This window comes from Pistacia vera, unplaced genomic scaffold (genome assembly GCF_008641045.1).
Source record: "Pistacia vera cultivar Batoury unplaced genomic scaffold, PisVer_v2 Contig51, whole genome shotgun sequence".
NCBI lineage: Eukaryota > Viridiplantae > Streptophyta > Magnoliopsida > Sapindales > Anacardiaceae > Pistacia > Pistacia vera.
Window position 1 is genome coordinate 1,550,528 of NW_022196346.1, and position 124,569 is coordinate 1,675,096.

The 124,569-nt window shown below is 32.4% G+C and overlaps 9 protein-coding genes, 3 long non-coding RNA genes and 1 pseudogene across 31 annotated transcripts; 12 read left to right on the forward strand and 1 right to left on the reverse strand.

The window, feature by feature from the left end:
* The first annotated feature begins 6,659 nt into the window (after positions 1-6,659).
* Positions 6,660-8,739, forward strand: LOC116106154 (mini-ribonuclease 3-like). The gene is made up of 5 exons (XM_031392499.1): positions 6,660-6,674; positions 7,136-7,225; positions 7,564-7,616; positions 8,336-8,438; positions 8,556-8,739. Exons 1-5 carry the CDS (start codon positions 6,660-6,662, stop codon positions 8,667-8,669), a joined length of 375 nt encoding a protein of 124 aa, XP_031248359.1. The 3' UTR covers positions 8,670-8,739.
* A 1,013-nt stretch (positions 8,740-9,752) lies between these two features.
* LOC116106155 (putative disease resistance protein RGA3) lies at positions 9,753-17,625 on the forward strand. Its single transcript, XM_031392500.1, has 7 exons — positions 9,753-12,587; positions 12,697-12,773; positions 13,807-13,910; positions 14,181-15,412; positions 16,399-16,616; positions 16,716-17,027; positions 17,274-17,625. The coding sequence occupies exon 1, from the start codon at positions 9,758-9,760 to the stop codon at positions 12,512-12,514; it is 2,757 nt and encodes a 918-aa protein (XP_031248360.1). The 5' UTR covers positions 9,753-9,757; the 3' UTR covers positions 12,515-12,587; positions 12,697-12,773; positions 13,807-13,910; positions 14,181-15,412; positions 16,399-16,616; positions 16,716-17,027; positions 17,274-17,625.
* A 2,619-nt stretch (positions 17,626-20,244) lies between these two features.
* LOC116106088 lies at positions 20,245-22,977 on the forward strand. Of its 5 annotated transcripts, none has more exons than XR_004124260.1 (5): positions 20,245-20,459; positions 20,603-20,726; positions 21,258-21,606; positions 21,685-22,003; positions 22,661-22,977. It is a non-coding gene; the product is annotated as an uncharacterized LOC116106088 (long non-coding RNA). The 5 variants fall into 5 exon arrangements; XR_004124262.1 differs by having other exon boundaries at positions 21,498-21,606; XR_004124263.1 differs by having other exon boundaries at positions 21,501-21,606.
* An 8,846-nt stretch (positions 22,978-31,823) lies between these two features.
* Positions 31,824-33,220, forward strand: LOC116106157 (annotated as a pseudogene).
* Positions 33,221-34,792: 1,572 nt separating this feature from the next.
* On the forward strand, positions 34,793-36,298 carry LOC116106158 (putative disease resistance protein RGA3). The gene has a single exon (XM_031392501.1). It carries the CDS (start codon positions 34,793-34,795, stop codon positions 36,296-36,298), a length of 1,506 nt encoding a protein of 501 aa, XP_031248361.1.
* Positions 36,299-46,094: 9,796 nt separating this feature from the next.
* Positions 46,095-47,237, reverse strand: LOC116106159. Its single transcript, XM_031392502.1, has 4 exons — positions 47,088-47,237; positions 46,688-46,864; positions 46,423-46,608; positions 46,095-46,331 (listed from the first exon to the last, which is right to left on the reverse strand). The coding sequence occupies exons 1-4, from the start codon at positions 47,235-47,237 to the stop codon at positions 46,095-46,097; spliced, it is 750 nt and encodes a 249-aa protein (XP_031248362.1).
* A 2,142-nt stretch (positions 47,238-49,379) lies between these two features.
* LOC116106160 (putative disease resistance protein RGA3) lies at positions 49,380-63,853 on the forward strand. Its single transcript, XM_031392503.1, has 5 exons — positions 49,380-50,952; positions 57,028-57,158; positions 57,899-57,979; positions 58,126-58,267; positions 63,396-63,853. The coding sequence occupies exons 1-5, from the start codon at positions 49,380-49,382 to the stop codon at positions 63,851-63,853; spliced, it is 2,385 nt and encodes a 794-aa protein (XP_031248363.1).
* A 7,572-nt stretch (positions 63,854-71,425) lies between these two features.
* On the forward strand, positions 71,426-72,129 carry LOC116106162 (putative disease resistance protein RGA4). The gene is made up of 3 exons (XM_031392504.1): positions 71,426-71,447; positions 71,546-71,874; positions 71,986-72,129. Exons 1-3 carry the CDS (start codon positions 71,426-71,428, stop codon positions 72,127-72,129), a joined length of 495 nt encoding a protein of 164 aa, XP_031248364.1.
* A 5,697-nt stretch (positions 72,130-77,826) lies between these two features.
* Positions 77,827-80,574, forward strand: LOC116106163 (putative disease resistance protein RGA3). Its single transcript, XM_031392505.1, has one exon. It carries the CDS (start codon positions 77,827-77,829, stop codon positions 80,572-80,574), a length of 2,748 nt encoding a protein of 915 aa, XP_031248365.1.
* A 2,454-nt stretch (positions 80,575-83,028) lies between these two features.
* LOC116106091 lies at positions 83,029-87,699 on the forward strand. 2 transcript variants are annotated; one of them, XR_004124270.1, is made up of 10 exons: positions 83,029-83,774; positions 84,043-84,098; positions 84,187-84,309; positions 85,353-85,543; positions 85,641-85,773; positions 85,881-85,934; positions 86,096-86,228; positions 86,552-86,689; positions 86,782-87,138; positions 87,326-87,699. It is a non-coding gene; the product is annotated as an uncharacterized LOC116106091 (long non-coding RNA). The 2 variants fall into 2 exon arrangements; XR_004124271.1 differs by having other exon boundaries at positions 86,786-87,138.
* A 6,695-nt stretch (positions 87,700-94,394) lies between these two features.
* LOC116106164 (putative disease resistance protein RGA3) lies at positions 94,395-96,776 on the forward strand. Its single transcript, XM_031392506.1, has one exon. It carries the CDS (start codon positions 94,635-94,637, stop codon positions 96,774-96,776), a length of 2,142 nt encoding a protein of 713 aa, XP_031248366.1. The 5' UTR covers positions 94,395-94,634.
* Positions 96,777-109,875: 13,099 nt separating this feature from the next.
* Positions 109,876-111,292, forward strand: LOC116106100. The gene is made up of 3 exons (XR_004124282.1): positions 109,876-109,989; positions 110,161-110,247; positions 111,029-111,292. It is a non-coding gene; the product is annotated as an uncharacterized LOC116106100 (long non-coding RNA).
* A 1,405-nt stretch (positions 111,293-112,697) lies between these two features.
* Positions 112,698-120,283, forward strand: LOC116106082 (putative disease resistance protein RGA3). 15 transcript variants are annotated; one of them, XM_031392446.1, is made up of 8 exons: positions 112,698-115,620; positions 115,849-115,977; positions 116,165-116,342; positions 117,361-118,178; positions 119,035-119,088; positions 119,248-119,380; positions 119,682-119,752; positions 119,845-120,283. In XM_031392446.1, the coding sequence occupies exon 1, from the start codon at positions 112,786-112,788 to the stop codon at positions 115,543-115,545; it is 2,760 nt and encodes a 919-aa protein (XP_031248306.1). In that variant the 5' UTR covers positions 112,698-112,785; the 3' UTR covers positions 115,546-115,620; positions 115,849-115,977; positions 116,165-116,342; positions 117,361-118,178; positions 119,035-119,088; positions 119,248-119,380; positions 119,682-119,752; positions 119,845-120,283. The 15 variants fall into 15 exon arrangements, 14 of the variants coding, with proteins under 14 accessions (XP_031248306.1, XP_031248304.1, XP_031248305.1 ...); XM_031392444.1 differs by having other exon boundaries at positions 117,361-119,088; XM_031392445.1 differs by having other exon boundaries at positions 119,035-119,380.
* Positions 120,284-124,569: the final 4,286 nt, after the last annotated feature.

Sequence of the window (124,569 nt, forward strand, 5' to 3'; positions counted from 1 at the left end):
TAAACAGCGTCTACTGCATAGACAGGAACATGGTCTTGCAAGATATAAATCCAGAGAGAGGTGGTAAAGCATGCAGATGGAGAGTCAAATGGGATGAAAGTTATGATTTATAGCAGCAGCGGTTCGAATGGGCAGAGTGTATCCTATCTCAAACTCAGCTAGCTGCTTGACATTGAGCTTTCCGTATCTCTCTCCTTTCTATCATCGATCATTGTCCTCATCTCAATCTGCTTCTGGGACCGCATATCCTGAATGCAAACGAACAATAGTTGAGCATATAAGATGGAGAATCCAATCAAAGGAAAGTGGGCACTCGTAGCAAGAGTAAGTGCAATTATCGGCCTCAAAGAAAAAAGACACCTCCTTGTCATTTCTTTCGGCATTCAGTGATTGAATGGTGCGTATATATTTATATCCTCAAAGCTGTTTAAAGCAATTAATCCCTAATTTACATGAATTGAAAACTGTACAACATGTGGGTTGGGCTTTACTTCGTTTTCCCATATGAAGGTGTGATATAAGGCCTGCAAACATCATGTAGTAGCAAAAAAGGAGAGTGTGTTCTACCCGGCTGCTGTCCCTTCTACGCCAGCCACCATCCAGTTTTTTCACACCATATACGTTTGAGAGAGAGGGAAAAACAAGAGAAACGGAGAGGAAATAGAGTTTTTGAGTCTGTGAACAGTGCATCATCAAGCCGTGATCTGGAGCTTGTTGCGTCCGATTGTTCTGATTTTTGGATATGTTGTTCATGAGACTCAATTCTACTTTCTGAGTGGTGGGGATTGAAATCCAAGCACTGTAAGGCAATTAATTGTGGGTAAACCCGAAACTGCAGTTTTTGTGTCTTTTGGGATAGTTCTCTCCATAAATTGTGGTATTTTAAACCCCTTTTTGCTGAATGTTTGTGATGGATTTGTGAATTTATGACGTTGTATGGCTTAGTTTGCACTAGAGAAGACTTTGTATTCCCATTTTTGATGATAGTGAAAGACTTTAATCGGACTACGGTCCCGTGGTTTTTACTCCCACATGAGGAGGTTTTCCACGTAAAAATTGGGTGTCATTGATCTTAATTTTCTGCAAATATTTGTAGCTTTTGATATATTCACTCGAGAAAGAAAAGGAATTGTTGGAAGCAGGCCTTTTTAGTCATGCAACGGTGAACCGGATGTTGAATTGAAATTTCTTTTCCTTTGGGTTGATTAACACATTGGTAAAAGAAAGATTGAGAGACACCAATGAATTAATTCATTTGAATTGACATTGAAACTTTATGTGTTTTGATACTAGCTAACGTTTTACAAAATGGGTTTTTTCATGGATTTTTCTCCTCAATTTTGAGGAATTCCTTCATTCATATCATTCCACTTAGTCCTCATGAAACGAGAAGAAAAAAGGGGAGTTAATAAACAAAAAAATTAGTAGCTCTTTAGAAATATCAAATATGATTAACAGGTTACAATAACCGTGGATGTATTAAAGAAAATGAATGCTCTCATCTTAGCCAAATTATTAATGCCATATTGAATGATGACTATTGATCTATATTTAATTTGATTGAATAACAATTCCGCAACCATCTTCAGAACATTCTCCCAGCAAGAGCATTTTCATAACATTCTCACTCTGTTTTTTACTTCAGCAAGAGCATTTTTATAGCATTATCACTCTGTTTTTGACTCTCCCGGAAAATGCAATTATTTTGTCAGTGAGTAGAGATTTCTGATTTCTGATATCGATTTTGGCGGCTGCTTGGCATGGTCATAAGATTCATTTTTATATGGCATTTATGTTAGGAGCACACCACGCATCTTAATTTCTCAATCTTTGTTTGATCAATAGTCATTATTCAAATATGCGTAAAGCGAAAAGTGTAAAAGAAAGAAAGAAATAAAAACTTATTCTTTGAGTAAAGATCTTCTCCCAACATAAATCACTCAAAGTATTGCCTTTTATTGGCCTTCTATACTCACAAACTCAAGACAAAATGTTGCTTAATCTTTTTAACTGTTTTACTTCATATAGATAATGTTTTAACTATTCCTACGTGAGTTATATAATTTGCAAACCTTAGATATCTCGTCATGAAGATATCAGAAAACTAGAATTTAGGATACGAAACTTAATCAACTTGAGACATTTGTTATTACATACCACAAAGTTTTGAGCGATTAACTAAAGAACGTTATACCAATTCGTTAACTTGTTAATTAGGCGTCAGATTCACCCATATAAGAGAAGTAAAATCAATTGCATGTCACATCTATCTTTTTTTTTTTGTCTGTTTGTATGACTTAGTTGTATGACTCATTTATAAGCATAGCATTGCTCAAAGCAAAAATCGATTGCAAATGCAACTCGGTCTCAATCAACATGATCTTCATCTGTTGATGCTTTTTTCACTTCATTCTCAAGTTTAAAGTATTCTCAGTCAGCAAATGTAAATGCTTTTTTTCATTGAAATAATATTGTATTTTGCAATTTAAAACTACAGTTTTGTTTTTCAATAGTCATTTGCTTCAACACGTAACTATGCATTTTGGTCAAAAGAAGAAACTACAGTTTTATCTATTGATGGCTCTCGGTCAGGTGATGGAAGAACATACCAGGAATCTAGTGTCACTTTAATTAATCATCTCTAGTGGATATTGCTGAAAATGGAATGAGGTATATGTGACCATCACTTTCTTTGTTTCATTTCATCTCTCAATAGAAGCAATAATCTCTCCAACTTCTGCTACTTATCTCAGTCAACAGCTTTTTCACATTATTATATGTCTAACTTTGTTAGAGATTGTATCATTCTATTCTTTTGATTTATAGTGAAAAATCTCTGTCATACTGTTACCATGGACATAGCCCAAATGGATGAACTACATAAATCGTTGTGCCTCATTTACTTTTATCTGTTTTATTTATTTTCTTTGCGTATATATATTGTTGATTGTTTATCATGCCACTTGATCTAGGGGTTGATTATGTCATTTCGTTTTAGACCTTAAGTTAATGATTATAATAACTAATTGGTTTCTTTCATGGTTGATATGAAAGAGATTCAATAAATCAGAACATATTTTTGGCTAAAAGGGGAAAATTATATCCTAGAACACCCTGGGCTTATTTACTATTGTTGAAACTTAAAGGGTCTAAGAACCGTAAAATTATGATAAAAAGATATAAACTTAAAGGGTCTAAGAACCGTAAGTGCTGTTCGCTCAAACTTCGTGCCCTGTAATTTTGGCATTGTATGATTTTGGATATCATCAAAATAGTACCATTTGATTGTTATTCAAAGAAATTCTACCCAAAAGCAAATTCATCTTGAAATTCAACCATAACCTTTTAATACCTCTAGCATATCCTATATCGTAATCATTCAATTTAATAAAATAAGCACGAGTTGATGTGATCTCCCATGAACGGTCACCACCACCACCACCACCACTACCATTGTCATTGTTGTCAGGATCATCATCGACAGCAGCTTTGATAAAAGAATTATCACCATTAAGGGAGCTTGCACAGCCATCGACAATTACAATATCATCGAATAGTTTACCATCAACCTAAATTAATCAAAAAAGTTTAAAAGATTAAGAAACAAACTGTTATCATAATATTGACGTGATAAAGTATTTGGATTAAAGAACTTCTTACCGTCCTCTCAACTTTCCATTGCGATATCTTAGACAAGTCGTAATCATCTTCACATGGTTCCACACCATGCATATATAACATTATCAGTTGACCGTCACTAGTCGACTCTCCATCTCCGCCTTGTGTCGCAAGCGGCGGACCCTTCGCATTCCACACAATCAACATCACACGATAGCAGACTATATACATTTACGTATAAGGTTTACATGACAAGAACTCATATTGTTTTATGATATTTTTAAGATAATTAATTTCACTTTAACTTTAGGATCTTTTAATATTTTCACAAAACAAAATTAAAAACTACATCTTCAACTTTATCTATATCTATCAAAACAATTGAAAAAAAAAATTCCCTTCTTCATGGATTAATACAATTAATCAAAGAATTCCAACATATGAAAATTACCTTTAAGGACATAATCTTTTGCACCATATTTAAGGTCTTTATTTCGAAATTCAAGCAATATTTGGTTATTTAAAACATTATAGTTTATATTTATTCAAAAAATAAAAATAAAAAAGAAAAAGAAAAGATGATGGGCCTGGCACTTTAACTACTTAGAAGATGAAGGCCCATTTTGCTCCAAATAATGCTTGTTTTCTTCCAAACAATATCAATGGGCCCTTCAGAGTTCAAACCTTTCGAATTCTCAAACGTCAAACATTGGAGAAGAGAACTAGAGGATGTCCTCCATCTCCACGAGATTTTAACTAAGAATCTCTCACGCTTTCCTCAACATTGATTCCGCATATGTGCAAAGAGATGACCTTCGAATTGTCAAGCAGCTACAATCGCCATCAATTCCTAGTGATTTTCTCTCTTCTCCTTTTCAGACATTTTCTTTTCGTAGCTTAAGCAGATAAAATTTGAATTAGATTCTGTGTTTAATTTTATAACAAGCTGAATAAAAAATAAAAGTACTAAGTGTCTGTTAAGGATTAAGATATCTCCGTGCTTTTTCCGAGCAATTTGTCTTCTGTTGATGTATGTGAGGTCGACTTGGTGTGTGGCTTATATCTTAACTTTGTGAGTTTCAATCTTTGTCGCTAATTATCAGTATCAATGTTTGATGTTACAGGGATTATATGATTTCTCAGTGAATTAGTATTCTCTGGCATACAAAAGAGAATATCAAGATGTGACCAATCTGGTGAAACTTTAAGAAATATATGCTCTATAGTTCTCTCTTTGGAGAATTGATACAGTAGGTCCTTTTGAATTACTAAGTTACTGGATGATGCTGAGACAAAACCATTGAAAGATCAATTTTGTTAGAGTTATGTCATTCTGCTGGTTACACCTTATAAATCACAGGATTTAGCAATACAATGCATCGACCAGCACTATAATATGAGAAAATAGAATCAGAAATTGTTGTTTCATGGTAACATCACTAACTGGCTGCTGTAGCTTATTTGTCTTCCGAGGATAACATACTTAACAGTTAACATTGCAAGATTGTCTCATATTTCGATCTTAAAATTGTATGCTGACTTGATAACTTTGTGAATATGTATAACAGTCTATGTATCCCATCTCACAAAAATAATAATGTATTGCAGTTTAAGGCCACAGAGTTCTGTTTTTCAATAGTTGTTTGCTTCAACAAGTGAAATATGCTTTTTGGTCATAAGAAAAAAATGTGCAGATATCTCTAGGCATGAACAAACTGCTCTGTTTCAATCAATGTTTCTCAGGTTAGAAGTTTCAAAACATATATTTATTAATAAAGAAGTGAAGTTTATGTACATTATCTAATAGCATTTTGTACTCAACCAGTAAAATAATGCCTTTTGGTCATTAGAAGAAAGTTTCAGAAACATCTTGCATGTAACACTAGCCAGCCACATGGTACGCTAGAGCTCATTGGCATGAACAAACTGTTCTGTTTCAGTAAATTTTGTCTTTCTCAGGTCAAAACATATATTTATTAATTAAGGACCAAAGTTCATGCATATAATCTACTAACATTTTCCTATTCAGGTGATGTGAAACATGTTTCCGTGGACTTGAACTGTGAACTGCCTCTTTCATTTTCAATGCTCATCCAACTCTGTCTCTTTAAACAACTAGCTGCCTTTAAGTGAACAGTCCAGGAATTTTGAGTCACTAAACTTATGTATAAATTGAAAGTAAATTTATTATCAGGTAGTTTCTTGGTTTCATTCATCTAACACTTGAGAAATTTTTCTCTTCAATTTCTAGTATTCGTCGCTATGCTAGTTCATAAATGCAAACTCAACAGTATCTTTAAGCAATTCTCATTAACCTTCGTAAATCTCATTAATTTATATAATTTTGTTTATGGATAAAGTGGGGAAGTGAGACCACTTTGCTCATATATAATATGTAGATGATGATATTATTGACTTATTTTAATCATAAAATTGAATAATCTAAAGCCTTATAATGGCCCAATACCTTGTTACATGAAAGAGAAATTACTAATTCATTAAGCATTTTATATTGATTCCAAGAATTTACTTGTGGGAATTTTGTTGAATTTAAACTGATAAGATTTTTTCTGTGATTATTTTGTATTACTGTTCTGAATTTGATAAAAAAATTTTGTATAAGTCCTTCTACTTCATGAAAATAAAACTTAAATCCTTAGAGACTATATTTGTATTTAAAAAATAATATTGCACCTTTCAAATATATCCACATATTCTCATCTCGTATGATGTGTTTTCATATGTAGTTTGGCGGTGACACAGAGCTCAGACGTTGAAGAGAATCCCGTCCATCAAGTTCCCTCAATGACACCCAAAACCCTCTAGTCTGTTTCTCTATTCTTGTTTCGCTTCAACTTGATTTTTTTTTTAATAAAATTGTGTGTCGGTGTATGTTTACAGTTCTCCAAATCCTAGAAATAAATTCAGTACTTGATTCGAAATATATAATTATAGATCTCGCTTACTAGCATAAGAGGATGTATTTACTTGTAAATTCATGAAATCAAATTTTGTAGTATAACGGATTATTCAGCTACATCATGATTCTGGTACTGGTAAATTATATTGTTTATGGTTCCTTGTGGAAATGTTGTAATGTTTTTCAGCACAATTTATTAATTACATTCCAGATTTTGCAAATGCAACTCAGTCTCAATCAGCATCTTCATCAGTGCCATATTAGGGATCAAGAGATCTCATTTGTGCCCCTTTGAAAGGGTTGCATTCTACTGGTTAGTCGTTGGTAAATTTGGATATAATACATAATTATGGATAAAATTTAAGGATGTTAAGAACCTATATTGAATCCATCAATGTTGGTCTTATAGATGCGTGGATTTATGCCTTCTTTCAAAAGCAAATCTGTCTTTTCATTGTTTTGGAGAGCATTTGTATTTAAACTGAAACCTACGAGGGAGATAGCCTGTTTTATGTTACTTGCTACTAACATAGTTCCCTTTTTTTGGGTAAATTTTGACCTTTGCTCATAACTTCAAGTCTTCCTCAAACTCTGCAGCTATATGCTCGCAGGCACTTTTTGTTTCCTCCCATGAGTATTGAAGAATATAATGATCGTGTAATGGCAGTAGGACGCTGTGAAGCACAAGCATGATTTTAATTTTATGTTTTATCTTTGAGTTGCATGAGTGATGTTGTGGCTTTATAAGTTATGCTTCCAATAGTTATATTTTTGTAATTCTGCTTTTCATTGGTCTAGTTGTATATTCTTCTGAACCGATCTTTCCGTCCCTAGAGTTACAATGTTTATTATCAAATTGAGTTAGTATGTAGCTTCATAGCAATTCTTATAATAGTTTCTGCACTATTATTTGTTGTCTGGATTGCACAAAATTGTGAAAAGAAAACATGACTAAAGAAAGTTTGATTAGATTTTTGTTTACTTGTGCATGGTGAAAATTGTAACATTTGTATCTGCACATTCAGGATGCTTTGCTCCAGAAACTTCTTGATGATAGGTACTTATCAGCAGAAGAAAGGTTAGCAGAAAGATTTGATGCTCTTCATAGGCTTTTTTTCTCCTAATTTTGTATAGTTGGACTTTCATCTTTTGAGAAGTAAGATATTTACAAATTGACAGAATCTTTGATGCCTTCCTCCTCAATCTGGAGGTTATAAAAAGCACTCTTACATAGATTTTTCATATACAATATGATGTTCCAATTCTAGATTTTTAAGAGCAAACATCCAGAGGATCTTTAACATTTATTCATCTTGCAGGGCCATCTTGAAGAAAATTTTCTGTGCACGTTTTATTTCTTGTGATCCAGAAGCTTTGTGCTCATGATGATGCCAATACTTAACATTCCACTTTCAATCCTTCTATTCTGAGTGCTTGAAATGATTTTAATTATAAGTAACTCTTTTTTGTTATGGTCGTTACTGACACAAATTTCATTTTAATGATGGAACTACCAGTCCATTTCAGCATAAAAAGTAGAGTGACATTCAGGAAAAAGAGGATCTTATCATTGGTGTCAACTTTGTCAAATGAGAGAAATCTGCTAAAACTCTCAATTTGAGTCCACTTTTCTTTTTTTACCCAAAATGTTTCCTTACTTTCTGCTGCTATTGCATCTCTTTTAATGCGAGAAAATTATCTTTTGGAACTCTGATTAAACTGTTGCTGAAATTACACTGATATTCATTTACTCAGAGTTGGCATTTGACTCATGGTAGTTGATATTATTTACCGTAGGGATGTTCTTCGCCGGGGAAAGAATATCATCTCTGGTAAAACACGGACAAAAAAACGAGCTGGTACAGCAGTTTACAATAGAGCATCTTCGCTAGAAACACTAGTCAGTACCCTCGTACCTTGTTTTTTTCTTGCAATACTATTTGTTACATTTAAGAATACATTAGATTTCACTCTGGGTTCCCGTTAATTGTATGCCTTAACTGGTTCTCGTACACAGGTTGGTTATCTGTGCTTGACAAATGCAAATCGATTGGAAGAAGTCATGGGAAAGCTGGGATTCTCAACTGGTTCTTCTACACAGCCGATTTTAGAGGAACAAGTAGCAAGTTAATTGCTGAGTCATGCTTTTTGTGGCATCTAAGTCGAATATGCAACAGTCAAGAGGATTTGCATGATTGCGACAAAGTAAATAGATAGGCAGCGAGTAAGATGCCATAGTTAAGTCATGCATGAAAATTTTCTGAGAAGTTGTGGTGATATTGTGCACCAGAGATGAAAGGGAAGCTGGGATTTTAAGTGATGTTCACTCGAACTTCATGTATGTTTAGTTTTAGGGCATTGGATGCCCTTGTAATTTTGGCATTGTATGATTTTGGATATCAACAAAATAATACCATTTGATTGTTATTCAGAGAAGTTCTACAAAAGCAAATTCATGTTTGCCAGTGCTTCAAGACTTAATTTAATATTTAACTAGTTTGCAAATTTAATAATGCAATATTCTGTTTGAAACAACCTTGTTTTCATACGGCTGTACATTTTCTATCTCAGAATTGCAGAGCTTTTGCTTTTCAAGATTCACATATTCTAAACATGAGTTTGTTTTTCAAGATTGACATAATCTACCATACTCAAGAAAAAGTTACTTCCATCTCAAGTTATAGTAAAGTTTTTACATAATTATTCTTTGAGTAAACATCTTCTCCCAACAATAATCTGTCAAATTCTTTCTTTGATACGGCCTTCTACACTTTGCATCACATTCTTTCTTTCTTCAAAGAGTAGCTTGTTGAAAGTTTAATCCTTAAAGTCCATGGATTATTTGAACTATTCTTTTGTCATTATGATAGCTTGTAGATTGAAGAGACTTCCTATCATCAACCCTCTTAATCAGACTCTTAATTTTATAATGTCTGATGCTATTTTATAGTAATATATACCAGCTTCAACAAAAACAAACTGTACAGTTTGAGGAATAAAGTAAATAAAATATGCTCAAAGAAAAGAATGAAGGAATTGCTTGATCAACAGTTATACCTTAACTAGTATCAAAGCAATACTTTGGTTAATTTGGATTTATTCCTTGGTCTTTTCCATGAACTATAAATGTTGAATGGAAGTTGCAGCATTATCACAACATAAGCAAACCAAATATTTCGATTTCGATCAATCTTTGTTTAACCACTTACATCATTCAATATGGCTGAAGCTCTTGTTTCCATAGCCTTGGAACAGCTGGCTCCATTCATTCTTCAACAGGCGAGAGGAGGGATAAGCTTGATTGTGGGTTCCAAGCAAGAAGTTGAGAAGCTTCAAAGCAATTTCCGGGCAATTCAAGCTGTGTTGGCTGATGCTGAGAACCGCCAAGTGAAGGAGAACACCGTGAGAGATTGGTTAGACAAGCTCAAAGATGTGTCCTATGACATAGATGATGTCTTGGACGAGTGGAACACGAAGTTTCTGAAATTACAAATTAAAAGAGCTAAACATGCTTCTAAGCCTCTGAAAAAGGTATGTTCCCTTGTTCTCCGTTATCTCAGTTGTAAGCCACTCGTTATGCGTTATGAAATTGCTGTCAATATAAAAGATCTTCGTAGAAAACTAGATATTATTGTTATGGAGAGAGAGAGGTTTCAGTTTAGAACAATCGTCGAGGGTAGCAAAGAAGTAGAACGACCAATGACAACCTCTTTTATTGATTTGAAAGAGGTTCGTGGAAGAGATAATGATAGGAATTCACTAGTCGATTTGCTCTTGAGTCAAAGTAGTCACCAACCAGCCCTCCCCATAATCTCTATAGTAGGGATGGGAGGAATCGGCAAGACAACTCTTGCTCGACTAGTTTTTAATGACAATAAGGTGAACACCCATTTTGATAAAAAAATATGGGTGTGTGTTTCTGAGCCTTTCGATGAACTTAGGATTGCAAAAGCAATTCTTGAATCTCTCACAAGTAGTCCATCACAATTAGTTGAATTAGAAACTGTAATGCAAAGCATACGTAGAAAAATTGAAGGAAAAAAGTTTCTTCTTGTCTTAGATGATGTATGGACTGAAAATTCTGAAAATTGGGAAAATTTAAAACATACTCTGAACTGTGGTTCTCTAGAAAGTAGAATTTTAGTGACCACACGTAAGGAGAATGTTGCAAATGCTGTTGGAACCACCAACATAATCTCACTAGGGATACTTCCTGAGAAGGAATGTTGGTCTTTGTTTTGTCAACTTGCATTTTCTGGAAAAACCTATAGAGAGTTTGAAGAAATCGGTAAAAAAATTGTTAAAAAGTGTAAAGGTTTGCCTCTTGCTGTAAAGACTTTAGGTAGTCTTTTGCGCTTTAAAAGAAAATTTGAAGAGTGGGAAAGTATCTTAAATAGTGAAATATGGGAATTAAAAGAGGTAGAACAGAAGATTTTTCCACCTCTGTTATTTAGCTACTATGACTTGTCCTCTATATTGAAAAAATGTTTCTCATATTGTGCTATTTTCCCAAAGGATTATGAGATACAGAAAGATGTATTGATCAAGTTATGGATGGCACAAGGTTATTTAAGGTCAGAGGCAAATAAGGATATGGAGTTAGTTGGTGAGGAGTATTTTGAAACGTTAGCAATGCGTTCTTTCTTCCAAGATTTTCAAAAAGAGGAATATGATATTGATATACATTCTTGTAAGATGCATGATATAGTACATGATTTTGCTCAATTTCTTACCCAAAATGAATGTTATACAATAGAGGTTGATGGTAGAGGAGAAATTGAATTAGAATCTTCTTATGTTAAAGTTAGACATTCAATGATAAAGATTCAAGGAGGAGCCTCATTTCCTAGCTCTATTTATACTAGAAATACTTTTCTACGTAGTCTTGTGGTTGATTGTAATTACGATCCTGACCTTAAGATAGTTTTGTCCAAATTAATTGATCAATTTACATGTCTAAGGTCATTATCTTTGTGTATGTGCTCAATTGAAGAAATTCCTGTAGAAATAAAAAAATTAATACACTTGAGGTACCTTGATTTGTCTTGGAATGAAAACATAAAAGAATTGCCTGAGACATTGTGTGGGTTATATAATCTACAAACCTTAGAGATAAGTGGATGTGAAAATATCAAAAAACTACCTCAAGGGATTGGAAACTTAATCAACTTGAGACATTTGTTAAAATCGGGGATTGATAGTATAAGTTACATGCCAAAAAGTTTGGAGAGATTAACTGGTCTTCGAACATTAGAAAGATTTGTTATAAGTGAGGGCAATTATGGTAGTGAAGAATGTTGTGTTGAATGTCTAAAAAACTTCAAACACCTTCGAGTATTTGGAATAAAAGCGTTGGGAAATTTGAGAGATGTGGATGAGGTTAAAGGAATAGAATTAAACAATAAGAAGAACTTGCGTGCGTTGCATGCAGACTTTGAGGGGAGGATGAATGAGGAGCAAAATCAACAACTTCTTGAGGAGTTGCAACCACATCCAAATTTAGAGATATTAGGGCTACAAAATTACAGTGGCAATACTATTTCTCCTAATTGGATGATGTCATTGACCAAATTGAGAAGCTTATTTATTTGGGATTGTGTAAATTGTGAGCATCTGCCTCGTTTGGGTAAGTTATCAGCTCTTGAAATTCTTTGGATGGAGGGAATGAAGAGTGTGAAAAGAGTGGGTAATGAGTTTTTGGGAATAGAGAGTGATGCCACGCCGTCATCTTCATCAATTATTGCGTTCCCCAAACTAAAATTTCTATGCTTCTGGGACATGAAAGAATGGGAAGAGTGGAATTACGGGAGTCCAAAGAGAGGAGACGAAGATATTCCAGTCATGCCATCTCTTCAGACCTTGAAACTAGTATCCTGCCCCAAATTGAAGTCTCTACCAGACCACCTTCATCAGATGACAGCGTTGAAGAAGGAAATATATGATTGTCCTCTTCTTCAAAGAACAGAGAACCCATAGCTGATCGTCATCTTCCTCTGATTAAGTTCTCTAAAATTGTCAACTTCAACACTGTTTTTTCTTCAAAACACAGGTAATTTCCTCTCTTTTCCCTTTTAATTTATTTGTTTTGAATCAGAAATTATTTGTTATGTTCCCGAAAGAACTTGAGTGAATCGATAACTCATCATCATCTCCTCCAGTTTTGACCAACGTCTCTCAAGTCTTAACTTCAACTTTGATTCTGCAAAGGGACATCCTTTGAATTCTCAATCCACAGGTCATTTCTCTCCTTACAGGCAAAACCTCTGGTTTTGACCAACATCTCTCAACTCCTAGATTCAATTTTTCTTGTGAAAGAGGTGCTGAATATCCTGCACCATTGCAGTTTTAAGCAATTCTTATGATTTGTTGTTGGATCTGAATTGGACTAGGTAATCTGGCCATAGGAATTCTTATATAATCTTGAATCTGGACCATTTTATCATCTCTTTTTTGTCTATATTAGCATCACTTTCTATCGGAAAACTAAACCATTTCTCCATAGCACATCCTAGTTTCTTTTCATTTTATTTTATTTTTTAAAATTTATTCGAAATTAATCCTCCTATGACTTGTACTGTAATCTTGAAATGTATAGTTAGTTTGTCATTCAACATGTTCTGTTTCTTTCTCTGGGTTTTGCTTGGTATGTAAATGTAGTTGTGCTCTTTTTTTTTCTAATTGTTATTTTTTAAAATAATCTGGAAAATGAAATATTGTTTAGAAAAAATCAATTGGAAGTCTATAGTTTGCATATGGTGATCAAAGCATGAGTAAACTGAGTGAACTGGATTACTCAAATCATGATGCAAATAAAGAAATAAGACATTGAGCATACTATGTTACTGGGATGGCAGTAACAATGCTGAAACATGTTTTTTATATTATTAAATCTCAATTCATTAGATATATTTTGTTAGAAGTTGATATTCAATGTTACAAGTGTCGGAGTTCTCTTTAAATTGTGGCTTAGTAGGCCGTAAAAGATGGCAACACAGCTGTTCTCTTAGTGAATGGTCCTCGGTATGAATACTTTACTTCATAGCTTATATACTCCTTCTTCATGATTATTAAATTAAGCCGGTCTTTTGAATGTTTTCATTTTATGTTAATGTAGTCATTTTGTGCTAGTTGCGTTCATGTTGTACAAGTGGTAATGCATTCACAACATATTGACCTATATTATGTATCTATAGTTTCAGTGTTAACATTTATAATTATATGTGCATTCCTTGAAAGTTTTTCCTTTGTGATGTTCTTTGCCATAACAGATAAGAACAGTGAAAGTGAGCAATGCTTCATTAGGTGCATCTGAGCAAGATATAAAGGAGTTCTTTTCATTTTCTGGGGAAATTGAACATGTTGAGATGCACAGGTTTGTTATATATGAAATCTATGTTTTATTGCTGTCCTTTATCTTTTATTATTTTCTGTGGTTGTTTGGAAATAGAGAAAATGTGAAATTTGAAATGATTAACTTTTTTTGAGAATATTTTGGATATAATTATATGGAAGAAAGAATACTATATAATCTTATATTATTTTGATTATTATTTTTTCTTTCAGTGGAAATGAGTGGTCTCAAATTGCATATGTGACTTTGTGTTGTTCTTTGAAGCTAATTTTTTTTTTTTTAAAGCTGCAGCAACCAGGAAATCCTGCACTGGAGACGTCTTTTGAAGGAAGTGCTGAATATCCGGCACTACTGTAGTTTGAAGCAATTGTTATGTTTTGTTGTTGGATCTGAATTGGATTAGGTAATCTAACCATAGCAATTCTCATACAATCTTGAATCTGGGCCATTTTATCAACTCTTTTTTGTCCATATTAGCATCACTTTCTACCAGAAAACCAAACCATTTCTCCATAGCACAGCCTAGTTTCTTTTCATCTATCAGTGCAGCGATTTTCTCTTTAGCTTCTTGTTGTGGAATGCAAACTCAACAGTTTTCGTATTTTTTATAACATTCTGACTAGCATCATTAAATGGGCTTTTTTAGCTTGATTTTGGATGTCAGCTCATGGTTTTTGATGCTGGAACCTTAGCTACAGCAGGAATGGTGCCATTCATGATTAAACCAAAAATAGTTTTTCTCCAAGCAATTTGGAATAATTTAAAAATATGCTATGAACTAGCAGCACTACATTGAAATTTAATTCCAAGTAGCATTCTTCTTTCATTAAATAACTCTTCGTTTGCACAAAAAGTTTTCCAAATCTTTGTCCATACAACTACCTTGAAACAAAAGCTGAGTTCCATTAACAGCATATTACGTTTCTTTGATCGTGGTGTCATCATTCCTTTCATTATTATCCTTTGGAAATTATCTCATGCTATGTTCTATTTTCGGGTCTCATGCAAGATCTTTAGCTTCTTTTCTTCAATTAATTTACTTGATAAGCATGTTTTACATCACTAACTTGTTAGTTTCATGAATTATTAAATTTAGTCATAAACAACTCCTAAATCACAGTAGTGGACCAACCTAAAAAGAGAATTTAATTTTTTTTTGGAAAAGCAATTAGAACAGAGCATTTCCGCAGATCAACTTTGAGATGATAAACATTTTATAATTAGACTTAAATTTATTGCTGACATTTCAGCAGATTATGATAGCTATAGCTTCTCCTTTCCCAGTAAGCAGAATTCATTTATGTTGATGATGGTTTGTTCCAGATATCTTATGGTTATTAAGTAACTGGAAGACATTTTTCCTATCATTGAAACTTTTTTGATATCTCACACTTGATGCAGTAAAGCAAGTTTAACATGTAATGATTTTCTTCAAGAATCAATGTCAAGCAATAGTGTACCACACAAGCTTGGTAGAATTAGCTCCTTTTCCTTTTATCTACACAATGACATCTGTCCAAAAGGTACTTTCTTCCCCATTTGTTTCTGGTTTTGCTGTCCTTTGTAATCTAAGCAACAATCTTTAATCTGGAAAACAAAAAGTGTTTGTTCTGAAGACTTATCCAGTCACTTTTTGGTTGTCATTTATGGACTTATTTAGTTTGACTACATTGATGTTGTATGTATGTCATCAAGAAGTTTGATGTATATTGAAGATAAGATAACAATCACATTTTAAAGAGAAAACAAGGCATCTCAGTATTAATGTGTGGTGATTAATATTTGCTGAAGAGGGATCATTAACTTACATATATTGCTTAAATTGTGTCATGAAACCAAGAGGTGGTTGAATATTGGCTCAAATTTGGCAAATTCTTCACTAAAGACATGTTTGTTTTTCCTCTTTATAAGCTTATGCAACTGCTGGCTTATTTTATGTGGAGAAATGCATAGTCTCTACAGGATTGATTGTGGCTCGAGAGTGGAGAAATACATAGTCTCTATAGGATTGATTGTCGCTCGAGAGTGGATTTATTTGGGACTCTAATCTATTGCAAGGGGTGTGCCTTGTAAATATGTTTTACTTGGTATAGTGAAACCAGCATCCTTAGATATATTGACCGAACCACATAAAACATTCTCTCTTGTCTTTCTTTTATGTTTGATTATTTTGTTTATATTGTTGTTTGATTTTTATCTTTTAATATCAACCTGTTTCTTAGTAACACTTCTAAACTAGTTTCCCCAAGGCAACTATTCATGAATTGTCACACTTGAGTTCTTTTGCAACAGAAGTTGTCATTGATTAAGAAAATGTCAAGGTTGGAGTACAATGAATCTCCTTTGCCGTCATTAAAAATATGTACTATGGAATTAGGGAGATATATGGTAATAATACTTACTAATAATTGATTTAAACATTATCAAGCAATATGTAACACTTTGAAAATTCACCCTTCATTTTAGGGAATTTCTTTCTAATCCAGTTGAATATAACATTTATTTGTAGAGTCTGCATGCTGCTGAGAATGGCCTTTGAACATGATGAGTAGAGTGATGACCAGAATCAGGGGAAATAGTTGCTTATTCTTATGTGACAGAGAGGGTTTTGGTAGAATTGCTGATGTCTTGTGTGGGAAGTTTCCCAGAATCACAATCATTGTTCCTGTGGAGTGTCAAAATTGGCTTAAAGGTTTCACTGCTGTTGCCATTACATAGCAACTGAAGGTATTAATCTTCACAGGTTATTGCTTTATCATATATTTAGGTGTTGGTTCCGTAAGTGTGGCTAAGCCGTTCTCTTTCTCTGATTGTTGCAACTTGCAGGCTATAGATTAAATTAGGACAGCGCAAACGGGCATGCAATCAACAAGTTATCAATGCATCTTGATCCTGAATTTCACATCTTGAGTTATAGCTAGAGCTGTCTTGAATGGGCATAATGTATCCCGTCTCAAAACTCAGCTAGCTGCTTGACATTGAGCTTTTTGTATCTCTGTTTCTGAATCTTCTTCTCGGGCAGCATATCCCAAATGCAAACAGACAACAGTTGAGCATATAAGATGGAGAATCCAATATCGAAGGAAAACGGTTACTCGTGGCAAGAATAAGTGCAATTAATGTCCTCGATGAAAAAAGGTACCTCCTTGTCATCTCTATCGCATTCATTGATTGAATGGTGCGTTTATATATTTATATATCCTCAAAGCTGTTTAAAGCAATTAGTTTTCCCTAATTTACATGAATTGAAAACTTTACAACATGGTGGGTTGGGCTTTACTTTGTTCCCTCCCTTATGGAGGTGTGAAGCCCAATATATCAAGCTCAAAATGTGTTTGCAAATTGAAACCCAAACTTAACTTCATCTTCTTCTTCTTCACGTAGCAGCCAAAAACGAGAGAGAGGGAGAGTGTGTTCTGCTCCAACTGCTGTCCCTTCTATGCCAGCCACCATCTAGATTCTTTCCATCACTGTATATGTTTGTGAGAGAGGCAAAAACAAAGAGAAACGGAGAGGAAGTATGATTGTACTCTAGTTTGCACTAGAGAAGACTTTGTATTCCCATTTTTGATAATAGTGAAAGACTTTAATGGACTACGGTCCCGTGGTTTTTACTCCTCACATTGGGGAGGTTTTCCACGTAAAAATTTGGGTGCCATTGATCTTTAATTTTCTGCATATATTTGTAGCTTTTGATTATATTTACTCAAGAAAGAAAAGGAATTGTTGGAAGATAGATTCCTCTTTAGTTACGCAACAGTGAACTGGACATTAAATTGAAATTTCTTGCTTCTTTTGGGTTGATAAACACATTCGATAAAGAAAGATTGATAGACACCAATGAATTAATCTCATTGGAATTTTAAGTTGAATTGAAGTTGAAACTTTCCGTTGTTTGGATACCAGCTCTAAAGCTCTTACAAATGGGATTTTCATTGATTTTTCTTCTCAATTTTTAGAAATTCCTTCGTTCATTCTGATCCCACTTACTCCTTATTAAACAGAGAAGAAACAGGGGATCTAAAAAAAAATCATTAGATCGTCTAGAAGATATCAAAGAAAATGAATGCTCTCATCCCAGCCAAATATTAATAATGCCATATTTAAATGATGAGTATTGATCAAATATATAAATTTGATTGAATGAACAATTCCACAACCATCTTGGTAACATTCTGTTTGAAACAAGCTATTCTTGCAGAGAACATATATATATATAAAATATTGCTTAAAATTATTTTAAGTTAAAAAAAAATTATTATTATTATTCAACTAATTTTCAAGCTTTATAGATTGTAATGCAATATTTTAAGTCCAAATGTTATTACTAAACTAATTTGCAAGCTTTATAGATTGTAGTGCAATATTCTGTTTGAAACAACCTTATTTTCATACAGTAGTTCTTCAAAGCCATGTTTTTTCAATCTCAGGATAGAAAAAGAAATGAGATTTTGCTTTTTAATATTCATATAATTTGCCATTCTCAAAATTTTTCTTAAAAGTTACTTCCATGTCTAAGTCATTGTAAAGCTAAAGGCGTAAAGGAAACCAGCCGTGTATTTGTTTTATAATTTTGAGTAGTATTTTTGAAAAAATTGAGTTGAGTTATTATTACAGGTGTTTGGTAAGATTATTTTTTAATTCCTTATATTTGTTAATTTAGTTAAACACCTTTTACAATAAATTTTTTTAAAATTAACAAAAACACCTTCATCCATCCATTAAATGTTGGTAGCCGGCCATTACCGTCGAAAGGTAGTCGGAAGTCGTAAGAATGGTACACGACCGGCTGGTTGGGGGTGTTTAGTTAAATTAACAAACTTAGTAGTTTAACAAAATATAAATATTTTGATTGAATTTTAAAAATAGTAAAACAAACATGTATATTGAATATGATATGATAGGAATAAGGAAACAAACACAGCAATTTCTTTGAGTAAAGATCATCTTCTCCCAACAAAAATCATTCAAATTCTTTCCTTTAAATGACCTTCTACAATTTCCATCACATTCCTTCATTCTTCAAGAGTAGCTTGTTGAAAGTTTAATTCATAAAATGAATTGGAGTATTTTAACTATTCTTGTATCATTACAAATAGCTTATAGATTGAAGAGACTTCCTATTTTACAATAAAAATATGCTCTTACTTGGACAACACTTAATACTTTAACTAGTATCAAAGCAAAAGTTTTGGTTGGATTTATTCCTTGGTCTTTTCTATTTGGGCAATCAAATCTTAATTGGTTTAAAAATAAAAAGAAAGTTTAAGAAGGAAATACCTGAAGTCAACCAACTCTTAGGTATGTTTCTTTTGTTTTGTTTTGTTTTGTTTTGTTTTTTTTCTGATGAAAGTTTAATGTATCTTTTAGTTGAATATGTTTAAATATATAAGTCTAATTGATATGTTTGTTTTTTATTTTTTAATATTTGATTATAAGTATTGAGTTGTTTGGCTTTATATACGTAAACATCTTAAATATGATGTTTTGACACATTTGTCTTTATTAAATATAATGTAATTTTATATTTTACATGTTTTTTTTTTAAATTATCAAATTTATGAAAATAAAAGAAACAAATGTATATAAATTATAAATAACTAATTGTTTAATGCAGTATATAAAAATAAATAAAAGAAGACCAAAAATACAAAATTTATAAGGGTATTGTTAAAATTGGAATTATATAAGTTTAATAGGGATATTGTTGACAAACAAAATAATATTATCGATTAAGATGTTTTTTTATTTAGATAAATGCCAAATATTTTAGTTTTTTACTTATATCTGGTAAACAGACATAAGTTAAAAAACAAATTGAAAATCTATGATTGTCAAAGAACTAAAAATTATATATCTTTTAAGACCTTGTCATTCAAAATCCCGGTAACACATATATACATTTACATACAAGGTTTACATGACAAGAACTCATACTATTTTATGACATTCTTAAGATAACTAATTTCACCCTAATTTTAGAATCTTTTAATACTTTCACAAAACAAAATTAAAAACTACATCTTCAACTTTATCTATATCTATCAAAACAATTAAAAAAAATTAAAAAAAAAAAAATTCCCTTCTTCATGAATTAATACAAATTAATCAAAGAATTCCAACCTATGAAAATGACCTTTAAGGACATAATCGTTTGCATATATTTGCGGTCTTTATTTCGAAATTCAAGTAATATTTGGTTATTTAAAACATTAAAGTCTAGGATTTTTTTTCCCGAGAAAATTGCAAAAAAAAAAAAAAAAAAAAAAAAAAAGAAAAGAAAAGAAAAAAAGATAATGGGCCGGGGCACTTTAAATACTTAGAATCAAACTTTCACAAGTGGAGGGCCCTTCGGAGTTCAAACCTTTCGAATTCTCAAACATCAAACACTGGAGAAGAGAATTAGGGGATGTCCTCTTCTTCAACAACTTTCGAGATCCCATACCATCATCATCATCTCCACGAGATTCTAACCAAGAATCTCATACTCTCTTCATCAACATTGATTCCGCATATATGCAAAGAGATGACCTTCGAATTGTCAAGCAGCTACAATCGCCGTCAACTCCAGTGATTTTCTCTCTTATCCTTTTCAGACATTTTCTTTTCATAGCTTAAGCAGATAAAATTTTGAATTAGATCCTATCTTGTGTTAATTTTATAACAAGCTGTTTTTTTTTTTTTTTTTTTTTTATTTTCTTTTCAAACTGCAGCAAATAGTCATGCTCAACTGCATTGGGAAAAAGTTCTATCAACTCTCCATGCTTTTTTCCAGCAATTTGTCTTCTGTTGATGTAAGTGAGGTCGACTCGGTGATGTGGCTTATATCTTAACTTTGTAAGTTTCAATCTTTGTCGCTAATTATCAGTATCAATGTTTTGATGTTACTGGGGATGATATTTGATTTCTCAGCTGAATTAGTGTACTCAGGCATACAAAAGAGAATTTCAAGATGTGGCCAATCTGGTGAAACTTTAAGAAATGTCTGCTCTCTAGCTTCTCTCTTTCGGAGAATTGATACACTAGAGAGTGCTTGTTGTTGTTCCTGTGAATTACTAAGTTACTGGATGATGCTGAGACAAAACCATTGAAAGATCAATTTTGTTAGAGTTATGTCATTCTGCTGGTTACACCTTATTAATCACAGGATTTAGTAATATAATATGAGAAAATGGAATCAGAAATTGTTGTTTCATGGTAACATCCCTAGCTGGCTGCTTTAGCTTATTTGTCTTCCTAGGATAACATACTTGACATTGCAAGATTGTCTCATATTTTGATCTTAAAATTGTATGCTGACTTGATAACTTTGTGAATATGTATCGTAGTCTATGTATCCCATCTCACAAAAATAATAATGTTTTGCAGTTTAAGGCCACAGAGTTTTGTTTTACAATAGTTGTGTGCTTCAACAAGTAAAATATGCCTTTGGTCATAAGAAAAAATTTGCAGGTATCTTTAGGCGTGAAGAAACTCCTCTGTTTCAATCAATGTTTTTCAAGTTAGAAGTTTCAAAACATATAATTATTAATAAAGAAGTGAAGTTTATGTACATTATCTACTAGCATTTTCTACTCAATCAATAAAATAATGCCTTTTGGTCATCAGAAGAAAGTTGCAGATACTTCTTGCATGTAACGCTAGCCAGCCAGATGGTAAGCTAGACCTCATTTTCATGAAGGAACTGTTCTGTTTCAGTAACTTTCGTCTTTCTCAGGTTCGAAGTTTCAAAACATATATTTATTAATAAAGGACCAGAGTATATGCATATAATCTACTAACATTTTCTATTCAGGTGATGTGAAACATGGTTCTGTGGACTTGAACTATCAACTGCCTCTTTCATTTTCTATTCTCTTAAAACGACTGGCTTCAATCACTCGTCAACAGGCGGAAGAAGGGATCAGGCTGATTTCAGGAGCTGGACCTGAAGTTGAGAAGCTTCAGAGCAATTTCCTGGCCAATCAAGTTGTGCTTGCTGATGCTGAGGACCGCCAAGTGAAGGAAAACTTTGGTTAGACAAGCTCATAGACGATGTGTTGGATGTGTGGAACTCAAAGCTTCAGAAATTACAAATTAAGAAAGCTCGAAATGCTTGTAAGCCTCTGAAAAAGGTAAGATCTCTCATTCTTTACCATCTCAGTTGTAGACCATTGGTTTTTGGATTATGACATTGCTGTCAAGATAAATGATCTAGATGTAAGAACCAGACATTTATTGCTGTAGAGAGAGAGGTTCAACATTAAATCAATTACTAAGGGTAGCAAAGAAGTAGCATGGAAAATGACCACCTTTGTCATTGATGTAACAGAGTTTTATGGAAGGGATGAAGAGAAGAATCGAATAGTAGAAGTTTTATTCAGTCCTAGTCGTCAACAAGTCCTCCCAACAATCTCTATAGTAGGGATGGGAGAAACCGGCAAGACAACTCTTTCTAGATTAGCTTTTAACAATGATGTGAAAAGAGTAGGTTATGAGTTTTTGGGAATAGAGAGTGATGCTATGTCGTCATCTACAGAAATTATTGCGTTTCCCAAACTGTGGAACTATTGCAATTGGGTTCTAATGCTGTTGAATGAGAAATAGACTAGGTAAAGTGGCCACGGCAAATCTTATACAATATTATTAAGTGAGTATGATACACATATTACTCAAAAATCAGTTTTAACATCCTCTGCACTTACTGTGGAATTTATAACTTCATAATGTGTGACTGTGTATTTATTTTGAAGTTATTCCATGGTAAAGTTTTGTATTGTTTTGTTTTCAAGCTGCAGCAACCAGGAAATCCTGCACTGGAGACTTCTTGTGAAAGAAATGTTGAATATCAGGCACCACTTGAATTTTAAAACTGATAAGGTTCCATCAGCTTGCCATGTTATGTTGTTGGATGTGAATTGGACCAGGTAACCTGGCCATAGGGACTCTTACATGTTCTTGTATCTATAATTTTGTAACAAATTATTACTCAAAGGTCAGCTTTTGTTTCTTTTCTTTTCAAGCTGCAACAAACAGTTATGACTCAATACATATCTTGTGAAGAAATGTTTAATATCAAGCCCCATTGCGATGTCAAAAGGTTCCATCAGTTCACCATATTGGTTTCTGCAAACAATTGTTACTGATGCATACGAAACAAATGGACAAGGTAATTTGCCGCAGGACATCCTATATGAATTTATTTCCTGACTTTTGAGAGAACAGTCTTGAATTTTCGAATTGCTTTTGTATAAATTGAAAGCAAAATGATCATCTTCCGATAATGTAGGTATTGAGTGTTCTCTATAATAGCATTGTTCTTGGTTTCATATCATCTCTCGATATTCTAATTTAGTATCAGTATATGGATAGTTTTAGCTTAATTAAAATGGTAGCTGGCTCCTGGATTTTTTACCCAAGCCGTAAAATTCCAGAGTGGGAGTCACTCCCATAGTTGCAGCTACAGCTGAAACAAATCAGATTATCCAAAAGTTGTTAATTGTTTGATGGCTTTGAAGTTTCTTTTTTGATGGGAATCAGTTAAAAAACATGTTTAGGATTCAAGTTCATCAGGTTTACAGACTTTACAACCCCATGAATACCTATTTTCTAATACCTTTGTGAGAGAAAATCTTCAAAAAGGTATCCTATTGTTTTTCAAACTGTAAAAATCGGTTCTGAATAACTAGCCAGCCAGATTGTATTGTAGGTATTGATTGGCATGAAGGAAGTGCTCTGTTTCAAGAATTTCATTCTTTGTCAAGTTCAAAGTTTAAGAAGCTAATAGCTACCAACGGTTCTGGCTCAAGTGATTTGAGCTGTGAAGTTTGACATTCATTTTCAAAGTTCATCCAACTTCAGATGAACGTAGTTCAATGTTTTTCCATCGTCAAGTTCAAAGTTTAACGAACATCTCTTATGATTTAACTTTATCTATTACCTTTACACATCTAACTTCAAAACCTCATAAATATTGATTTTCTAATAACTTTGTAAGAAAGATTGGATCATTCTACCCTTTCATTTTCGTTGTTTATATAATAGTTTGATTGTTTATGAAGCCGTTTGATCTAGGGACTGATTAAATAAATTCTTTTTTCTTTTTTAGACCATAGGTTAGTGATTATAATAACTAAATTTCAAACCAGTATCATACATTTGGGTGAGCAATTAAAAAAGAAAGTTTAAAAAATAAGTACTTTGGAATCAACAAATTTGTAGTCATTCGATTAGAAATCTTGGAAACCCGCAAGCACAGCTTTTAAATCTTGGGTTGCTATAAAGTTTAAGATGTATATAATCTCAAGTGGAGGGTCCATTATGCTCCTCCACATGTTTGATTATTATCAAACCAAATTATTGCTCTCACCAAAAAATTGTTAGAGGGATTGACTCATTCTACTCTTTTAATTTATAATGAAAACTCTCTTATCATATTATTAACATGGACGTAGCCGAAACGGGTGAACCATGTAAACGGTTGTCTCTTTTACTTTTATCCATTTTCTTTATTTTCTTTGCTTGTATTTGACTTGAAATTCCAAACCAGAATTTCTTGCAATTTGCAAAGCTTACATCAACACGGATTCACGCGATGATTTCACCCCACTTAATTGCAAAATTGTAAAGAACAAACGGCTGTGATCTCAGCCATTAACATGAACGTAGCCCAAATTAAAAGAAGATTAAATTTGATCCAAACTCCCAGAAAAAAAATAACAGCACTGTTTAATAAAGTTCTGGCATTATGTGACTCAAGATTCCTTTGGTCTTTCTCTGACTATAAAAACTGATCAAAGCACACTAACCGTCCGTTGAAATATATCCGCTTATGAAACTTTAATTTATCATAACCGTCCGTTGAAATATATCAGCTTATGAATGTTACTATGTACAAGTAAAAATACAGGAGAAAAGTCCTCGGAACATGAATTTTGGAAATTTATAATAACTCTTTGATAAACGGCCATATGTTGTCCCAACTCCCAATACTATTGAAAAGCCCAAACATTCAGCAATATCGAGACCTGTTTGAGAGTAATTTTTCTTTAAAGGTGGCCGACAGTGGCTCTCCATAGTTTTTCTTTAAAGGTAGCCGACAGTGGGGACTAGGGAACCACAGTTCCCGAAAATTATCTCAAAAGTTGAAGCGAAATAATGGAAGACGGGGCCACAGACACCGTTGAGCCTGCCTTTGTTGACTAGTTTTGCTTTGATATTATAAAAAGTTTTGGTCCTTTTTAACTATAATAATTCTCTTTGGTTCCCTTGAGGCTTGAGCCCTGCCACTCTGAAGTAGTATCACGTGAAAGATTCCTTTCGTCTTCCTCTGACTGTAAAGTTTAAGATGTATATAACATAATGGAAATAATTTTGTAGACAATGCAGACGACGTGGCACCATGCGATCATTTCTCACATTTCAATCAACTTACGTAAACGCGGATTCAGCCCGTGATATCACAGCCACTTGAATTTCAAAATTGTAAAGAACAAATGGCTGTGATCTCACCACCGTTAATGCATCATTACCGTTCAATTATTTTGGAAAACGCCATCACTTTAAGATATTTTCTACTCAAGGGTCCCCACTACGTATATAATATTTCATCACTCAGAAATGCATGAGTTAATAATATGACATGCTAATCAAAAGTCACAGGGCTGAGCCAAAACTCGTATAAATTTTTCTGAAGTGGGGGGTCCTCTCTTCGTTGATTATTATCAAACCCAATTATTGCTCTCACCGAAAGTTTGTTGAAGTGAAAGATTCCTTTGGTCTTTCTCTAACTATAAACATTGATAATTACCACAAAATAAACACACCAACCATTTCAATTTCGCAATCTTTGTTTTCATCAATTACATATCACCATTCAATATGGCTGAAGCGCTTGTGGAGATAGTGTTGGAACAATTTGTTTCAATCATTCGTCAACAGGCGGAAGAAGGGATAAGTCTTATTGCAGGTGCTGAGCATGAAGTTGAGAAGCTTCAAAGCAACTTCCTGTCCATTCAAGCTCTGCTTGCTGATGCTGAGAACCGACAANATTGAGTGAACAGTCCAGGAATTTTCAGTCACAGAGCTTATGCATAAATTGAATAATCTAAAGCCTTATGATGGCCCAATAGTTTGTATTTGGGCCTAATCCATAACTCTAAAGCCCATCTGAACATACTAAGGTCCTCTAATATGAAATTATGTTAATGTATATGATAGATTTCTTGATTATTTCTCTATTACAAGAATAAATTATTCATCATCTAGCAATGGTGAAACTTGATAGAGACCGTGTTAATGCTTATATAATTATAATATAATCACTAAATTTTAAACCAGAATTATATGTTTTACTGATATCTTGGCAATAAATTTTAACTGTTTTAACCATCTCAGTTAGCCCCAAAGTTTATGTATATAATCTATTAATAGTTTCTATTCAGGTGATGTGAAACATGGTTCTGTGGACTTGAACTGTGAACTGCTTCTTTCATTGTCAATACTCATCCAGCTGGGAACTTTGAGTGAACATTCCAGGAATTTTGAGTCACTGAACTTATGTATAAATTGATAGAGTTCATGTTAATGCTTATAATTATTGTTAAATGATGAAGTCTGCGACGTCGTTTAAAGCCAAGTAAAACGCTGCCGTTTTGTTTATTAATCCAAGTTGATCACAGCCCTTCAATTAAGGAAGATTTGATGGCTCCAGTTCACTCAGTGGTCAATGATATAAAAGAGGCTATTTCTCTCAGTTGCAACAGTTCATTTTGGGTTTTTTTTCTCTGTAAACACGATAGTAACTTGGGTTAGGGTTTGTCACTCAATTGATTCTTCTCTGTGTGAATCTGTCTAGAGTCTTGATTGAGGGCTTGGAGTTCCTTCAAGGATAGTGAGCACTCTAGTGGTTGTACAGGTTTGCGGGTATAAAGCGAAGAGAGATGAGTGATTGATTGTATTGTTGGCAGAGAGAGTGAGTTGATTGTAATTTGTATCATTCGAAGTGTGATTAATCATAGTGCAGCGAGCTCCATATTCTAAAACTCAACGTGGATGTAACTTGTTCTATATTGAAGAAGTGAACCACGGTATATCGTTTGTGTGTTGTTTGATTTGATCTGAGTATTGGTGTTTTAGATTTGACAGATTAGGCTTAGTTTATAACAATTATAATATAATCACTAAGTTTCAAACAAGAATTATATATTTTATTGAGATCTCGACAACAAATTGTAACTGTTTTAATCATAAGGAGAATATGTAAGCGATATTTTAAGTCAAAAAAAAAAAAAAATTATTATTATTCAACTAATTTTCAAGCTTTATAGATTGTAATGCAATATTTTAAGTCCAAAAGTTATTATTCAAAATTTGGCAGAGCTTTTGCTTTTTAAGATTCATATAATTTGTCATTCTCAAAATTTTATTCAAAAGTTACTTCCATCTCTAAGTTATTGTAAAGCNATTTTTTGTTTTTCAATAGTCGTGTGCTTCAACGTGTAACACTGCATCTTGGTCAAAATAAGAAACCACCGTTTGCTGTTTTTGCTGAGATTGTTGGTGTTGGATTTGTGAAGTTTATGATGTTTGTATGCCTCTAGTTTGCGCTAGAGAAGACTTTGTATTCCCATTTTTGGTGATAGTGAAAGAATTTAATCGGACTACGGTCCCGTGGTTTTACTCCATACATTGGGGAGGTTTTCCACATAAAAATTTGGGTGTCATTGATCTTTAATTTTCTATATATATTTGTAGCTTTTGATTATATGCAATCGAGAAAGAAAATGAATTGTTAGAAGCTAGGTTCCTTTTTATTCATGCAACAGTGAATTGGATGTTGAATTGAAATTTCTTGCTTCTTTTGGGTTGATTAACACATTGGACAAAGAAAGATTGAGAGACACCAATGAATTGCTTTCATTGGAATTTTTAAGTTGAATTGAAGTTGAAACTGTCCATTGTTTTGATACTACTATAAGGCTCTTACAAATGGGTGTTTTTCATGGATTTTTCTCCTCAAATTTTTAGAAATTCCTTCATTCATTATTATTCTACTTACTCCTCATGAAACAGAGAAGAAACAGGGGAGTTAATAAAAAGAAAAATCAGTAGATCTTTTAGAAGATTTCAAATATGATCTAAAGGTTACAACGAACATATAAGATTGACTAAAGCAGTGTCATAGAAATTAAATAAATTAACATGCATCAAAGGATGAAAGAAGAGGATAAAGAGAATTTCTTTTGCTTGGAGAAACATTTGGTATGGATAAGACTGAGTAAAGCAGTACAGATAAGAGGAGAAACTAACAAGCTGAAGTAGTTTAAGAAGGTTTATTTAATGCATAAAGCAACCATCTCAGTTAGCCCCAAAATTTATGAGGTGATGTGGAACATGGTTCTGTGGACTTGAACTGTGAATTGCCTCTTTCATTGTCAATGCTCATCTAACTCAAGCTCTTTAAACAAACTAGCTCCCATTGAGTGAACAGTCCAGAAATTTTGAGTCATTGAACTAAAGCCTTATAATGGCCCAATAGTTTGTGTTTGGGCCTAATCCATAACTGTAAAGCCCATCTGAACATACTAAGGTCCTCTAATATGAAATTATGTTAATGTATATGATAGATTTCTTGATTATTTCTCTATTACACGAATGAATTATTCATCATTTTGCAATAGTGAAACTTGATAGAGGCCGTGTTGATGCTTATATGATTATAAAATAATCACTAAATTTTAAACCAGAGTTATATGTTTTACTAATATCTTGGCAACAAATTTTAGCTGTTTTAGAATCTGTAAGCAATATTTTAAGTAAAAAAATAAAATAAAATATATATATATATATATATATTATATTCAACTAATTTTCAACCTTTATGAGTTGTAATGCAATATTTTAAGTCAAAATGTTTATTTAATTAAGCTTTGCTAAGCTTAATGATTGTAGTGCAATATTCTGATTGAGAAAGACCTTGTTTCATACAGTAATTCTTCAAATATCATGTATGTTCAGTCTCAGAATGGAGGAAATTTGCAAAAATTTTGCTTTTTAAGATTCATATAATTTGCCATTCTCAAAATTGACACAAAAGTTATTCCATCTCTAAGGTATTGTAAAGCTAAAAGTGTAAAGGAAACTTAATATTCTTTCAGTAAAGATCATCTTCTCCAACAAAAATCATTCAAATCTTTCCTTTAACAGACCTTCTACAATTCGCATCCATCCTTCTTTCTCAAGAGTAGCTTTTTGAAAGTTAATTCTCAAAATGAATTGGATTATTTTAACTATTCTTATGTCATTACAAATAGCTTGTCGACTGAAGAGATTCCTATTTTACAATAAAAATATGCTAAAGAAAAGAACAAAGGAATTGCTTGTACAACACTTAATACTTTAACGTATCAAAGCAAAACTTTGGTTGGATTTATTCCTTGGTCTTTCCATTTGGGCAATCAAATCTAATTTTTTAAAATGAAAGAAAAGTTTAAGAAGGAAATACTTGAAGTCAACAAACTCCTCTGGAAGAAGTTTTTTTTTTTTTTTTTTGGTCTAAAAGCTCATGTATCTTTTAGCTATCATAGTTTAAATATACAAGTGGATCGAATATCTGTCTTTTATTTTTAAATGTTTGATAACAAATATGAGTTGCTTGCCTTTAACATATGTAAACATATTAAATATCGTGTTAACAACATTTGTCCTATTAAATATAATGTAATTTTATATTTTAAATTATCAAATTTATGAAGAAAAAAACAAATGTATATAAATTATAAATAACTAATTGTTTAATGTAATATATAAAAAATAAATAAAAGAAGACCAAAAATACAAATTTTATAAGGGTATTGTTAAAATTATATAAATTTAATAGGGATACTGTTGACAAAGGAATAGTATTATTGATATTAAGATGTTTTTGTATTTAGATAAAAGCCAAATACTTTAGTCCTTTTACTTATATTTGGTAAACAGACGTAAGTTATAAAACCAATTGAATATCAACGACTGTCAAATAATTAAAAATTATTTAAATAACAAGTATTTGAATCATAATAATTTCATATATCTTTTAAGACTTTGTCGTTCGAAATTCTGGTAATACGTATATACATCTATATACAAGTTTATATGACAAAAACTCATACTATTTTATAATACTCTTAAGATAACTAATTTCACCTTAAGTCTAGAATCTTTAATATTTTCAGAAAAAAAAAAAAATTAAAAACTACATCTTCAACTTTATTTATATCTATCAATCAATAAAAAAAGTTAAAAAAAAAAAAATTCCCTTCTTCATGAATTAATACAAATTAATCAAAGTATTCCAATCACTAAAAATTCCCTTTAAGGATATAATCTTTTGCATTTGTTTACGGTCTTTATTTCGAAATTCAAGCAATATTTGGTTATTTAAAACATTAAAGTCTACTATCTATTCAAAAAATAAAAATAAAAAAAGAAAAGATGATGGGCCTGGGCACTTTAAATACTTAGAAGCGAACTTTCTAAAGTCGAAGGCCCATTTTGCTCCAAATTAATGCTTGTTATCTTCCAAACAATATCAATGGGCCCTTTAGAGTTCAAACCTTTCGCATTCTCAGATGTCAAACATTGGAGAAGAGAACTCCTCCACAAGATTTTAACCAAGATTCTCTCACGCTCTTCCTCAACAATGATTCCGCATATGTGCAAAGAGACGACCTTCGAATTGTCAAGCAGCTACAATCGCCATCAATTCCTAGTGATTTTCTCTCTTCTCCTTTTCAGACAGGTAGTTTCTTGGTTTCATTCATCTAACAGTTGAGAAATTTTTCTCTTCAACTTCTAGTATTCGTCGCTATGCTAGTTCGTAAATGCAAACTCAACAGTTTCTTTAAGCAATTCTCATTAACCTTCGTAAATCTCATTAATTTATATAATTTTTTTTTATGGATAAAGTGGGGAAGTGAGACCACATTGCTTATATATAATATGTAGATGATGATATTATTGACTTATTTTAATCATAAAATTCAATAATCTAAAGCCTTATAATGGCCCAATTCCTTGTTACATGAAAGAGAAGTTGCTAATTCATTAAGCATTTTCAATTGATTCCATGAATTTACTTGTGGGAATTTTGTTGAATTTGAGGTTGGTTCTAGAATTGAAGTTAAGTTAGATTGTATTTGAGAATATTTGTAAAACTGATAAGAATTTTTCTGTGATTATTTTGTATTATTGTTCTGAATTTGATAAAAACATTTTGTAGAAGTCCTTCTACTTCATGAAAATAAAACTTAAATCCTTAGAGACTATATTTGTATTTAAAAAATAATATTGCACCTTTCAAATAATATCCATATATTCTCATCTCGTATGATGTGTTTTCATATGTAGTTTTGCGGTGACACAGAGCTCAGGCGTTGAAGAAAATATTGCGCATCAAGTTCTCTCAACGACACCCAAAAGCCTCTGGTCTGTTTCTCTATTCTTGTTTCGCTTCAACTTGATTTTTTTTATAATTTTTAATAAAATTGTGTATTGGCGTATGTTTACAGTTCTCCAAATCCTAGAAATAAATTCATTACTTGATTCGAAATATATAATTATAGGTCTCGCTTACTAGCGTAAGAGGATGTATGTACTTGTAAATTCATGAAATCAAATTTTGTAATATAATGGATTATTTAGCTACATCATGATTCTGGTACTTGTAAATTATATTGTTTATGGGTTTTTGTGGAAATATTGTAATGTTTTTAAGCACAATTTATTTATTACTTTCCAGATTTTGCAAATGCAACTCAGTCTCAATTAGCATCTTCATCTGTGCCATATTAGGGATCAAGAGATCTCATCAGTGCCCCTTTGAAAGGGTTGCATTCTAATGGTTAGTCGTTGGTAAATTTGGATATAATACATAATTATTATGGATAATATTTAAGGCTGTTAGGAACCTATATGGAATCCATTAATGTTGGTCTTATAGATGCGTGGATTTATGTCTTCTTTCAAAAGCAAGTCTGTCTTTTCATTGTTTTGGAGAGCATTTGTATTTGAACTGAAACCTATGAGGGAGATAGCATGTTTTATGTTACTTGCTACTTACATATTTCCCTTGTTTTGGGTAAATTTTGACCTTCGCTCATAACTTCAAGTGTTTCTCAAACTTTGCAGCTATATGCTCGCAGGCACTTTTTGTTTCCTCCTTGAGTATTGAAGAATATAATGTTCGTGTAATGGCAGTAGTACACTGCGAAGCACAAGTATGATTTTAATTTTATGTTTTATCTTTGAGTTGCATGAGTGATGTTGTGGCTTTATAAGTTATGCTTCCTGTAGTTATATTTTTGTGATTCTGCTTTTCATTGGTCTAGTTGTATATTCTTCTGTACCGATCTGTTCGTCCCTATAGTTTCAATGTTTATTATCAAATTGAGTTAGTATGTAGCTTCATAGCAATTCTTATAATAGTTTCTGCACTGTTATTTGTTGTCTGGATTACACAAAATTGTGAAAAGAAAACATGACTAAAGAAAATTTGTTAAATGAGAGAAATCTGCTAAAAACTCTCAATTTTAGTCCACTTTTTTTTTTTTTTTCCTGTAAATGTATTGTTACTTTCTGCTGCTATTGCATCTCTTTTAATGCGAGAAAATTATCTTTCAGAACTCTGTTTAAACTGCTGCTGAAATTACACTGATATTTATTTGTTCAGAGTTGGCATTTGACTCATGGTAGCTGATATTCTTTACCGTAGGGATGTTCTTCGCTGGGGAAAGAATATCATCTCTGTTAAAACACGGACAAAAAAACGAGCTGGTACAGCAGTTTACAATAGAGCATCTTCGCTAGAAACACTGTCAGTACCCCTGTACCTTCTTTTTTTTCTTGCAATAGTATTTGTTACATTTAAGAATGCATTAGTTTCTACTATGGGTTCCTGTTAATTGTATGCCTTAACTGGTTCTTGTACACAGGTTGGTTATTTGTACCTGACAAATTCAAAACGCTTCGAAGAAGTCATGGAAAAGCTGGGATTCTCAACTGGTTCTTCTACACAGCCGATTTTAGAGGAACAAGTAGCAAGTTAATTGCTGAGTCATGCTTTTTGTGGCATCTAAGTCGAATATGCAACAGTCGAGAGGATTTGCATGATTGCGACAAAGTGAATAGATAGGCAGCATGTAAGATGCCATAGTTAAGTCATGCATGAAAATTTTCTGGGTTGTGGTGGTATTGTGCACCAGAGATGGAAGGGAAGCTGGGATTTTAAGTGCTGTTCACTCGAACTTCATGCATGTTTAGTTTTAGGGCATAATTTTGGCATTGTATGATTTTGTATATCAACAAAATAATACCATTTGATTGTTATTCAAAGAAATTCTACAAAAGCAAATTCATGTTTGCCAGTGCTTCAAGACTTAATTTAATACTTAACTGGTTTGCAAACTTAATAATGCAATATTCTGTTTGAAACAACCTTGTTTTCGTACGGCTATACATTTTCTACCTCAGAATTGCAGAGCTTTTGCTTTTCAAGATTCACATATTCTAAACATGAGTTTGTTTTTCAAGATTGACATAATCTACCATTCTCAAAATTGAGAAAAAGTTACCTTCATCTCAAGTTATAGTAAAGTTAAAAGTGTAAAGGAAACATAATTATTCTTTGAGTAAGCATCTTCTCCCAACAATAATCCATCAAATTCTTTCCTTTATACGGCCTTCTGCACTTTGCATCTCATTCTTTCTTTCTTTCTTCAAAGATAGCTTGAACTATTCTTTTGTAATTATGATAGCTTGTAGATTGAAGAGACTTCATATCATTAACCCCTTAATCAGAATCTTAATTTATAATATCTAATGTTATTTTATAGTAATATATGCCAGCTTCAACAAAAACTAAGTGTACAGTTTGTGCAATAAAGTAAATAAAATACGTTCAAAGAAAAGATTGATGAAGGAATTACTTGATCAACACTTATACTTTAACTAGTATCAAAGCAATACTTTGGTTAATTTGGATTTATTCCTTGGTCTTTTCCATGCACTATAAATGTTGAATGGAAGTTGCAGTATTATCACAACATAAGCAAACCAAATATTTCGATTTCAATCAATCTTTGTTTAACCACTTACATCATTCAATATGGCTGAAGCTCTTGTTTCCATAGCCTTGGAACAGCTGGCTCCATTCATTCTTCAACAGGCGAGAGGAGGGATAAGCTTGATTGTGGGTTCCAAGCAAGAAGTTGAGAAGCTTCAAAGCAATTTCCGAGCAATTCAAGCTGTGCTGGCTGATGCTGAGAACCGCCAAGTGAAGGAGAACGCTGTGAGAGATTGGTTAGACAAGCTCAAAGACGTGTCCTATGACATAGATGATGTCTTGGACGAGTGGAACACAAATTTTCTAGAATTACAAATTAAAAGAGCTAAACATGCTTCTAAGCCTCTGAAAAAGGTATGTTCCCTCGTTCTCCGTTGTCTCAGTTGTAAGACACTCGTTATGCATTATGAAATTGCTGTCAATATAAAAGGTCTTCGTAGAAAACTAGATATTATTGCTACTGAGAAAGAGAGTTTCCATTTTAGATCAATCACTCAGGGTAGCAAAGAAGTAGAACGACCAATGACAACCTCTTTTATTGATTTAAAAGAGGTTCGTGGAAGAGATAATGATAAGAATTCATTAGTCGATTTGCTCTTGAGTCAAAGTAGTCAGCAACAAGTCCTCCCCATAATCTCTATAATAGGGATGGGAGGAATCGGCAAGACAACTCTTGCTCGACTAGTTTTTAATGATGATAAGGTGAATACCCATTTTGATAAAAAAATATGGGCGTGTGTTTCTGAGCCTTTTGATGAGCTTAGAATTGCAAAAATCTCTCACAAAAAGTCCATCACAATTAGTTGAATTAGAAACTGTAATGCAAAACATAGGTCAACAAATTGAAGGAAAGAAGTTTCTTCTTGTCTTAGATGATGTATGGACTGAGAATCGTAGAAATTGGGATAATTTAAAACATACTCTCATGTGTGGATCTTTAGAAAGTAGAGTTTTAGTAACCACACGTAAGGAGAATGCTGCAAATGTCATTGGGACCACCAACAAAATCTCATTAGGAATACTATCAGAGGATGAATGTTGGTCTTTGTTTAGTCAACTTGCACTTTTTGAAACAACCACTAATGAGTTTGAAGAAATTGGTAGAAAAATTGTTAAAAAGTGTAAAGGTTTGCCTCTTGCTGTAAAGACTTTAGGTAGTCTTTTGCGTTTTAAAAGAGAATTTAAAGAATGGGAAAATGTCTTAGAGAGTGAAATTTGGGAATTAGAAGAGGTAGAACAAGAGGTTTTTCGACCTCTACTATTAAGTTATTATGACTTATCCCCTACTTTGAAAAAATGTTTCTCATATTGTGCTATGTTTTCAAAGGATTATGAGATAGAGAGAGAACAACTAATTAAGTTATGGATGGCCCAAGGTTATTTAAAGTCAAAAGACTCAAAAAAAGATATAGAGTTAGTTGGTGAAGAGTATTTCAAATCTTTGGCAATGCGTTCTTTCTTTCAAGATTTTGAAAAAGAGGAATCCAATATTGATGTATTTTCTTGCAAGATGCATGATATAGTACATGATTTTGCTCAATTTCTTACCCAAAATGAATGTTATACAATAGAGGTTGATGGTAGAGGAGAAATTGAACTAGAATCTTCTCATGATAAAGTTAGACATTTAATGATAAAGATTCAAGGAGGGGCTTCATTTCCTAGCTCTATTTATACCAAAAATACTTTTCTACGTAGTCTTGTGGTTGATTGTAATTATGGTACTGACCCTAAGATAGTTTTGTCCAAATTAATTGATCAATTTACATGTCTAAGGTCATTATCTTTGAGACAGTGCTCAATTGAAGAAATTCCTGTAGAAATAAAAAAATTAATACACTTGAGGTACCTTGATTTGTCTTGGAATAAAAACATAAAAGAATTGCCTGAGACATTGTGTGGGTTATATAATCTACAAACCTTAGACATAAGATATTGTGAAAATATCAAAAAACTGCCTCAAGGGATTGGAAACTTAATTAACTTGAGACATTTGTTAAATTGGAGGACTGATAGTATAAGTTACATGCCAAAAAGTTTGGAGAGATTAACTGGTCTTCGAACATTAGGAAGATTTGTTATAAGTGAGGGCAATTATGGTAGTGAAGAATGTCCTGTTGAATGTCTAAAAAACTTCAAACACCTTCGAGAATTTGGAATAAAAGGGTTGGGAAATTTGAGAGATGTGGCTGAGGTTAAGAGAATAGAATTAAACAATAAGAAAAACTTGCGTGAGTTGTACGTAGACTTTGAGGGGAGGATGAATGAGGAGCAAAATCAACAACTTCTTGAGGAGTTGCAACCACATCCAAATTTAGAGATGTGATATTTTGGCTTTATGTAAGTAACATCTTAAATGATGTTTTGACACATTTGTCTTTATTAAATATAATGTAATTTTATATTTTACATGTTTTTTTAATTATCAAATTTATGAAAAAAAAAATGTTATAATTAAATAACTAATTGTTTATGTAAATATAAAATAAACAAAGGAAGACCAAAAATACAAATTTATAAGAGTATTGTCAACTTGGAATTATATAAGTTTAATAGGGATACTGTTACCAAAAAATAATATTATCGATTAAGATGTTTTGTGTATTCAGATAAATGCCAAATATTTTAGTTTTTTAACTTATATCTTGTAAACAGACATATTATTAAAAACATGAAAATCTATAATTGTCAAAGAACTAAAAATCATATATCTTTTAAGACTTTGTCGTTCAAAATTCCGGTAGCACGTAATACATTTACGTATAAGGTTTACATGACGAACTCATACTGTTTATGATATTTAAGATAATAATTTCACTTTAACTTTAGGATCTTTTAATATTTTCACAAACAAAAATTAAAAACTACATCTTCACTTTATCTATATCTATCAAAACAATTGAAAAAAAAAAAATTCCCTTCTTCATGAATTAATACAAATTAATCAAAGAATTCCAACATATGAAATTACCTTTAAGGACATAATCTTTTGCACATTTTATGTTTATTGTTCAGTTTTATTAAACTTATAGTTATTTTTATTCAAAATAAAAAGAAAAAAAAAAAAGAAAAAGAAAAGAAAGATGATGGGCCTCCACTTTAACTACTTAGAAGATGAAGGCCCATTTTGCTCCAAATTAATGCTTGTTTTCTCCACACATATCAATGGGCCCTTCAGAGTTAAACCTTTCGATTCTCAAATCAACATTGGAGAAGAAACTGAGGATGTCCCCATCTCCACGAGATTTTACCAATAATCTCTCACGCTCTTCCTCAACATTGATTCCGCATATTGTCAAGAGAGATGACCTTCGAATTGTCAAGCGCTACAATCGCCATCAATTCCTATTGATTTTCTCTCTTCTCCTTTTCAACATTTTCTTTTCGTAGCTTAAGCAGATAAAATTTTGAATTAGATCCTATCTTTGTTAATTTTATAACAAGCTGATAAAAAATAAAGTACTAAGTGCTTGTTAAGGATTAAGATATCTCCGTGCTTTTTCCGAGCAATTTGTCTTCTGTTTGATGTATGGATGTCGACAAAACCTTTGAAAGATCAATTTTTTAGAGGTGAGTCATTCTGCTGGGTTTACACCTGATAAATCCACAGGATTAGCAATACAATGCATCGACCAGTACTATAATATGAGAAAATAGAATCAGAAATTGTTGTTTCATGGTAACATCACTAACTGGCTGCTGTAGCTTATTTGTCTTCCGAGGATAACCATACTTAACATTGCAAGATTGTCTCATATTTCGATCTTAAAATTGTATGCTGACTTGATAACTTTGTATATGTATACAGTACTATGTATCCCATCTCACAAAAATAATAATGTATGTCAGTTTAAGGCCACAGAGTTCTGTTTACAATAGTTGTGTGCTTCAACAAGTGAATATGCTTTTGGTTATAAAAAAAATGTGCAGATATCTCTAGGCATGAACAAACGCTCTGTTTCAATCAATGTTTCTCAGGTTAGAAGTTTCAAAACATATATTATTAATAAGAAGTGAAGTTTATGTACATATCTAATAGCATTTTTACTCAACCAGTAAATAATGCTTTGGTCATTAGAAGAAAGTTCAGAACTTCTTGCATGTAACACGCTAGCCAGCCATGGTAAGCTAGAGCCTCATTGGTCATGAAGAACTGTTCGGTTTTCAGTAACTTTTGTCTTCTCAGTTCGAAGTTTCAAAAGATATTTTATTATATAGGTTCATTCTAAAGGTTTTGTTTTGTATTGTGTATTTCTGTGTCTTGATTCTGTGGTTCTTTTAGGGCAGCTAATATTTTCTGTCGAGTTTTTTTATTTTTTTTTTTTGTTTTAAGCGGTCAGCAACCAGGTAAATCCTCGCTTGGAGACATCTTGTGAAAGAAATGTGAATATCAGGCAACCACTTCAGTTTTTAAAACTGTAAGGTTCCATCACTTATTTCGCGCGGCAACAAACCGATGAAGCGAAGTTTATTTAATGGGGAAACTGGATTACACGTTTAACATTACGTTAATGTTTCTTTATATCAGTCACCACTTTAGTTTTAAACAACTATAAGGTTCCTCAGCTTATTTCGCGGCACGAGGAAGCGAAGTTATTTTAATGGTTGGAACTGGCTTAACGTTACCTTACTTTTAAAAGTTTCATTATGTCACACGGTTAGAATGTGCCAAATTCGATTTTGAGAATATCAAAATCCTCTACAATGTCTCCGTCGAACTATAATTATTATAAACCGTTCCGTGTATATCTAATCTGGGCTTTGCATGTTGTCTATGTCCAGATGAAAATACAGTAGAAAATTCCTCGGAAATGAATTTGGAAAACTTTAAATAACGCTTTGATAAACGCAATGGGTTTGTCCAGACTACTGCAAAGGCCCAAACGTCAGCAATATCCAGACCTGTTTAAGAAGCATGTTAATGATCATAATCACTAACAATGAATTTTTACTTACATTTAGGTTCCATCAGCTTTGCATGTATGTAACCTGGCCATAGGTAATCTCAAACGTTTAGCGAATTTTTGGAAGACAAGGCCCGGGCAACCTTAAAGCCTGCCTTTGTTACTATTTTTACTTTGATACTAGAAAAAGTTTTGTCCTTTGTTACTATCCAATCCTTTGGTTCCCTTGAGCTCTGCCCATCTGGGAAGTTTTGTATATAAACTAGGGCCTTTGACTCGATCATGCATCTTTCCAGTTTTCATTAGGCCTGAAGCCTGAGGTCCAAACGACAAATAGTTAAAAGCGCACCACTCTTATTATCAGTGGCACTAAGCGACGATGTTCGTTTATAATATACAGTGCCGCTGCCGATGCAATAAACTAACAAAAATCTCCTCTCACCCCAGCACTTGCAATTCTCTAACCAAGAAAGTCAAAGTTGGCTGGTTGAGATTGAGTAGATGCTGCGTCGTGAGTCCAATATGTTTATAATAAGATTGATATCCAGGTGAAAGCGTGAGTCAGTTCCTACTCATCGTTTATAATATCCAATAGCCGGCTTCCCGGCATGCAATAACTAACAAAATCTAATCTCCCTCTCCACACCCCAAGCAAACTTTCAAATGTCTCGAACCAAGAAAGTCACAGGTTGGTTGTTTGACATAGTAGATGCCGCTTCATTTTCGATTAGTACTAAGCCTAACTTGTATAAGATTCAATTTGGTCTTTATCTGACTATAAACACTGAATCATTACACAAAAATAAACACACCAACCATTTCAATTTCTCAATCTCTGCTTTCATCAATTACGGAGGTGTGAAGCCCAATATATCAAGCTCAAAATGTGTTTGCAAATTGAAACCCAAACTTAACTTCATCTTCTTCTTCTTCACGTAGCAGCCAAAAACGAGAGAGAGGGAGAGTGTGTTCTGCTCCAACTGCTGTCCCTTCTATGCCAGCCACCATCTAGATTCTTTCCATCACTGTATATGTTTGTGAGAGAGGCAAAAACAAAGAGAAACGGAGAGGAAGTATGATTGTACTCTAGTTTGCACTAGAGAAGACTTTGTATTCCCATTTTTGATAATAGTGAAAGACTTTAATGGACTACGGTCCCGTGGTTTTTACTCCTCACATCGGGGAGGTTTTCCACGTAAAAATTTGGGTGCCATTGATCTTTAATTTTCTGCATATATTTGTAGCTTTTGATTATATTTACTCAAGAAAAAAAAGGAATTGTTGGAAGATAGATTCCTCTTTAGTTACGCAACAGTGAACTGGACATTAAATTGAAATTTCTTGCTTCTTTTGGGTTGATAAACACATTCGATAAAGAAAGATTGATAGACACCAATGAATTAATCTCATTGGAATTTTAAGTTGAATTGAAGTTGAAACTTTCCGTTGTTTGGATACCAGCTCTAAAGCTCTTACAAATGGGTTTTTCGTTGATTTTTCTTCTCAATTTTTAGAAATTCCTTCATTCATTCTGATCCCACTTACTCCTCCTTATGAGACAGAGAAGAAACAGGGGATCTAAAAAAAAAAAATCATTAGATCTTCTAGAAGATATCAAAGAAAATGAATGCTCTCATCCCAGCCAAATATTAATAATGCCATATTTAAATGATGAGTATTGATCAAATATATAAATTTGATTGAACGAACAATTCCACAACCATCTTCGTAACATTCTGTTTGAAACAAGCTATTCTTGCAGAGAACATATATATATATATAAAATATTGCTTAAAATTATTTTAAGTTAAAAAAAATTATTATTATTATTCAACTAATTTTCAAGCTTTATCGATTGTAATGCAATATTTTTAAGTCCAAATGTTATTACTAAACTAATTTGCCAGCTTTATAGATTGTAGTGCAATATTGTGTTTGAAACAACTTTGTTTTCATATAGTAGTTCTTCAAAGCCATGTTTTTTCAATCTCAGGATAGAAAAAGAAATGAGATTTTGCTTTTTAATATTCATATAATTTGCCATTCTCAAAATTTTTCTTAAAAGTTACTTCCATGTATAAGTCATTGTAAAGCTAAAGGCGTAAAGGAAACCAGCCGTGTGTTTGTTTTATAATTTTGAGTTGTATTTTTGAAAAAATTGAGTTGAGTTATTATTACAGGTGTTTGGTAAGATTATTTTTTAATTCCATATATTTGTTAATTTAGTTAAACATCCTTTACAATAAAATTTTTTAAAATTAACAAAAACACCTTCATCCATCCATTAACTGTTGGTAGACGGCCATTACCGTCGAAAGGTGGTCAGAAGTTGTTAGAATGGTGCATGACCGGTTGGTTGGGGGTGTTTAGTTAAGTTAACAAACCTAGTTGTTTAACAAAATATAAATATTTTGAGTTGAATAAAATATGATTGAATTTTGAGAATAGTAAAACAAACATGTATTTTGAATATGATAGGATAGGAATAAAGAAACAAACATAGCCATTTCTTTGAGTAAAGATCATCTTCTCCCAACAAAAATCATTCAAATTCTTTCCTTTAAATGGCCTTCTACAATTTGCATCACATTCCCTCATTCTTCAAGAGTAGCTTGTTGAAAGTTTAATTCATAAAATGAATTGGAGTATTTGGATAGGATTTTAGGGATAGTATTGGATAGTTGGATAGGGTTATGATTACGAGAATAAGATTTGCAGAATATGTGTTTGGTAGAGTATTTTAACCTTGAAATTGTATTGAATATTTGATTAAAGTGGGAAATGTCAAGGAAGAATAATGAAAAAGCTGAGAAAAATAAAAGCCAACGGTCAAAATGAAAGTCAGAAAACTGTCAGGAAAAATATTTTGCAGATTGGATTGTGCAAATAATAAAACAAACATTATTTGAAAAATCAAATCCATAATATGGATAATAATATTAAACCAAACAAAACCTTAACTATTCTTGTATCATTACGAATAGCTTGTAGATTGAATAGACTTCCTATTTCACAATAAAAATATGCTCAAAGAAAAGAATGAAAGAATTATTTGGACAACACTTAATACTTTAACTAGTATCAAAGCAAAACTTTGATACTTGAAGTCAAATCTTATTCCTTGGTCTTTTCCATTTGAGCAATCAAATCTTAATTGGTTTAAAAATGAAAAGAAAGCTTAAGAAGGAAATACTTGAAGTCAAACAACTCTTAGGATTTTTTTTTTTTTTTTTTTTTTTTTTTTTTTTGAAAGCTTAATGTATCTTTTAGTTGAATACATTTAAATATATAAGTGTAATTGATATGTTTGTTTTTTTATTTTTTAATATTTGATTATAAATATTGAGTTATTTGGCTTTATGTACGTAAACATCTTAAATATGATGTTTTGACACATTTGTCTTTATTAAATATAATGTAATTTTATATTTTACATGTTTTTTTTTAATTATCAAATTTATGAAAATAAAAAAAACAAATGTATATAAATTATAAATAACTAATTGTTTAATGTAATATATAAAAATAAACAAAGGAAGACCAAAAATACAAAATTTATAAGAGTATTGTCAAACTTGGAATTATATAAGTTTAATAGGGATACTGTTGACCAAAAAAATAATATTATCGATTAAGATGTTTTTGTATTCAGATAAATGCCAAATATTTTAGTTTTTTACTTATATCTTGTAAACAGACATAAGTTAAAAAACAAATTGAAAATCTATAATTGTCAAAGAACTAAAAATCATATATCTTTTAAGACTTTGTCGTTCAAAATTCCGGTAGCACGTATATACATTTACGTATAAGGTTTACATGACAAGAACTCATACTGTTTTATGATATTTTTAAGATAATTAATTTCACTTTAACTTTAGGATCTTTTAATATTTTCACAAAACAAAATTAAAAACTACATCTTCAACTTTATCTATATCTATCAAAACAATTGAAAAAAAAAAAAATTCCCTTCTTCATGAATTAATACAAATTAATCAAAGAATTCCAACATATGAAAATTACCTTTAAGGACATAATCTTTTGCACATATTTAAGGTCTTTATTTCGAAATTCAAGCAATATTTGGTTATTTAAAACATTATAGTATATTATTTATTCAAAAATTAAAAAGAAAAATAAAAAAAGAAAAAGAAAAAGAAAAGATGATGGGCCTCAGCACTTTAACTACTTAGAAGATGAAGGCCCATTTTGCTTCCAAATTAATGCTTGTTTTCTTCCAAACAATATCAATGGGCCCTTCAGAGTTCAAACCTTTCGCATTCTCAAATGTCAAACATTGGAGAAGATAACTAGGGGATGTCCTCCATCTCCACGAGATTTTAACCAATAATCTCTCACGCTCTTCCTCAACATTGATTCCGCATATGTGCAAAGAGATGACCTTCGAATTGTCAAGCAGCTACAATCGCCATCAATTCCTAGTGATTTTCTCTCTTCTCCTTTTCAGACATTTTCTTTTCGTAGCTTAAGCATATAAAATTTTGAATTAGATCCTATCTTGTGTTAATTTTATAACAAGCTGAATAAAAAATAAAAGTACTAAGTGTCTTGTTAAGGATTAAGATATCTCCGTGCTTTTTCCGAGCAATTTGTCTTCTGTTGATGTATGTGATGTCGACTTGGTGATGTGGCTTATATCTTAACTTTGTGATTTTCAATCTTTGTCGCTAATTATTAGTATCAATGTTTTGATGTTACAGGGATTACATTTGATTTCTCAGCTGAATTAGTGTTCTCTGGCATACAAAAGAGAATATCAAGATGTGACCAATCTGGTGAAACTTTAAGAAATATATGCTCTATAGCTTCTCTCTTTTGGAGAATTTATACAGTAGAAGTGATTATTATCCTTTTGAATTACTAAGTTACTGGATGATGCTGAGACAAAACCATTGAAAGATCAATTTTGTTAGAGTTATGTCATTCTGCTGGTTACACCTTATAAATCACAGGATTTAGCAATACAATGCATCGACCAGTACTATAATATGAGAAATTAGAATCAGAAATTGTTGTTTCATGTTAACGTCACTAACTGGCTGCTGTAGCTTATTTGTCTTCCTCGGATAACATACTTAACATTGCAAGATTGTCTCATATTTCGATCTTAAAATTGTATGCTGACTTGATAACTTTGTGAATATGTATAACAGTCTATGTATCCCATCTCACAAAAATAATAATGTATTGCAGTTTAAGGCCACAGAGTTCTGTTTTTCAATAGTTGTGTGCTTCAACAAGTGAAATATGCTTTTTGGTCATAAGAAAAAAATGTGCAGATATCTCTAGGCATGAACAAACTGCTCTGTTTCAATCAATGTTTCTCAGGTTAGAAGTTTCAAAACATATATTTATTAATAAAGAAGTGAAGTTTATGTACATTATCTAATAGCATTTTGTACTCAACCAGTAAAATAATGCCTTTTGGTCATTAGAAGAAAGTTTCAGAAACATCTTGCATGTAACACTAGCCAGCCACATGGTATGCTAGAGCTCATTGGCATGAACAAACTGTTCTGTTTCAGTAAATTTTGTCTTTCTCAGGTCAAAACATATATGTATTAATTAAGGACCAAAGTTCATGCATATAATCTACTAACATTTTCCTATTCAGGTGATGTGAAACATGTTTCTGTGGACTTGAACTGCGAACTGCCTCTTTCATTTTCAATGCTCATCCAACTCTGACTCTTTAAACAACGAGCTGCTTTTGAGTGAACAGTCCAGGAATTTTGAGTCACTAAACTTATGTATAAATTGAAAGTAAATTTATTATCTTCTGATAATGCTGAAAATGGTATCAGGTAGTTTCTTGGTTTCATTCATCTGACAGTTTAGCAATTTTTCTCTTCAACTTCTAGTATTTGTCGCTATGTTAGCTCATAAATGCAAACTCAACAGTTTCTTTAAGTAATTCTCATTAATTTATATAATTTTTTTTATGGATAAAGTGGGGAAGTGAGACCACATTGCTTATATATAATATGTAGATGATGATAATATTATTGACTCATTTTAATCATAAAATTGAATAATCTAAAGTCTTATAATGGCCCAATACCTTGTTACATGAAAGAGAAGTTACTAATTCATTAAGCATTTTCAATTGATTCCATGAATTTACTTGTGGGAATTTTGTTGAATTTGAGGTTGGTTCTACTTTTAATCCTTCTATTCTGACTGCTTGAAATGACTTTAGTGACAAGTAACTCTTTTTGGTTATGGTCGTTAGTGACAGATATTTAATTTTTATGATAGAATTATGAGTCCGTTTCAGCATAAAATGTAGAGTGACATTCAGGAAAAAGAGGATCCTATCATTCGTGTTGACTTTGTCAAATGACAGAAATCTTCTAAGAACTCTCAATTTGAGTCACTTTTCCCCCCCTAAATGTATCGTTACTTTTGGCTGCTATTGCATCTCATTTAGTGTGAGAAAATTATCTTTCGGAACTCTGTTTAAACAGCTGCTGAAATTAGACTGATATTTATTTATTCAGAGTTGGCATTTGACTCATGGTAGTTGATATTTTTTACCGTAGGGATGTTCTTTGCTGGGGAAAGAATATCATCTCTGGTAAAACACGGACAAAAAAAGGAGCTGGTACAGCAGTTTGCAATAGAGCATCTTCGCTAGAAACACTAGTTAGTACTCTTGTATTTTGTTTTTTTCTTGCAATAGTATTTGTTACATTGAAGAAGGCATTAGTTTCCACTCTGGGTTCCTGTTAATTGTATGCCTTAACTGGTTCTCGTACACAGGTTGGTTATCTGTACCTGACAAATGCAAATCGATTGGAAGAAGTCATAGGAAAGCTGGGATTCTCAACTGGTTCTTCTACATAGCCGATTTTAGAGGAACAAGTAGCAAGTTAATTGCTGAGTCATGCTGTTTGTGGCATATCTTTCGAATATGCAACAGTCGAGACGATTTGCACGATCGCGACATAGTGAATAGATAGGCAGCATGTAACATGCCATAGTTAAGTCATGCATGAAAACTTTCTGAGAAATTGTGGTGGTATTGTGCACCACAGATAGAAGGGAAGCTGGGGTTTTAAGTGCTGTTCGCTCGAACTTCATGCCCTTGTAATTTTGGCATTGTATGATTTTGGATATCATCAAAATAGTACCATTTGATTCATTGATTGTTATTCAAAGAAATTCTACCCAAAAGCAAATTCATCTTGAAATTCAACAATAACCTTCTAATACCTCTAGTATATCCCATATCACATCATCATCATTCAATTTAATAAAATAAGCACGAGCTGATGTGATCTCCTGTGAATGGTCACCGCCACAACCACCACCACCATTGTCGTTGTCAGGATCATCATCGAGAGCAGCATTGATAGAAGAATTATCACCATTAAGGGAGCTTGCACAGCCATCGACAATTACAATATCATCGAATAGTTTACCATCAACCTAAATTAATCAAAAAAGTTTAAAAGATTAAGAAACAAACTTTTATCATAATATTGACGTGATAAAGTCTTTGGATTAAAGAACTTCTTACCGTCCTCTCAACTTTCCATTGCGATATCTTAGACAAGTCGTAATCATCTTCACATGGTTCCACACCATGCATATATAACATTATCAGTTGACCGTCACTAGTCGACTCTCCATCTCCGCCTTGTGTCGCAAGCGGCGGACCCTTCGCATTCCACACAATCAACATCACACGATAGCAGACTAAACACTACAAGTCAAACTGAAAACAAAGTAAAATATTATTACATATAATTAATATCAAAAGGTTCTTATTATTAATAACTTACATGGTCGGCAAAAGCAAAGCGGCACTCTTCTGAAGCGAGCCACTTGAATGTCTCATTCTCCCGATCAGTAAGGTCGTCATTGGCATACAAGCTGTCATTCGGATAAAAAATGCCCAGGAAACTATTATGACTGCCCACATCAGCTTCCATAACGTGTGAACAACTGCAGCACCGCACCTAAAAAAATGTAAATTGACATTAATTATTTTACTAACATTTATATACACTTCTGGATATTCAAGATCGGAACCATCTAGCATTTGCAATTTGTTACATCCTTTTAGTATGGCACTAATTCTGAGCTCCCAAAAGTTGCCAATTGATTTGTATTTTTTGTTTTTATATTTGAATTTGTGCTTTTGATTATTTAATGGATTATATATATAGAATGAAAGCATACCATCAAAACACTATCCGCATGAAGAGGAAGAAGAAGAAGTGTTATTCCAGTTATCTGAACAGATTTGGAGAAGAAATATGCATGAAGAATATATATAAGCATGAAGAAGATAAGCGGTACAAAGGAGAAACGTGCATGAGGGATAGACATATGGCAGTAAATGGCAATAATACTCCTATAATAATAGTAAGCAATATGTTATGAATTTTAAATCATACTGCTATTTACTATAATTTAATAGTAGACAAAAAGACTTAAATACCCCTACCTCATAAGTAAAAAAATAAAAAATAAAAATTATCAAACATATCAAACAAATATGGTGTTTTGACACATTTATCCTTATTAAATATAATGTAATTTTATATTTTACAAATTTTAATTTTATTTTTTTAAATTATCAAACATATGAAATAAAAAAAGATTTATATAAATATAAATACCTAATTGTTTAATGTAATATCTAAAAAAAAGTTAATAGAAGAACAAAAATACATAATTTATAAATTAAATAGGGATATTGTTGACAATGAAAAAATTATTATTGATTAAGATGTTTTTGTATTTAGATAAAAACAAAATATTTTAGTTTTTTTACTTATATATATATGATAAATAAGACATAAGTTAAAAAAAAAAAAAAAAAAACAAACCTAAAACATCTTAATCTATTAAAATTATTTACATAGACTAAAGATTAACAAAAAAAAAACAAAAAAAAAAAAAAAGCCCTTTAGTCAATCAACAAATGAGCTATGAAATATTGTTCAACCAAGAACAAACAAAATATCTATGAGCATCAAGAATTAAAACTCATTTAAATAAGAAGTATTTGAATCGAAAAATTTTATATACATTTACATAAAAGTTTACGTGACAAAAACTCATACTACTTTATGATATTCTTAAGGTAACTAATTTTAATCAAACTTAGAATCTTTAAATTTTTTCAGAAAACAAAGTTGAAAACTACATCTACATCTTCACCTTCATTTATATTTAGCAAAACACGGTCAACTAGTCACTTCTTCATGACTTAATACAAATTAATTGAAAAATTCCAACCTATAAAAATTACCTTAAGAGAAAATCTTTATTTCGAAATTCAAGCATATTTGGTTATTTAAAACATAAAAGTTAAGATTTTTTTTCCCAGAAATTTCAAAAAAAAAAAAAAAAAAAAGATGATGGGATTGGGCCCTTTAAAAACTAGAAATCCGCAGCCCATTTTGCTCCGGCCTTTTCTGACTTGTATTAAGGAAAATTAATGCCCTAAGCTAAATATTATTATTTATTAATGCAATCACCTCTAGATTTAGAGAAATTATATTTAGGAAATTCATTATGATTCCCAATTGCGTGTTGTCATTAACTAGATTTGTCATGAAAGTTTCGTGCAATTCATAAGCTTACGTCAACACGCATTCAGGCTACAATGTCACCCCATTTAATTGCAAACTTGTAACAAAACAAATGGCTGTGATATCACCATCATCACCTCAATTATTTTAGAAAACGCCAACGCATAAAAAATATTTTTCCACACATGGGTCCCCACCACCAAATTATTGCTCTCACAAAAAAAAGTTGTTAAAAGTGAAAGATTGATCAAATGGTTGTGATCCCGCCAATTGTACTCCATTAAGGCATCATTGCCTCAATTTATATTAATATGTTAATGTTCTCACTTGATTCAAGGGGTGGTTGTAATCATAAATTGGAATTTATTTGAGTGGTTTTCAGTTGATGGCAACGTTCAACCATATTCTTCATTGCTAGCTGTGTGTTTCTCTTCTCATCTTAATAATTGAATACGACTATTTATTAATTGAATACGACTATTTATTAATTGAATACGACTATTCTCCACCTCACTTGAACTCCAAAATTGTAAAGAACAAGTGGCTGTGATCTCAGTTACCACCATTAATGCGTCATCACCGTTCAATTATTTTAAAAAACGCCACCACATAAAGATATTTTCTACTCAAAGGGTCCCCACGACGTGTATAATAATTCATTAGTCATAAATGCAAGAGTTAATAACATGACCTGCTAGTCAAAAGTCACAGGGCTGAGCCAAAATTTGTATAAATTTTTCAGAAGTGGAGGGCCCTCCATTTGTTGATTATTATCAAACCGAGTTATTGCTCTCACCAAAAATTTGTTGAAGTCAAAGATCCCTTTGGTCTTTCTCTAACTATAAACATTGATCAGTTACCAGAAAATAAACACACCAACCATTTCAATTTCTCAATCTCTGTTTTCATCAATTACGTAACATCTTTCACTATGGCTGAAGCGCTTGTGGAGGTTGTGTTGCAACAATTTGTTTCAATCATTCGTCAACAGGGAGAAGAAAGGATAAGTTTGATTGCAGGTGCTAAGCAAGAAGTTCAGAACCTTCAAATCAATTTCCGGGCAATTCAAGCTGTGCTGGCTGATGCTGAGAACCGCCAGGTGAAGGAAAATATTGTGAGAGCATGGTTAGCCGAGCTGAAAGACGTGTCCTATGACATTGATGATGTGTTGGATGAGTGGAACACCAAGCTTCAGAAATTGAAGATTAAGAAAGCTGAAGATGCTTCTAATTCTCTGAAAACGGTATGTTCCTTCATTCTTCACTATCTCAGTTGTAGGCCATTGGTTATGCGTTATGACATTGGCGTCAAGATAAAAGATCTTGATAGAAAACTTGGTATTATTGCTGTGGCAAGAGAGAGGTTCAACTTTAGAACAATCACCGAGAGTAGCAAAGAAGTAGAACGGCAAATCACCACCTCTGCTATTGATTTCACAAAGGTTCATGGAAGAGATAAAGATAAGAATTCATTACTCGGTTTACTCTTGAGTCAAAGTAGTCAACAACAAGTCCTCCCTATAATCTCTATAGTAGGGATGGGAGGAATCGGCAAGACAACTCTTGCTCGATTAGCTTTTAATGATTATAAGGTGAATAACCATTTTGATAAAAAAATATGGGTGTGTGTTTCTGAGCCTTTTGATGAGCTTAGGATTGCAAAGGCAATCCTTGAATCTCTCACAAATAGTCCATCCCAATTAGTTGAACTAGAAACTGTAATGCAAAACATAGGTCAACAAATTGAAGGGAAGAAGTTTCTTCTTGTCTTAGATGATATATGGACCGAAAATTCTGAAAATTGGGAAAATTTAAAATGTACACTAAAGTGTGGATCATTAGAAAGTAGAATTTTAGTGACCACACGTAAGGAGAATGTTGCAAATGCCATTGGAACCACCAACATAATCTCACTAGGGATACTCCCTGAGAAGGAATGTTGGTCCTTGTTTTGTCAACTTGCATTTTCGGGAAAAACCAATGAAGAGTTTGAAGAAATCGGTAAAAAAATTGTAGAAAAGTGTAAAGGTTTGCCTCTTGCTGTAAAGACTTTAGGTAGTCTTTTGCGCTTTAAAAGAACATCTGAAGAGTGGGAAAGTGTCTTAAATAGTGAAATATGGGAATTAAAAGAGGTAGAACAGAAGATTTTTCCACCTCTATTATTTAGCTACTATGATTTGTCCCCTAGACTGAAGAAGTGTTTCTCATATTGTGCTATTTTTCCAAAGGATTATAAAATAAAGAAAGATGTATTGATCAAGTTATGGATGGCACAAGGTTACTTAAGGTCAGAGGCAAATAAGGATATGGAGTTAGTTGGTGAGGAGTATTTTGAAACGTTAGCAATGCATTCTTTCTTCCAAGATTTTCAAAAAGAGGAATATGATATTGATATACGTTTTTGTAAGATGCACGATATAGTACATGATTTTGCTCAATTTCTTACCCAAAAAAACGGATTGCCACCTTCTGCAGATTATGATAGATATAACTCCTCCTTTCCCAGTAAGTAGAATTCTTTTATGCTAATGATGGTTTGTTCCAAATATCTTTTGGTTATTAAGTTATTGGATGGCTTTTTTCCTATAACTGAAATCTTTTGTGATTCTCACACTTGATACAGAAGCAAGTTCAACATGTAATGATTTTCTTCAAGAATCAATGTCAAGCAATGGGTACCACACAACTTGGTAGAATTAGCTCCTTTTTTCTTTTGTCAACACAAAAGCGTCTATCCAACAGGTACTTCTTCGTCGATGTGTTTGGTGACAGGATGCTCTTGAAAATAACTATTCAGTTTGACACATTGATGTTGTATGTCATCAAGAAGTTGATGTATAGTGAAGATAAGATAACAATTACATTTTAAAGAGAAAACAAGCATCTTAACATTAGTGTGGTGATTAATATTGCTGAAGAGGGATCATTAACTTACAGATATTGCTTAAATTGTGTCATCAAAACTGAGAAGTGGTTGACTAGAGTTTTGGCTGCATAAGGACCTATCAATGACTTCCTGACTAGATTAGGTATTTCACCTTTCAATTGTTTTGCTCATAGTCAGGGACAGTCAATTCTGCTTTAACATACCTGTGGAACACCGTGCTTAGATATTCATACTCAGGTTTTCTATTATTTATGTGAATTGCGGTCATGATGTTACAGTCTAGCAGACCATGGAGTCCAAAAGCATGAATGAGAAAGTAGGATTGCAAGTAGGTAATAGAAGTTAGTCCAAAAGCATGAATGACTGTTATATATGACAGTAAAAATTGCTCCATAAGTTTTATTAGTTAGTCATTATTCTGTTTCTTGAAAGATTGAAGTTTCAAGCCTTTGTTTGAAAGTAGAAATCATTTCATGTCTGCATTTTGTAGACATATTTCAGATATGTTTCCAAAGTGCAAAAACTGTGTTGCTTAAAATACAAGATATATGATTTTCTGTCATGATAATTGTAATCTCCTTCTAAAGTTATGTCCTGTTATCTCAGAACCAAGGTATCTTCTGAAGGAGATATACACCATATGGCAACAAGATGTGACAAGTCTCCATTTCTTCAGTTCTGAAGCAACATTTAGTATATAGACACGAACATGCGCTCAGTCAAATTGAATGTTTTATCAATGCGAACCCTTTATTTTATCAAATCTTCATCACTCTGTTTTCTGGGAACTTCTCAAACAACATCTACCGCATGATAGGTTCCTGTCTTGAATGATATAATCCAGAGTGGTGGTAAAGCTTGTAGATGGAGAGTCAAACGGGATGAAAGTTACTTTATAGCAAGAGTAGTCTGGATTGGGCAGCATGTATCCTATCTCAAACTCAGCTAGCTGCTTGAATTAAGCTTTCTGTATCTTTCCTCTCGTCCCTATCGGCATTGAGTGATTGAAAATTATAAACATATTGGGTTTGGGCTTTACTTGGTTACCTCCCATATGTAGATGTGAAGTTCAACATGTTAGACCAAAGTGTATTTGCAAATTAAAACCCAAACTTATCTTCATCTTCTTTTTCATCATGTAGCAGCCGAAAACGAGAGAAAGGAGTGTGTGTTCTGCTCCAGCTGCTGTCCCTTCTACCCAGCCACCATTCGTATTCTTTCTACCACCATATATGTTTGAGATAGAGGCAAAAACAAAGAGAAACAGAGAGAAAATCTGAGTTTTTGAGTCTGTGAACAATGCATCATCAAATCATGATCTGGAGCTGTTTGCCGTCCATTTGTTCTGGTTTTTGGATATGTTGTTCATGAGACACAACTCTGCATTCTGAATGGTGTAGATTGAAACCCAGGCACTGTAAGGCTGTTAATTGTGGGTAAACTCGAAACTGCAGTTTTTGTGTCTTTGAGATTATTCTCTCCATAAATTGTGATATTTTTTCCTGTTTTTTGCTGAGATGTTGGTGTGGATTTGTGAAGTTTATGATGTTTGTATGCCTCTAGTTTTCACTAGAGAGAACTTTGTATTCCCATTTTTGGGATAGTGAAAGACTTTAATGGACTAAGGTCCCGTGGTTTTTACTCCTCACATCGGGGAGGTTTTCCACGTAAAAATTGGGTGTCATTGATCTTTAATTTTCTGCATATATTTGTAGCTTTTGATTATATTCTCTCAAGAAAGAAAATGAATTGTTGGAATCTAGGTTTCTTTTCGTTACGTAATAGTAAACTGGATGTTGAATTGGAATATCTTTCTATTGGGTTGATAAACACATTGGATAAAGAAAGATGATAGACACCAATGAATTAATCATTGGAATTTTAGTTAAATTGAAGTTGAAGCGCTTGTCTCCACTGTCTTGAGGCAATTGGTTTCACTAACAACTGAAGAGGAGAAAATCTGGTAGCGTCATTAACCAAGTGGGAAAGTCACCAGCAGTCTGCAGACCATTCAAGCTGCTGAGAGCAGACAAGTGAAGGAGAAGAGTGTGGGAAAATTGGTTAGATAAGCTCAAAGACTTGTCATATGACATTGATGATGTCTTCGATCACTGAACCATAGGGAGCAGAATTACAAATGAATGGAAACTGGAAATCGTATCCAAAGTTTTGAAAAAGTTATGTCCCTGCATATCGTCTGATACTTTTGTTGCAAGCAAGTTTTCCTTCACATGAAATTGCTCTCAAGAAAAGATCTAAATGAAACATGGAAAAGAATATTCAATCTTAATTTGACTGCGGCATTAGGCAATATGAGCACGAAATAACTTATTACTCTTCTGATTTACTAGAGGTTTATGGAAGAGATCATGACAAGAATACATTAATAAACTTCTTGTTAACTAAGAGTGGTCAAGAATCAACTGATTATCTATCTCATTCGCGCATTAAAAACTGCCCCGGTTACTCTTTGATTTACTAAATTACTGAATGATGCTGAGACAAAAACATTGAAAGATCAATTTTGTTGGAGCTGAGCCGTTCTGCTGATTACACTTAAAAGGACAGGATTTAGTAATATAAGCTTTGATCAGAACTATAATATGTATAACCTGGTCTATGTATTATCCTATCTCAAAGAACAATCTTGTATACGTTAAAGACACAGTTTTATTTTTCAATAATCGTGTGCTTCAACCAGTGAAATATGCCTTTTGATCATAAGAAGAACTGCCTCCTTCATTTTTAATTTTTCATCGACTTCTTAACAATTGGCTGCCTTTCACAGAACAGTAGGAATCTCGCCTCACCCAACTTCTGCATAAACTGAAAGCAAACACTACGTAGTGTTTGTTTTTTTAATGTCTGATTAGGAGTATTAATTAAGTAGTTTGACTGTACATATGTAAACATCTTAAATCGGGGTGTTGATAAATTGTCTTATTAAATATTAATGTAACTTTATTTTTTACATGTTAAAAAAAATTAAATTAAAATTATGAAGAAAAAAATGTGTATAGATTATAAATAACTATTTGCTTAATGTAATAGCTAAAAAAAATAAAAAGACCAAAAATAAAAATTTATAAGGGTTTTGTTAAAATTGGAATTATATAAATTAAATAGGGATATTGTTGACAAAGAAAATTATATTGATTAAGATTTTTGTATTTGGATAAATTTACTTCTATACTAAACATCTACTAAAATTAATTACATTTAGACTTAAGATAAAAATAAAAACAAACAGCCTCATAATCTTTCAACGAACAAACTAGAAAATATTGTTCAACCAAGAATAAACTGAATCTAATAACCATCAAAGAATAAAAATCATTTAAATAAGAAGTTTCGAATCATAATAATTTCATATATCTTATATAATTTCATATATCTTTTAAGGCGCGTCTTTGAAATTCTAACACTACTATATACATTTACAAATCAATAGAAGAGATTATTGTGAGACTTTTTTCTGAGTTCAATAAAGAAAATCTGTTTATCAAAGTTGCTTCTTAGATAGTTCAATCGCACGACAATAAAGTTGCAGTTAAGGTGCAGTTCACCCTATAGTGTGCCGTAAAAACCAGCACAGTGAGAGCAGATTCACCTACCTTCGACTCATGTATCAATACTTAAGGTAATTCTATTGAATGGATCATTATTATAATATTTTCTTTTCTCAATTTGATTATGTATTTAAAAGTTAAATTGAAATTTTTTCTTAGCATAATCATTAAATTAATTCAAACTAGAATAATTCATTTTACCACCCCAAGTCCTTTCAGTGTCTCAGAGCAGAGGAAAAATAATAGGAGTTTATAGTATGGAAAATTCAATTCTTTAGCTTAAACTACGTACTTTTTCTAGAATTACTTCCATATTAATTCATTTAACCCTAACTTTAGAATTTTTTAATATTTTCACAAAACAAAATATAAACTACATCTTCACTTTATCTGTATCTATCAACACAATTAAAAAAAATTCCCTTCCTCAGAATTAATAAAATTAACAAAGAATTCCAACCGATAAATTACCTTAAGGACATAATCTTTTACATATATTTCGGTCTTTATTTCGAATTCAAGTAATATTGGTTATTTAAAACATTAAAGTCTAGGATTTTTTTTTCCCGAGAAAATTGAAAAAAAAAAAGAAAAGAAAAGAAAAAAGATAATGGGCCGGGGCACTTTGAATATAGAAGCGAACTTCTAAAGTGGAGGGCCCTTCGGAGTTCAAACCTGAATTCCCAAACATCAAACACTGGATTCCTTCTCAACAACTTTCGAGATCCCATACCATCTCATCATCTCCACGAGATTCTAACCAAGATCTCACTTCTTCATCAACATTGATTCGCATATGTGCAAAGAGATGACCTTGGAATTGTCAAGCAGCTACAATCGCCGTCAACTCCCAGTGATTTTTCTCTTCTCCTTTTCAGATAGTTTCTTTTCATAGCTAAGCAGATAAAATTGGAATTAGATCCTATCTTGTGTTAATTTTATAACAAGCTGAATTTTTTTAACTTTTGATAAGAAATAAAAGTACTGGTGTCTTGTTATGTATTAAGTAGCTGATGCTAATTGTTTTTTTTTTTTTTTCCTTTCAAACTGCAGCAAATAGTCATGTCAACTGCATTGGGAAAAAGCTCTATCAACTCTCATGTTTTTTCCAGCAATTTGTCTTTGTTGATGTAAGTGAGGTCGACTCGGTGAGTGTTATATCTTAACTTTGTAAGTTTCAATCTTTGTCGCTAATTATCAGTATCACTGTTTTGATGTTACTGGGGATGATATTGATTTCTTAGCTGAATAGTGTTCTCGGCATACAAAAGAGAATTTCAGATGTGGCCAATCTGGTGAAACTTTAAGAAATGTATGCTCTTTGCTTCTCTCTTTCGGAGAATTGATAACTAGAGAGTGCGTGTGTTGTTCCTGTGAATTACTAAGTTACTGGATGATGCTGAGACAAAACCATTGAAAGATCAATTTGTTAGAGTTAGTCTTTCTGCTGGTTATACCTTATAAATCACAGGATTTAGTAATATAATGCATCGACCAGTCTATAATATGAGAAAATTAATCAGAAATTGTTGTTTCATGGTAACATCCCTAGCTGACTTGATAAATTTGGGAATATTATCATAGTCTATGTATCCATCTCACAAAATAAATAATGTATTGCAGTTTAAGGCCACAGAGTTTAGTTTTACAATAGTTGTGTTTCAACAAGTAAAATAGGCCTGTGGTCATAAGAAAAAAAATGCAGGTATCTTTGGCATGTAGAAAATGCTCTGTTCAATCAATGTTTCTCAAGTTAGAAGTTTCAAAACATATAATTATAATAAAGAAGTGAAGTTTATGTACATTATCTAATAGCATTTTCTACTCAACCAATAAAATAATGCCTTTTGGTCATCAGAAGAAAGTTGCAGATACTTTTGTATGTAACGCTAGCCAGCCAGATGGTATGCTAGACCTCATTTTCATGAAGGAACTGTTCTGTTTCAGTAACTTTCATCTTTCTAGGTTCGAAGTTTCAAAACATATATTATTAATAAAGGACCAAAGTATATGTATATAATCTACTAACATTTTCTATCAGGTGATGTGTGAAACATGGTTCTGTGGACTTGAACTATGAACCGTCTCTTTCATTTTCTATTCTCTTAAAACAACTGGCTTCAGTCACTCGTCAACAGGAGGAGGAAGGGATCAGAATGATTAGAGCTGGACCAGAAGTTGAGAAGCTTCAGAGCAATTTCCTGGCCATTCAACTGTGCTTGCTGATGCTGAGGACCGCCAAGCGAAGGAGAATGGTGAGAGTTTGGTTAGACAAGCTCCTAGACGATGTGTTGGATGTGTGGAACTCAAAGTCAGAAATTACAAATAAGAACTCGAAATGCTTCTAAGTTGAAAAAGGTAAGATTTCATTCTTACTAACTCAGTTGTGGACCATTGATTTTTGCATTATGATGTTGTTGTCAAGATATGATTAGATGTAAAAACCAGGCACTATTGCGTAGAGAGAGAGGTTCAACATAAATCAATTCTAAGGTAGCAAAGAAGTAGCATGGAAAGACCACCTTTGCCATTGATGTAAGAGGTTTAGGACGAGATGAAGAGAAGAATTGAATAGTAGAATTTTTGTTGAGTCTAGTCGTCAACAAGTCTCCCAACAATCTCTATAGTAGGGATGGGAGAAATCGGAAAGACAACTCTTCTAGATTAGTTTTAACATGATGGGAAAAAAGTAGGTTATGAGTTTTTGGGATAGAAGTGATGCTATGTCGTCATCTACATCAATTATTGCGTTTCCCAAACTGTGGAACTATTGCAATTGGGTTTAATGCTGTTGAACGAGAAATGGTCTAGGTAAAGTGGCCACAGGGAATCTTATATAATATATTGACTGAGTATGTACACATATACTCAAAAATCAGTTTTAACATCCTCTGCACTTACTGTGGAATTTAAACTTCATAATGTGTGACTCTGTGTATTTATTTTGAAGTTATTTCATGCTAAAGTTTTGTATTGTTTTGTTTTCAACGTGCAGCAACCAGGAAATCCTTTAGTGGAGACATCTTTTGAAAGAAATGTTGAATATCAAGCACCACTTGAGTTTAAAACTGATAAGGTTCCATAGCTTGCCATGTTATGTTGTTGGATGTGAAGGACCAGGTAACCTGGCCATAGGGATCTTACATATTCTTGTATCTATAATTTTGTACAAATTCTTACTCAAAAGTCAGCTTTTATTTTTTCTTTTCTTTTCTTTTCAAGCTGCAACAAACAGTTATGACTCAATACATATCTTGTGAAGAAATGTTAATATCAAGCACATTGCGATGTAAAGGTTCCATCAATTCACCATATTGGTTTCTGCAAACAATTGTTACTTATGCATCGAAACGCCATGGACAAGGTAATTGGCCGTAGGACATCATACGGACATCTATATGAGTTTGTTTCTGACTTTTGAGAGAACGGTCTTGAATTTTCGAATTGCTTTTGTATAAATTGAAAGCAAAATGATCATCTTCCGATAATGTAGGTACTAGTGTTTCTATAATAGCATTGCTCTTGGTTTCATATACATGTCGATATTCTAATTTAGTATCAGTATATGGATAGTTTTAGCTTAATTACAATGGTAGCTAGCTCCTGGATTTTTACCCAAGCCGTAAAATTCCAGAGTGGGAGTCACCCCAGAGTTGCAGCTACAGCTGAAACAAGTCAGATTACCAAAAGTTGTTTGATGACTTTGAAGTTTTTTTTTAGGGAATCAGTTAAAAAACATGTTTTATGATTCAAGTTCATCAGATTTACAGACGTTACAACCCCATGAATACCTATTTTCTAATACCTTTGTGAGAGAAAATCTTCAAAAAGGTATCTATTGTTTTCAAACTGTAAAATCGGTCTAAACTAGCTAGCCAGATTGTATTGTAGGTATTGATTGGCATGAAGGAAGTGCCTGTTTCAAGAATTTCATTCTTTGTCAAGTTCAAGTTTTAAGAAGTAATAGTTACTAACGGTTCTGACTCAGTGATTTGAGTTGGATTTGGCATTCATTAAAGTTCATCCAACTTCACATGACGTAGTTCAATGTTCATTCATTGTCAAGTTCAAAGTTTAACAAACATCTTATGATTAACTTCATCTATTACCTTTCACATCTAACTTCAAAACCCCATAAATATGGATTTTTATAACTTGTGAGAAAGATTGGACCATTCTACTCTTTTGTTAATAGTGAAAAATCTTTTTCACGTCATTACAGGACGTAGTAGCCAAAATAGGCAAACATATGAATTGTTGTGCTTCTTTTATTTTATCCATTTTCTTTATTTCGTTGATTTTATAATAGTTTGGGCCATGTTTGGCTATTATTTTTATCCCTATTCCCAATCCTATTCTCCAAATAGTTTGACATATTATTCTAGAAATATTACCCTATTTTTTTAATTACTTTTATACCCCATAAGGTATTAATTTCATCAAATACACCCTGAAAAAAAGTTTAAAAATTATCAAAAACAGATCTGACCGGTCTGTGTATAACGCGATTTTCTGGCAGTTCTGACGGTGGTGGTCGGGATCTGGCACTGCAGGTGGGGGGGGTATTTTGTCATTTTACATGTGGGTGTATTAAATTAGCAAACTTAGGGGGTTTTTTATAAATTTTGAAATTTACCTCGTAATACTCCCATATTCAATATTCAATATTATCCCAAAATCCTATCCAAAATAATAAACCAAACGCACCCTTGATTGTTTTGAAGCTGCTTGATCTAAGAGTCGATTAATAATTATTTCGTTTCTTTTTTGACCATAGGTTAGTGACCATAATAACTAAAGCGGAAACCACATTTTCCCACAACGTTTGGGAAAATGACACTTTCTCACCCGTCAACTTTCAAAATGATACTTTTCCACCATTCGTCAGGCTTTGTTAGTGTTTTCTGTTAATATTTTATTAAAAAGACAAAAATACCCTTAATAGTTTATATAATTAAAATCTAGTTAAGTCAAAATCTTTACCGATTATTATTAGTTTAAGTGTAAAGATATCTTTTTTCTTTGTTTATTTAATTAATTAGGATATTGATTTTTATGTTATTAGTAAAATGAAAAACATTACAAATTTAGTAGATTATCGAATAATAGTGATATGATATGATGATCTTATAAATAAAAATGTTAAGCTTATTAACTTTAAACAATACCATAGCATTATTTTTAGTAAAATGAAAAACATTACAAATTTAGTAGATTATCGAATAATAGTGATGTGATATTGATGACATTATAAATAAATAAATGTTAAGCTTATTTAACTTTAAACAATACCATCACATATTTCTAACTTGTTAGGTGGAACTAACTATTTTTTCTTTTTCTGAATTTTTAATATTGATTTTTTGGCTAATTAAAAAATATAAAGCCAAATATTTAAGGGTATTTTTATTTTTTTAGTAAAATATTAACCGAAAAATAACATAACCTAGCAAAGGGAGGAAAAGTGTAATTTTGAAACTTAAGGGTGGGAAAGTGTTGTTTTACCAAACTTGGGGGGGAAATTATCGTTCTCCCATAACTAATTTAAACCAGTATCATAATTCCTCACTTGGGTGAACAATTCGAAAGAAGTTTAAAAAATAAATACTGGAACAATAAATTGTAGTCATTCGATTAGAATCTTGGAAACTCGCAAACACAGCTTCTAAATCTTGGGTGCTATAAAGTAAGATGTACATAATATAATGATTAAATTTTCAAAGTGATGGCGGACACGGGCACATGCGATTTTCTCGAGTTGGTGCAATTTGGAGTAATATCGAGAAAAGAACTCGGAACTGAATTTGGAAATTATTGAAAAGCCCAAACATTCAGCAATATCGAGACCGTTAAAGAGTAAGTAAGATCATAATCACAAATTAATCCACCGACCCTACATCTTTTCCAAGTCTCATAACAAAGAGAGAAAACAGGGGTTTTCCATGGTCTTTTATTAAATGTGGCCGACAGTAGGTACAAGGGAACCCCAGTTTCCGAAAATGAAGGGGTACTCTCTAACAAGGAGAGAGTATAAAATATTGATTGTAATTTGATTTACAAGTTTGGTCAATATATACATGAGAGATGAACTCTTTTACTAAAGAGAGATGTCTAAATACAAGGAAGAGATCGAACAAACTTTGAATGTTAAACTAATTAGAGGAGATCTGTGGAGACAAAGCAGAATCGTGAGTTGTTGAAACTACTGCTGCTGAACCACTTGAGTTTGGGGAGAAAGAGATGAGATTCTCTAACACTCTAAAAGTTGTAGCGAATTTTTGGAAGAGGGGCCAGGAAAACCTTTAAGCCTGCTTTGTGACTAGTTTTGCTTTGATACTATAAAAAGTTTTGGTCCTTTGTAACTATAATAATTCCCTTTGGTTCCCTTGAGTCTGCCACTCTGAAGCAGTATCACGTGAAAGATTCCTTTGTCTTCTCTAACTGTAAGTTTAAGATGTATATAGCATAATGGAAATAATTTTGTAGATGCAGACGGGCACATGCGATCATTTCTCACATTTCAATCAACTGATGTAAAGGCGGATTCAGCCCGTGATATCACCCGCACTTGAATTTCATATTGTAAAGAACAAATGGCTGTGATTCACCATTTGTACTCATCTTGCTATCACCTCAATTAATGAAAAATTAACTCTTGTCAAAAGTTTATTAGAATCCACCCAAAAAAAAAAACAAAAAAAATCATGTAAAAATCTATGTTTAATTAAAAAAAAAAAAGTAAGGAGCACTACAAAAAGTTAAAGCAAAATTCCAAAAGTGAAGGACCCATTAACGTCTGCCTTTGTCGATTAGTTCTAAAGCAAAAATTCTCCAGTGGAGGGTCCATTATGTTCCTCCATGTTGAATAATAATGATATTTAAACCAAATTATTGCTGTCACCAGGAAAGGTTTCTTTAGTCTTTCTTTATATTATTGGTTAGTTTATTTCATGTTTTTAGACAATAGGTTAGTGAACAGAATAATTAAATTCAAAAAATCATACATTTTTTTAAGGTATACAAAAGAAAGTTTAAGAAACAAATACTTGAAATCAACAATTTTGTAGTCAGTCAACTAGAAATCTCGAAACTGCAAACATAGCTTCTAAATTTTGGGTTGGCATAAAGTTTAAGATGTATGTTAATATAATGAAAATAATTTTCTAGTGAGCAGAGCAGTGGGCACCATGCGATCCATTTGATTTTCTAAAGTTTGGTGCAATTTGGAGCAATTGACCATTTATCACGTTTCAATAGTTTACGTAAACACGGATTCAACCCAGGATATCACCCCCACTTGAATTCCAAAATTGTAAACAACAAAAGGCTGTAATCTAACCATTTGTACTCCATTAATATTAATACTCATCACTTCAATTAGTGCAACAATTAACTCTCTCTGTCAAAAGTTTATTAGAATTCCTATAAAAAAATATATGTTTAAATTCATGAGTTGATTAAAAAAAAAAAAAGTAGAGGAAACTATAAAAAGTTAAAGCAAAATTTCAAAAGAAAAGAAAAAATAAAAATAAAAAAGTAAGGGCACTATAAAAAGTTAAAGCAAAATTTATAAGTTGATTAACCTCTGCCTTTGTTGTTAGTACTAAAGCAAAACCTTGGCTGACGTTCATGATTAAAAAAAAAAAAAAAAAAAAAATGTTTCCAGTAAGAATAAACTTTGCGTTAAAGGATTTACTAACTAGTGTACTAACCTTTGTTAAAATCACACATAGTACGTACTATGCGTATGGTACCCGTACTATATTTAGTTAGTACACGATTAGTACTCATCCGTTAGTCCCATAGCATCACTCTTCCAGTAATACTGAAAAAGAATTCAAAACTCCATTCGAAAGTTGGTGGCCATTTTGAAGTAATTGACCATTTCTCACGTTTCAATCACCTCACTTGAATTTCAAATTGTAAAGAACAATGGCTGTGATCTCACCACCATCAATGCAGTATCACCGTCAAACACAAACAAGTAAAGATCAAGAAAATCACACACAAATACACAAGGCACAATTTTACCGTGGTTCGTCTATCCAATCTTGGATAGACTACATCCACGTTGAGCTCCGAAACTCTGGAAGCCCACTGCACTAATGAGTCAGTCAAAGAATACAAGAAGAACACCGTTACAAGTCTGCCTCAAACAGACTACCACCCACTATGGCCTAATCACTCCAGAACCCCTCTACAATCTGCAAGAAACAGAGGACAACTCAGCCTCTAGAAGGAAACTCAACCCTCTCTCACTCAAAGCAGACTAACCCAGAAAGATTCAATCAGAGAGAACAAACCCTAGCCCGAGTGTATCCCTTTCGTTAACCCTAATTCTCTGAATAACAAAATACGCGTTCTTCTTAAGTGTCACTGTTGGGCTTCTTTATATACTAAGTCATCAGCAGTTCTTAGCCCTTGGATCTGTCTTGATCTAACGGCTGAAACTTGGTAATGGCTTTAAACAAAACGACCCCGTTTTGACTCAGGTGAAACGGCTCCGTTTTTGGCTTCACAGAACTTTCAGATGTCATTGACCAAATTGAGAAGGTTAAATCTTTGGGCTTGTGTAAACTGTGAACATCTGCCTCCTTTGGGTAAGTTATCATCTCTTGAAATTCTTTGGATAGATGAAATGAAGAGTGTGAAAAGAGTGGGTAATGAGTTTTTGGGAATAGAGAATGTTGCCATGTCATCATCTTCATCAATTATTGCGTTTCCCAAACTGAAATTTCTATACTTCTCGGGGATGGAAGAATGGGAAGAGTGGAATTACGGGAGTACAAAGAGAGGAGATAAAGATATTACAGTCATGCCATCTCTTCAGACCTTAGAACTCCATGACTGTCCCAAATTGAAGTCTCTACCAAACCATCTTCATCAGATGACAATGTTGAAGAAGGAAATAGATTATTGTCATCTTCTCCAAAGAACAGAGAACCAATAGTTGATCGTCATCTTCCTCTGATTAGGTTCTCTGAAATTATCGGCTTCAACACTGATTTTCCTTCAAAACACTGGTAATTTCCTCTCTTTTCCCTTTTAATTATTTGTTTTGAATCAGAAATTAGTGGTTCTTATGTTCTCGAAACGACTTGAGTGAATTGATAACTCATCATCATCTCCTTTAGTTTTAACCAACATATCTCAAGCTTTAACTTCAACTTTGATTCTGCAAAGGGACATCCTTTGAATTCTCAAAATGCTACAATTATGATCAATCCACAGGCAATTCCTCTCCTTACAGGTAAAACCTTCAGTTTTGACTAACATTTCTCAAGTCTTAGCTTCAATTTTTCTGAAGTATTCGGTCCATTATGCTCCCCCATTTGTTGATTATTATCAAACCAAGTTATTGCTCTCAACAAGTGAAAGATTCCTTTGGTCTTTCTCTGACTATAAAAATTGATCAGTTTTTAACATCCCCTACACTTATTATGGAAATTTTAACTTTATAATCTGGTCTTACATCCTATTTTCAAGAGAATTTTGATCATTATTAATTCATTTTCATTAATGTGAATTTGTGTTGTTCTTTTAAGGTGACACATGCTAAAGTTCTTTTTTTTTTTTTTTTATTTATTTTTTTTTTTTTTCTTCAAGCTGCAGCAACCAGGAAATCCTGCACTGGAGACATCTTGTGAAAGAAGTGCTGAATATTCGGCACCATTGCAGTTTTAAGTAATTGTTATGTTTTGTTGTTGGATCTGAATTGGACTAGGTAATAAGGCGATAGGAATTCTTATATAATCTTGAATCTGGACCATTTTATCATCTCTTTTTTGTCTATATCAGCATCACTTTCTACCAGAAAATCAAACCATTTCTCGTTTCTTTTCATCTGTCAGTGCAGCAATTTTCTCTTCAGCTTCTTGTTGTGGAATGCAAACTAAACAGTTTTTGCATTTTATTATAAGCATTTTTATAGTATGCAAGCAGGTGTGACAAAGCTCCATTAACTCTCTATGCATGGTTTTATTCAGCGACTCTTTATTATGTTGATGTGTAAGTAATTGGGCTAATGGTATTTATATAACCAGCATTTAAATTTTTGTTATTCTTCCTAAGTATCACAATTAAATGTTACAGGAGTAGTTACTTGATTTGTTGACTGATTTAGCTGTTTGTGACATGAAAGACAAAATAGAACAAGTGATTAGATGGTGTCACTTTTTAAAGGTAAGAGTAAGATCTTTAGCTGCTCTTCTGCAATTAATTTACTTGATCAGTATGTTTTACATCACAAACTTACATGACAAACTCGTTAGTTTCATGAATTATTAATTTTAGTCATAAACAACTCCTAAATCGCAATAATCGAGCAACTTATAGTAGAGAATTTATTTATTTATTTTTGGAAAATCAGTTAGAATAGAGCCACTTTGAGATAATAAACGTTTTATAATTAGACTTCAACTTATTGCTCACCCTTCTGCAGATTATGATAGATATAACTCCTCCTTTCCCAGTAAGTAGAATTCTTTTATGCTAATGATGGTTTGTTCCAAATATCTTTTGGTTATTAAGTTATTGGATGGCTTTTTTCCTATAACTGAAATCTTTTTGATATCTCACACTTGATACAGTAAAGCAAGTTCAACATGTAATGATTTTCTTCAAGAGTCAATGTCAAGCAATGGTGTACCACACAAACTTGGTAGAATTAGCTCCTTTTTTCTTTTGTCAACACAACAGCGTCTATCCAACAGGTACTTTCTTCGTCGATTGTTTCTGGTGACAGGATGCTCTTGAAAATAACTATTCAGTTTGACCACATTGATGTTGTATGTCATCAAGAAGTTTGATGTATAGTGAAGATAAGATAACAATTACATTTTAAAGAGAAAACAAGGCATCTTAACATTAGTTTGTGGTGATTAATATTTGCTGAAGAGGGATCATTAACTTACAGATATTGCTTAAATTGTGTCATCAAACTGAGAAGTGGTTGACTAGAGTTTTGGCTGCATTAAAGGACCTATCAATGACTTCCTGACTATGATTAGGTATTTCACCTTTCAATTGTTTTGCTCATAGTCAGGGACAGTCAATTCTGCTTTAACAATACCTGTGAGAACACCTGTGCTTAAGATATTCATACTCAGGTTTTCTATTATTTATGTGAATTGCGGTCATGATGTTACAGTCTAGCAGACCATGGAGTCCAAAAGCATGAATGAGAAAGTAGGATTGCAAGTAGGTAATAGAAGTTAGTCCAAAAGCATGAATGACTGTTATATATGACAGTAAACTTGCTCCATAAGTTTTATTAGTTAGTCATATTCTTCTGTTTCTTGTAAAGATTGAAGCTTTCAAGTCCTTTGTTTGAAAGTAGAAATCCATTTCATGTCTGCATTTCTGTAGACATATTTCAGATCATGTTTCCAAAGTTGCAAAAACTGTGTTGCTTAAAATACAAGATATTATGATTCTTCTGTCATGATAATTGTTAATCTCCTTCTAAAGTTATGTCCTGTTATCTCATGAACACAAGGTATCTTCTGAAGGAGACATATACCATATGGCAACAAGATGTGACAAGTCTCCATTTCTTCAGTTCTGAAGCAACATTTAGTATATAGACACGAACATGCGCTCAGTCAAATTGAATGCTTTTTATCAATGCGAACCCCTTTATTTTATCAAATCTTCATCACTCTGTTTTCTGGGAACTTCTCAAACAGCATCTACTGCATAGATAGGTACCTGTCTTGCAATGATATAAATCCAGAGTGGTGGTAAAGCTTGTAGATGGAGAGTCAAACGGGATGAAAGTTACGATTTATAGCTGGATTGGGCAGAATGTATCCTATCTCAAACTCAGCTAGCTGCTTGACATTAAGCTTTCTGTATCTTTCCTCCTCGTCCCTATCGGCATTGAGTGATTGAAAATTATAACATATTGGGTTTGGGCTTTACTTGGTTACCTCCCATATGTAGATGTGAAGTTCAACATGTTAGACCCAAAGTGTATTTGCAAATTAAAACCCAAACTTATCTTCATCTTCTTTTTCATCATGTAGCAGCCAGAAACGAGAGAGAGGGAGTGTGTGTTCTGCTCCAGCTGCTGTCCCTTCTACTCCAGCCACCATTCGTATTCTTTCTACCACCATATATGTTTGAGATAGAGGCAAAAACAAAGAGAAACAGAGAGAAAATCTGAGTTTTTGAGTCTGTAAACAGTGCATCATCGAATCATGATCTGGAGCTCGTTTGCCGTCCATTTGTTCTGGTTTTTGGATATGTTGTTCATGAGACACAACTCTGCATTCTGAATGGTGTAGATTGAAACCCAGGCACTGTAAGGCTGTTAATTGTGGGTAAACTCGAAACTGCAGTTTTTGTGTCTTCTGAGATTATTCTCTCCATAAATTGTGATATTTTCTTCCTGTTTTTGCTGAGATTGTTGGTGTTGGATTTGTGAAGTTTATGATGTTTGTATGCCTCTAGTTTTCACTAGAGAAGACTTTGTATTCCCATTTTTGGTGATAGTGAAAGACTTTAATCGGACTAAGGTCCCGTGGTTTTTACTCCTCACATCGGGGAGGTTTTCCACGTAAAAATTTGGGTGTCATTGATCTTTAATTTTCTGCATATATTTGTAGCTTTTGATTATATTCTCTCAAGAAAGAAAATGAATTGTTGGAATCTAGGTTTCTTTTTCGTTACGTAATAGTAAACTGGATGTTGAATTGGAATATCTTTCTTCTATTGGGTTGATAAACACATTGGATAAAGAAAGATTGATAGACACCAATGAATTAATTTCATTGGAATTTTAAGTTAAATTGAAGTTGAAGCGCTTGTCTCCACTGTCTTGAGGCAATTGGTTTCACTAACAACTGAAGAGGAGAAACTCCTTGGTAGCGTCATTAACCAAGTGGGAAAGCTCACCAGCAGTCTGCAGACCATTCAAGCTGCTGAGAGCAGACAAGTGAAGGAGAAGAGTGTGGGAAATTGGTTAGATAAGCTCAAAGACTTGTCATATGACATTGATGATGTCTTCGATCACTGAACCATAGGGAGCAGAAAATTACAAATGAATGGAAACTGGAAATCGTATCCAAAGTTTTGAAAAAGTTATGTCCCTGCATATCGTCTGATACTTTTGTTGCAAGCAAGTTTTCCTTCATCATGAAATTGCTCTCAAGATAAAAGATCTAAATGAAACAATGGAAAAGAATACTTTCAATCTTAATTTGACTGCGGCATTAGGCAATATGAGCACGAAATAACTATATTACTCTTCTGATTTACTAGAGGTTTATGGAAGAGATCATGACAAGAATACATTAATAAACTTCTTGTTAACTAAGAGTGGTCAAGAATCAACTGATTATCTATCTCATTCGCGCATTAAAAACTGCCCCGGTTACTCTTTGATTTACTAAATTACTGAATGATGCTGAGACAAAAACATTGAAAGATCAATTTTGTTGGAGCTGAGCCGTTCTGCTGATTACACCTTAAAAGGACAGGATTTAGTAATATAATGCTTTGATCAGAACTATAATATGTATAACCTGGTCTATGTATTATCCTATCTCAAAGAACTAATCTTGTATTACAGTTTAAGGACACAGTTTTATTTTTCAATAATCGTGTGCTTCAACCAGTGAAATATGCCTTTTGATCATAAGAAGAACTGCCTCCTTCATTTTTAATTTTTCATCCGACTCTCTTAACAATTGGCTGCCTTTCACAGAACAGTGCAGGAATCTCGCCTCACCAAACTTCTGCATAAACTGAAAGCAAACACTTACGTAGTGTTTGTTTTTTTAATGTCTGATTAGGAGTATTAATTAAGTAGTTTGACTGTACATATGTAAACATCTTAAATCGGGTGTGTTGATACATTTGTCTTTATTAAATATTAATGTAACTTTATTTTTTACATGTTTAAAAAAAATTAAAATTATCAAATTTATGAAGAAAAAAATGTGTATAGATTATAAATAACTATTTGCTTAATGTAATAGCTAAAAAAAAATTAAAAGAAGACCAAAAATACATAATTTTATAAGGGTTTTGTTAAAATTGGAATTATATAAATTAAATAGGGATATTGTTGACAAAAGAAAATTATTATTGATTAAGATATTTTTGTATTTGGATAAATTTACTTCTATACTAAAACATCTACTAAAATTAATTACATTTAGACTTAAGATAAAAATAAAAACAAACAGCCTCATAATCTTTCAACGAACAAACTAGAAAATATTGTTCAACCAAGAATAAACTGAATCTATATAACCATCAAAGAATTAAAAATCATTTAAATAAGAAGTATTCGAATCATAATAATTTCATATATCTTATAATAATTTCATATATCTTTTAAGGTCGGTCTTTTGAAATTCTAACACTACATATATACATTTACAAATCAATAGAAGAGATTATTGTGAAGACTTTTTTCTGAGTTCAATAAAGATCAAATCTGTTTATCAAAGTTGCTTCTTAGATAGTTCAATCGCACGACAATAAAGTTGCAGTTAAGGTGCAAGTTCACCCTATAGTGTGCCGTAAAAACCAGCACAGTGATGATGCAGATTCACCCTACCTTCGACTCATGTATCAATACTTAAGGTAATTCTATTGAATTGGATTCATTATTAATTCTATTTTCTTTTCTCAATTTGATTATGTATTTAAAAGTTAAATTGAAATTTCTTTTTCTTCAGCATAATCATTAAATTAATTCAAACTAGAATAATTCATTTTACCACCCCCAAGTCCTTTCAGTGTCTCAGAGCAGAGGAAAAATAAATAGGAGTTTATAGTATGGAAAATTCAATTTCTTTAGCTTAAACTACGTACTTTTTCTAGAATTACTTCCATATTAATTCATTTAACCCTAACTTTAGAATTTTTTAATATTTTCACAAAACAAAATTATAAACTACATCTTCAACTTTATCTGTATCTATCAACACAATTAAAAAAAAATTCCCTTCCTCATGAATTAATACAAATTAATCAAAGAATTCCAACCGATAAAATTACCTTTAAGGACATAATCTTTTACATATATTTACGGTCTTTATTTCGAAATTCAAGTAATATTTGGTTATTTAAAACATTAAAGTCTAGGATTTTTTTTTCCCGAGAAAATTGAAAAAAAAAAAGAAAAGAAAAGAAAAAAGATAATGGGCCGGGGCACTTTGAATACTTAGAAGCGAACTTTCTAAAGTGGAGGGCCCTTCGGAGTTCAAACCTTTCGAATTCCCAAACATCAAACACTGGATTCCTCTTCTTCAACAACTTTCGAGATCCCATACCATCATCATCATCTCCACGAGATTCTAACCAAGAATCTCATACTCTCTTCATCAACATTGATTCCGCATATGTGCAAAGAGATGACCTTGGAATTGTCAAGCAGCTACAATCGCCGTCAACTCCCAGTGATTTTCTCTCTTCTCCTTTTCAGATAGTTTCTTTTCATAGCTTAAGCAGATAAAATTTGGAATTAGATCCTATCTTGTGTTAATTTTATAACAAGCTGAATTTTTTTTAACTTTTTGAATAAGAAATAAAAGTACTAGGTGTCTTGTTATGTATTAAGATAGCTGATGCTAATTGTTTTTTTTTTTTTTTTTTTCCTTTTCAAACTGCAGCAAATAGTCATGCTCAACTGCATTGGGAAAAAGCTCTATCAACTCTCCATGCTTTTTTCCAGCAATTTGTCTTCTGTTGATGTAAGTGAGGTCGACTCGGTGATGTGGCTTATATCTTAACTTTGTAAGTTTCAATCTTTGTCGCTAATTATCAGTATCAATGTTTTGATGTTACTGGGGATGATATTTGATTTCTTAGCTGAATTAGTGTTCTCTGGCATACAAAAGAGAATTTCAAGATGTGGCCAATCTGGTGAAACTTTAAGAAATGTATGCTCTTTAGCTTCTCTCTTTCGGAGAATTGATACACTAGAGAGTGCTTGTTGTTGTTCCTGTGAATTACTAAGTTACTGGATGATGCTGAGACAAAACCATTGAAAGATCAATTTTGTTAGAGTTATGTCATTCTGCTGGTTATACCTTATAAATCACAGGATTTAGTAATATAATGCATCGACCAGTACTATAATATGAGAAAATATAATCAGAAATTGTTGTTTCATGGTAACATCCCTAGCTGACTTGATAACTTTGTGAATATGTATCATAGTCTATGTATCCCATCTCACAAAAATAATAATGTATTGCAGTTTAAGGCCACAGAGTTTAGTTTTACAATAGTTGTGTGTTTCAACAAGTAAAATAGGCCTGTGGTCATAAGAAAAAAATTGCAGGTATCTTTAGGCATGTAGAAACTGCTCTGTTTCAATCAATGTTTCTCAAGTTAGAAGTTTCAAAACATATAATTATTAATAAAGAAGTGAAGTTTATGTACATTATCTAATAGCATTTTCTACTCAACCAATAAAATAATGCTTTTGGTCACCAGAAGAAAGTTGCAGATACTTTTTGTATGTAACGCTAGCCAGCCAGATGGTATGCTAGACCTCATTTTCATGAAGGAACTGTTCTGTTTCAGTAACTTTCATCTTTCTCAGGTTCGAAGTTTCAAAACATATATTTATTAATAAAGGACCAAAGTATATGTATATAATCTACTAACATTTTCTATTCAGGTGATGTGAAACATGGTTCTGTGGACTTGAACTATGAACCGTCTCTTTCATTTTCTATTCTCTTAAAACAACTGGCTTCAGTCACTCGTCAACAGGAGGAGGAAGGGATCAGGCTGATTTCAGGAGCTGGACCAGAAGTTGAGAAGCTTCAGAGCAATTTCCTGGCCATTCAAGCTGTGCTTGCTGATGCTGAGGACCGCCAAGCGAAGGAGAATGCTGTGAGAGTTTGGTTAGACAAGCTCATAGACGATGTGTTGGATGTGTGGAACTCAAAGCTTCAGAAATTACAAATTAAGAAATCTCGAAATGCTTCTAAGCCTCTGAAAAAGGTAAGATCTCTCATTCTTTACTAACTCAGTTGTGGACCATTGATTTTTGCATTATGATGTTGTTGTCAAGATAAATGATCTAGATGTAAAAACCAGGCACTATTGCTGTAGAGAGAGAGGTTCAACATTAAATCAATTACTAAGGGTAGCAAAGAAGTAGCATGGAAAATGACCACCTTTGCCATTGATGTAACTGAGGTTTATGGAAGAGATGAAGAGAAGAATCGAATAGTAGAATTTTTGTTTGAGTCCTAGTCGTCAACAAGTCCTCCCAACAATCTCTATAGTAGGGATGGGAGAAATCGGAAAGACAACTCTTTCTAGATTAGCTTTTAACAATGATGTGAAAAAAGTAGGTTATGAGTTTTTGGGAATAGAAGTGATGCTATGTCGTCATCTACAGAAATTATTGCGTTTCCCAAACTGTGGAACTATTGCAATTGGGTTCTAATGCTGTTGAACGAGAAATGGTCTAGGTAAAGTGGCCACAGGGAATCTTATATAATATTATTGACTGAGTATGATACACATATTACTCAAAAATCAGTTTTAACATCCTCTGCACTTACTGTGGAATTTATAACTTCATAATGTGTGACTCTGTGTATTTATTTTGAAGTTATTTCATGCTAAAGTTTTGTATTGTTTTGTTTTCAAGCTGCAGCAACCAGGAAATCCTTTAGTGGAGACATCTTTTGAAAGAAATGTTGAATATCAAGCACCACTTGAGTTTTAAAACTGATAAGGTTCCATCAGCTTGCCATGTTATGTTGTTGGATGTGAATTGGACCAGGTAACCTGGCCATAGGGACTCTTACATATTCTTGTATCTATAATTTTGTAACAAATTCTTACTCAAAAGTCAGCTTTTATTTCTTTTCTTTTCTTTTCTTTTCAAGCTGCAACAAACAGTTATGACTCAATACATATCTTGTGAAGAAATGTTTAATATCAAGCACTATTGCGATGTTAAAAGGTTCCATCAATTCACCATATTGGTTTCTGCAAACAATTGTTACTTATGCATACGAAACGCATGGACAAGGTAATTGGCCGTAGGACATCATACGGACATCCTATATGAGTTTGTTTCCTGACTTTTGAGAGAACGGTCTTGAATTTTCGAATTGCTTTTGTATAAATTGAAAGCAAAATGATCATCTTCCGATAATGTAGGTACTTAGTGTTCTCTATAATAGCATTGCTCTTGGTTTCATATCATCTGTCGATATTCTAATTTAGTATCAGTATATGGATAGTTTTAGCTTAATTACAATGGTAGCTAGCTCCTGGATTTTTTACCCAAGCCGTAAAATTCCAGAGTGGGAGTCACTCCCAGAGTTGCAGCTACAGCTGAAACAAGTCAGATTATCCAAAAGTTGTTTGATGACTTTGAAGTTTCTTTTTTTATGGGAATCAGTTAAAAAACATGTTTTATGATTCAAGTTCATCAGATTTACAGACGTTACAACCCCATGAATACCTATTTTCTAATACCTTTGTGAGAGAAAATCTTCAAAAAGGTATCTTATTGTTTTTCAAACTGTAAAAATCGGTTCTGAATAACTAGCTAGCCAGATTGTATTGTAGGTATTGATTGGCATGAAGGAAGTGCTCTGTTTCAAGAATTTCATTCTTTGTCAAGTTCAAAGTTTTAAGAAGATAATAGTTACTAACGGTTCTGACTCAAGTGATTTGAGTTGGAAGTTTGGCATTCATTTTCAAAGTTCATCCAACTTCACATGGACGTAGTTCAATGTTCATTCATTGTCAAGTTCAAAGTTTAACAAACATCTCTTATGATTTAACTTCATCTATTACCTTTACACATCTAACTTCAAAACCCCATAAATATGGATTTTTTAATAACTTTGTGAGAAAGATTGGACCATTCTACTCTTTTGTTTAATAGTGAAAAATCTTTTTCACGTCATTACATGGACGTAGTAGCCAAAATAGGCAAACCATATGAATTGTTGTGCTTCTTTTATTTTTATCCATTTTCTTTAATTTCGTTGATTTTATAATAGTTTGGGCCATGTTTGGCTTATTATTTTTATCCCTATTCCCAATCCTATTCTCCAAATAATGTTTGACATATTATTCTAGAAATATTACCCTATTTTTTTAATTACTTTTATACCCCATAAGGTTATTAATTTCATCAAATACACCCTGAAAAAAAAGTTTAAAAATTATCAAAAACAGATCCGACCGGTCTGTGTTGTAACGCAATTTTCCGGTCAGATTCCGACGGTGGTGGCCAGAATCTGGCACTGCAGGTGGTGGGGGTATTTTTGTCATTTTACATGTTGGGTGTATTTATTAAATTAGCAAACTTAGGGGGTTTTTTTATAAATTTTGAAATTTTACCTCGTAATACTCTCATATTCAATTATTCAATATTATCCCCAAAATCCTATCCAAAATAATAAACCAAACGCACCCTTGATTGTTTATGAAGCTGCTTGATCTAAGAGTCGATTAAATAATTATTTCGTTTCTTTTTAGACCATAGGTTAGTGACCATAATAACTAAAGCGAGAACCACATTTTCCCACCCAACGTTTGGGAAAATGACACTTTCTCACCCGTCAACTTTCAAAATGATACTTTTCCACCATTCGTCAGGCTTTGTTAGTGTTTTCTGTTAATATTTTATTAAAAAGACAAAAATACCCTTAAATAGTTTATTATAAATTAAAATCTAGTTAAGTCAAAATCTTTACTCGATTATTTATTAGTTTAAGTGTAAAGATATCTTTTTTTCTTTGTTTATTTAATTAATTAGGACTATTGATTTTCTATGTTAATTAGTAAAAATGAAAATTATTAGTAAAAATGAAAAACATTACAAATTTAGTAGATTATCGAATAATAGTGATGTGATATTGATGACATTATAAATAAATAAATGTTAAGCTTATTTAACTTTAAACAATACCATAACATTATTTTCTAACTTGTTAGGTGGAACTAACTATTTTTTCTTTTTCTGAATTTTTAATATTTGATTTTTTGGCTAATTAAAAAATTATAAAGCCAAATATTTAAGGGTATTTTTATTTTTTTAGTAAAATATTAACCGAAAAAATAACATAACCTAGCAAAGGGAGGAAAAGTGTAATTTTGAAACTTAAAGGGTGGGAAAGTGTTGTTTTACCAAACCTTGGGTGGGAAATTATCGTTCTCCCATAACTAAATTTTAAACCAGTATCATAATTCATACATTTGGGTGAACAATTCGAAAGAAAGTTTAAAAAATAAATACTTTGGAATCAATAAATTTGTAGTCATTCGATTAGAAATCTTGGAAACTCGCAAACACAGCTTCTAAATCTTGGGTTGCTATAAAGTTTAAGATGTACATAATATAATGTATATAATTTTCAAAGATGATGGCGGACAACGGGCACCATGCGATTTTCTCGAAGTTTGGTGCAATTTGGAGTAATATCGAGAAAAGACCTCGGAACTTGAATTTGGAAATTATTGAAAAGCCCAAACATTCAGCAATATCGAGACCTGTTAAAGAGTAAGTTAATGATCATAATCACTAAATTAATCCACCGACCCTACATCTTTTCCAAGTCTCATAACAAAGGAGAAAACAGGGGTTTTCCATGGTCTTTTATTTAAATGTGGCCGACAGTAGGTACAAGGGAACCCCAGTTTCCGAAAATGAAGGGGTACTCTCTAACAAGGAGAGAGTATAAAATATTGATTGTATATTTGATTTACAAGTTTGGTCAATATATACATGAGAGATGAACTCTTTTACTAAAAGAGAGATGTCTAAATACAAGGAAGAGATCGAACAAACTTTTGAATGTTAAACTAATTAGAGGAGATCTGTGGAGACAAAGCAGAATCGTGAGTTTGTTGAAACTACTGCTGCTGAACCACTTGAGTTTGGGGAGAAAGAGATGAAGATTCTCTAACACTCTTAAAAGTTGTAGCGAATTTTTGGAAGACGGGGCCAGGAAAACCTTTAAGCCTGCCTTTGTTGACTAGTTTTGCTTTGATACTATAAAAAGTTTTGGTCCTTTGTAACTATAATAATTCCCTTTGGTTCCCTTGAGCTCTGCCACTCTGAAGCAGTATCACGTGAAAGATTCCTTTTGTCTTCCTCTAACTGTAAAGTTTAAGATGTATATAGCATAATGGAAATAATTTTGTAGATGATGCAGACGGGCACATGCGATCATTTCTCACATTTCAATCAACTGATGTAAAGGCGGATTCAGCCCGTGATATCACCCGCACTTGAATTTCATAATTGTAAAGAACAAATGGCTGTGATCTCACCATTTGTACTCCATTCTTGCCTATCACCTCAATTAATGCAAAAATTAACTCTTGTCAAAAGTTTATTAGAATCCACCCAAAAAAAAAAAACAAAAAAATCATGTAAAAAATCTATGTTTAATTAAAAAAAAAAAAGTAAGGAGCACTACAAAAAGTTAAAGCAAAATTCCAAAAGTGAAGGACCCATTAACGTCTGCCTTTGTCGATTAGTTCTAAAGCAAAAATTTCTCCAGTGGAGGGTCCATTATGTTCCTCCATTTGTTGAATAATAATGATTATTATTAAACCAAATTATTGCTGTCACCAGGTGAAAGGTTTCTTTAGTCTTTCTTTATATTATTGGTTAGTTTATTTCATTTGTTTTTAGACAATAGGTTAGTGAACAGAATAATTAAATTTCAAACCAATATCATACATTTTTTTAAGGTATACAAAAAGAAAGTTTAAGAAACAAATACTTGAAATCAACAATTTTGTAGTCAGTCAACTAGAAATCTCGAAACTCGCAAACATAGCTTCTAAATCTTGGGTTGGCATAAAGTTTAAGATGTATGTTAATATAATAAAAATAATTTTCTAGATGATGCAGAGGATGTGGCACCATGCGATCCATTTGATTTTCTAAAAGTTTGGTGCAATTTGGAGCAATTGACCATTTATCACGTTTCAATCCGTTTACATAAACAAGGATTTAACCCATGATATCACCCCCACTTGAATTCCAAAATTGTAAACAACAAAAGGCTGTAATCTAACCATTTGTACTCCATTAATATTTAATACATCATCACTTCAATTAGTGCAACAATTAACTCTCTCTGTCAAAAGTTTATTAGAATTCCTATAAAAAAATATATGTTTAAAATTCATGAGTTGATTAAAAAAAAAAAAAAAGTAGAGGAAACTATAAAAAGTTAAAGCAAAATTTCAAAAGAAAAGAAAAAATAAAAATAAAAAAGTAAAGGGCACTATAAAAAGTTAAAGCAAAATTTATAAGTTGATTAACCTCTGCCTTTGTTGGTTAGTACTAAAGCAAAACCTTGGCTGACGTTCAATGATTAAAAAAAAAAAAAAAAAAAAAAATGTTTCCAGTAAGAATAATACTTTGCGTACTAACGGATTTTACTAACTAGTGTACTAACCTTTGTTAAAATCACACATAGTACCCGTACTATGCGTATGGTACCCGTACTATATTTTAGTTAGTACACAGATTAGTACTCATCCGTTAGTACCCATAGCATCACTCTTCCAGTAATACTGAAAAAAGAATTCAAAACTCCATTCGAAAAGTTTGGTGCCATTTTGAAGTAATTGACCATTTCTCACGTTTCAATCACCTCACTTGAATTTCAAAATTGTAAAGAACAATTGGCTGTGATCTCACCACCATCAATGCATCATCACCGTTCAAAAGTCACAGGACTGAGCCAAAACTTGTATAAATTTTTCTGAAGTGGGGGGTCCTCCCTTTGTTGATTATTATCAAAGCCAATTATTGCTCTCACCGAAAATTTGTTGAAGTGAAAGATTCCTTTGGTCTTTCTCTGACTATAAACATTGATCAGTTACCACAAAAATAAACACACCAACCATTTCAATTTCTCAGTCTCTGTTTTCATCAATTACGTTACATCTTTCAATATGGCTGAAGCGCTTGTGGAGATTGTGTTGGAACAATTTGTTTCAATCATTCGTCAACAGGGAGAAGTAAGGATAAGTCTGATTGCAGGTGCTAAGCAAGAAGTTCAGAACCTTCAAAGCAATTTCCGGGCAATTCAAGCTGTGCTGGCTGATGCTGAGAACCGCCAGGTGAAGGATAATATTGTGAGAGTATGGTTAGACGAGCTAAAAGACGCGTCTTATGACATTGATGATGTGTTGGATGAGTGGAACACCAAGCTTCAGAAATTGAAGATTAAGAAAGCTGAAGATGCTTCTAATCCTCTAAAAAAGGTATGTTCCCTCATTCTTTACTATCTAAGTTGTAGGCCATTGATTCTGCGTCATGACATTGCAGTTAAGATAAAAGGTCTCGATAGAAAATTGGATATTATTGCTACTGAGAAAGAGAGGTTCCAGTTTAGATCATTTACTATGAGTAGCAAAAAAGAAGAACGACCAATGACAACCTCTTTTATTGATTTAAAAGAGGTTTGGGGAAGAGATAACGATAAGAATTCACTAGTTGATTTGCTCTTGAGTCAAAGTAGTCAACAAGTCCTTCCCATAATCTCTATAGTAGGGATGGGAGGAATCGGCAAGACAACTCTTGCTCGATTAGTTTTTAATGATGATAAAGTGAACACCCATTTTGACAAAAAAATATGGGTGTGTGTTTCTGAGCCTTTTGATGAGCTTAGGATTGCAAAACTAATCCTTGAATCTCTCACAAACAGTCCATCTCAATTAGTTGGATTAGAAACTGTAATGCAAAGCATAGCTCAACAAATTGAAGGAAAGAAGTTTCTTCTTGTCTTAGATGATGTATGGACTGATAATCGTAGAAATTGGGAAAATTTAAAACATACTCTCATGTGTGGATCTCTAGAAAGTAAAGTTTTAGTAACCACACGTAAGGAGAGTGCTGCAAATGTCATTGGGACCACCAACAAAATCTTATTAGGAATACTATTAGAGGATGAATGTTGGTCTTTGTTTAGTCAACTTGCACTTTTTGAAACAACCAATAAAGAGTTTGAAGAAATCGGTAAAAGAATTGTTAAAAAGTGTAAAGGTTTGCCTCTTGCTGTAAAGACTTTAGGTAATCTTTTGCGTTTTAAAAGAGAATTTAAAGAATGGGAAAATGTTTTAGAGAGTGAAATTTGGGAATTAGAAGAGGTAGAACAAGAGGTTTTTCGACCTTTACTATTAAGTTATTATGACTTATCCCCTACTTTGAAAAAATGTTTCTCATATTGTGCTATGTTTCCAAAGGATTATGAGATAGACAGGGAACAACTAATTAAGTTATGGATGGCACAAGGTTATTTAAAGTCAAAAGACTCAAAAAAGGATATAGAGTTAGTTGGTGAAGAGTATTTCAAATCTTTGGCAATGCATTCTTTTTTTCAAGATTTTCAAAAAGAGGAATATGTTATTGATATACGTTCTTGTAAGATGCATGATATAGTACATGATTTTGCTCAATTTCTTACCCAAAAGGAATGTTATACAATAGAGGTTGATAGTAGAGGAGAAATTGAATTAGAATCTTCTTATGATAAAGTTAGACATTCAATGATAAAGATTCAAGGAGAGGCCTCATTTCCTAGCTCTATTTATACTAGAAATACTTTTCTACGTAGCCTTGTGGTTGATTGTAATTATGGTGCTGACCCTAAGATAGATTTGTCCAAATTAGTTGATCAATTTACATGTCTAAGGTCATTATTTTTGGAATTTTGCTCAATTGAAGAAATTCCTATAGAAATAAAAAAATTAATACACTTGAGGTATCTTGATTTGTCTGGGAATAGAAACATAAGAGAATTGCCTGAGACATTGTGTGAGTTATATAATCTACAAACCTTAGACATAAGGGAATGTGAAAATATCAAAAAACTACCTCAAGGGATTGGAAACTTAATCAACTTGAGACATTTGTTAAATTTGTGGACTAACAGTATAAGTTACATGCCAAAAAGTTTTGAGAGATTAATTGGTCTGCGAACATTCAAAAGATTTGTTATAAGTGAGGGCAGTTATGGTAGCGAAGGATGTTGTGTTGAATGTCTAAAAAACTTCAAACACCTTCGAGTATTTGGAATAAAAGGGTTGGGAAATTTGAGAGATGTGGATGAGGTTAAGGGAATAGAATTAAACAATAAGAAGAACTTGCGTGATTTGTATGTAGACTTTGAGGGGAGGATGAATGAGGAGCAAAATCAGCAACTTCTTCAGGAGTTGCAACCACATCCAGATTTGGAGATATTAAGGCTTGATAATTACAGTGGCAAAACTATTTTCCCTGATTGGATGATGTCATTGACCAAATTGAGAAAGTTAACTATTTGGGATTGTGTAGAATGTGAACATCTGCCTCCTTTGGGTAAGTTATCATCACTTGAAATTCTTTGGATATGGGGAATGAAGAGTGTGAAAAGAGTGGGTAATGAGTTTTTGGGAATCGAGAGTGATGCCATGTCAGCATCTTCATCAATGATTGCGTTTCCCAAACTGAAATATCTACGCTTCGGGGACACGAAAGAATGGGAAGAGTGGAATTACGGGAGTACAAAGAGAGAAGATGAAGATATTCCAGTCATGCCATCTCTTCAGACTTTGGAACTCTATGACTGCCGCAAATTGAAGTCTCTGCCAAACCACCTTCATCAGATGAGAACGTTGAAGAAGGAAATAAGTTTTTGTCCTCTTCTCGAAGGAAATTAGATAGAGAATCGGTTGCTCATCGTCATCTCCCTCTGATACTGATTAAGTTCTCTGAAAATATCAACTTCATCACCGATCTCCCTTCAAACTACAGGCAATTTCCTCTCTTTTCCCTTTTAATTTATTTGTTTTGAATCAGAAATTAGTTGTGTTATGTTCTCGAAAGAACTTGAGTGAATTGAGAGCTCATCGTCACCTCCTCCAGTTTTTACCAACACCTCTCTACGTCTGAACTTCAACTTTGATACTGCAAAGGGATGACCTTTGAATTCACAAAATGCTACAATCGTTATCAATCCATAGGTAATTTCTCTCCTTAAAGGTAAAACATCTAGTTTTGACCAACATCTCTCAGGTCTTAGCTTCAATTTTTCTGAAGTGGACGGTCGATTATGCTCCTCCATTTGTTGATTATTATCAAACCAAATTATTGCTCTCACTAAGTGAAAGATTCCTTTGGTCTTTCTCTGACTATAAACATTTATCAATTACCACAAAATAAACATTGTTCCGTTTTAAAATCCCTTGCACTTAGTATGGAATTTTTAACTTCATAATCTGGTCTTACATCCTATTTTCAAGAGAATATTAGTCATTATTACTTCTTAATGTGACTTTGTGTTGTTCTTTTAAAGTGATATCATGCTAAAGTTTTTTTTCTTCTTGTTTTCAAGCTGCAGTAATCGGGGCTGCTTAATATCTGGCACCATTGCCGTTTTAAGCAATTGTTATATTTTGTTGTTAGATCGGAATTGAACTAGGTAATTTGGCCATAGGAATTCTTATACAATCTTGATTCTGGACCAATTTATCATCTATTTGTTGTCTATATTAGCATCACTTTCTATCAGAAACCAAATCATTTCTCCATAGCACATCCTAGTTTCTTTTCGTTTTATTTTATTTTTTTTAAATTTATTCGAAATTAATTCTCCTGTGACTTTGTACTGTAATCTTGAAATGTATAGTTAGTTTGTCATTCAACATGTTCTGTTTCTTTCTCTGAGTTTTGGTTGGTATGTAAATGTAGTTGTGCTCTCTTTTTTAATTTTATTATTTTTTAATTGAATCTGGAAAATGAAATATTTATTAGAAAAAATCAATTGGAGGTCTATCGTTTGCATATGGTGAGTAAACTGAGTGAATTGGATTACTCAAATCATGATACAAATAAAGAAATAAGACGTTGAGCATACTATGTTACTGGGATGGCAGTAAAACAGCTAAAACATGTTTTTTGTATCATTGAATCTCAATTCATTAGATATATTTTGTGACAAGTTGATACTCAATGTTACAAGTCACAAGTGTCGGAGTTCACTTTAAATTGTGGCTTAGTAGGCCTTAAAAAATTAGTGGATGGTTCTCGGTATGAATACTTCATAGCTTATATACTCTTCTTCATGATTGTTAAAATTAAGCTGGTCTTTTGCATGTTTTCATTTTATGTTAATGTAGTTATTTTGTGCTAGTTGCATTCATGTTGTACAAGTGGTAATGCATTCACAACATATTGACCCATATTCTGTATCTGTAGTTTCAGTGTTAACATTTATAATTATATGTGCATTCGTTGACAGTTTTGCCTTTGTGATGTTCTTTGTCATGACAGATAAGAACAGTGAAAGTGAGCAATGTTTCATTAGGTGCATTTGAGCAAGCTATAAAGGACTTCTTTTCCTTTTCTGGGGAAATTGAACATGTTGAGATGCACAGGTTTGTTATATATGAAATCTAAGTTTTATTACTGTCCTTTATCTTTTATTATTTTTTGTGGTTGCTTGGAAAAAGAGAAAATGCGAAATTTGAAATGATTAACTCTTTCTGAGGATATTTTGGATATAATTATATGGAAGAAAGAATACTAAGGTTCCCATATAATCTTATATTATTTTGATTATTATTTTTTCTTTCAGTGGCAATGAGGGGTCTCAAATTGCATATGTTGTCTTCAAGGATCCCAAGGGGGGCAGATACAGCAGTTCTTCTTTTGGTGCATTATCATCTTATCTTTTGAGTTCTTCTTTCTTTAACTTCCCCTGCACTTAGAATGAAATTTTTAACTTCATAATCTTGTCTTACATCCTATTTTCAAGAGAATTTTGATCATTATTACTTCATTTTCATTAATATGACTTTCTGTTGTTTTTTTAAAGTGATATCATGCTAAGTTTTTTTGTTTTCAAGCTGCACCAACCAGGAAATCCTACGCTGGAGACATCTTGTGAAAGAAGTGCTGAATATTCGGCACTATTGCAGTTTGAGGCAATCGTTATGTTTTGTTGTTGGATCCGAATTGGAATAGGTAATTTAGCCATAGGAATTCTTATATAATCTTGAATCTGGACAATTTTATCAACCATTTTTTTTTTTTTTGGTCTATAGTAGCATCACTTTCTACCAGAAAACCAAACTATTTCTCCATAGCGCATCCTAGTTTCTTTTCATCTGTCAATGCAGCGATTTTCTCTTTAGCTTCTTGTTGTGTAATGCAAACTCAACAGTTTTTTTCATTTTATTATAAGCATTTTTATAATATTATAACTAGCATCATCACATGGGCTTTTTTAGCTTGATTATGGATGTCAGCTCATGGTTTTTGATGCCGGAACCTAAGCTACAGCAAGAATGGCGCCATTCATGATTCAACCAAAAATAGCTTTTCTCCAAGCAATTGAGTTCAGAAATTTCTGTTAGAGATTTGGAATAATTTAAAAATATGCTATGAACTAGCAGCACTACATTGAAATTTAATTACAAGTAGCATTCTTCTTTCATTAAATAAATCTTCGTTTGCACAAAAAGTTTTCCAAATCTTTGTCCATACAACTACCTTGGAACAAAAGCTAGTTCCATTAGCAGCATATTACGTTTCTTTTATCGTGGTGTCATCATTCCTTTGATTACTATCCTTTGGAAATTATCTCATGCTATGTTCTGTTTTCGGATCTCATACAAGCAGGTGTGACAAAGCTCCATTTAATCTCTATGCATGGTTTTCTTAAGCGTGATGCATAAGTAATTGGACTAATAGTATTTTTTTTATAACCGGCATTTAAATTTTTGTACATTTTTGTTATTCTCCCTACGTATCACAATTAAATGTTGTAGGAATAGTTACTTGATTTGTTGACTGATTTAGCTGTTTGTGACATGAAAGACAAAATAGAACAAGTGACTAGATGGTGTGACTTTTTAAGGTAAGAGTAAGATCTTTAATTAGCTGCTGTTCAATTAATTTACTTGATCAGCATGTTTTACATCACAAACTCGTTACTCATTACTTTCATGAATTATTAAATTTAGTCTTAAGCAACTCCTAAATCACAATAGTGGACCAACTTATAGGAGAGAATTTAATTTTTTTTTTTTTTGAAAATAAGTTAGAACAGAGCATTTCCGCAGAGCAGCTTTGAGATGATAAACATTTTATAATTAGACTTTAACTTATTGTTGACATTTCTGCAGGTTATGATAGCTATAGCTCCTTTCCTAGCAAGCAAATTTCTTTTATGCTGATGATGGTTTGTTCCAGATATCTTATGGTTATTAAGTAATTGGAAGGCATTTTTCCTATCATTGAAACTTTTTGATATCTCGCACTTGATGCAGTAAATCAAGTTCAACATGTAAAGATTTTCTTCAAGAATCAATGTCAAGCAATAGTGTACCAGACAAGCTTGGTAGAATTAGCTCCTTTTTCTTTTTGTCTACACAACGGCATCTGTGCAACAGGTACTTTCTTCGCCATTTGTTTCTGGTTTAGTTGTCATTTGTAATCTAAGCAACAATCTTTAATCTGGAAAACAAATAATGTTTGTTCTGAAGACTTATCCCGTCACTTTTTGGTTGTCATTTATAGAATTACATCATGGTGACAAGATGCTCTTGAAAATTAACTATTCAGTTTGACTACATTGATGTTGTATGTATGTCATCAAGAAGTTTGAAGTATATTGAAGATAAGATAGCAATTACATCTTAAAGAGAAACAAGGCTTCTCAGCATTAATTTGTAGTGATTAATATTTGCTGAAGAGGGTTCATTAACTTACAAATATTGCTTAAATTGTGTCATGAAACCAAGAAGCAGTTGAATATTGGTTCAAATTTGGCAAATTCTTCACTAAAGACACGTTTGTTTTTCCTCTTTATAAGCTTATGCAAGTGCTGGCTTATTTTATGCGGAGAAATGTATAGTCTCTATAGGATTGATTGTCGCTCGAGAGTGGAGAAATGCATAGTCTCTATAGGATTGATTGTCGCTTGAGAGTGGATATATTTGGGATTCTAAGCTATTGCAAGGGGTGTGCCTCGTAAATAAGTTTTACTTGGTATAGTGAAACCAACAGCCTTAGATATATTGACCGAACCACATAAAACATTCTCTCTTGTCTTGTTTCTATGTTTGATTATTTAGTTCATATTGCTATTTGATTTTATCTTTTAATATCAACCTGTTTCTTATTAACACTTCTAAACTAGTTTCCCCAAGGCAACTATTCATGAATTGTCACACTTTAGTTCTTTTGCAACAAAAGTTGTCATTGTCAAGGTTGGAGAACAATGAATCTTGTTCGTCGTCATTAAAAAAATATACTATGGAATTAGGGAGACCATAACACTTGCTAATAATTGATTTAAACATTATCAAGCAATATGTAACACTTTGAAAATTCACCCTTCATTTTAGAGAATTTCTTTCTGATCCAGTTGAATATAACATTTATTTGTAAAGTCTGCATGCCGCTGAGAATGGCCTTTCAAAATGACGTGTAGAGTGATGACCAGAATCGGGGAAAATAGTTGCTTACTCTTATGTGACGGAGATGGTTTTGGCAGAATCGTTGATGCCTTATGTGGGAAGTTTTCCTAGTGAGTTCTTTTGATGGATCACAATCATTGTTCTTGTGGAGTGTCCAAATTGGCTTAAAGGTTTCACTACTTTTGCCATTACTTTGCAACTGAAGGTATTAAGCTTCATTGGCTATTGGCTAATGCTTTATCATACATAGGTGTTGGTTCGGTAACTGTGGCTAAGCCTTTCTCTTTCTCTGATTGTTGCAGGCTATAGAGTAGATTAAGACAGCGCAGCTATAAATGCAATCAACAAGTTATCAATGCATCTTAACCTTGAATTTCACATCTGCAGTTTTGGCTACATTAAAGGACCTATCGATGACTTCCTGACCATTTTTAGGTATTTCACCTTTTTTTTTTTTTTTTTGGCTCAGAGTCAGAGATAGTCAATTCTGCTTTAAGAATACCTATACGTGAGATATTCATACTCGGGTCATGATGTTACAGGTTAGCAGACCATGGAGCCCAAAAGCATGAATGAGATAGGAGAATTGCAAGTAGGTAAGAGAAGTAGTTAAAGCAGTTAGTTGTTATTTGTAATTTACTAGAAAAAAAATTTCTGAATGAAATTTCATGTTGCTCATTGGAAAGAGAAACATATTTTAATCTTTTTGATTCTATCATCTTTTCTATCTAGTTTTTGACTGATTATATATATTCAGCCTTTTGTGGAAGTAACCAAGGTGTTATCTAATCAAGCATCTCAGCCCGGAATTTCAGCCTAACTATTATCAGCAAGGGCTGCCTGTATGAAGAGTCCTGTGAATGATTATTTGGCAGAATCCTTTTACATGGGTACTTTGTTTTCAATGGTGTTTTCTTTTTTTTTTTTTTTTTTTGGCAGAGTCTCCCTTTTATTAGAAATCAATGTTATATATATGACACTTGCTCTGTATGTTTTTTTCGTTAAGTCATATTCTTTTGTTTACTGTAAAGAATGAAGCTTTCAAGTCCTTTTTTGAAAGTAGAAATCCATTTCATGTCTGCATTTCTGTAGACATGTTTCAGATCATGTTTCCAAAGTAGCAAAAACTGTGTTGCTTAAAATACAAGATTAAATGATTTTTCTGTCATGGTAACTGTTAATCTCCTTCTAAAGTTTTGTCATGTTATCTCAGGAACACAAGGTATCTTCTGAAGGAGATACATACCATATGGCAACAAGATGTGACAAGTCTCCATTTCTTCAGTTCTGAAGCAGCATGTACTACGTAGACACAAACATGTGCCCAGTCAAATTGAATGTTTATTTTTCGGTGAGTTACTTTAGCAATGCCAACCCCTTTATTTTATCAAATTTTCATCACTCTGTTTACTGTGAACTTCTCAAACAGCATCTACTGCATAGCCAGGAACCTGGTCTTGCAACGATTTAAATCCAGAGAGTGGTGGTAAAGCATGCATATGGATGGTGAAATGGGATAAAAGCTACGATTTATAGCAAGAGCAGTCTCGAGTGGGCATAATGTATCCCGTCTCAAAACCCAGCTAGCTGCTTGACATTGAGCTTTCTGTATCTCTGTGTTTCTGAATCTGCTTCTCGGACAACATATCCTAAATGCGAACAGACAATAGTTGAGCATATAAGATGGAGCATCCAATATCAAAGGAAAGCAGTTACTCGTTGCAAGAATAAGTGCAATTAATGGTCTCAATGAAAAAAGGCACCTCCTTGTCATCTCTATCGGCATTCATTGACTGAATGGTGCGTATATATATTTATATATCCTCAAAGCTATATAAAGCAATTAGTTTCCCCTAATTTACATGAATTGATAACTTTACAACATGTTGAGTTGGGCTTTACTTCGTTCCCTCCCATATGGAGGTATGAAGCCCAACATATTAGGCCCGAAGCCAAGCTTATTTTCATCTTCTTTTTCATCATGTAGCAGCCGAAAACAAGAGAGGTAGAGTGTGTTCTGCTCCAGCTGCTGCCCCTTCTATGCCAGCCACCATCCAGCTTCTTTCCACCACCGTATATATTTGAGAGAGGGGCAAAAACAAAGAGAAATGGAGAGGAAATATGATTTTTTGAGTCTGTGAACAGTGCATCATCAAATCGTGACATGGAGCTCGTTTGCTGTCCGATCGTTCTGTAAGGCAGTTAATTGTGGGTAAACCCGAAACTGCAGTTTTTGTGTCTTTTGGGATTATTCTCTTCATAAATTTTGATATTTTGTTCCTATTTTTGCTGAGATTGTTGTTATTGGTTTTGTGAAGTTTATGATGTTTGTATGCCTTTGTATTCCCATTTTGGTGATAATGAAAGACTTTAATCGGACTACGGTCCCGTGGTTTTTACTCCTCACATCGGGAGGTTTTCCACGTAAAAATTTGGGTGTCATTGATCTTTAATTTTTTGCATATATTTGTGGCTTTTAATTATATTCACTCAAGAAAGAAAACGAATTGTTGGAAGCTACGTTCCTTTTTAGTTATGCAAAAGTGAACTGGATGTTGAACTGAAATTTCTTGTTTCTTTTGGGTTGATTAACACATTGGAAAAAGAAAGATTGAGAGACACCAATAAATTACTTTCATTGGAATTTTTAAGTTGAATTGAAGTTGAAACTTTCCATGGTTTTGATACATAGAAAAACAGGGGAGTTTATAAAAAGAAAAATCAGTAGATCTTCTAGGAGATATCAAATATGACTAAAACAGTTTTGTAGAAATTAAATACATTAACATGCATCAAAGGATGAAAGAAGAGGATAAGAGAATTGTTTTTGCTTGAAGAAATATTTGGTACGTTAACAACTGAAACATTTGGTACAGATAAGATTGACTAAAACGCTCGTCTCCATTGTCTTGAGGCAATTGGTTTCACTAACCAAGAGGGAAAGCTCACCAGCAATCTGCAGACCATTCAAGCTACTTGGTATCAAAGAAAATGAATGCTCTCATCTCATCTCAGCCAAATATTATTAATGCCATATTTGAATGATAAGTATTGATCAAATATCTAAATTTGATTGAATGAACAATTCTGCAACTATCTTCATAACATTCTCCTCTGTTTATGACTCTCCCAGCAAGAGCATTTTTATGGCATTCTCACTCTGTTTTTGACTCTCCCAGAAAATGCCTTTTATGTTAGTGAGTTAGATCTCTGATTTCCGATATCCATTTCGGCAGCTGCTTGGCATGGTCAGAACTAAAACTTCTTGTTTGCGTAGAGATCTTCTCCCAACATAAATCAGTCAGAATATTACCTTTAATTGGCCCTCTACACTTATATATGTAATTATGCTCTCTGCAAGAATAGCTTGTTAAAAGTTTAATCCTTGAAAATAACAATATAAAATTATAAAGTTTTAAAATGCATAAAGGAACCATCTCAGTTAGCCGCAAAGTTTATGTATAAAATCTACTAACATTTTCTATTCAGGTGATGTGAAACATGGCTCTGTGGACTTGAACTGTGAACTGCCTCTGTCATTGTCAATGCTCATCCAACTCGGTCTCTTTAAACAAACCAGCTGCCATTGAATGAACAGTCCAGGAATTTTGAGTCACTGAGCTTACACATAAATTGAATAATCTAAAGGATTATGATGGCCGAATAGTTTGTCTTTGGGCCTAATCCATAACTCTAAAGCCTATCTGAACATACTAAGGTCCTCTAATTTGAAATTATATTAATGTATATGATAGATTTCTTGGTTATTTCTCTATTACATAAATGAATTATTCATCATCTAGCAATGGTGAAACTTGATAGAGGCCGTGTTAATGCTTGTATGATTATAATATAATCACTAAATTTTAAACCAGAATTATATGTTTTACTAATATCTTGGCAACAAATTTTAACTGTTTTAACCATAAGGAGAATCTGTAAGCAATATTTTAAGTAAAAAAAAAATTATTATTATTATTATTATTCAACTAATTTTCAAGCTTTATAGATTGTAATGCAATATTTTAAGTCCAAAAGTTATTATTTAACTAATTTGCAAACTTTATAGAGTGTAGTGCAATATTCTGTTTGAAACAACCTTGTTTTCAGACAGTAGGTCTTTAAGGCCACGTATTTTAGTCTTAGAATAGAAAAGACAGAGAATAGAAAAAGACATGAGATTTTGGCAGAGCTTTTGCTTTTTAAGATTCATATAATTTGCCATTCTCAAAATTTTTCTCAAAAGTTACTTCTATCTCTAAGTAATTGTAAAGCTAAAAGTCTAAAGGAAACTGGGTGTTTATTTTATAATTTTGAATAGTATTTTTAAAAAAGTTGAGTTTGGTTATTATTACGAGGATAATATTTGAATTTGTAAATGTGTTTGGTAAAATTATTTTTTAATTCTCTACATTTGTTAATTAAGTCAAACACCATTTACAATAAAAGTTTTAAAATTAACAAAAAAAACCTTCATTCACCCATTAAATGTCAGCAGTTGACTACCACCATCAGAGGGTGGTTGGAAGTTGCCAAAATAACATACAACCGACTGGTTGAGAATGTTTAGTTAAATTAACAAACCTAATAGTTTAAAAAATTCTAAATATTTTGAATTGAATAAAATATGATTGAATTTTGAAAATAGTGAAACAAACATGTATTTTGAATATGATAGGATATGAATAAGGAAATAAACACAACCATTCTTTGAGTAAAAATCATTTTCTCCAAACAAAAATCATTCAAATTCTTTCCTTTAAATGGCCTTCTACAATTTGCATCACATTCTTTCATTCTTCAAGAGTAGCTTGCTGAAAGTTTAATTCATAAAATGAATTGGATTATTTTAACTATTCTTGCATCATTACAAATATCTTGTACATTGAAGAGATTTCTTATCTGAAAGTTTAATGTATCTTTTAGTTGAATATATTTAAATATATAAGTCTAATTGATATGTTCGTTTTTTATTTTTTAATATTTGATTATAAGTATTGAGTTGTTTGACTTTATATAAGTAAACATCTTAAATATGATGTTTTGACACATTTGTCTTTATTAAATATAATGTAATTTTATATTTTACATGTTTTTTTTTTAATGATCAAATTTATGAAAATAAAAAAAAAAACAAATGTATATAAATTATAAATAACTAATTGTTTAATGTCATATATAAAAATAAATAAAAGAAGACCAAAAATACAAAATTTATAAGGGATATTGTTGACAAATAAAAAAAAAAAACAATATTATCGACTAAGATGTTTTTGTATTTAGATAAATGCTAAATATTTTAGTTTTTTACTTATATCTAGTACACAGACATAAGTTAAAAACTAAATTAAAAATCTATGATTGTCAAAGAACTAAAAATCATATATCTTTTAAGATTTGGTCGTTCAAAATTCCAGTAACACGTATATACATTTACATACAAGGTTTACATGACAAGAACTTATACTATTTTATGACATTCTTAAGATAACTAATTTCACCCTAATTTTAGAATCTTTTAATATTTTCACAAAACAAAATTAAAAACTACATCTTCAACTTTATCTATATCTATCAAAACAATTAAAAAAAAAAAAATTCCTTCTTCATAAATTAATACAAATTAGTCAAAGAATTCCAACCTATGAAAATTACCTTAGAAGGACATAATCTTTTGCATATATTTACGGTCTTTATTTCGAAATTCAAGTAATATTTGGTTATTTAAAACATTAAAGTCTGGGATTTTTTTTCCCGAGAAAATTGAAAAAATGAAAAGAAAAGAAAAAAAGATAATGGGCCCGGGCACTTTAAATACTTAGAAGCGAACTTTCTAAAGTGGAGGGCCCTTTGGAGTTCAAACCTTGCGAATTCTCAAACATCAAACACTGGATAAGAGAATTAGTGGATGTCCTCTTCTTCAACAACTTTCGAGATCCCATACCATCATCATCATCTCCACGAGATTCTAACCAAGAATCTCATACTCTCTTCATCAACGTTGATTCCGCATATGTGCAAAGAGATGACCTTCGAATTGTCAAGCAGCAAGTCTCCATGCTTTTTTCGAGCAATTTGTCTTCTGTTGATGTATGTGAGGTCGACTCGGTGATGTGGCTTATATCTTAACTTTGTAAGTTTCAATCTTTGTCGCTAATTATCAGTATCAATGTTTTGATGTTACTGGGGATGATATTTGATTTCTCAGCTGAATTAGTGTTCTCTGGCATACAAAAGAGAATTTCAAGATGTGGCCAATCTGGTGAAACTTTAAGAAATGTATGCTCTTTAGCTTCTCTCTTTCGGAGAATTGATACACTAGAGAGTGCTTGTTGTTGTTCCTGTGAATTACTATGTTACTGGATGATGCTGAGACAAAACAATTGAAAGATCAATTTTGTTAGAGTTATGTCATTCTGCTGGTTATACCTTATAAATAACAGGATTTAGTAATATAATGCATCGACCAGTACTATAATATGAGAAAATAGAATCAGAAATTGTTGTTTCATGGTAACATCCCTAGCTGGCTGCTTTAGCTTACTTGTCTTCCTAGGATAACATACTTGACATTGCAAGATTGTCTCATATTTCGATCTTAAAATGTATGCTGACTTGATAACTTTGTGAAAATGTATCATAGTCTATGTATCCCATCTCACAAAAATAATAATGTATTGCAGTTTCCGGCCACAGAGTTTTGTTTTACAATAGTTGTGTGCTTCAACAGTAAAATATGGCTTTGGTCATGAGAAAAAAATTGCAGTATCTTTAGGCATGAAGAAACTGCTCTGTTTCAATCAATGTTTCTCAAGTTAGAAGTTTCAAACATATAATTATTATAAAAGAGTGAAGTTTATGTACATTATCATAGCATTTTCTACTCAACCAATAAAATAATGCTTTTGGTCACCAGAGAAAGTTGCAGATACTTCTTGCATGCAACGCTAGCCAGCCATGGTAAGCTAGACCTCATTTTCATGAAGGAACTGTTCTGTTTCAGTAACTTTTGTCTTTCTCAGGTTCGAAGTCTCAAACAATATATTTATAATAAGGCCAAAGTATATGTATATCTACTAACATTTTCTATTCAGTTGATGTGAAACATGGTTCTGTGGACTTGAACTATGAACCGTCCTTTCATTTTCTATTCTCTTAAAACAACTGGCTTCAGCACTCGTCAACAGAGAGGAAGGGATCAGGCTGATTTCAGGAGCTGGACCAGAAGTTGAGAAGCTTCAGAGCAATTTCCTGGCCATTCAAGCTGTGCTTGATGATATGAGACCGCCAAGTGAAGGAGAACGCTTGAGAGTTGGGTTAGACAAGCTCATAGACGATGTGTGTGGATGTGTGGAACTCAAAGCTTCAGAAATTAGAAATTAAGAAAGCTCGAAATGCTTCTGCCTCTGAAAAAGGTAAGATCTCTCATTCTTTACTATCTCAGTTGTAGACCATTGGTTTTTGCATTATGACATTGCTGTCAAGATAATATCTAGATGTAAGAACCAGACATTTATTGCTGTAGAGAGAGAGGTTCAACATTAAATCATTGCTAAGGGTAGCAAAGAAGTAGCATGGAAATGACCACCTTTGCCATTGATGTAACTGAGGTTTATGGAAGAGATGAAGAGAAGAATCGAATAGTAGAATTTTTGTTTAAGTCCTGTCGTCAAACAGTCCTCCCAACAATCTCTGTAGTAGGGAGGGGAGAAACCGGCAAGACAACTCTTTCTATATTAGCTTTTAACAGATGTGAAAAGAATGTTATGAGTTTTTGGGAATAGAGAGTGATGCTATGTCGCATCTACAGAAATTATTGCGTTTCCCAAACTGTGGAACTATTGCAATTGGGTTCTAATGCTGTTGATGAGAAATGGACTTGGTAAAGTGGCCACAGGGAACATATATAATACTATTGAGTATGATACTCAAAAATCAGTTTTAACATCCTCTGCACTTACTGTGGAATTATAACTTCATAATGTGTGACGTGTGTATTTATTTTGAAGTTATTTCATGCCAAAGTTTTGTATTGTTTTGTTTTGGAGCTGCAGCAACCAGGAAACTCTCACTGGAGACATCTTGTAAAAGAAATGTTGAATATCAGGCACCACTTCAGTTTTAAAACTGGTGAGGTTCCATCAGCTTGCGCATGTATGTTGTTGGATGTGAATTGGACCAGGTAACCTGGCCATAGGGACTCTTACATTTTCTTGTATCTATAATTTTGTAACAAATTATACTCAAAAGTCACTTTTGTTTCTTTCTTTTCAAGCTGCAACAGACAGTTATGACTCAATACATATCTTGTTAAGAATGTTTAATATCGAGCACCAATAGTAACTAACGGTTCTGACTCGGTGATTTGAGCTGTGAAGTTTGGCATTCATTTTTAAAGTTCATTCAACTCTTTTTCTTGGTGATATATTGAAGAGATTCTTCAGGATTAAATTTGTAGTACTTTTCAGCTGTGATATCAAATTTAAAAACTTCAAGTTGATATGAAATTTCCCAGAAAAAAAGAAAAGAAAAAAGTTGTAGTAACTTTTGAGCTGTGATATCAAATTTAAGTTTGATTGTTTATGAAGCCGCTTGATCTAGGATCATTAAGTGATTATTTCATTTTTTTTAGACCATAGTTTAGTGAACATATTGAGTCCTAAACCTTTTTTTATTTATTATATATTTACACTATTTTGATAATAATAATAATGATAATCCATGCTATGGGGATAAATCAACAAAGTTAAGCGTGGATCATTTATCACATTTCAATCAGCTTACGTAAACACGGATTCAGCCCATCACCATGATATCACTCCCACTTGAATTCCAAAATTGTAAAGAACAAATGGCTGTGATCTCAGTCACCACCATTAATACGTCTTCACCGTTCAATTATTTTTAAAAACGCCACCACATAAAGATATTTTCTACTCAACGGTCCCCACTGCGTGTATAATAATTCATCAGTCTTAAATGCATGAGTCAAAGTCACAGGGCTGAGCCAAAACTTTTATAAATTTTTCTGAAGTGGAGGGTCCTCTCTTTGTTGATTATTATCAAACCCAATTGTTGCTCTGCTTGCTGATGCTGAGAACCGACAGGTGAAGGAGAACGCTGTGAGAGTTTGGTTAACCAAGCTGAAAGACGTGTCTTATGACATTGACGATGTGTTGGATGAGTGGAACACCAAGCTTCAGAAATTGAAGATAAAGAAAGCTGAAGATGCTTCTAATCCCCTGAAAAAGGTACGTTCCTTCATTCTTCACTATCTTGGTTGTAGGCCATTGGTTATGCGTTATGACATTGGCATCAGGATAAAAGATCTTGACAAAAAACTTGATATTATTGCTGTGGAGAGAGAGAGATTCCACTTTAGACCAATCATCGAGGGTAGTAAAGAAGTAGAACGACAAATCGCTACCTCTGCTATTGATTTAACAGAGGTTCGTGGAAGAGAGAAAGATAAGAATTCACTAGTCGATTTGCTCTTGAGTCAAAGTAGTCAACAACAAGTCCTCCCCATAATCTCGATAGTAGGGATGGGAGGAATTGGCAAGACAACTCTTGCTCGATTAGCTTTTAATGATGATAAGGTGAACACCCATTTTGATAAAAAAATATGGGTGTGTGTTTCTGAGCCTTTCGATGAGCTTAAGATTGCAAAAGCAATCATTGAATCTCTCACAAGTAGTCCATCTCAATTAGTTGGATTAGAAACTGTAATGCAAAATATAAGTCAACAAATTGAAGGAAAGAAGTTTCTTCTTGTCTTAGATGATGTATGGACTGAAAATTTTGAAAAATGGGAAAATTTAAAACGTACTCTCAAGTGTGGATCTCTAGAAAGTAGAATTTTAGTGACCACACGTAAGGAGAGTGTTGCAAATGCCATAGGAACAACCAACACAATCTTACTAGGAATTCTACCAGAGGAGGAATGTTGGTCCTTGTTTTGTCAACTTGCATTTTTGGGAAAACCTAATGAAGAGTTTGAAGAAATTGGTAAAAAAATTATTAAAAAGTGTAAAGGCTTGCCTCTTGCTGTAAAGGCTTTAAGTAGTCTTTTGCGTTTTAAAAGAGAATTTGAAGAATGGGAAAATGTCTTAGAGAGTGAAATTTGGGAATTAGAAGAGGTAGAACAAGAGGTTTTTCAACCTCTACTATTAAGTTACTATGACTTACCCCCTACTTTGAAAAAATGTTTCGCATATTGTGTTATGTTTCCAAAGGATTATGAGATAGAGAAAGAACAATTGATTAAGTTATGGATGGCACAAGGTTATTTAAAGTCAAAAAACTCAAAAAAGGATATGGAGTTAGTTGGTGAAGAGTATTTCAAATCTTTGGCAATGCGTTCTTTCTTTCAAGATTTTGAAAAAAGGGAACATGAATTTGATATACTTTCTTGTAAAGTGCATGATATAGTGCATGATTTTGCTCAATTTCTTACCCAAAATGAATGTTATACAATAGAGGTTGGTAGTAGAGAAGAAATTGAATTAGAATCTTCTTATGATAAAGTTAGACATTCAATGATAAAGATTCAAGGAGGGGCTTCATTTCCTAGCTCTATTTATACTAGAAATACTTTTCTACGTAGTCTTGTGGTTGATTGTAATTATGGTACTGACCCCAAGATAGTTTTGTCCAAATTAGTTGATCAATTTACATGTCTAAGGTCATTATCTTTGAATAAGTGCTCAATTGAAGAAGTTCCTGTAGAAATAAAAAAATTAATACACTTGAGATACCTTGATTTATCTTGGAATAGAAACATAAAAGAATTACCTGAGACATTATGTGGGTTATATAATTTACAAACCTTAGACATAATTGGATGTGAAAATATCAGAAAACTGCCTCAAGGGATTGGAAACTTAATCAACTTGAGACATTTGTTAAATAGGGGGACTGATAGTATAAGTTACATGCCAAAAAGTTTGGAGAGATTAACTAGTCTTCGAACATTAGAAATATTTGTTATAAGTGAGGGCAATTATGGTAGTGAAGAATGTTGTGTTGAATGTCTAAAAAACTTCAAACATCTTCGAAAATTTGGAATAAAAGGGTTGGGAAATTTGAGAGACGTGGATGAGGTTAAGGGAATAGAATTAAACAATAAGAAAAACTTGCGTTTTTCGAGGGTAAACTTTACAGGAAGGATGAATGACGAGCAAAATCAACAACTTCTTGATGAGTTGCAACCACATCCAAATTTAGAGACATTAGCGCTAGTAAATTATAGTGGCAAAACTATTTTCCCTAATTGGATGATGTCATTGACTAAATTGAGAAGGTTATATCTTAGGGATTGTGTAAACTGTGAGCATTTGCCTCCTTTGGGTAAGTTATCATCTCTTGAAATTCTTTTGATAACTAGAATGAAGAGCGTGAAAAGAGTGGGTAATGAGTTTTTGGGAATAGAAATTTAAAGACATTATGTTTAGGAAATTCACTATGATCCCTAATTGGGTGTTGTTTTAACTAGTAGGATGTGAGACTTTTCTTTGGGTAGGATGTCATTCCTTCAATTTTGCCCCAAATTGAAGTCTTTGTCTAACCAACTTCATCAGATGACAACGTTAAAGATAGAAATTGATGAAGTCCCCTTTCTTGAAAAACAGAGAACTGATACTATAGCAGAGCATCTCTTTGCCAAGCACTCTTGAAGTGTCACATGGTGAAAATAGGATCCGAAATAATTGTTTTATGGTAAGATCCCTAGTTGTTGTAGCTTGTTTATCGTCACAGGATAACATTGCAAGATGTCTTATATTTCAGTCTTAAAATTGTACGTTGACTTGATAATTTTGTGAATTGTTATAAATTTTAGTATCCCATCTCACATAAATAGTAAATTCACCATTTTCTGAAAGTTTGATGCAATTCGGAGTTAAATTGACCATTTTCTAACGTTTCAATCAGCTTATGTAAGCACGATTTTAGCCACTTGAATGCGAAATTGTAAGTACACAGTGGCTCTTGATCTCAGCAATTGTACTCCATAATGCATCATCACCATTCAATTGTTTTTGAAAAAGCTAGCACATACAAATATTTTTCTACTCATATGAGTCCTATCACGTGTACAAATTAATTCAAAGATTGTTTTAGTATAACTTAATTTGGCTTCATATCCTAAGGAACTATCTGTTATCAATCAATTTTGCTTTCACAAATTTCACGAAATTGCTTAAGTTACAAAAATTAATGAAAATTTTCATCTCAAGTGGGCCGAACAACTTGCGCATACCCAAGATTACTGAAACGATAAATTGGTACCCAAAAGATTTTGAAACGATAAAAGGTACATTCTATCATGTTCTGTTAATGATTTTTGTTTGATAATAGTAAAAAGACTAGAATGCCATCATCTTTTTATATGATTTTGAAGAATGGATATAAAATGAGGTGATTTAATATTATGTCAACCACATAAGATAAAATTTGCCGTTCATATTGAAGATCCGTCGGCGTTAAAAGATGAAGACATACCAAGATTGGTGAGACTTTTTCAAACTGCTTCTCCCATTGCCAAATCGCTGTACAATTTGCCGTTATTATGCAGGTTCACCCTACCGACATGAAAATCAGCACAGTAAAGTTCGTCACCATCCAGACCAGTAATGAAACCAGGGTTATCTGTAAGAAGCAAGGAGAGGGAACTTGAGATCAAGGGTTTAAAGTTGCAGCCGTTCAAATGTCTAAAATGGGCCTTTGACTCGTGATTAGTATTCAAGATAATTTTATTGATGGATGCATTATCAACTCTATTTTCTTTTCTTAATTATGTATTTATAATAAATTAAGTAATGATGTCAAATTTTAATAGTTAAATTGTTTCCATTCTCTTAAAACAACGGCTTCAATCACTGTTAACAGACTGAGTAAAGCAGTACGGATAAGAGGAGAAACTAACAAGCTGTAGTAGTTTAAGGTTTATTAATGCATAAAGGAACCATCTCAGGTAGCCCCAAAATTTATGTATATAATCTATTAACAGTTTCTATTCAGGTGATGTGAAACATGGTTCTGGGACTTGAACTGTGAATTGCCTCTTTCATTGTCAATGCTCATCCAACTCGAGCCTTTAAACAAACTAGTTGCCATTGAGTGAACAGTCTAGAAATTTTGAGTCAGTGAGCTTATACATAAATTGAATAACTCAAGCTATAATGGCCCAATAGTTTGTGTTTGGGCCTAATCCATACAATCTAAAGCCCATCTGAACATATAAGATCCTCTAATATGAAATTATGTTAGTATATGATAGATTTCTTGATTATCATATCTAGTAATGGTGAAACTTGATAGAGGCCATGTTAGCTTATAGATATAAAATAATCACTAAATTTTAAACCAGAGTTATATGTTTTACATATCTTGGCAACAAATTTAGTGTTTTAGAATCTATAAGCAATATTTAAGTAAAAAAATAAAATAAAATACATATATTATTATATTCAACTAATTTTCGACCTTTATAGATTGTAATGCAATATTTAAGTCCAAATGTTATATTTAATTAATTTGCAAGCTTAATTGATGTAGTGCAATATTCTGTTGAAACAATCTTGTTTCATTAGTAATTCTTCAATACCATATTTTCAGTCTAGAACTGAGAAAAACATGAGTTTGCAAAAATTTTGCTTTAAGATTCATATAATTTGTCATTCTCAAAATTTTACACAAAAATTACTTGATCTCTAAGTTATTGTGAAACTAAAAGTGTAAAGGAAACTTACTTATTCCTTGAGTAAAGATCATTTTCTCCCAACAAAAACATTCAAATTCTTCCTTAAATGACCTTCTACAATTCGCATACATTCCTTCTTCTTCAAGAGTAGCTTGTTGAAAGTTTAATTCTTAAAATGATGGATTATTAACTATTCTATATCATTACAAATAGCTGTAGATTGAAGAGATTTCCTATTTTACAATAAAAATATGCTCAAAGAAAAGAATGAAGGAATTGTTTGGACAACACTTAAACTTAAATAGTATCAAAGCAAAACTTTGGTTTGATTTATCTTGGTCTTTATCATTTGGGTAAGCAATCTTAATTGGTTTAAAATGAAAAGAAAGTTTGAGAAGGAAATACTTTTTTTTTTTTTTTTTTGTCTAAAAGGTTCATGTCTCTTTTAGTTAATATGTTTAAATAACAAATTGATCGATATGTTGTTTTTATTTTTAAATGTTTGATCAATATTGAGTTGTTTGCCTTTACATATGTAAACATATTAAAATGGTGTTTTAAAACATTGTCCTTATTAAATATATGTAATTTTATATTTTAATTATCAAATTTGAAGAAAAAAACAAATGTATATAAATTATAAATAACTAATGTTTAATGTAATATATAAAAATAATAAAAGAAGACCAAAATACAAATTTTTATAGGGTTTATGTAAAATTATATAAATTTAATAGGGATACTGTTGACAAAGGAATAATAATTGATATAAAATGTTTTTGTATTTAGATAAAAGCCAAATATTTTAGTTTTTACTTATATTTGGTAAACAGACATAAGTTATAGAACAAATTGAATATCAATGACTGTCAAAGAATTAAAAATTAGTTAAATAAGAAGTATTTGATTATAATAATTCATATATCTTTTAAGACCTTGTCGGTCGAAATTCTAATAGTACATATATACATTTACATAAAAGTTTACATGATGAGAAATCATACTATTTTATGATATTCTTAAGATAACTGATTTCAACCCAAATTTAGAATCTTTTAATATTTTCAGAAAAAAATAAATTAAAAACTACATCTTCAACTTATTATATCTATCAATCAATAAAAAAAAATTAAAAAAAATTCCCTTCTTCAGAATTAAACAAATTAATCAAGTAATCCAATCTCTTAAAATTACCTTTAGGACATAATCTTTTGCATTTATTTACGGTCTTTATTTCGAAATTCAAGCAATATTTGGTATTTAAAACATTAAAGTTTATTATATTCAAAAAATAAAAATAAAAATAAAAAAAGAAAAAGAAAAAGAAAAATAAAAGATGATGGCCTGGGCACTTTAAATACTTAGAAGATGAAGGCCCATTTTGCGCCAAATTAATGCTGTTTTCTTCCAAATAATATCAATGGGCCCTTCAGAGTTCAAACCTTTCGAATTCTCAAACGTCAAACATTGAGAGAGAGCATCTCCATGAGATTTTAACCAAGAATCTCTCACGCTCTTCCTCAACATTGATCCGCATATGTGCAAAGAGATGACCTTCGAATTGTCAAGCAGCTACAATCGCCATCAATTCCTAGTGATTTTCTCCTTTTCAGACATTTTCTTTTCGTAGCTTAAGAGATAAAATTTTGAATAGATCCTCTTGTGTTAAGTTTATGACAAGCTGAATAAAAAATAAAAGTACTAAGTGTCTTGTAAGTATTAAGATAGCTGATGGTAATGTTTTCTTTTCAAACTGCAGCAGATAGTCTCCATGCTTTTTCGCAGCAGCAGTTGTCTTTTGTGATGTATGTGAGGTGCGACTCAGTGATGTGGCTTATATTGACTTTGTAAGTTTCAATCTTTGTCGCTAATTATCAGTATCAATGTTTTGATGTTACTGGGGATGATATTTGATTTCTCAGCTGAATTAGTGTTCTCGGATACAAATAGAATTTCAAGATGTGGCCAATCTGGTGAAACTTAAGAAATATAGCTCTATAGCTCTCTTCTTTGGAGAATTGATACAGTAGAAGTGATTTTTCTTTGGAATTACTAAGTTACTGGATGATGCTGAGACAAAACCATTGAAAGATCAATTTTGTTAGAGTTATGTCATTCTGCTGGTTACACATATAATCACAGGATTTAGCAATACAATGCATCGACCAGTACTATAATATGAGAAAATAGAATCAGAAATTGTTGTTTCATGGTAACATCACTAACTGGCTGCTGTAGCTTATTTGTCTTCCGAGGATAACATACTTAAATTGCAAGATGTCTCATATTTCGATCTTAAAATTGTATGCTGACTTGATAACTTTGTTAATATGTAAACAGTCTATGTATCCCATCTCACAAAAATAATAGTATTGCAGTTGAAGGCCACAGAGTTTGTTTTACAATAGTTGTGTGCTTCAAAAAGTAAAATTGCCTTCAAAAAGAAACTGCTCTGTTTCAATCAATGTTTCTAGGTTCGAAGTTTCAAAAGATATTTATTAATAAGGTTCATGCGAAAGTTTGTTTTGTTTGTGTATTGATTCGTGTGATTTCTTTTAGAGTTATTTCATGCGAAAGTTTTGTTTTGTTTTGTTTTGAAGCTGCAGCAAACCAGGAAATCCTGCACTGGAGACATCTTGTGAAAGATGTTGAATATCAGGCACCACTTCAGTTTTAAAACGATAAGGTTCCATCAGCTTATTTCACGGCAACGATGAAGCAAAGTTATTTAATGGTGAAACTGGATTAACGTACATCACGTTAAGGTTTCATTATGTCAAACGTTAGAATGGCCAACTTCGATTTTAAGAACAGCAAAAATCATCTACAATGTCTCCGTAGAAAACATAATTTATTATAACCGTCCGTTGAAATATATATCTCCAGCTTATGCATGTTACTATGTGCAAGTGAAAATACAGGAGAAAAGTCCCCGGAAAATGAATTTGGAAACTTAAAATAACCTTTGATAAACGGGCCATGTGTTGCCCAAGACTATTAAAAAGCCAAAATTCAGCAATATCGAGACTGTTTAAGAGCAGGTCAATGACGTAATCACTAAAAATGATTTTTACTGACATTTAGGAAACAAATCTTAATTGGTTTAAGTTTGAAAGAATACTTAAGTCAATGAATTCTTATCATACATAATCCACCGAGCCTACATCTTTTCCAAGTCTCATAACAAAGGAGAAAACAGGGGCTTCCAAGTTTCTAGAGTTTTTCTTTAAAGGTGGCCGACAGTAGGGACTAGGGTACCACAGTTTCCGAAAATTAAGGGGTACTCTCAAAGTTGTAGCGAATTTTTGGAAGACAAGATCAGGGAAATCTTAAGCCTGCCTTTGTTGACTAGTTTGCTTGATACCAGAAAAAGTTTTGGTCCTTTGTAACTATAAAAATTCCCTTTTGGTTCACTTGAGCTCTGCCACTCTGAAGTATTCGTATATAAACGTAAGGGGCCTTTGACTTGCATATTTCAATTCAAACGACAAATATTTAAAAGCGCACCACTGGTATTATCTGTCACTTAATGGACCGATGTGTCGGTTTAATATACAATAGCCGGCTGCCGGCATGCAATAAACAACAAAAATCCCTTAACCCCAGCAACGCATTTCTCTAACCCCTCCACCAAGAAAGTAGAAGTTTGGCTGGTTGGAGATGAGTAGATGCTGCGTCAGTGAGTCCAAATATGGTTTATAATAAGATGTGATATCCAGGTAAAGCTGAGTTAGGCCTACTCATCGGTTATAATATCAAAGCCGGTGCCGGCGCGATAAACTAACAAAAATTCCCTCTCAACCAGCAACTTGCAATTTCTCTAACAAGAAAGTCAAAGGTTGGTTGGTTGGACATGAGTAGATGCTGCGTCAGTGCGTCCAAATATGGTTTTAATAAGATGTGATATCCAGGTAAAGCTGATGTCAGTTCCTACTCAACATTGACTAGTTTTTGATGGGTGTAATGTTTACAATACGCATCCCCATTCTCATCTTCTGATTTCAATTTTTAGATTAATTAGGTTTCACCTAATACGCGTAATCAAATCATTGATTAGGAGATATTTTGCATTCTTAATAAACGGCGCGGAGGGATATTTGAAGGACAATTAAAGGAAGGATTTGATTAATTTTAGGTGTTAGAAGATTATATTGATAGGAGGGGGCAAGGGAGTTACTATAGTCTTACCTGTCACAGTTTGTATTGTTCAGGTCTTTCTCTGACTATAAAAATTGATCAATTACCACAAAATAAACACACACAACCATTTCAATTTCTCAATCTCTGTTTTCTCTCAATACGTTACATCTTTCAATATGGCTGAAGCGCTTGTGGAGATTGTGTTGGAACAATTTGCTTCAATCATTCGTCAACAGGCGGAAGAAGGGATAGTCTTATTGCAGGTGCTGAGCGAGAAGTTGAGAAGCTTCAAAGCAACTCTTGTCCCACAATTGTAGTGGGGAAAAGATGGAGAAGAAAGGAAAGAAAGAGAAGGGAAAAGAGGGAGAAGAAAAGGAAAAGAGAGAAGGGGGGAGGGAAAAGACGAAGAACTGGAGAAGAAAGGAAAGAGAGAAGGGAAAAGAGGGAGAACAAAAAGTAAAAAAGAGAAGGGGAGGAGGGAAAAGAGTCAAAAGACGGAGAAAAAGAAAGAAAGAGAAGGGAGAGATGAAGAAGAAGATAAGAGAGAGAAGAGAAAAATGAAATAAAAAAATATGATAAAAAAAGTTTAGGGATTTATTGATGAATTTAAAATTAATAGATATAAAATTACTATATTATCCTTTCTTAAACAGATTTTATTAACAGAGTTAGACAGAAAGTGGGTAATTGTCATTTTCAAACCTTTTGGGTACCAAATATCGTTATCACAAACTATGGGTAGATGCATGTTGTTCGGCCCCCATTTAATTGCAAACTTGCAACAAAACAAATGGCTGTGATCGCACCATCATCACCTCAATTATTTTGGAAAACGGCAACGCATAAACAATATTTTTCCACACATATTTGTTAACAGTGCAAAGATTGATCAAATGGCTGTGAACTCGCCAATTGTACTCCATTAATGCATCATTGCCTCAATTATCTTGGAAAATGCCACCACGTATATAAATTAATCATCCCTTGCTCATCATCTACGGCTTCCAAATTTGGGGTTGGTATAAAGTTTAAGATGTACATAATATAATGGAAATAATTTTCTAGATGATGCAGACGACGTGGCAACATGCAATCCATTCGATTTTCACAAAGTTTGGTGTAATTTGGATCAATTGATCATTTATCACATTTTAATCGGCTTACGTAAACACAGATTCAGCCCACAATATCACCCCCCCACTTGAATCATTCTATCCTTTTGATTTATAATAAAAAATTTATGTCGTACGATTTTTTAAATGAAGTTAATTATTAATTACTTTTGAAGATAAATTACGAAAATAATGCTGGGTAATATTTTTTATGAGTCAAGGTCAACCAAAGTAACAAGTTTCTTAGAATCTTTATACATTATTGCTAGAAGTCTTTTTTCACGTTTTCTTCAATTATAATTGATGAGCAATTCAATTTAGGTTTTTAATCCTATTATATTAGACATATTAGTGTTTATGAGATCTTTCGCTCATTTTTTTTCAAAGATTTATTATAAGTTTATACCCTTGTTTGGAAAAAATGTTCAAGTTGTGAAAAAACCAATTGTTACAACTTATAACATCTATTTCATGAAGACTTACTCAAATATCATGACTCTTGAAACTTAAGGCAATTTTCATACTTTATTTTCCAATGAGCCAAGAAGTCTATCCAAAATTTATTTGATGTAGGGCTAAGTTGTGGAAGAAAGGTTGGAAAAACCAATTATCACAGTTGAAAGACATCAATTTCATGAAAGCAAGTCCACCATAAGAATAAACTTTGACATAATTATTTTATCTTATTTTAATTATTAAAACTATGTAATTCAATATAGATATTACTCATTTATATGCACATGATGAATAATATAATTTTATATTTGTTCAATTGTTAAATAACATTTACTATATCATTTATATAAATAAAGCTTATTATATCTATAATTTATAAAATACTTCAAGTAAACAATATATTGACATGACTCATCCCAACCTTCTCTATCTGATAGAATCTAGGTGTTCATTTAAGACTCAAAAGACGAATACGAGTTGTGTATGAGTATCAAAAAACTAATCTCTTTTTTAACTTTCATAAATTTCCTTAGTTTCAGATCTTTTTTTTTTTTTAAAAAAAAAAAACAAAATGGTACACATCGTAAATTCTGAATCTCAAAATTGTAAAACCAATTGTCACGACTCATAAACATCTATTTTATAAAGACTGACTCAAGCATCCTAACTCCTGAAATGTAATGCAATTTCCATACTTGATTTTCCAATAGGGCAAGAAGTCTACCCAAAATTTATTTAATTTAGGGCCAAGTTGTGGAAGAAAGGTTGGAAAAATCAATTATCACTGTTCAAAGACGTCAATTTCATGAAAACAAATCCAACATAAGAATAGGTTTTGACATAATCATTTTATCTTATTTAATTATTAAAACTATGTAATTCAATATAGATATTACTCATATCTATGCACACGATTAATACTATGGTTTTATATTTGTTCAATTGTTAAACAATTAACATTTATTATAGCATTTATATAAATAAAGCTTATTATATCTATAATTTATAAAAATTACCTTAAGGACACAATCTTTATTTCAAAATTTAAGCAATATTTAGTTATTTAAAAAATAAAAAGTTTAGGATTTTTTTCCCCAAGAAAATTTAAAATAAGAAAAAATGATGGGATTGGGCCCCTTAAAGACTAGAAATCCACAGCCCATTTTGCTCCGGCCCTTTCTGACCTGTATTAAAGAAAATTAATGCTCTAAGCCAAATATTATTAATGCAACCACCTCTAAATTTAAAGACATTATGTTTAGGAAATTCACTATGATCCCTAATTGGGTGTTGTTATTAACTAGTAGGATGTGAGCACCTTCTTCCTTTGGGTAGGATGTCATTCCTTCAATTTTGCCCCAAATTGAAGTCTTTGTCTAACCAACTTCATCAGATGACAACGTTAAAGATAGAAATTGATGAATGTCCCCTTTCTTGAAAAACAGAGAACTGATACTAATAGCAGAGCATCTTCTTTGCCAAGCACTCTTGAAGTTGTCTTACATGGTGAAAATAGGATCAGAAATAATTGTTTCATGGTAAGATCCCTAGTTGTTGTAGCTTGTTTATCGTCACAGGATAACATTGCAAGATTGTCTTATATTTCAGTCTTAAAATTGTACGTTGACTTGATAATTTTGTGAATATGTTATAAATTTTATGTATCCCATCTCACATAAATAGTAAATTCACCATTTTCTGAAAGTTTGATGCAATTCGGAGTTAAATTGACCATTTTCTAACGTTTCAATCAACTTATGTAAACACGATTTTAGCCATTTGAATAAGAAATTGTAAGTACAGAGTGGCTCTTGATCTCAGCAATTTGTACTCCATCAATGCATCATCACCATTCAATTGTTTTTGAAAAAGCTAGCACATACAAATATTTTTCTACTCATATGAGTCCTATCACGTGTACAAATTAATTCAAAGATTGTCTTTAGTATAACTTTAATTTGGCTTCATATCCTAAGGAACTATCCCAAGGAACTATCTGTTATCAATCAATTTTGCTTTCACAAATTTCACGAAATTGCTTATAAGTTACAAAAATTAATGAAAATTTTCATCTCAAGTGGGCCGAACAACTTGCGCATACCCAAGATTTACTGAAACGATAAATTGGTACCCAAAAGATTTTGAAACGATAAATAGGTACATTCTATCATGTTCTGTTAATGATTTTTGTTTGATAATAGTAAAAAGACTAGAATGCCATCATCTTTTTATATGATTTTGAAGAATGGATATAAAATTGAGGTGATTTAATATTATGTCAACATCACATAAGATAAAATTTGCCGTTCATATTGAAGATCCGTCGGCGTTAAAAGATGAAGACATACCAAGATTGTGAAGACTTTTTATCAAACTGCTTCTCCCATTGCCAAATCGCTGTACAATTTGCCGTTATTATGCAGGTTCACCCTACCGACATGAAAATCAGCACAGTAAAGTTCGTCACCATCCAGACCAGTAATGAAACCAGGGTTTATCTGTAAGAAGCAAGGAGAGGGAACTTGAGATCAAGGGTTTAAAGTTGCAGCCGTTCAAATGTCTAAAATGGGCCTTTGACTCGTGTATTAGTATTCAAGATAATTTTATTGAATTGGATGCATTATCAACTCTATTTTCTTTTCTTAATTATGTATTTAATAATTAAATTAAGTTTAATGATGTCAAATTTTAATAGTTAAATTGTTTCCATTCTCTTAAAACAACTGGCTTCAATCACTGTTCAACAGACTGAGTAAAGCAGTACGGATAAGAGGAGAAACTAACAAGCTGTAGTAGTTTAAGGTTTATTTAATGCATAAAGGAACCATCTCAGGTAGCCCCAAAATTTATGTATATAATCTATTAACAGTTTCTATTCAGGTGATGTGAAACATGGTTCTGTGGACTTGAACTGTGAATTGCCTCTTTCATTGTCAATGCTCATCCAACTCGAGCTCTTTAAACAAACTAGTTGCCATTGAGTGAACAGTCTAGAAATTTTGAGTCAGTGAGCTTATACATAAATTGAATAATCTCAAGCCTTATAATGGCCCAATAGTTTGTGTTTGGGCCTAATCCATAACTCTAAAGCCCATCTGAACATACTAAGATCCTCTAATATGAAATTATGTTAATGTATATGATAGATTTCTTGATTATTCATCATCTAGTAATGGTGAAACTTGATAGAGGCCATGTTAATGCTTATATGATTATAAAATAATCACTAAATTTTAAACCAGAGTTATATGTTTTACTAATATCTTGGCAACAAATTTTAGCTGTTTTAGAATCTATAAGCAATATTTTAAGTAAAAAAATAAAATAAAATACATATATATATTATTATTCAACTAATTTTCGACCTTTATAGATTGTAATGCAATATTTTAAGTCCAAATGTTATTATTTAATTAATTTGCAAGCTTAATTGATTGTAGTGCAATATTCTGTTTGAAACAATCTTGTTTTCATATAGTAATTCTTCAATACCATGTATTTTCAGTCTCAGAACTGAGAAAAACATGAGATTTTGCAAAAATTTTGCTTTTTAAGATTCATATAATTTGTCATTCTCAAAATTTTACACAAAAATTACTTTGATCTCTAAGTTATTGTGAAACTAAAAGTGTAAAGGAAACTTACTTATTCCTTGAGTAAAGATCATTTTCTCCCAACAAAAATCATTCAAATTCTTTCCTTTAAATGACCTTCTACAATTCGCATCACATTCCTTCTTTCTTCAAGAGTAGCTTGTTGAAAGTTTAATTCTTAAAATGAATTGGATTATTTTAACTATTCTTATATCATTACAAATAGCTTGTAGATTGAAGAGATTTCCTATTTTACAATAAAAATATGCTCAAAGAAAAGAATGAAGGAATTGTTTGGACAACACTTAATACTTTAACTAGTATCAAAGCAAAACTTTGGTTTGGATTTATTCCTTGGTCTTTATCATTTGGGTAAGCAAATCTTAATTGGTTTAAAAATGAAAAGAAAGTTTGAGAAGGAAATACTTTTTTTTTTGTCTAAAAGGTTCATGTCTCTTTTAGCTTAATATGTTTAAATATACAAATCTGATCGATATGTTTGTTTTTTATTTTTAAATGTTTGATTACAAATATTGAGTTGTTTGCCTTTACATATGTAAACATATTAAATATGGTGTTTTAAAACATTTGTCCTTATTAAATATAATGTAATTTTATATTTTAAATTATCAAATTTATGAAGAAAAAAACAAATGTATATAAATTATAAATAACTAATTGTTTAATGTAATATATAAAAAATAAATAAAAGAAGACCAAAAATACAAATTTTATAAGGGTATTGTTAAAATTATATAAATTTAATAGGGATACTGTTGACAAAGGAATAATATTATTGATATTAAGATGTTTTTGTATTTAGATAAAAGCCAAATATTTTAGTTTTTTTACTTATATTTGGTAAACAGACATAAGTTATAGAACAAATTGAATATCAATGACTGTCAAAGAATTAAAAATTAGTTAAATAAGAAGTATTTGAATTATAATAATTTCATATATCTTTTAAGACCTTGTCGTTCGAAATTCTAATAGTACATATATACATTTACATACAAGTTTACATGATGAGAACTCATACTATTTTATGATATTCTTAAGATAACTGATTTCAACCCAAATTTAGAATCTTTTAATATTTTCAGAAAAAAATAAATTAAAAACTACATCTTCAACTTTATTTATATCTATCAATCAATAAAAAAAATTAAAAAAAAATTCCCTTCTTCATGAATTAATACAAATTAATCAAAGTAATCCAATCTCTTAAAATTACCTTTAAGGACATAATCTTTTGCATTTATTTACGGTCTTTATTTCGAAATTCAAGCAATATTTGGTTATTTAAAACATTAAAGTTTATTATTTATTCAAAAAATAAAAATAAAAATAAAAAAAGAAAAAGAAAAAGAAAAATAAAAGATGATGGCCTGGGCACTTTAAATACTTAGAAGATGAAGGCCCATTTTGCGCCAAATTAATGCTTGTTTTCTTCCAAATAATATCAATGGGCCCTTCAGAGTTCAAACCTTTCGAATTCTCAAACGTCAAACATTGGAGAAGAGAACTCCATCTCCATGAGATTTTAACCAAGAATCTCTCACGCTCTTCCTCAACATTGATTCCGCATATGTGCAAAGAGATGACCTTCGAATTGTCAAGCAGCTACAATCGCCATCAATTCCTAGTGATTTTCTCCTTTTCAGACATTTTCTTTTCGTAGCTTAAGCAGATAAAATTTTGAATTAGATCCTCTCTTGTGTTAAGTTTATGACAAGCTGAATAAAAAATAAAAGTACTAAGTGTCTTGTTAAGTATTAAGATAGCTGATGGTAATTGTTTTCTTTTCAAACTGCAGCAGATAGTCTCCATGCTTTTTCCGAGCAGTTGTCTTTTGTTGATGTATGTGAGGTCGACTCAGTGATGTGGCTTATATCTTGACTTTGTAAGTTTCAATCTTTGTCGCTAATTATCAGTATCAATGTTTTGATGTTACTGGGGATGATATTTGATTTCTCAGCTGAATTAGTGTTCTCTGGTATACAAAATAGAATTTCAAGATGTGGCCAATCTGGTGAAACTCTAAGAAATATATGCTCTATAGCTTCTCTCTTTTGGAGAATTGATACAGTAGAAGTGATTATTATCCTTTGGAATTACTAAGTTACTGGATGATGCTGAGACAAAACCATTGAAAGATCAATTTTGTTAGAGTTATGTCATTCTGCTGGTTACACCTTATAAATCACAGGATTTAGCAATACAATGCATCGACCAGTACTATAATATGAGAAAATAGAATCAGAAATTGTTGTTTCATGGTAACATCACTAACTGGCTGCTGTAGCTTATTTGTCTTCCGAGGATAACATACTTAACATTGCAAGATTGTCTCATATTTCGATCTTAAAATTGTATGCTGACTTGATAACTTTGTTAATATGTATAACAGTCTATGTATCCCATCTCACAAAAATAATAATGTATTGCAGTTGAAGGCCACAGAGTTTGTTTTACAATAGTTGTGTGCTTCAAAAAGTAAAATATGCCTTCAAAAAGAAACTGCTCTGTTTCAATCAATGTTTCTCAGGTTCGAAGTTTCAAAAGATATATTTATTAATAAAGGTTCATGCGAAAGTTTTGTTTTGTTTTGTGTATTGATTCTGTGTATTTCTTTTAGAGTTATTTCATGCGAAAGTTTTGTTTTGTTTTGTTTTGTTTTGAAGCTGCAGCAACCAGGAAATCCTGCACTGGAGACATCTTGTGAAAGAAATGTTGAATATCAGGCACCACTTCAGTTTTAAAACGATAAGGTTCCATCAGCTTATTTCACGGCAACGATGAAGCAAAGTTATTTAATGGTGAAACTGGATTAACGTTACATCACGTTAAGGTTTCATTATGTCACACGTTAGAATGTGCCAACTTCGATTTTAAGAACAGCAAAAATCATCTACAATGTCTCCGTAGAAACTATAATTTATTATAACCGTCCGTTGATATATATATCTGCGGCTTATGCATGTTACTATGTGCAAGTGAAAATACAGGAGAAAAGTCCCCGGAAAATGAATTTGGAAACTTAAAATAACTCTTTGATAAACGGGCCATGTGTTGTCCCAAGACTATTAAAAAGCCCAAACATTCAGCAATATCGAGACCTGTTTAAGAGCAGGTCAATGATCGTAATCACTAAAAATGAATTTTTACTGACATTTAGGAAACAAATTCTTAATTGGTTTAAGTTTGAAAGAAATACTTTAAGTCAATGAATTCTTATTCATACAATAATCCACCGAGCCTACATCTTTTCCAAGTCTCATAACAAAGGAGAAAACAGGGGCTTTCCAAGTTTCTAGAGTTTTTTCTTTAAAGGTGGCCGACAGTAGGGACTAGGGTACCACAGTTTCCGAAAATTAAGGGGTACTCTCAAAAGTTGTAGCGAATTTTTGGAAGACAAGATCAGGGAAATCTTTAAGCCTGCCTTTGTTGACTAGTTTACTTTGATACTAGAAAAAGTTTTGGTCCTTTGTAACTATAAAAATTCCCTTTTGGTTCACTTGAGCTCTGCCACTCTGAAGTATTCGTATATAAACGTAAGGGGCCTTTGACTTGCATATTTCAATTCAAACGACAAATATTTAAAAGCGCACCACTGGTATTATCTGTCACTTAATGGACCGATGTGTCGGTTATAATATACAATAGCCGGCTGCCGGCATGCAATAAACTAACAAAAATCTCCCTCTCACACCAGCAACTTGCAATTTCTCTAACCCCTCCACCAAGAAAGTAGAAGTTTGGCTGGTTGGAGATGAGTAGATGCTGCGTCAGTGAGTCCAAATATGGTTTATAATAAGATGTGATATCCAGGTAAAGCTGAGTTAGTTCCTACTCATCGGTTATAATATACAATAGCCGGTGCCGGCATGCGATAAACTAACAAAAATCTCCCTCTCACACCAGCAACTTGCAATTTCTCTAACCAAGAAAGTCAAAGGTTGGTTGGTTGGACATGAGTAGATGCTGCGTCAGTGCGTCCAAATATGGTTTATAATAAGATGTGATATCCAGGTAAAGCTGAGTCAGTTCCTACTCAACATTGACTAGTTTTTGATTGGGTGTAATGTTTACATATACGCATCCACATTCTCATCTTCTGATTTCAATTTTTAGATTAATTAGGTTTCACCTAATACGCGTAATCAAATCATTGATTAGGAGATATTTTTGCATTCTTAATTAACGGCGCGGAGGGATATTTTGAAGGACAATTAAAGGAAGGATTTGATTAATTTTAGGTGTTAGAAGATTATATTGATAGGAGGGTGCAAGGAGAGTTACTATAGTCTTACCTGTCACATGTTTGTATTGTTCAGGTCTTTCTCTGACTATAAAAATTGATCAATTACCACAAAATAAACACACCAACCATTTCAATTTCTCAATCTCTGTTTTCATCAATTACGTTACATCTTTCAATATGGCTGAAGCGCTTGTGGAGATTGTGTTGGAACAATTTGCTTCAATCATTCGTCAACAGGCGGAAGAAGGGATAAGTCTTATTGCAGGTGCTGAGCGAGAAGTTGAGAAGCTTCAAAGCAACTTCTTGTCCATTCAAGCTCTGCTTGCTGATGCTGAGAACCGACAGGTGAAGGAGAACGCTGTGAGAGTTTGGTTAGCCAAGCTGAAAGACGTGTCTTATGACATTGACGATGTGTTGGATGAGTGGAACACCAAGCTTCAGAAATTGAAGATTAAGAAAGCTGAAGATGCTTCTAATCCTCTGAAAAAGGTACGTGCCTTCATTCTTCACTATCTCGGTTGTAGGCCATTGGTTATGCGTTATGACATTGGCATCAGGATAAAAGATCTTGATAGAAAACTTGATATTATTGCTGTGGAGAGAGAGAGGTTCAACTTTAGATCAATCACCAAAGGTAACAAAGAAGTAGAACGACAAATCACTACCTCTGCTATTGATTTCACAGAGGTTCGAGGAAGAGTTAAAGATAAGAATTCATTAGTTGATTTACTCTTGAGTCAAAGTAGTCAACAACAAGTCCTCCCCATAATCTCTATAGTTGGAATGGGAGGAATCGGCAAGACAACTCTTGCTCGATTAGCTTTTAATGATGAAAAGGTGAACAACCATTTTGATAAAAAAATATGGGTGTGTGTTTCTGAGCCTTTTGATGAGCTTAGGATTGCAAAAGTAATCCTTGAATCTCTCACAAACAATCCATCTCAATTAGTTGGATTAGAAACTTTAACGCAAAACATAGGTCAACAAATTGAAGGAAAGAAGTTTCTTCTTGTCTTAGATGATGTATGGACTGAAAATCCTGAAAATTGGGAAAGTTTAAAAAATACTCTCAAGTGTAAATCTCTAGAAAGTAGAATTTTAGTGACCACACGTAAGGAGAATGTTGCAAATGCCATTGGAACCAGCAACATAATCTCACTAGGGATACTTCCTGAGGAGGAAAGTTGGTCCTTGTTTTGTCAACTTGCATTTTCTGGAAAAACCAATAGAGAGTTCGAAGAAATCGGTAAAAAAATTGTTAAAAAGTGTAAAGGTTTGCCTCTTGCTGTAAAGACTTTAGGTAGTCTTTTACGCTTTAAAAGAAAATTTGAAGAGTGGGAAAATGTCTTAAATAGTGAAATATGGGAATTAAAAGAGCTAGAACAGAGGATTTTTCCACCTCTATTATTTAGCTACTATGATTTGTCCTCTATCTTGAAGAAATGTTTCTCATATTGTGCTATTTTTCCAAAGGATTATGTAATACAAAAAGATGTATTGATCAAGTTATGGATGGCACAAGGTTATTTAAGGTCAGACGCAAATAAGGATATGGAGTTAGTTGGCGAAGAGTATTTCGAAATTTTAGCAATGCGTTCTTTCTTCCAAGATTTTCAAAAAAAGGAAGATGATATTGATATACGTTCTTGCAAGATGCATGATATAGTACATGATTTTGCTCAATTTCTTACCCAAAATGAATGCTATACAATAAAGGTTGATGGTACACGAGAAATTGAATTAGTATCTTCTTATGGTAAAGTTAGACATTCAATGATAAAGATTCAAGGTGATGCCTCCTTTCCTAGCTCTATTTATTCTAGAAATACTTTTCTACGTAGCATTGTGGTTGATTGTAATTACAATACTGACCCTCAGATAGTTTTGTCCAAATTAGTTGATCAGTTTACATGTCTAAGGTCATTATCTTTGAATGACTGCTCAATTAAAGAAATTCCTGTGGAAATAAAAAAATTAAAACACTTGAAGTACCTTGATTTGTCTGCGAATTATGACATAAAAGAATTGCCTGAGACATTGTGTGGGTTATATAATTTACAAACCTTAGACATCACTTTATGTGAGAGTCTCACAAAACTACCACAAGGGATGGGAAACTTAATCAACTTGAGACATTTGTTAAATTGGGGGACTAATAGTATTAGTTACATGCCAAAAAGTTTGGAGAGATTAACTGGTCTACGAACAATAAGAAGATTTGTTATAAGTGAGGGCAGTTATGGTAGTGAAGCATGTTCTATTGAATGTCTAAAAAAATTCAATCCCCTTCGAGAACTTCGCATGGAAGGGTTGGGAAATTTGAGAGATGTGGATGAGGTTAAGGGAATAGAATTAAACAATAAGAAAAAATTGCGTTATTTGAGGGTGGGCTTTAAGGGGAGGATGAATGCGGAGCAAAATCAAGAACTTCTTGAGGAGTTGCAACCACCTCCAAATTTAGAGATATTAAGGCTAAGAAATTATGGAGGCAACACTATTTTCCCTAATTGGATGATGTCATTGACCAATTTGAGAAAGTTAAATCTTTATGATTGTATAAACTTTGAGCATCTACCTCCTTTGGGTAAGTTGTCGTCCCTTGAAGTTCTTGGGATAGATGGAATGAAGAGTGTGAAAAGAGTGGGTAATGAGTTTTTGGGAATAGAGAGTGGTGCCACTTCATCATCTTTATCAATTATTGTGTTTCCCAAATTGAAATTTCTACGCTTATGGGAGATGCAAGAATGGGAAGAATGGAATTACGAGATTACAAAGAGGGGAGATGAAGACATTACAGTCATGCCATCTCTTCAGACCTTGGTAGTTCATTCCTGCCCCAAATTGAAGTTTCTACCAAACCACCTTTATCAAATGACAAGGTTGAAGAAGGAAATTAGTTATTGTCCTCTTCTCTTAAGAACGGAGACCAATAGCTGATTATCATCCTCGCCTGATACTGATTAAGTTCTCTCAAATTATCAACTTCAACACTAATTTTTCTTTAAACCACAGGTAATTTCCTCTCTTCATCATTATTTTTTTAATTTTTCTTTTGGGAATAACTGAGATCTTTTAATATTTAATACCGTAATTATCAATCCCCATTTCGTAATCTTTAATCGTCTTTAAGAATCGAATTATACTCTTAATACAAAGCTTGTAATTTAAGGATGAGTTTGAATTAATATTTTATGTTTTTCATTTTTTCTACTCAAAATAATAGGATTTGAACCAATGCAGGGTTTCTCTTAGAGTGAAGAACTTAAGTAAATTGATAGCTCACCATCACCTCCTCCAGTTTTGACCACCATCTCCAAGTCTTAACTTCAACTTTGATTCTTCAAAGGGACAATCTTGATCAATCCACAGGTAATTTCTTCTCTCCTTACCGGTTAGCTTCATTTTTAGGATGAATAAATTTAGGCAATATTTTATAACTTCATAATCTGGTCTTACATCCTGTTTTTAAGAGAATTTTGATAATTTTAACTCCATTTTTTTTTTAATTTAAAGTTATCTCATACTAAAGTTTTGTTTTGTTTTGTTTTCAACCAAGAATGGTATTATGTTTTGATCCCATAAACAGAGGATAAATTATTACTGGGCCCTTGTAAAGAATTAGTTGGGCCAGTTATCAGACTCTCCCAACTCTATTTCTGGGCCACGTACATGATATGCTGGAATCAGAATGCAATGCAATTTATAAAAATGCTACAATCGTGATCAATTCACGGGTAATTTTTTCTCTCCTTAACCGATTAGCTTCATTTTTATGATGAATAAATTTTGGAAGAGATTCTTTAGTGTTAATATTTTTATAACTTCTTGAATAAATAATAAAAGCAACATAAAGTCAAAATGTTACTCAATAATCAATTTTAATCGATGAAGATAATTATGAAATTATTTCACTCCGGAAGTCTCTCTTCAAAATTTAGTCTCACTCCTCATGGCATTATGCTACTTGGAATTCGAATGAAAACCCTAAAGGTAAACCGCAAATGCTGTCGTTTCATCATATTCTTATGGTAAATATCAATTAAACCCATCAGATACCATGTTAATATCATTTAATCTGGGTTTTTAAACCGGTTCCAAACCGGGTGTCCTAGTTTCTTCTCATTTTATTTTATTTTTTAAAATTTATTTGAAATTAATTATCCTGTGACTTGTACTTTAATCTTGAAATGTATAGTTAGTTTGTCATTCACCATGTTCTGTTTCTTTCTCTGGGTTTTGCATGGTATGTAAATGTAGATGTGCTCTCTTTTTTATTATTATCATTTTTTTAAAATGAATCTGGAAAATGAAATATTTATTAGAAAAAAAATCAATTGGAAGTCTATAGTTTGCATATGGTGATCAAAGCATGAGTAAACTGATTGAATTGGATTACTCAAATCATGATACAAATGAAGAAATAAGACATTGAGCATACTATGTTACTGGGATGGCAGTAACACTGCTGAAACATGTTTTTTGTATAATTGTGGCTTAGTAGGCCTTAAAAAATGGCAATACAGCTGTTCTCTTAGTGGATGGTCCATGATTAATAAAATTAAGCTGGTCCTTTGAATGTTTATATTTTTTTAATGTAGTTATTTTGTGCTAGTTGCGTTCATGTTGTACAAGTGGTAATGCATTAACAACATATTGACCCATATTCTGTATTTGTAGTTTCAGTGTTAACATTTATAATTATATGTGCATTCATTGACAGGTTTGCCTTTGTGATGTTCTTTGTCATGACAGATAAGAACAGTGAAAGTGAGCAATGTTTCATTAGGTGCATCCGAGCAAGATATAAAGGAGTTATTTTCCTTTTCTGGGAAAATTGAACATGTTGAGATGCACAGGTTTGTTATATATGAAATCCAAGTTTTATTACCGTCCTTTATTATTTTCTGGGGAAATTGAACATGTTGAGATGCACATTTGGAGTTCCATTAACAGCATATTACGTTTCTTTTATCGTGATGCCATCATTCCTTTCATTATTATCCTTTGGAAATTATCTCATGCTATGTTCTGTTTTCGGATCTCATGCAAGCAGTGTGACGAAGCTCCATTAACTATTTATGCATGGTTTTCTTAAGGGTGATGTCTAAGTAATTGGGCTAATGGTATTTTCTATAACCAGCATTTAAATCTTTGTACATTTTTGTTATTGTTCCTACATATCACAATTAAATGTTAGAGGAGTAGTTAATTGATTTGTTGACTGATTTAGCTGTTTGGAAAATGAAAGACAAAATAGAACAAGTGATTAGATGGTGTCACTTATTGCTGACATTTCTGCGGAGTATGATAGCCATATCCTTCTTTTCCAGTAAGCAGAATTCTTTTATGTTGATGATGGTTTGTTCCATATATCTTTTTGTTATTAAGTTATCAGAAGGCTTTTCTCCTATTATTGAAACTTTTTTGATATCTCACACTTGATGCAGTAAAGCAAGTTCAACATATAATGATTTTCTTCAAGAATCAATTTCAAACAATAGTGAACCACACAAGCTTGGTAGAATTAGCTCTCTTTTTCTTTTGTCTACTCAACGATGTCTGTCCAACAGGTACTTTCTTTGTCATTTGTTTATGGTTTAGCTGTCATTTCTAATCTAAGCAACAATCTTTAATCTGGAAAACAGAAAATGTTTGTTCTGAAGACTTATCCAGTCACTTTTTGGTTGTCACCTATAAAGTTACATCATGGTGACGGGATGCTCTTGAAAATTAACTATTCAATTTGACCACATTGATGTTGTATGTCATCAAGAAGTTTGATGTATATTGAAGATAAGATAACAATTACATTTTAAAGAGAAAACAATGCATCTTACCATTAATTTGTGGTGATTAATATTTGCTGAAGAGGGATCATTAACTTACAGATACTGCTTAAATGGTGTCATGAAACCAAGAAGTGGTTGAATATTGGCTCAAATTTGGCAAATTCTTCATTAAAGACATGTTGGTTTTTCCTCTTTATAAGCTTATGCAAGTGCTGGTTTATTTTATTTGGAGAAATGCATAGTCTCTATAGGTGTTCACTGGCTATTGCTTTATTATATGTTTAGGTGTTGGTTCTGTAACTGTGGCTAAGCCTTCCTCTCTCTCTAATTGCTGCATGCTATAGATTAAATTAAGACAGCCTAGTCCAAATTTGTTGAAATCATTAGTCGTTGTATTTCTTCGGCAACTATAAATGCAATCAACAAGTTATCAATGCATCTTAACCCTAAATTTCACATCTGGAGTTCTGACTGCATTAAAAGACTTGTCGATGACTTCCTGACCATGTGTAGGTATTTCATCTTTCAATTGTTTTGCTCATAGTCAGGGACAGTCAATTTCGCTTTAAGAATACCTATGCTTTAGATATTCATACGTATTCTGTTATTTATGTGAATTGCGGTCATGATGTTATAGTCTAGCAGACCATGGAGTCCAAAAGAATGAATGAGATAGGAGAATTGCAAGCAGGTAAGAGAAGTAGTTAAAGTAGTTAGTTGTTATTTTAATTTACTAGTAGAGAAATTTTTGAATGAAATTTCATATTGCTCATTGGAAATAGAAACATATTTTAATCTTTTTGGATTCTATCATCTTCTTTCTAGTTTTTCACTGATTATATATGTTCAGCCTTTTGTGGATGCACCTAAGGTGTTATCCAATTAAGCATATCAGCCCGGAATTTCAGCCTAACTGTCATCAACAAGCGTTGTCTTTATGAAGAGTCCTATGAATGATTATTTGGCAGAATCCTTTTGCATAGGTACTTCGTTTTTAATGTTGTACTACATATTGATGAATAATGATCTTGAATCTTCCTTTTATGAGAAATCACTGTTATATATGACAATAAACTAGCTCTATAAGTTTTATTAGTTAGTCATATTCTTCTATTTCCTGTAAAGAATGAAGCTTTCAAGTCCTTTGTTTTTAAGGAAAAATCCATTTCCTGTCTGCATTTCGGTAGACATATTTCAGATCATGTTTCCAAAGTAGCAAAAAACTGTTTTGCTTAAAATCCAAGTTTAAATTATTCTTCTGTCATGTTATCTCATGAACACAAGGTATCTTCTGAAGGAGATATATACCATATGACAACAAGATGTGCCCAGTCAAATTGAATGTTTATTTTTCGGTGAGTTACTTTCGCAATGCCAACCCCTTTATTTTATCAAATTTTCATCACTCTGTTTACTGGGAACTTCTGAAACAGCATCTACTACATAGACAGGAACCTGGTCTTGCAATGATTTAAATCCAGAGAGTGGTGGTAAAGCATGTAGATGGATATCATCGAATCGTGATATGGAGCTCGATTGCCGTCTGATTGTTCTGAGTTTTGGATATGTTGTTCATGAGACACAGCTCTACATTCTGAACAGTGGAGATTGAAATCCAAGCACTGTAAGGCAGTTAATTGTGGATAGACCCCGAAAATGCAGTTTTTGTGTCTTTTGGGATTATTCTCTCCATAAATTGTGATATTTTGTTCCTGTTTTTGCTGAGATTGTTGGTGTTGGATTTGTTAAGTTTATGATGTTTGTATGCCTCTAGTTTGCACTAGAGAAGACTTTGTATTCCCATTTTTGGTGATAGTGAAAGACTTTAATTGGACTACGGTCCGTGGTTTTTACTCCTCACATCGGGGAGGTTTTCCACGTAAAAATTTGGGTGTCATTGATCTTTAATTTTCTGCATATATTCACTCAAGAAAGAAAATGAATTGTTGGAAGCGAGGTTCCTTCTTAGTTACGCAAGAATGAATCGGATATTGAATTGAAATTTCTTGCTTCTTTTGGGTTGATTAACACATTCGACAAAGAAAGATGTATAGACACCAATGAATTAATCTCAATGGAATTTTAAGTTGAATTGAAGTTGAAACTTTTCATTGTTTCGATACTAGCTATAAAGCTCTTACAAATGGGTTTTTCGTGGATTTTTCTCCTCAATTTTTAGAAATTCCTTCATTCATTATTATTCCACTTGCTCCTCCTCATGAAACAGAGAAGAAACAAAGGAGTTAAAAAAAAAAAAATCAGTAGATTTTCTACAAGATATCAAAGAAAATTAATGCCCTCATCTCAGCCAAATATTAATAATGCCATATTTGAATGATGACTATTGATCAAGTATTTAATTTGATTGAATGAACAATTCCGCAACCATCTTCATAACATTATCCTCTGTTTATGACTCTCCTAGCAAGAGAATTTTCATAACATTATCCTTTGTTTATGACTCTCCTAGCAAGAGAATTTTCATAACATTCTCACTCTGTTTTTGACTTCAGCATGAGCATTTTTATACCATTTTCATTCTGTTTTTTACCACCATTGTCACTGTTGTCAGGATCATCATCGACAGCAACATTAGTAGAAGAATTATCACCATTAACGCAGCTTGCGCAGCCATCGACAATTACAATATCATCGAATAGTTTACCATCAACCTAAATTAATCAAAAAAGTTTAAAAGATTAAGAAAGAAACTTTATCATAATATTGACGTGATAAAGTCTGTGGATCAAAGAACTTCTTACCGTCCTCTCAACTTTCCATTGCTATATCTTAGACAAGTCGTAATCATCTTCAGATGGTTCCACACCATGCATATAAAGCATTATCAGTTGACCATCACTGGTCGACTCTCCATCTCCGCCTTGTGTCGCAAGTGGCGGATCCGTAGCATACCTCACAATCAACAGCACTCGATAGCAGACTAAACTATTATATGTAAAATATTATTTCATATAATCAAATATCAAAACGTTCTTATTAGTAATGACTTACATGGTCGGCAAAAGCAAAACGGCACTCTTCTGAAGCGAGTCGCTTGAATGTCTCCTTCTCCCGACCAGTAAGGTCGTCATTGGCATACAAGCTGTCATTGGGATAAAAAATGCCCAGGAAACTATTATGACTGCCCACATCAGCTTCCATAACGTGTGATCAACTGCAGCACCGCACCTAAAAAGTGGAAATATTAAGTGTAAAAGAATGAAGAATGAGGAGAAGTTAATGTGAATTGACATTAATTTACTGACATTTATATACACATCTAGATATCCAAGATCGGAACCATCTAGCATTTGCAATTTGTAACATCCTTTTAGTATGGCACTAATTCTGAGCTCCCAAAAGTTGCCCACTGATTTGTATTTTTTGTTTTTTATTTGAATTTGTGCTTAAATTTTGATTATTTAATGGATTATATATATAGAATGAACGCGTACCATCAAAACACTATCCGCATGAAGAGGAAGAAGAAGAAGTGTTATTCCAATTATCTGAACAGATTTGGAGAAGAAATATGGATGAAGAAGATAAGCGGTACAAAGGAGAAATGTGCAAGAAGGATAGGCATACCACTACAACAAAAATGACCTACGGTAACACTGGACAGCAGCACTTTTCCTTAAAGTGTTACTGTAGACTATATATGATAATACTTAATGTTAAAATGTTACAATAACAATTTTCATATGTAACACTTTAACTTTTTGTAACACATTTTATATCAATGGTAACTTTTTTTTTTGTAAAATGTTACTAATATAGGAACTACAGTAGCGTTTTTAAAGTGTTACAATAGACCTAATAATATAGTAGCTTTTTTATAATGTTACCATATAATCAAAATACAGTAACATTTTATAAGTGTTACCATAAACCCAATTATTTACCGGGAAAAAAAATATCATTCCTACCAACATGAAATGAGGTTGATTTTGTCTCATTTTTTATTGTTTAGGGGTCAAATCATATTATTTTGGGTTTATTTTGTCACTTTTCATTCATGTAGGGATCAAACAAATTTACATATACCCAAATATTAACCGGCAAAATAACACTTAATACCACCAACTCAAAATTTCCCAAAATTTCCTAGCTAATACCCTCATTTGCATCGAAGGTAATTCTTTAATTTGAGTTCCAGAGTTTGCCTTTTCTTTTCTTAACCCTTGTTTGTTTCCCTAGAAAAAGGATTTCCCACCCATTTTGCTACAAAACCTTGCTGCTGAAAACCCATTTTGCCCTTCTTCTCAAATCTTCTCAATCAATCTTCTAATTGCTCTTTTCTTCTCAATCTTCTTCTTGTTGGAATTCGTCTAATTGCTTTGTTCTTCTCAATCTTCTTCTCGTTGTGATTAGGGCAAAAGGTTTTAGGGTTTAATCAATCTATCAAACTGTAACAGGTTAAGAATGTTACAAAAAACTTATTTATAGCATTTTGAGATGTTACAGAAAACGAAACTGAAACAGATTAAGAAAGTTATAGAAAACTTATTTATAGTATTTTGAGAATGTTATAGAAAACTAAACTGTAACATGTTAAGAAAGTTACAGAAAACTTATTTATAGCATTTTGAGAATGTTATAGAAAACTAAACTGTAACAGGTTAAGAATGTTACAGAAAACTTATTTATAGCATTTTCATAATGTTACAGAAAATTAAACTGTAATAGGTTAAAAATGTTATAGAAAACTTATTTACAGCATTTATGCAGTGTTACCAAAACTCATTCGTAACTACGAATAAATGCTACAATATACTTAACAACAGCATTTTGTGAAAGTTATTGAAATGATTAGTAACATGCAAAAAGTGTTACCAATGTCTGATTTTTAGTAACATGGGCTATCATAACATCCTTATAAATGCTACGAATTACCTACGGTAACACTTTTTACATGTTACCATAGGCCATTTTTGTTGTAGTGTATGGAAGTAAATGACAATAATACCCCTAAAATAATAGTGAGCAATATGTTATGAATTTTAAATCATACTGCTATTTACTATAATTTAATAATAGGTAAAAAGACTTAAATACCCCTACCTCATAAGTAAAAAAATAAAAAATAAAAATAAAAATTATCAAACATATCAAACAAATATGGTGTTTTGACACATTTATCCTTATTAAATATAACGTAATTTTATATTTTACATGTTTTAATTTTATTTTTTAAAATTATCAAACATATGAAATAAAAAAATTATATAAATATAAATAACTAATTGTTTACGGTAATATCTAAAAAAAAAAAGTTAAAAGAAGACCAAAAATACATAATTTATAAGGGTTTTGTTGAAATTGGAATTATATAATTAAATAGGGATATTGTTGACAAAAAAAAAAATTATTATTGATTAAGATGTTTTTGTATTTAGATAAAAACCAAATATTTTAGTTTTTACTTATATATATATGATAAATAAGACATAAGTTAAAAAAAAAACAAACAAACCTAAAACATCTTAATCTATTAAAATTATTTACATTTAGACTTTAAAGATTTAAAAAAAAAAAAAAAAAAAGAGGAAAAAAAAGCCTTTTAGTCATACAACGAACGAACTAAGAAAAGAGCAAACTGAATATCTATGAGCGTCAAAGAATTAAAACTCATTTAGATAAAGTATTTGAATCAAAATAATTTCATATACATTTACATAGAAGTTTACATGACAAAAACTTGTACTATTTTATGATATTCTTAAGATAACTAATTTCACTCAAACTTTATGATCTTTTAATATTTACAGAAAACAAAATTAAAAACTACATTTTCACCTTTACTTGTATCTATCGAGACATAGTCGACATACAATTACTAGTCACTTCTTCATGACTTAATACAAATTAATTAAAAAATTCCAACCTATAAAAATTACCTAAAGGACACAATCTTTATTTCGAAATTCAAGCAATATTTAGTTATTTAAAACATAAAAAGTTTAGGATTTTTTTTCACAAGAAATTTTAAAATAAAAAAAAAAAATGATGGGATTGGGTGCTGTCATTAACTAGTAGAATGTGAGCACCTTCTTCCTTTGGGTAAGATGTCATTCCTTTAATTTTGCCCCAAATTGAAGTATTTGTCAAACCAACTTCGTTAAATGACAAAGTTAAAGATAGAAATTGATGAATGTCCTCTTTCTCGAAA

Bases quoted from the DNA above. Each gene is read 5' to 3' on its own strand.
- LOC116106154 (XM_031392499.1), top strand. The intron at 7,617-8,335 runs GTTAGCAGAAAG...TATTTACCGTAG, and splicing joins TACTTATCAGCAGAAGAAAG to GGATGTTCTTCGCCGGGGAA. The intron at 8,439-8,555 runs GTCAGTACCCTC...TCTCGTACACAG, and splicing joins CATCTTCGCTAGAAACACTA to GTTGGTTATCTGTGCTTGAC.
- LOC116106155 (XM_031392500.1), top strand. From the start codon at position 9,758: ATGGCTGAAGCTCTTGTTTCCATAGCCTTGGAACAGCTGGCTCCATTC.
- LOC116106158 (XM_031392501.1), top strand. From the start codon at position 34,793: ATGCAAAACATAGGTCAACAAATTGAAGGAAAGAAGTTTCTTCTTGTC.
- LOC116106159 (XM_031392502.1), bottom strand. From the start codon at position 47,237: ATGTCTATCCCTCATGCACGTTTCTCCTTTGTACCGCTTATCTTCTTC. The intron at 46,865-47,087 runs GTATGCTTTCAT...ACATTTTTTTAG, and splicing joins ATGCGGATAGTGTTTTGATG to GTGCGGTGCTGCAGTTGTTC. The intron at 46,609-46,687 runs GTAAGTTATTAA...TTTGACTTGTAG, and splicing joins GCTTTGCTTTTGCCGACCAT to TGTTTAGTCTGCTATCGTGT.
- LOC116106160 (XM_031392503.1), top strand. From the start codon at position 49,380: ATGGCTGAAGCGCTTGTGGAGGTTGTGTTGCAACAATTTGTTTCAATC. The intron at 57,980-58,125 runs GTTCCATAGCTT...TTTCTTTTCAAG, and splicing joins TTGAGTTTAAAACTGATAAG to CTGCAACAAACAGTTATGAC. The intron at 58,268-63,395 runs GTAATTGGCCGT...GTTTTGACTCAG, and splicing joins ATCGAAACGCCATGGACAAG to GTGAAACGGCTCCGTTTTTG.
- LOC116106162 (XM_031392504.1), top strand. From the start codon at position 71,426: ATGAAGGAACTGTTCTGTTTCA. The intron at 71,448-71,545 runs GTAACTTTCATC...TTTTCTATTCAG, and splicing joins GAAGGAACTGTTCTGTTTCA to GTGATGTGAAACATGGTTCT. The intron at 71,875-71,985 runs GTAAGATCTCTC...CTATTGCTGTAG, and splicing joins CTTCTAAGCCTCTGAAAAAG to AGAGAGAGGTTCAACATTAA.
- LOC116106163 (XM_031392505.1), top strand. From the start codon at position 77,827: ATGGCTGAAGCGCTTGTGGAGATTGTGTTGGAACAATTTGTTTCAATC.
- LOC116106164 (XM_031392506.1), top strand. From the start codon at position 94,635: ATGCGTTATGACATTGGCATCAGGATAAAAGATCTTGACAAAAAACTT.
- LOC116106082 (XM_031392449.1), top strand. From the start codon at position 112,786: ATGGCTGAAGCGCTTGTGGAGATTGTGTTGGAACAATTTGCTTCAATC.